General features: G+C 36.8%; 5 protein-coding genes and 2 non-coding genes across 9 annotated transcripts in view; 3 read left to right on the forward strand and 4 right to left on the reverse strand.

The window, feature by feature from the left end:
• The first annotated feature begins 2,791 nt into the window (after positions 1-2,791).
• Positions 2,792-2,898, forward strand: LOC133310866 (small nucleolar RNA R71). Its single transcript, XR_009751500.1, has one exon. It is a non-coding gene; the product is annotated as a small nucleolar RNA R71 (small nucleolar RNA).
• A 7,397-nt stretch (positions 2,899-10,295) lies between these two features.
• On the reverse strand, positions 10,296-10,913 carry LOC133310850 (uncharacterized). The gene has a single exon (XM_061511851.1). It carries the CDS (start codon positions 10,911-10,913, stop codon positions 10,296-10,298), a length of 618 nt encoding a protein of 205 aa, XP_061367835.1.
• A 2,400-nt stretch (positions 10,914-13,313) lies between these two features.
• LOC133310856 (uncharacterized) lies at positions 13,314-61,473 on the forward strand. Of its 3 annotated transcripts, none has more exons than XM_061511858.1 (17): positions 13,314-13,406; positions 14,232-14,352; positions 14,852-14,940; positions 15,325-15,460; positions 15,551-15,680; positions 19,338-19,431; positions 19,540-19,680; positions 36,366-36,466; positions 43,586-43,699; positions 44,491-44,726; positions 46,284-46,342; positions 46,436-46,621; positions 46,716-46,839; positions 46,969-47,027; positions 47,331-47,476; positions 47,554-47,718; positions 60,823-61,473. In XM_061511858.1, the coding sequence occupies exons 1-17, from the start codon at positions 13,343-13,345 to the stop codon at positions 61,123-61,125; spliced, it is 2,268 nt and encodes a 755-aa protein (XP_061367842.1). In that variant the 5' UTR covers positions 13,314-13,342; the 3' UTR covers positions 61,126-61,473. The 3 variants fall into 3 exon arrangements, with proteins under 3 accessions (XP_061367842.1, XP_061367843.1, XP_061367844.1); XM_061511859.1 differs by having other exon boundaries at positions 47,572-47,718; XM_061511860.1 differs by lacking the exon at positions 13,314-13,406 and having other exon boundaries at positions 14,240-14,352; positions 14,842-14,940.
• A 5,715-nt stretch (positions 61,474-67,188) lies between these two features.
• LOC133310862 (transcription factor ORG2-like) lies at positions 67,189-69,712 on the reverse strand. The gene is made up of 3 exons (XM_061511869.1): positions 69,410-69,712; positions 67,799-68,158; positions 67,189-67,473 (listed from the first exon to the last, which is right to left on the reverse strand). Exons 1-3 carry the CDS (start codon positions 69,710-69,712, stop codon positions 67,381-67,383), a joined length of 756 nt encoding a protein of 251 aa, XP_061367853.1. The 3' UTR covers positions 67,189-67,380.
• A 12,220-nt stretch (positions 69,713-81,932) lies between these two features.
• Positions 81,933-82,037, reverse strand: LOC133310865 (small nucleolar RNA R71). The gene has a single exon (XR_009751499.1). It is a non-coding gene; the product is annotated as a small nucleolar RNA R71 (small nucleolar RNA).
• A 14,393-nt stretch (positions 82,038-96,430) lies between these two features.
• LOC133310858 (cyclin-dependent kinase inhibitor 4-like) lies at positions 96,431-99,510 on the forward strand. Its single transcript, XM_061511861.1, has 3 exons — positions 96,431-96,921; positions 98,519-98,722; positions 99,105-99,510. Exons 1-3 carry the CDS (start codon positions 96,623-96,625, stop codon positions 99,175-99,177), a joined length of 576 nt encoding a protein of 191 aa, XP_061367845.1. The 5' UTR covers positions 96,431-96,622; the 3' UTR covers positions 99,178-99,510.
• A 3,015-nt stretch (positions 99,511-102,525) lies between these two features.
• The window catches only part of LOC133310861 (uncharacterized), a 6,099-nt gene continuing 4,066 nt past the window's right edge, over positions 102,526-104,558 (reverse strand). Inside the window, exons 3-5 of the mRNA XM_061511868.1 lie at positions 103,484-103,581; positions 103,037-103,220; positions 102,526-102,869 (exon numbers count right to left, since the gene is read on the reverse strand). Of these exons, the coding sequence (XP_061367852.1) occupies positions 103,079-103,220; positions 103,484-103,581 (240 nt within the window). The 3' untranslated portion in view covers positions 102,526-102,869; positions 103,037-103,078. The remainder of the gene's footprint in view (positions 102,870-103,036; positions 103,221-103,483; positions 103,582-104,558) is intronic.

Below are 104,558 nucleotides of genomic sequence, written 5' to 3' on the forward strand. Positions count from 1 at the left end.
TTTACTAGCATAATAAATCACATGCAACAATTTATTCTTTCTTTGTCCTAAAACTGCTCCTATGGCATAATCACTAGCATCACACATTAATTTTAAAGGAAGTGTGAAATCAGGTGCAGTGGTCAATTGATCTTTTAAAATATTAAATGCTACCAAACATTCGTCTGTGAAGTTGAATTCCTCATCTTTGACCAACAGCTTGCATAGTGGTTTTGCTATCTTGGAAAAGTCTTCGATAAAGCGTCTGTAGAAACACCTTTGGAAAGTTGCAAGAGCGTTGCACAAGCCGAAGGGCATCCTCCGGTAAGCGAAGACTCCGTAAGGGCATGTGAATGCTGTCTTTTCTTGATCTTCTGGAGCTACTGCTATTTGGTTGTAGCCTGAGTACCCATCCAGGAAGCAGTAGAAGGCATGGCCAGCTAGTCTCTCCAACATTTGGTCCTAGAAGGGAAGTGGGAAGTGGTCCTTCCGAGTGGCTGTATTAAGTCTTCTGTAGTCAACGCACATCCTCTACCCGGTGACTGTCCTTGTTGGAATCAACTCGTTGTTCTCATTTCTCACCATGGTGACTCCACCTTTCTTGGGTACCGTTTGTACAGGACTTACCCATGCACTATCAGATATAGGGTAGATCATACATGCATCCAATAGTTTTACTTCTTCCTTCCTAACCACTTCTTTCATGGTTGGATTGAGTCTCCTTTTGTGGCTGCCTCACAGGTTTAATATCATCTTCCATTAGAATTTTATGAGTATAAAAGGAAGGATTTATACCTTTTAGGTCGGAGAAGGACCATCCTATGGCAGCTTTGTGTTTCTTCAGCACCTTGAGAAGCTTCTCTTCTTCAGCGGTTGTTATCTCATCATTGATGATGACTGGATATGTTTTGTTGTTACCCAGGAAGGCATATTTTAAATTTGGAGGTAACTCCTTAAGCTCAACCTTTGGTGCTCCAAGAGGGATGTCATCTTTCTTTCTTTCAAGTTCTTCCACCACTGGTTCTTTATCAGTTATTTCAACTTCTTCGTTGATTTGTTCTAACTCAAGCGGAGAATTCTCCTCTTTCATAGCATCATCAATTGCTTCTTGTATTATGTCTATCATAAAACAGTCTTCTCCGTCTGACGGATGTTTCATTGACTCGAAGACGTCAATGGTGACTGTTTCTTCGTTCACCCTCAGCATTAGTTTTCCTTGCTCCACATCAATCATTGCCCTTGCGGTGGCTAAGAATGGCCTTCCAAGTAATAGGGGAATTTTGGTGTCTTCTACCATATTCAGAACTACAAAATCTGCAGGGAAGATAAATTTGTCAATTTTAACTAAAACATCTTCAATTACCCCATCTGGTCGTCTGATCGATCTGTCAGCTAACTGGAGAGAAACTATAGTCGGCTTGAGCTCCTTGATTCCAAGAGCTCTGCACATGGATAGTGGCATCAGGTTGATGCTTGCTCCCAGATCACATGATGCTTTTCCAACTTCAATGTTTCCTATTTCAATAGGAATATTGAAGCTGCCCGGATCCTTCAGCTTGGGAGGAAGTTTCTTCTAGATGATTGCACTGCACTCCTCTGTCTAGGCCACTATTTCGCATTCCTTCAACTTGCGTTTCTTTGATTGAAGGTCTTTCATGAACTTCGCATAGTTTGGCATGCTTTCCAGGGCTTCTGCGAAAGGTATGTTGACTTGCAGCTTCTTGAAGATGTCCAGAAATTTGGTGTATTGCTATTTCTAGACTTCTTGTTTCAACCGCTGAGGGTATGGAACTTTTGCATAAGGAGACGGATCTGCTGCTTTTGGTTGTCTGTCCAAAGCTTTCTTTTTCTCGCCTTTGAACAGTTTCCTCTCTGGAATGCTCTTCTCTGCTTCTACTGCATCTTCTTCTTTCTCTTTCTCAGCTTCAGGTTCGGCTTCAGGTTCAGCTTCTTTCTTCTTTTCAACTGGTGGTTTTTCCACAGGCTGAATCACGATCCCATTTATTGTGAAATTGCATTACATTGTGCCTTTGGGTTCGTGTCGGTGTTGCTTCGAAATGTGCCCTGAGTTCTTTCAGTGAACTGCCTTGACAGCTGACCAATTTGAGTCTCCAAGTTCCGGATTGAAGCTTCTTGATTTCGGAAGGAAGCTCTTGTTTCATCTCTGAAGGCATCTGCATTTTGAATGTAGTCGGATGTTGTTTTGGATAGCTGTGCAAAAGCCTTCTCCTATTCTGATGTGGTGCCTTGAGGTTGTTGTTGCAATGGCATATGAGGATTCAGCTGGTAGTTTGACTTGTAACTCAACCCAGGGTGTTGATTATTATTCTTCCACCTTTGATTACCATATTGATTCCTTCCTGGATTGTTCGAGTTCTTTTGATCATACCAGAGTCCATTGACCTCCACTGGTTGTTTTTCCGTGTTTATGATGTATTCATAATCCTCAGTTGCATGAGCCTCCTGACAAATATCACATTTAATGTTAGCATTAGAAACAGAAGAAACTTGAGAAATATTAAATTTCTTATTAAGGGCATCTAATTGTTCTTGTTGTTTCTTGTGCATTTGTAGCATTTGTTCATTCTGGGCTAAGAGTGCATCATAGCTTTCAAGCTTCATGATCCCTGATCTTCTTGGTGCAACTGGAGCAGGAGCATTGTCAAATTCTTGAGATGCTAATGGTTCCAACAATTTGAGTGCTTCCTCAGGAGTTTTTATTTTTAATGAGCCTCCTGAAGCGACGTTTACTAATGTTCTTGTGTTGGTTGTCATCCCTTGGAAAAAGATTCTTGCCTTCTCCCATGCTTCAATTCCGTGTTGAGGACACTTCTGGAGTAATCCTTTGAATCGTGTCCAAGCCTCGTACAAAGATTCGCTTTATTTTTGTTCAAAAGCTGTGATCTCCGCCTTGAGCCTAGCCATCTTTGAGGCTGAGAAAAATATGGCCAAGAATTTCGCTGCTAAGTCATCCCAACTGGTTATGCTTCCTTCAGGTTGAGACTGCAACCAATCTCTTGCTTCATCTTTCAGTGAGCATGGGAATAGCCTGAGCAATATAGCATAACGAGAAACTCCATTTACTTTTAATATATCACAGTAAAGCAAAAATTCATCAAGATGACAAAAGGGGTTCTCTGTGCTTCCTCCAGCGAACTGTTCTTTTTGAATCAGTTGCAGTAATGTCGGCTTCAGTTCAAAGTTGTTAGCCTCTATGTTGGGTCTAACAATGCTCGCTGTCTGTGGAGCTCGAGTCGGGGTCATGTAATCCCCCAATGTCCTTCGAACAATTTGATTGTTGTTTTCTGTTATTGGTTCTTCCTTAGGTTCCTCTTTTGGTATTTCCTTTGTCTCCGTAGAAGTTGATGTTGTTTTTGTTTCTTTCGTTTTCTTTGCATTTGCGTCTTTCCTAAGTTTCCTCTCTGTCTTTTCTATCTCAGGATCAAACTGCAAGAGTCGCGGGTTAGAAGTACCTCGCATAAACTAAGAGTTGAAAAGATGTGCAAAAAATTAAGAAACACAAAAAAAAAAATAAAAAAGAAAAGAATGCAGAAAATTAAATGTGCAGAAAAATATGTAGAATTTTTGTATGCAGAAAATGTTTTTATGGTATGCTTAAAGTGCAGAAAAAATAAACGTCCAATCTAAAATTTAATTAGTTACTTCTAATGTTGAAGAATTCGATCCCCGGCAACGGCGCCAAAAACTTGATAGCGACTCGGCAAGTGCACCGATCGTGAAAGTAATAAAATGTACTGAGTACGAGATCGTTCCCACGAGGATCAGAATTTCAAGCACTAGTTCGCTAATTGCGTTTTAGTTGGACAATCAAAGGTTTATTTTGAGAGAATTTAGATGAAGAGAGTTGTGATTCAAAGAACTTAAAATTAAAAACAAGTAAAGACATGCAATATGAAAATTCAGAATTAAAAGAATGAATGAAGATGATGTTTGATTAAGATTTAAAACAAGCGTAGTTAAGGTTTCGACTTCCCCCAATATTCTCAATATGTTATGAATTAAACAGTCAAGAATCTGTTTCTTAATATATTGCCAATCAATTCTATCTGAGTTAATTAGGGCTCAATTCCTTGTTACCCTAAATCTATGTAATCTTGAAAGAACTCTAGTTCCCCAATTATTCCCCAAGAAAACATGCATTAAGATCAAGAATTACAAGATTGCATAATTACCTTATGTCTATTCCTATTCCTAGATCACAAGGATTATGATAAATTATCAAGTCAAGGTTCATACACCAACATCCCTATTGTCATACAATTTCCCGAAATCATTCTATAAGGAACAAACTCATAGAAAGCATTAAAAACAGATAATTTATTCAATTATAAAAAAAACAGGATTCCGAGACAATTTAATTCATAAATATAAAGATTCAATTGGGTTCCATCTACCCTTAACTCCATAAAAGACTACTCTAGCATACTGAATTGAAAATAAATAATAAAGAAAAGAGAACCCCAAGCCTCCATTGGTGTGATGTTGACTTGGTCCTCAGTGTTCCAGCGCTCCGCAACAGGATTCCTCCTTCCGTCTTGGTGTAATGCTCTAGAATTGTGAATTGGTGAATGAGTCTTGACCCCTAGCTCTTTATTTATAGCTTTTTGGGGTTGTATTCTTCATTAAATCTCCAATGAATCCATATCAGATTTATGGTTGATTTCATCTTTGTTTCCTTTTTGTATTTGATATCTTGGAGATTGGTTGACGATTTTGAGCTTCAAATCTTTGTTGTGATCTTCCATCACACCTTCCTATTGGATTTATATCTTTTATTCAATCAAGGTTGATGTGTTTCCTTTTTGTATCTTCATGGAATCTGTTGCATATCTTGATTAAATCTTTCCTGGAGTTGGCTTGACCGTGTATGGACGTTTTAGCGTCCTGTAGCGCGCTAAAACGTTCTTGGTGTGTATTCTTTTCTGCCTTCACACGTTTTGGCGTCCATTAGCACGCCAAAACGTGCTCTTCGAATGGTTTTGATTGTTTTCTGGACGTTTTGGCGTGCTATTGTGCGCCAAAACATTCTCCTCTAGGGGGCAATGGTGTTTTTCTTTCTTTTGTGCGTTTAAACTTGCTTCATGGACGCCAAAACGTCCTCCTTCAGCTGGTACACATTTGAAATCTTGCTTTCTTGTGACTTCAACTCAACTTGATGTCTTCTTTTTGTTCCAAAATGCCATAATATGTGTCAAAAACCCTTGTAAATCAGCATTACGACAACATGTTAGCAAGATATTCAATTACTGTAACTTTACAGCATAAAACCCTAATTTCCATGCAATTCATAACATATATCAATCATAATTAAGCCTAAAAACATGGTAAACCAAGGGTTGATCAGTGCCCTCGCAGCTTCATCCCAATTCATGGGCTTTTATTCGAGGTTTTGAGCAAGTGTGTGCCTACCTCTGTCTGCCTTGCACAATTTCTCTTTTCTTCTTTTTATTTGATGTATATACCGCCCGGACTGGTGCCGAGGCTAAAGAAAGGAAGGGGTGGGTAACCCTTCGGGGTACTCCAGGTAGGGGTATCTTTATTTCTTACTCTCAATCCTTCAAGGGCTTTAAGGATGCCTATTTTAAGGTGGCATCTCGTTCTGACTCTCTTCCCTGGTTCGCCGAAGAATGGCTGGACAATGGGGATCTATCATGTCGATTCGAACTGTACTGGATGCAAAAGCATTATTGAAGGCGTCCTAAAGACTATGCTACCCCAGTGGCAGCTCTTTCCAGTTCAGAAAGGTTGGCGAATTCCGTTCTGATCGAATATGCCGACGAATATGGCATTATTGATCTAAGTCGGATTGTAGATAAGTTTGGGGAAGATGTCCTTTTGTAGCTCGGTATGTGGTTTATCTTCTTGGTTTATTTTTTGCATAACTTATAACTTGCATTCTGATCTTTGATCCTCTTTTGTAGTCAGCATGACGAGTTCCGAGTACAAAAAGTTTCTGCCTAAGCCCAAGAAAACTTCCAAATGGAAAGCTAAAGAAGTTTCCTCCCTAGAGCGGGAGGTCTCAAAGAAATGACGGCTTGATTCCATACTTGGTGGCAATTCGGTGGATGCTGAGATGGTCTCAGCCGATATTCCTACTCTTCCCTCATCATCTCCACTCCCCCACCTTCGGTGGTCGCACAAGGGGACGTGATTGTCTTGGAACCTGGGAAGTTGTGGAAGGTCAGAGTTTCAGACCGACTTAGGGCCGTTCTGAAACCCCCTCAGCAGCTCGACCTTAACTTCCGATCTTAGGGCCCTGGTAGCTCGGTTAGAGGAGGACTCTATGAAAACATCTTTTTTGCTCCAATCCTTCTAGGATCTCCTTCAAAGGCTCGATCTATTTGCTGCGTCTAACTCATCTCTCACTATCAAGGTGGATGAGCTTTTGAGGAAGCATGACGAGCTCGGTAAGGCTAAGTTCGATCTTGAAATGAAAGTTGAGTATCTGTCCTTGCAGCATTCTGAGGCTAAGAAGACTTCGGGGTCGGCCAATACCAGGGCAGAAGGTTTGAGGGTCGAGAAGGAGACCCTTACTAAGTCTTTGGCCGACAAGGATGCTCAGATCCAAAAGCTTCAAGATGATTTCGAAGAGGCGAAGGCCGTGGTCGTGAATGCTGCCACTAGAGATTTCGCCAATGCTATTGCTCAAGCCCAGGTTCTGAACCCTGGCCTCATTACTAATGGGATGGTTTTCAAAGTGTAGGCTCATTTTCCCAGGTTTTCCTTAACTCTGTAAGGGCCTTCCCAATTTGCGGCGAGCTTCCCATCTCTGGCATTCTTGTTTCCGATGTTTGCTCTCCTCAGTATCAAGTCATCGCTCTGGAATGACCGAGGTCTGACCTTTTTATTGAACCTAGCCGTCACCAGACATTTTGCCATCATATTCTTATATCTAGCTTTCTCCCTGCTTTCATCCAGCAGGTCGAGTTCCACAACTAGTGCTTCGTTGTTTTGTTCCTCAGTTCCTTGTAGTCTTTGCACCCTTCTCCAGGACGGTTCTCCGATCTCTACTAGGATCATAGCCTTACACCCGTATGTCAGCTTGAAAGGAGTTTCCTCTGTGGCAGATTGGGCACTTGTTCTGTACCCCCATAAGACAAGGTGTAGTTGTTGCATCCAGTTTCCCTTAGCATCGAACAACCTTTTCTTGAGGTCGTTGATGATCACCTTGTTAGCTGACTCGGCTTGTCCATTTGTCTGAGGATGCTCCATTGATGCGAATCGGTGCGTGATCTTGAAGTCGGCCATTAACTCTTGGAACTTCTTATCAGCGAATTGTGTTCCATTGTCCATAATGATCTCGGCAGGAAATTCCAAATCGACTGATGAGGTTTCTTTCAAAGAATCTTTGAATCCTGGCCGAGGTTATGGTGGTGAGGGGTTCAGCCTCAATCTATTTGGTGAAGTAGTCAACCGCCACTATCAACCATTTGAGTTGTCCTTCGGCCGCGGCGAAAGGTCCCAACAGGTCCATCCCCCATTTGTAGAATGGCCAGGGTGCCGTGATGGTTTGTAGCTCTTCGGGGGGTGCACGAAGGATGAGTTCGTGCTTCTGACATTGTTCGCACCTTTTGACGTGCTCTTGCGCGTCCGCCTCCATAGTAGGCCAGTAGTATCCTGCCCTAAGTGCCTTCCTAGCTAGAGCTTTTTCTCTCATGTGATGCCCATTTATGCCTTCATGGATCTCGGCCAGCGCGTATTCAGCTTCATTCTTATTTAGGCATTTCAGTATGGGTGTATAGAAACCTTTTTTGTAGAGCTGCCCTTCCACTATAGTGAAACAGGCCAGTTTCTCATGAGCTTTCTGGCCTCTTGGGTCTCGTCGGGAAGGACTCCTTTTTCCAAGTAGGCCACTATTGGCCTTCTCCAGTCTTCATTCTTGGTTATTACCATGACGCAGGTTGGCTCTGGGATGCTTTGTTGTATCACTGTACGATGATTTCCTGATCCCTTTGAGCTGGCGAGCTTTGACAAGATGTCTGCTCTACTATTTTCATTTCGAGGTATGTACTGGACCACCACCTCATCAAACTCGGCCAACAACTCCTTGACTTGTTGGAGATACTTCATCATGAGGGGCCCCTTAGCTTGATACTTTCCTTCATCTTGTGAAGTTACCAGCTGCGAATGACTGAGGATTTTTATCCTTCTTGTGTCGTGCTCTTTTGCCTGCAAAATTCCTGCGATGAAAGCTTCATATTCAGCTTGGTTATTTGAGGTCGGGAATGCAAGGTGAAGTGAGTGTTCAATGGACACTCCCTCTTGGCTTTCAACTATCACCCCAGCTCCGCTCCCCTTAGAGTTTGAGGATCCGCTGACGTATATTGTCCAGAGGTCTTCGTGTTCTTTTTCCTTCCTTTTGGACGGATTTAGCTCCAAGATGAAGTCGGCCAATGCCTGGAACTTGATTGCCTGCCGGGGTTCATATGATATGTCGAATTCTGAGAGCTCGACGACCCAGTTGATCATCCTCCCAGCTAGATCTGGTTATGTAACACTTGTCTGATGGGCTGGTTGGTTCTCACGACTATTTGGTGCCCTTGGAAGTAAGGTCAGAGCCTCCTTGCCGTGGTAAGCAAAGCGAACGCCACCTTTTCAAGCTTCTGGTATCGGAGTTCAGGTCCTTGCAGTGGCCGTCCTACAAAGTAGATCGGCTGTTGTGATTTGTCAGTCTCCCTTACTAGAGCGGCGCTAATGGCTTCTTCACCCACAGAAAGGTATAAGATCAACGTTTCTCCGGGCTCTGGCTTCGATAGTACAAGTGAGGTGGCTAAGCAACTCTTTATTTCTTCGAATGCCCTTTTGCAGTCTTCTCCCCATCCGAACTCCGCCTCCTTTTTCAGGAGCTTGAAGAAAGGCAAGGGTTTTACTGTCGACTTAGGCAGGAACCTGGTTAAGGCCGCAAGGCGACCTTTGAGCTGTTGAGTTTCTTTCTTGCTTTCCGATTGCTTCATCTCGAGGATGGCCTTGCATTTGTCGGGGTTGACTTCGATTCCCCAGTTGGTGAGCATGAAGCCCAAAAACTTTCCAGCTGGTACCCTAAAAGCGCACTTGGCCGAGTTTAATCTGATTCTATGAGCTCTTAGTTGCTCAAACGTTTCTCTTAAGTCGACCACATGTGTAGCTACGTGTGTGGATTTGACGATCATGTCGTCAATATATACTTCCAGGTTCCTTCCAATTTGACTTTGGAAAACCCGGTTCATCATCCTTTGATAGGTCGCCCCGGCATTCTTGAGGTCGAAAGGCATGACGTTGTAGCAAAAATTTCCCTTTTTCGAGATGAATGCGGTCTTGTCGTGGTCATCTGGGTGTAGCGGGATGTGATTATATCCGGAGTATGCATCTATGAATGACAGTAGCTGAAATCCTGATGAATTATCAACTAGCTGGTCAATGTTCAGCATCGAGTACGAGTCCTTTGGGCTGACTTTATTGAGGTCGGTGTAGTCCACGCTAATTCTCCACTTCCCATTCGGTTTCTTTACCATTACCACGTTGGACAGCCAAGTGGTGTATTGTATATCTCTAATGAAACCGGCTTCTAGCAGCTCGTGCACGAGCTCGTTCAAAGCCTGACGTCGGTTAGGGCCTATTTTTCTCTTCTTTTGAGACGCTGGCTTCGACCCGGGGTACATGGAAAGCTTGTGACAGTAGAAGGTTGGGTCTATTCCCGGGATCTCCGATGCCCTCCATGCAAACAAGTCGGAGTTTTCTTTGAGGAAAGAGACCAGCTCCTTCTTGGTTTCGACCTCCATGCCCTTTTCCTACCTTGGTGTGTCCTTTACCGTCCACCCCAATACTGACGTCTTCCAGCTCTTTTTGGAGTTCTGGATGAGGTGCTTGGAGCTCCTCCCTCATGTCCAGTTCGACCAAATTTACCTTGTTTCCACATGGGTATAACGATTGGTCTCTGGTGGAGGCTTTACTTCCACTTTTGAGCCAAGGGGGAGATGATGGACCTCCGTGATTGATCCTTAGAGTCTCGTAGTAGCACTCCCTGAATTCTTTCTGATCTCCCCTTATGGTGATGGCCTGGTTCTTTGCCCTCGGCATCTTCAGTGCTTGATGCTTGGTGGAGATTAACATGTCCCAGTCGTGGGTTGTAGGTCGGCCAATGATCACGTTGTAGGAAGAAGAAGCGTCTACTACGACGAACCGAACCCTTCCAGCTCGAAATGAGTCATTCGTTCCTAAGGTCAGCTTCAAGTCTATCTAGCCCTTTGGAAGGGATGGCTCTCCTTTGAACCCAATCAGCTTGGAGGAACATGGTTTCAAGTCTTTTTCATCCAAGTTCATCCTTTGGAAAGCGTTCCAAAAATTATGTCCGCCGAGCTTCCGTGGTCAATGAAGATTCTCTTAACCTGGCACTTAACTAGCACCCCGGTGATCACCAGACCATCGTTGTGTCCAGGTACGACCATTTCTAGGTCTTCTTGAGTAAAGAACAGTCTTGGGGGAGCAGGATTGCTGGCTTTCCCTTTGAAGGTCGGCCTATCTCTTAATGACATGACCTCCTTCAGGTGCTTTCTTCTTGCATTTGTCGTGTCGCCTCCTCCACCCAAAGCTTCGTTTATCACGTTGCACTCAAACTCAGCTTCTTGGAATTCCTCGTCTTTATCTTCGACCTTTTTGTCCTTCGAAGGGCGGTCTTGTTCCTGATCCTTCATATCCTCTCTATTCGGGCTGCGACTTCTGCTCCAGCTTCTTTGCCTTCGCTTACTATTCTTCTTACCCTGAGTTCGGATAATGTATTGCTTCAATTTTCCCTCTCTGACATGTTTCTCAATAGCATCTCGGAGGTCCCAGCAGTCATCCGTGGTGTGACCATTTTGATCATGGAAAGCACAGTATTTGTTCCTGTCCAATCCGCTCTTGCTCTTGAGGGGTCGAGGTCTTTCGACGTTGCGCATTTCAGTTTGAGCCACTTTTTTTCATATCCGAGATCTGGACATGTTTAATGGCGTGTAAGTGTCATACTTGGTCCTTGGAGATCGGTCATCCAATCTCTTGTCATGAGCGTCGTTTTCTTTTTTCGACCCCCGCTGATCCCGGTCTTTGTTTTTCTTGCTTGGGCTCCGACGATTAGGGCTTCGTCCTATGGACTCCCCACAAGCCTTCTGCATGTCTTCAACGTCAATGTACTTGTCCGACCTACGTCGGAACTCCTCCAAATCGTTGACCGGGTTCTTATAGATTGACTTTGCGAGTGGAGAATCACCATATAATCCTGAGATGATTAGATGCAGGTGCACCGGTTCAGTCAGGTTCTGGACCTTGAGGGAAGCATCTTTGAATCGATCGAGGTATTTCCTCAATGATTCATTCTCTTTTTGACGAATTCTTCCTAAGGCGTAAGCCGGCATCGGATGTGCTTTGCTTGTAGCAAAATTCAGACGAAAGGTTTGAGCCAGGTCCTCGAATGAATCGATCGAGTTCCTGGGGAGCCTTGTTATCCATGCCATCGCCTGACCTGTCAGTGTCGTCGCGAAGATTCTGGCCTTAATAGGTCCAGTTATCCCGTTGAACAGCATCTCGGTCTTGAACGCCTCTAAGTGGACATCTAGGTCCTAACTCCCGTCATAGGGAGGTATCTTGGCACTTTTGAATCTCGACGGAATTGCCAAGTTCATGAGCCTTTCAGTAAATGGGCTATCGTTAGCCTCCTCTGAAAGTAAAATGGCCTTGAAGGCCGAAGCATGTGAGAGGGAAAAACAAAATTTTTCCCAAGCGGAAACACACATGCAATCAAGACTCATGCTTTAAGACAACATGATATTACCTTTGTTTGTGATTCAAACACCAATGAGATCAGTGTCAGGTTTGAAGAGTTCAAACCCTCTAACGTTGATCCACACCACCACACGTCAAGATGCAAGAACTCTTCTTGAAAAGCCACCAATTGATCACCATAAAAGCTTGCTAGGCGTCCAATGTGTGAAGGAGGAGGCTAGGTAAATGTGTTTAGAAGAGTGAAGTCTTCAGCATGAAAACTTCACAAAAGTGGGGCATGGATGCTCTTAGAAAAGGCTAGGTTATTTTTGTGAAACCTTAAGGAGAACTTCCCAAAGTGTGTGCACAAGAGAGTGAGTGAATGAGATTATTGAAATCAGATTTTTCACTTAAAATTCTGATCTAAGTGGCGCACAACTAGAGGAGAAAAAGGTGGAGTTGTTGCTATATCCATAACAGGTGGCAAGCTGGTGCTGTCTTATGTTTATTTGTTTAATGGCGCGGTAGATCTTTATTAGTTCCTGTGATTGCTTCCTTATCTCTGTAGTTATGCTGAAGGGCGGTTTGGGCGCGATGGTAACATCGCGCTCTCTAATGCGCGATTGATGACATCGCGCCTCATTATGGGCCTAGTGGGTTTGGGACTTGCTCTATGGATTTTAATCTTTGATGAACCTATCATATTTTATCCAGATCAAGAATCATTTAAGAAATAAAAAACCAAATTTCATTTTTGTTTTCTCTAATTCTTTCTCTGTTAGGTACTCCATTCCTAGCATTTTTTTTTAAAAAAAATACAGATTTTATGTTAAATATCATAAACTGAATAATAAAATTACGTAATTATACAAATTATAAATTGAGTAATATAAATTATGGATTTTCTATTACTCAATTTGTAGTTTCAAAAAATTAATAAAGTGAACTCTAATTTCCAACACATAATATGGTACTGGAATAAAGTCCGTAGCAATAGGTACTTTTATAAATTTTCTTAAAATATATTCATTACTAGAAAGTGTATAATTACGTATCGGAAAAAAATATTTGTTCTTTCAAAATATATAACTTTTGTTATTTTGAATGAATTAATATCGGTTTGTTATATAATTAGTAATTTTTTTAATTCTTTCTTCTTTATTTTCTCTCTTTTCCTAATTTTATGAAGAGAAAATATAAAAAAATTATTAATTATGTACAAAAATAATATTATTTTATTTAAAATAACACAAACTTATACATTTAAAAGGATAAATATTTTCAAAATACCATATATTTTTCTCACATATCTCAAAAAAAAAAAAAACCGCATAATTACTCTTCCGAAAAAAAAATTGCTTAATTATAATATCACAACATGTGCTTAAATCCCAGGAAAGTGTTTGGGTCGATCCAGATTTACCCGATCCGCGAGTTTTTGCATCTTACAGATGAAATTGGGATGGTTCGGTTTAATCCATACCCGCTTAATTGCCAACCCCCATGTTATCTTATTCGGGTTCTTTTACGGGGAGTCGGGCATCTTAAACCTTAAAACCCTCGCTCACCTTAAAATCTCAAAATCTCCAGACACATACACACTCAGAGAGAGAGAGAGAGAGAGAGAGAGATGGCTCTGAGGTATCGTCGTGTGAAGGAAATCGCAAGGTTTCTATCACCCGTTGTCTACCCAGGTGTGCTCCTTTTCCAATCTTTCTTTTACCCATCTTCCACAATGTTTCCAACTTGAGATTTTGTCCAGTAGATTACTCTATCTGTTTTGGTTGCTTTGAAATTTAAAGAGACAGAGAAGAAGAAAAAGAAAAGAAATATTTTTTTAAAAAAAAATCATTGTTGTCTGTGTATTTGTTTGCCCATTTTCCTTGTATGCCTAAAGTTGTAATACATTCTTATGTTGCATCATATGACACACCACACTGACATGTTGATTCTAAAATTTTGACTTTTCATATTAAATAATATCTTTAATATATATAATATAATTTACTTTAATACATATAGCAACTCATAAAAAATAATATAACTAATCAAATATTCAAATTTCATAATAAGTATAAAACAAAAATAATTTTTTCATGCCTTGTTAATTTTCATGCCAAATTCTATAACAGAAAATATTTGATAATTTTTCATGTTTTGTTAAAATGATAAAATCAAATAAAATTTGAATCTTAAAAAAAAAATATGTCGAAAACATTGACCGCGTGTCGAAACATGTCGGAGCGTGTCGATGTTCTACACGCGTCCCACACACATTTCTCTAAAATCGTGTCTGTGCATCAGTGTCTTATCCCCGTGCCTTCCTAGAAAAGATTTTTCTTTTCTGAGGAGATGTTAGAATTATGAAAATGCTATTTGAGTTTTTATGGTACTGAAGTTTGATGAGTACAACATGAATTTATTGTCTATAACTATTCAATATATTAATTTTCTGAACCAATTTTGATGTATTTTTTTTTAACTTTTCCCTTCTCCCTCCTTCCCTCTGGTCTTTCTAGGGGATTGTTATCATCAATCTGGCAAAGCTTTAAAGTTATTGGCATTGTCTATAATGCCAATACCTTCTGCTCCAAAGTCAGTTGCTAATTGGACTCCAGTGAGAGGGTTTCATGAACATAGGTAATAACTTTTGAAGGTTCAACTTCCCCCCTATAGGGTATCGAGTGGTTTGGTGATTGTTTGTTGAGTAAAGTTCCTTTTGCTCTCTAACAAAAAAAAATGATGTCCCCACTTTAGTCCCTTATAAAAAAAATTAGTCGTATCTAAGAAATTCAAAATGGATTCATTTAGTTGAAATCGTGGTCTCTCACAAATTCAAAAAAGACCCACATTAGTCCTTCAAAAGGACTAAAATGAGTCCACTTTGAATTTCATATAAACCAGGCGACTAATTTTTTTTTAAAGGACTAAAGTGAGTAGCTTGTTTTTTGTCTTTGTAAGGGACAAGGGGCTTTACTCTTGTTTGTTTCTGTTGAAGTTTTTGAGGCTGACAGCATAGCAAAACAAAATAAGTTACAGAGAAAGTCGTTATTTATGAATGTTAAATTCTGAACACTCATCGTTTATGATTTTCTAGCTTTGTTAGGTTTCCTGACTTCTGATTAACAGTCTCATTCAGGTTTTCAACAATGGCTGATGTATCGCATGAACCTGCCTCTGAAATTGATCTTTTGTCTTTCATTAAAGCTTCGCTGGATGAGTTTGAAGGTATTTGTTATGCTAATGTACTACTTTTCATATCCTACATTTTTTGAGCGTTAGTTTTATGATCTATATGCTCATGCTTGGTTTTTGTTTTGAAAAGCAACTTCTTTTTATTTTTAAACCTTGTGAATGTGCGACGAGTGTCATTGAAATAGGGAGTTCTGAGTATGACCTGCAATTTTTTTACTTTTCAGTTGAATGAGATGATAATTTGCTCAGTTATACTTTTTATTTTTGAATTGTGTGCTACATTTTTTGTATTACAATTACATGGATCTAATTCTAAGACACATTTGTTACTGCATTTAACATATAGTGCATTAATTGATCGATCCATCTTCTCTACTTTCCCCCTATTTAATCATTTCTTCTTATTTGATATTGCAGGCACCCATCATTATTGGTTAAATAGATCACACAAAAATAAACAACTTTTCAGGGCTGAAGGGATCTTTTTGGTTCTTGCTGCCAGAATTTTTGACCACTGCATTATGTTTGAAAAATTGAAGACAATTCAGAAGAGGTAGAGGAAGGATATTATTTCTTCTCTTCCTAGACTTGATACAAGTAGAGATGCTTTTTTTCTTGTAGTTAAAATATATTTTGGTGGCAGGTTCCCTAATATTATTATTATGGGCCTAAAAGCAATTCACACTCCTGCTGACGGAATGCAGCTTATCCAGTTACTGATGACAGAAAATATAACATTCCCCATTTTGTTGTCTCAGCGGACATTTTCTGAGGTGTGGTGAAATCTCTTGTTTAGCTTCTTACATACATTAAAATTTGTTGCATTTAAAGACTAATATGTCTGCAATGATGAATGTTGTTTGTGTAGTTGTTTGCGAAAATTTTCCAGGCCCATTTTTTGATTAGTAAATATATCAGCCAACACAACAATCAAGTAGTGATTGTTTTCAATTGAAATCTTTATAAGATATGGTCGATTTGTTCTTGCAACTCAATTCCATCTCCATCCTCATTAAAACTATTGTAGGCAGATAGTATGTTGCAGCATATCAAAGATGATTTGTTAAGGAAGGACTATAATTTGTCTTTACACATGGAACCATAAACTAAAGACTAAGGGCTTGTTTGAATTCCCGTTTCCAAAAACTGTTTTTTGATTTTTAGAACAAAAAAAATTAAAAAACTTGTTTGATAAGGCCTGTTTTGTAAAAATAGCTTTAAAAATTATAACTGTTTTTTAGTTTTTAGATTCAAATTCAGAGAACATATTTTAGTTGTTTTTGTTTTGTGTTTTAACTTTTAACTTTCAAAACAAAAAAATAAAATAAAATAGAAAACACATATTTTATTAACTGTTCTATAAAATAGTTTTAAGAACAAAAAAAACATAAAACAATCAAACAGGCCCTAAGGTTGCTGATAGTTTTATTTGTATACCTTAATACCTTTCTTGTCAAAAGACAAGCATTTTAACGTAGGTCTTCGGTAAAAACTTAATTTTTTTATGCCTGAAATGAAAAATGACAATTTGATTTTTATAAATCCTAAGGACCTATGTCCTTTAAATCTGCCTAAACCTCTGCGCATTGACTGATGGGTTCAGAGTGGTTACCCAGAGAACTTGCAAACTAGAATATTTAATTCATCTGCTAAAAATACATAGTTTGTTCTTATTGAACATGCAGTATAGAAAGGATGCAGGCTTAACCCATGGCAGTGTTGGATAGAATTTCTGTCAATAGACTGACTCCTAGAAGCTTAGGAATTTAGAAGCTTGACTGCGGCAAAAGCTATCAATTGTTTTGTAGAAGAGTTATTCTTTTTCTTGAGATATAAAAAGTTAGCTGCAATCCATTTTTCTTTCCTATTATAATGCATAAACAATATATGGGATTATATTAATTCATATTTAAGTACATATTCTTAATTAAAAGAATTGTGATATATATATATATATATATATATATATATATATATATATATATATATATATATATAGGGATTTACATTTTTACAGCTGCTGTATATGCAGCAATCAAATACTTGCCATATATATACTTGAAAGCATTAAATGCAGGGAATCATAACCATGCAAAGGATGAAAGCATTAAATGTAGAGAATCATAACTATACACATGTCGTTGCTATACGTAAAGCGGCTGCAGAAATGATTTTACCATATATATATACATAGTGATTAACAATAACAAGAAAAAATGTAAAATATATAAATATATATATTTATATAATTTAAATTTGAAATAGAAATTATATGCCGTAGAGATGCACTTTCTAATGGGATTCTCGAAAGATGGTACAATACAACTCGCAAAGATATGACATGACGTATAGCAATCACAGGTTTAAAATGGTATTTGTTATCTACCCAATGTAGAGAGTTACTTTTACTTTGATAAGACCCATTTGATGAAAAATCTTCAGAAAATGCTGTCTGAATGACTAGCGGGCTGTAGAAAAGAAGATTTTGTTTACTCTGGTCCAATTTTCTCAAGCAAATGAAATACAATTATGTGATCTATGATAGTTGTGTATAAACTATTGTGAAATCAAAATTGGCTTTACAAATTTAGAATCATTACTGCAATTCCCAAAATTGTCTAGATAAAGTATGGAATTTAAAAGGAATTAGTGTTCCTTGAAATTTGAGTTGTTAGTGCAATTACTTTGAAAGCACTTCTTCCTGATGATTCACAATATACAGTTTGGAGATTCATAGCTGTAAAAAACCAATTCAACCCAAAAGCTTAAGTTGTTGGGTGAGGTTACATTAATGATTTTATATATCTCAACACGCCCCCTCACACGAGAGCCCACTGGGCTTGAAAGGTGGACAATGCACAGGCACACCTACCTGTGCGAGCAAAGAAATTCCACTTGAAAGAAAGTGGGGGGCGGTGAGGTTCGAACCCGGTACACCGAGGCTCTGATACCATGTTAAGAACCTTAAGGCCACCACCCCAAAAGCTAGCTCAAAGGATGGGAGTGCCCAAGGCCTTATAAACTCCACATTAGTTGCACATACAACCAATGTGGGACTATATATCTCAACACGCCCCCTCACACAAGAGCCCATTGGGCTTGAAGAGTGGACAATGCAACAGACCCATCCTACCTGTGCTAAGAAACGCCACAAGAGAAAGTGGGGGGCGGCGAGGCTCTGATACCACTGTTAGGAAATTCGTTCCCTCAAACTCCAATGTCAAGCGGGTCCAGGGGAAGCCCGTGGCGGGGAACCACCACCAATGAGCTAAGGCTACACCAACCGTAGCAAGTGGATCCGACACCATGTCTCAACCCAAAACCTTAAGGCATTGGGTTCATGGGTCCTTTCTCTTATATACTCTTCACTTAGCTCATTACCAACCAATGTGGGACTCATCACACTTGAATATCTCAACAATCTCCCCCTCAAGTGTGAAACCCACCATTGGTATGCTCCCCCTCAACCGAGTACCCGAAGCGTAAAGTACTCGACCCGCCTCCTAGCCAATCACTAGGCTAGCTCGAGCCCAATCCGGCTCTGATACCAAATATACCATGTAAAGAACCTTGGGATACACCACCCCAAAAGCTAGCTCAAAGGATGGGAGTGCCCAAGGCCTTATAAACTCCACATTAGTTGCACATACAACCAATGTGGGACTATATATCTCAACAATAGCTTAGCTTAGATTATATATAAAACTAATGATGAACCTTCACATAACAGCTGAATTCTTTAGGACAGTTGGTCCTTATAATGGTATTAGAGCCTCTGATCAAGTGTTCAAGAGTTCGATCCTTGCTAGTTCCATTCTTTTGAATAAGAAGTTGAATTTTGGCACAAGATAGAGTGAGCTTGTGTATTTAATGGAACTCAGCAAAAGAGGAACACAGATGCAAGAGCAAGTCCAGTATTGGATTTAGTGGAATACCATATAAACAAGATACAGTACACCAGAACCCACTAGCATTCAAGAGGCTAAACTCTCTCTCAAGAGTACTCCAATATTTTTTCTGCCTCCTCTGCAATCTCACCAGATTCCTTTATTCTAACTTCCTAGTCAACTGTCTAGCTAATGCCGTGATAGCGGTCTGTTAACAACCCATTCCCACAATTCTATTATGCCTCAACACAATGTAAGAGGTATAATCCCCTGCCCCTGCCCTTTTTCTTGCCCCTGTATCTACACTTGTCTTGTGGGTGGTACATGTGTTTTAACAGTATTATCCATGCTTCAAGCCCAAAGATTAGATTTAAAGTCAGTCATGAACTTTCGTTTAATAGCTCAAACTTTTAGCCTTTAGGAGAGTTGGTTTGGTTCTTGACTTACTAACTAACAACCTTAATTTTAACGTATTTTCTTACAAATGTATACTTGATGTTGTTGGGTACATTTTATTTACTATGCTTCTTTTGATATTTACAGATAGAGGAAGGTGCGTGCTACATATTGTTTAGAAATTTTAGGAGCCCAGTAATTTTTAATGAGAAGGACACGGATCTTGAAGTTCTATCCCAAGGTAATGGTGCATTTTCCATGCATAAACTTGCAGACAATTTAGTATTTGTCTATTTTTCATGGTTTATGCATGCATCTTTACAACTTTTGACTTTGGTATGAAATATAGCTGTTCAGGAGTTACAGATGCATCTAAGTGGTGATTCTAAGTTGCATAATGTCTTGAGATGTACATCTTTGAAGCAAGATGGGGTCACTAAGGATCAATATATTTGTTCTCCTCTTCAGAATTTACTTTTATATTACCCAGGTAATCAAGAGTTCAATTGACATTTTTTCTCTATTTCTTTCATCTCCAAGTTGTGCTGGCAGGCAAATTTCCTCAGAATTTGACAGATGGTTATCAAATCTGTACTTAATCTTTCCTTTAAGAATACTATGTCATTAATTAGAATATGCATGTATGTCAGTGTGAAGTGTCTTAATCTATTTGTCCCCAATTGTTGTGGAGTTAATTGAATGTTATGCCAAGGTACAAAAACCGTTTCTGTTTGCATGAAGTTGTGAAAGCAAGCTTGGTATTCAGTACGATTGTATCCACTATGCTGCTTAACTGAAATTCTATCTGTTTAATGGGTTTCCATTCTTACCGGCATTTTGAATCGGTACCTCAGGAAAATGTCTCCTAATCCCTACACTTACGCATATTTATCAAATGCGAGTAGCGGCAGATTGAAAACTCTATAGCGGGTAGCGGTAGCGCAATAGCGGAGTCCCATGCATGAACCTGTTATATAGGTATATATACCACACATAAAATTGCTAAAAAATAAACCCAACACCATAATAAGGCTTCTAAATAATGTTATCAATTAAAAGGATACAAAATACTTTCAATTACAATTAAAAAAATGAGTTAAAAACATCTCCATAAAAAAATAATAAAAGACAGTAGCGCAAGTAATCTAACAACTTCAGAAAGAAAACACCATAAAAAAATAAGATAGAAACAAAATGTTTCTCAAATGAAGTGAATGTAAGAGTGAGTGAGATAATAATTTAAAGGGTGTTTACGGTTTAAAAAAAAAAACAGTTGAAAACCAAAAACAAGAAAAGCAAATAGAGTTAAAAAAATAAAGGGATGTCAGACCAAAAACAATTAAAGGTTACGCTATAAACAAAAACAGAAAAAAAATAAATGAAAGAGAACGCAACAGAGACATGAGAGAGAAGTCACACGAATGAAATGTCGTTGTCGCCGTCAAAGGTCGCTGCTTGCTGTCGAAGGTCATTGCTTGCAGGTCAGAAACGAGAGAGAGGGAGTCAAGAAGTGGTCTCAATGAAAGGGAAAAGGGTTCAAATACTTTAAGGGTTAAAAGACGAAAGCACCCTAAAAATATTTTTGTTACGATTTCAAAATGAGGAAAAATATGTAAAGTTGCCCCTTTCACTATGTGATTTGCCGCAAAATGGCTGCCACAGCCGCTACCTTGAAGAAATGCGTCGCGTTGCCGCGACGCGCTACAATAATGCTGTAGCGCCCTTTATCGTGCGCTATTGACTACCATGGACTTACCATGAAGACCGTCTCATTCAATGGGTTTTAGCTATACAACATTGTTGTAGATGAGCTTCTGTTGCAACTTTGACATGTTTGGTGATCATTGGATATTGGATCACTTTACCACTCTTCTTTGTATTGTTTTGTTTCTTACTGCGATTCTTTGATGTATTTGGTTGGAGCTGAATGATCCATCTTTAAGGGTGCTCTAAGGTAAATAATTTTTTTCCCTAAAATAAATTCAATCTATGATAACTAATAATATACCCTGGTAACAAAATATTTTACGATAATTACAAATGCTACCAATGTGGGACTGTTACAACAAACTCCTTCAACCTGGTTAATGGATATGTATCTTTACTAGCTTTTAGTAAGATCCTCAAACCTTTATTCGGCAACACTTTTGTTAACACATTTTCCAACTGAATTCCTGAAGGAACACATGCTATGGTGATCAATCGACTATTCAATTTTTCCTTGATGAAATGTTGGTGTATCTCAATGTTTTGTCATGATATACTAAACAAGATTATGAGCAATGCTAATGGTTGATTTGTTGTCACAAAACAACTTTATAGGAGTTTCATACTTCATTCTAAGGTCATCTCATATACTCTTCATACATAATATGTTACGCACAAAGATATGGTGGCCCAAGACTTGGTAGTTGTATACTAGAAAGCAAAAACTAGAGCAATCTAGTTGCGTTAGTGGGTTAACAACTCCAAGGTTAACCATTTATGAGTAGTTAGTGGGGCCGTGGGGGCTTGTCTGAGAAGCCTCCATACATGTATACAAGGGGATACCTCCTCTATCAAGAGATACTTTTGGAGAATGTTTTGTGACGGGGATGCTCCAAGTGTGAAAGGGAGAGTTTCATTTTGTGAAAAGGTTCACCTCTGGTACCCATTCTATGATCATTCATCAATAAAATTATTTCTCTCTTATTTCTTTCTATTTTCCGTTTTCCGTTTTTCCACTATTTCAAATCTTGCCTCTTGAAAACCCACAATCATACCATTGTAACTCACAAACTCCTTATGCCATGGCTTGAAACTTAGCCTGTGCACTTGATGAGGCAACTATGTCTTGTTTCTTACTCCATGCATCTAAATTTCCATCAAAGAAAATATAGTGACTAGAGGTTAATCTACTACATACTCGTCCATAGATAGATTTTGTTAGGAACCAACAAGAATAAAAAATCACTCCTCGTTAAACCCGACTAGCGAGTGTGGGGTGGAGGCAATCCTTGTATGCAGCCTTACCCTTGCATAATTGCAAAGAGGCTTTTTCCTGGATTCGAACCCATGACCTTTCAGTCATGAATGAACAACTTTAAGGAACCAACAAGAATAAAGAAAATAAATTAACAATGAAAAGGGAATTTGTATTGAAGTTTGGTTGCACCCAATGAATATATAATAGATTACAAATTATTGGAAAAGGAATGACAAAAGCTACACTAGTGGTAGCAAATTACAAACAAAAGGATTACACTAATGGAAATGGAAAATAACAGTAAATGTTCTTGAATGTTGTAGAGGTTTTGGTCTCTCCCAATATCTGATGGGCCACTTGAGCCATTTCCAAAAAATTATAAAAGAAGGAGAGATAAAAGGCGTTCAGCCCAACAACAAATTGCTGCCCAACAAGCCAATAAGGAGACAACAAGCCTAACAACCCAAGGAGTTATTTCTGATCCCAGCCAAAACAGAAGTAAAGAAAAAGTGAAGAGGTGGTCCAGGAAAATATTAAAAGAATGAAGTTAGTTACACAAAGGGAAGGAATGGACAGCTGGCAGATGCTAAGTGGCGAAGAAGATATTGGAAAGGAAGGAAACGTGACTGGAGGTTGTTATATGGGAAGCGAGAGCAAATAAAAGGGAGCAGAAAATAGGCATTAACCTTGAGGGAGGGAATTGGGGAACTCTGCAGACTGGTGGTTGTTTGTAGTGGGAGCTGGGTTTTTTGTTGCTATGTAATTGCTAGAGGGTCTCTTTTGGAGTCTATAATGGTGGTTGTGTATTTGAGAGTCCTTAGAGTCAGTATTGTTGAGTCTACAATCATTTACGTTTCAGTGTATTTCCTTGTCACTGTGTCAGAGGTTGGGATCTGTTATTTCTTGTTTTTCTGTAATTAGGGGAACCTTACTCTTGTGAGTTCATCAAAGTGAATATAATGTATCATGGATGTATTTCAGAATTGCTGTTTGATGTTGATTTGTTGTTTTCAATTGAACCTTAGTTGATTACATTGTTAGTAACCCACAGGTACCATCATTATCCAGCTCAAGTGTCAAGATGATTCCATGTGTTCCCTTCAATTCTCCCTACCTATATCCAATTTTCCCCCAACTAAATTATGTTGAATCCATTCTGTAATATTCTAGGCTAATCTATTACATTGTTGACTCAGCACAATTATTTCACCTAAATTTCTCTTAGGGTGGTATGGTATTAATACTCCTTTTAAGCAACTTGTCGTCAAGATGCTAGTTGCGTTTGTATTTTGTACTTCTTAATCTGAGCAATCGGTGGCTTCTCCATCTCTACATTTGTACTTTGTCTTTCTCTATCTAAGCAATCGCCTGAGAACATTGGTAAATCTGGTTTCTTTCTTCGTTCGTTTGGACGATGATGGTTTCTTTCAAATCTACTATTAGATTGGTTGGAAGTGATATGATCTCTGGTCATTCTTGTATGATTTGAATGTTGTCTTCATTCTTGTTGGATTACCTCTGATTTTGGTGATGTTTGTGACTCCCTTATTGTAGAATATTCTAGAGTCTTTTAGAGTCTTTTACTTGTCTAGTCTCTTTGATTAGTGTGATGCCTCTTCGTTTATTGTGTACTTTTATTTTTTATTTATTACTTCAACTCCTTAACTACCTTGTAATCTGTATATATAGAACCCTTTGGGTGTCAATCAATATATGAAAAAAACATTTCAGTCTTATATTTCATCATGGTATCAAAAACAGGTTATCCTATGGTAATCTTGTAAACCTCCGCGTCCTTTTTTTCATTTTCTCTTCACTGTTCTTCTTCTATAACCCAGAAACCATATCTGAACCCCTCCAATCACGAAACCAAGGCCACCACTGGACTCAGAAGCCATTTCCGAGTCGACCCGCGTCAGCCCCGTCGCCGGAAAGTCAGCCACGCGCCGCCATAGCAGAGCAGCCTCGCCGGCACGTGTGAGCCACGCGCCTCCCTTCTGGCCTCCGTTTGACACCCAGCTTTCACAGAACAGCTCGCCTGGCCTCCCTCTTCCCGTTCTGAGGGTTTAAATCACGATTGGAGCCTTTTTTTCTTGCTGAGTCTTGTTGTTTCCTCTTTGTCAAGCTCGTCAAGCTCTTTTTAAAACGTGACTCCTTCTTTTTAGAAGAATGGAAGTTGAAAATAATGAGGCTGAGAATAAGCATTCTGACAAATCATCCTGTGGTGTTTCCGGTGTCTCTCCTCTGCCCTGTTCTTCGTCTTTCGGAGACAACCCAGCTATACAGATTACAAACCACCGTTTAAACGGTAAGAATTATGTGCAATGGCATCAATCTGTCAAGCTGTTTATCCAAGCAAAAGGGAAAATGGGGTATCTTGATGGAAAAAAGGAAAAACCCGAAGCTAATGAACCTGATTATGATAAATGGATGACTGAAAATGCCTTGGTCATGACCTGGTTGACTAACTCCATGGATCCTGATATCAGTCAAACTTATTTGTTTCTTGATACGGCTCAGGAAATTTGGGATGCCGTTACAGAATATTATTCTGACCTGGGCAATGCTTCTCAGGCTTTTGAACTAAACATCAAGGTAAGAGAGTTACATCAAGAGGGGATGTCTGTTACTGAATACTTTCTTGCTTTAAAAACTCTGTGGCAGGAGTTGGATCTTTATGATGCAGCAGATCTTCAAGGTTTAGAAGCTAATGCAAGGTTTAAGAGTTACATAGAGAAAATACGTCTCTATGATTTTCTTGCTGGCCTTAATCGAGATCTTGATGATGTTCGTGGTAGGATATTGGGTCAAAACCCATTACCTTCCATTGCAGCTGCTTTTTCAATGGTACGACGGGAGGAACTTCGCCGAAAGGTAATGTTGGGAGACAAGAACTCTAAATCCTCCGATGTATCTGCCTTAGTAGCAAAACATACTCCTCCTCCCCCTAGCGATGCAAAACGTTCTGACCGATGGTGTTCTCATTGCAATAAGAGTGGTCACACTCGCGAAAAATGGGAAATTCATGGAAAACCACCAAACTGGAAAACAAAGGGGCTGAACAAGAGTCGTGCTTATCAAATCTCTTCTGATGATAAGGGTGAGGAGTCTCGTGCCTCTCCAAATTCCGATGGTGTATTCATCCCTAAAGCTCAGTATGAGCAATTTCAAAAGGTGATGTCTCAATCTGCTGAGGCAACTAGCCATGTTGCTCAACAAGGTATGGCATTCCATGTTGATCGTAATAGTCGTTGGATTCTTGATTCTGGAGCTTCTGATCATATGACAGGTAATGCATCCTTGTTTTGTTCTTATACCCCTTATTATCACCAGTCACGAATAAGGACTGTTGACGATAGTTTCTCTAATATTGCGGGAAATGGATCCATTAAGCTCTCTGAACATATTACTCTGAATTCTGTTCTTCATGTCCCTTCTCTTACTTGTAACCTTATCTCTATTAGTAAACTTTCCTCTGAATTGCATTGTGTTGCTAAATTCTCTGCCAAAACCTGTGTTTTTCAGGAACAGGATTCGGGACTGATGATTGGCAGTGCTAGAGAGGAAGAAGGGCTTTACTATTTTGAAGAAGATCCTCATGAAAAGAGATTTTTTGCAAATCACTCTTTATGTTTATCAGACGATTGTAATGATGTTTTGTTGTGGCATCGTCGTTTAGGACACCCAAATTTCTTTTATCTTCAAAAGTTGTTTCCAAACTTATTTATCAATAAAAAATCAAGTTCCTTTTTTTGTGATGATTGTCAGTTTGCAAAACACTCTCGTGTTTCTTATTCCCCTAGAGATTATGTTTCGTCTCCATTTACATTAATTCATAGTGATATTTGGGGGCCAACTCGTGAAAAAAATATATCTGGAGCTCGGTGGTTTATTACCTTCATTGATGATCATTCCAGAGTATGCTGGGTATATCTTCTAAAGGATAAGTCTGAAGCTGCAGCCCCTTTTAAGAACTTTCATGCTATGGTACAAACTCAATTCCAGATCTGTATCCAAATCCTGCGAACTGACAACGGTACTGAATATTTTAATTCTGTTCTTGGTGATTACCTAACCAAGCAAGGTATTATCCATCAAAGTTCTTGTCCTAACACCCCTCAACAAAATGGGGCGGCTGAAAGAAAAAATAGACATCTCATTGATGTTGCTAGAGCCCTCTTGTTTACAATGCATGTTCCTAAATACCTGTGGGGGGAGGCTGTCTTGACTGCCTCATATCTCATCAATCGGATGCCCTCTCGTGTCCTGAATTTTCATTCTCCCATATCTTGCCTTACCCGCTCTTTTCCCTTCTTTCGGGCTCTATCTTACCTTCCTCCAAAATTGTTTGGTTGTGCGGTTTTTGTTCATATCCCTCCACATCAAAGGTCCAAACTTGATCCTAAGTCTGTTAGATGTGTCTTCATAGGATATCCTCCTAATCAAAAAGGTTACAAGTGCTACTCACCTTCTCTTCGAAAGGTCTTTGTTTCTATGGATGTTACTTTTTATGAAGCACAATCATTTTTTCCCTCGACTTCTCTTCAGGGGGAGTCTATTGGTGTAAATGAAGACATGTCTCGGATTCCAAATAATTCTACTGTCTTACCTTTACCCTTGGAAACATCTGAAACATCTGTTGTTCCTTTACCTTTGGAGACAGGGGGAGTTAATGTACAGGAGACAAGGACAACAACTATACCAGAGACTGGAGATCCTCTCGGTAAATGGGGAAAAATCTACAGCAGGCGTAAATCTCCTCAAGATCTTCTAGACTGCCAGGATTCTGACCCGAGTCCTTGTTCCAGCAATCCACTTGAGAACACTGGTATAGCTGACCTAGATATGCCTATTGCCCTTCGAAAAGGTACTAGATCTTGCACTGCTCATCTTATTTCTCATCGCATTTCATATGAAAAGTTATCTCCAGGTTTTCGTTCTTTCAATACTATATTAGACGGTACAAAAATACCAAAAAATATCCAAGAGGCACTTAATGACCCTAAATGGAGGGATGCAGTCTTTGAAGAAATGGATACACTCAAAAAAAATGGAACTTGGGAGTCCGTGACACTTCCCAGAGGAAAGAAAACTGTAGGTTGCAAATGGGTGTTCACAATAAAATTTAATGCAGATAACAACATCAACAAATATAAGGCCAGATTGGTTGCCAAAGGATTTACTCAGACTTATGGGATAGACTATCAGGAGACGTTTGCTCCCGTTGCCAAACTTAACTCTATCCGAGTCCTACTATCACTTGCTGCCAACCTTGAGTGGCCCTTGCATCAATTGGACGTAAAGAATGTCTTTTTAAATGGGGACTTACATGAGGAAGTTTACATGGATCCACCACCTGGTTTTGAGGAAGGAGATGGTTCTGTATGCATGTTGAAGAAGTCTCTTTATGGACTTAAACAATCCCCTAGAGAGTGGTTTGAAAAGTTTACTCGTGCTGTTAAAGGAAGAGGATTTATCCAAGCTCAGAGTGTTCACACTTTATTTTTTAAACACTCCGATAGTGGCAAAATTGCTATCCTCATTGTTTATGTTGATGACATAATTGTCACAGGTGATGACTGAGAGGAAATAAAATCTTTAAAGGGGGGCTTAGCTAATCAGTTTGAACTGAAGGATCTTGGATCACTCAAATATTTCCTTGGAATGGAAGTTGCTCGTAGCAAGGCGGGAATCTCCTTATCTCAGAAGAAATATATCCTAGACCTGCTACAAGAAACAGGTATGCTTGGGTGTAAGCCTGCAGAAACTCCTGTTGAACCCAATAATAAATTGGGAATTGAAGATGGAAAAGATGTTGACAAGGAGCTGTACCAAAGGTTGGTAGGAAAGCTGATCTACTTATCTCACACTCGGCCTGATATTGCATTTGCAGTTAGCATGGTTAGCCAATTCATGCATTCTCCTAAGGAAAAACACCTTAGTGCGGTTTATAGAATCCTCAAGTACCTCAAAAACACCCCTGGTCGAGGAATGCTTTTTAAAAGGGGACACAAGAGGATGATAGAAATCTATACAGATGCTGATTGGGCTGGCTCTGCAATGGACCGGAGATCCACTTCAGGATATTGTACCTATGTCTGGGGAAATCTTGTGACCCGGAGAAGTAAGAAACAAACTGTTGTTGCCAGAAGCAGTGCAGAAGCAGAATTTCGGGCGCTAGCCCTTGACATTTGTGAAGGAATCTGGTTAAGAAGACTCCTTGAAGAATTAAAGATATCTTATTCTCTACCTGTCAGACTTTATTGTGATAATAAGGCTGCTGTCAGTATTGCTCAAAATCCTGTACATCATGATAGAACCAAACATGTGGAGGTTGATCGTCACTTTATCAAAGAAAAATTGGAGGAGGGTTATGTATGTTTGTCATATATACCTACCAAGGAGCAAACAGCCGACATTCTCACCAAAGGGTTACACAAACCCATCTTTGAGGATTTAATTAGCAAGTTGGGGATGATCAATATATATCTCCCAACTTGATGGGGAGTGTAGAATATTCTAGAGTCTTTTAGAGTCTTTTACTTGTCTAGTCTCTTTGATTAGTGTGATGCCTCTTCGTTTATTGTGTACTTTTATTTTTTATTTATTACTTCAACTCCTTAACTACCTTGTAATTTGTATATATAGAACCCTTTGGGTGTCAATCAATATATGAAAAAAACATTTCAGTCTTATATTTCATCACTTATCGAAGAGTTATGATTGGACAATAGAAATCAATGGATTATATCCACTAGGAATCGCGTCTAGTTAACTTCTCTTGTCCAAAGCGTCCAGTTTCAAACCTCTCCCCGCAAGGCTCTCCGCACTTTTATTAACCACACCACTTTCTGTTTGTCGTTCTTGCAAAAATATCACTCTATCCAATTCAACCATTCATATACTTCTTCACTGGAAAATAAAGGAATCTTAATTTTATAAGATTGATTCACCATTGTTTGTACCGATATGGTTCAGAGCTCCCTAGATCGGAGAGTTCTAATACCGATTTGTTAGTAACCAACAAGAATAACAAAAAGAAATTAACAATGGAAAAGATATTTGTATTGAAGTTTGGTTGCTCCCAATGGATATACAACAAATTACAGGTAATTGGAAAAGGAATGACAGAAGCTACACCAGTGGTAGCAAATTACAGACGAAAGGATTACACTAAGGTGGTGTTTGGTTGGGAGCTTTTCAACGGATATCTATCTTTCTCAAATATGGCTTTTAGAAATACCATGTTTGTTTCAACGTTTTTCACCAAAAATCCATCTATCCAATTTGTCTGGATTTATGAGAAACATAGATATCCGCACTGTTTAGAAACCCAATTTGAAGGTGAGATTTTTCGGAAAACCGGTTATCTGGCTTTTAATGCACTGTTGATTTCATAAAGTTACCTAATTTTCCCAGTAAAGTTTTTCCCCACCAAACAACTTTTTTTTACATTTTTCTACCTATCTCACTTTATCTATCTTTCCAATCATTTCTCTATCTATCTCATTTTTCTACTATTCCAAAAAAATTTCCTGAACCAAACGCCCCCTAATGGGAAAGTAAAATGACAACAAAATGTTCCTGAACGTTGTAGAGGTTCAGGTCTCCCGCAATTTCCAGCCCAAGTTCCAAGACAATTCTTCTGTTGCTCCTACTTCTATTTATGCAAGTCATCATGTTGTCAAGCTTAAATGCGTTCCCTTCAATTCTTTTTACCTAGATCCAATTATCACCCCAACTGAATTCTGTGGAGTCCATTCTAGAATATTCAAGGTCAATAAACATAGTAGTTAATTGCGCCGCAATAGCGCCGCGAGCCGCGCCGTATGGGCGTTGCAGTGCCTCGCCGCAAGAAACCGCGGCGCACCACACCGGAACGCAATAGCGGCCATTGCGATCGTATTTGCGGCCATATTGTTGTCATAAAGCAAAATGTCAATTTTGTTCTAAATTTAAATGTGTAACAGATAAAATTTAAGGGTTTTTTAGTCTATCCGCGTCTGTCTTAGTCACTTATGCTATATCTTCCTTTAAAAAATTTATTTTTGTCATTATTTTTGTCATATATCTATTCCGCTATTTCCGCAACCGCAACCCGCTATAGCGTTTTTCGGAGTTGGCCGCGACATGCCGCAATCCGCATTTGACAACTATGTCAATAAATTACATTTTTGATTCAACACAATTGTTTCATCTAAATTTCTCTTAGGGTGGTATTGTAATTGATTTCCACCCTTTCTACACAATAATCCTTTGCCAATGTAGCTTTATGTTATTGTAGAGTTTTGTCCACTTCCTACTAGTGTCTTCTCCTTAGGTTATGCATGAACTAGTTAACAATAACAATATATGCTAGATGTGGTCTAGCATGTGACACTTATATCAATTTACCCACTAATTATGATATTGAGTTCTTTCAACTAAGACTTTTGTTATAATCCATATTAGGATAAGTTCTGCCTATAGCTTTGGAAGTATATTCCCAAAGGAATTTACCCATGCAACAACTAGAGTAGTTAAAGGCATTGATTAGTTGCCCAAGTAGTTTGTAGCTGCTTTATAGGTAACTAGACTTGTTAGTTAGGTAGTTAGATGGTTAGACTTAGAGGCTTATGTGTGAAACGAATTGTGACCAGAAGGTCATGGGTTCGAGTCAAGGAAACGACCACTTTGAAAAAAAAATATCGGGGTATGTTTGCATACAATCGATCCTCCGCTCTACCCCTTCAAGCCAGGGAGCCTTGTGTATTGGAGTTTGCCTTTTGCCTTTTAGTCTTAGCCAAGTGTAAGGGAGACATTCCGTATTGATAGATATCTTTTCTCTCATTTTTCCTTTCTTTATTTCTTCCAAAAACCCATTACTATAATTCTTACCTTTCAAGAATCCAAAGCTTAACAAATTTCTTCTTTTGATTCTGCTCAAAGGGTATGCCAATAGTCTTATTGTCTTTTTCTATATATTGTATTCCCTTATACATGTTTTTCTTGAAAATCAATAATATTTTTTAGTTTTTCTCCTTTCAATTTGGTATCAAGGCTCTTGTTCTTGGAGCCTTTTGCTTCTGTAGCCACTGCCTCTAGTGTCGATCCTTCTTTATTCCTTTAGTGTGGATCCTCTGGCGTAACTATTGTTTCTCAACTTCCGGTCACTTTTCCAATTACTAGCCCCCACTGACTGGCACTAGAAAATTTTTCCCGTGCCTTTTTTTGGTCAAGAAGGTAACTTTTCACTTGGAATTTCCAGATCTACAATTCTACAACACCATTGCATCCTAGAACTGCTCCACGAGCCTCCACACACTAGAAAGTCTCAATCGCCATTTTTTATGGCGCGTGAAGCATTGTCTCAGTCGTTGCTCGCTGTCTCCATGCTCGCCTTGACTTTTTGTTTCCATATATGTTGTTTTTTTTTTTATCTGACATCATTTGAGTCCTGGGTCTTTGTTTTCCCAAAAAGATTGGATTTTTTTTGGTTCGTTCAAGCTTCTGTTGCTCAGATTTGACATTTTTATCGTTGTTTGGGGGATCTCCGGTAACTCAAGCAAGTTAGCGCTCTTCTTTGAGGATTGATATAGATACTTTTAGTAAGACATCATACTCTTGCTTTCGTGCTAGGACTAGTAAGACACATGTACTTAATCTTTTTTTGGCTTCTGGATTTGATTTTGAAATGTTATGGATTGTTGACTCTAGTGTGACTAATTTTCTGACTAGTCAGCTTGATACCTTTCTCTCTTATCAACCCATCACTAGTATTCGTACTATTATTGTAGCTGGTGGATCCCATGTATCAGTTGCGGGTTCTCTTTACATTCAAGTTAAACCCTCCTTATATCGAAAAAATGTTCTCCATGTTCTCAAATTCTCTCATAATCCTCTCTCTATTCACAAACTTACCACTGATTTGAATTGTACCATAATACTCTTTCCTACTCATTCTGTTTTTCAAGATCTCACAACGGGGAGGACGATTGGAGTTGCTAAGGAACATGGTGGATTGTACTATCTCCTTCAAGAACATTTTCCAAGTAGTGCTCGGGAACAGTTGCCGGTGGCCCATATTCAGTCCACTTCAGAGTCTATGAATTGGCTTTGGATTTAACACAAGCGTCTAGGGCATCCACCTATTAGTCTTCTCAACACTTTGTTTCCAACCCTATTCAAATACATGTCTATTGAATCACTTCATTGTGATGTCTGTGAGTTTGCAAAACACTATCGTACATCATTTCCTTCTAGCTCCATAAAAGTGCCGAATTATTTTATCTTGTTCTCTTTGATGTTTGGGGACAATCTAAAGTACATAATATCTCAAGTGCTAAATGTTTTGTTTCATTTATTGATGATTGTACCTGAGTAACTTGGATTTTCCTAATGAAGGACAAATCAGATGTGCCACAATTATTCATCCAAATCTATACTTGCTTGAGACCAACAACATTAACATCAACTACACCTTTATCCCAAATTAATTGGGGTCGGTGGTAGATGAACCCAAATAAAAGATACATAAAGGTTAAAAAAAGATAAACAATAAAAATAAGAATAAAAATAAATAAATAAAATAGTAATAATATATATATATATATATATTTAAATATAAAAGTAATAAAAGAAAGGGAAAAGAAGAAGAGGGGGAAATAAAGAAGAAAAGGACTAAAAATGGACCATCTGGATAATAGGAATAACAACGGGTCTAACCCTCCACCATGCTTATAGCTCTTCTCCATTCCGTTCTAAGGCACACCGTCCGCCAATCTATATCCCACTCTATTAAGTCTTGTTTTACTACCTTCTCCCAAGTAAGTTTCGGTCTACTTCTACCTTTCTTTGTGTTGAGCTCTTTGTAACAAAGTTTGGTTCTTACGGGAGCATCCTAGGGCCTTCTCATTACGTGCCCAAACCACCTCAATCTATGTTCTCTCATCTTTTCAGCCACCGGTAGTACTCCTACCTTTCGTCGAATATCTTCATTTCTTATCTTATCCATCCTCGTATAACCACACATCCACCTTAACATCCTCATCTCTGCTACTTCTATTTTATGTTCATGTTGCCTATGTGCTGGCCAACATTCAGCTCCATATAGCATTGCAGGCCTTACTGCTGTTCTATAGAATTTTCCTTTTAACTTAAGGGGGATTTTGCGGTCACACAAAAACCCAGATGCACTACGCCATTTCATCCACCCTGCTCTGATTCTATGATTTACATCCTCATCAATCTCTCCACCTTTTTGCAAAATGGATCTCAGGTATCTAAAAGCTTCTTTCTCGGGTACCTCTTGACCACTTAGATGGACGGGATCTTGGTCTACATCTCTTACCGGAGAAAACTCACACTTCAGATACTCGGTCTTGCTCCAACTTAACCTGAATCCTTTAGATTCCAACGTGCTTCTCCACAATTCAAGTTTTCTATTAACACCGTCTTTGCTCTCATCAATAAGCACAATATCATCTGCAAAAAGCATACACCATGGCAGTTCCTCTTGAATATCTTTTCTTAGTTCATCCACAACTAAGACAAAAAAATAAGGACTTAGAGCCGAACCTTGGTGTACACCTATCGTGATAGGAAAATAACTTGATGTTCCGTTACAAGCTTTCGCACATGTAGTAACCCACCATAAAACTCTCTATGGATACCTATCATATGCTTTCTCAAGATCTATAAACACCATATGTAAGTCCTTCTTCTTTTCTCGATATCTTTCCATTAATTGTTGCATCAAGAAAATGGCTTCCATGGTACATCTTCCTGGCATCAATCCAAATTGATTTACAGAAACCTTGGTATCTCTCCTCAAGCGATGTTCAATAACTCTCTCCCACAACTTCATAGTATGGCTCATTAGCTTTATGCCTCTATAGTTAGAACAATTCTGTAAATCTCCCTTGTTTTTGTAAATAGGCACAATCATACTTTTCCTCCATGCATCAGGGATCTTATTTGTCTGAAGAATCTTATTGAAAAGATTGGTCAATCATTTTATTGCCACATCCCCCAGACCTCTCCACACTTCAATAGGGACACCATCAAGTCCCAAGGCTTTATTAGTCTTCATCCTCTTTAAAGCTTCCTTAATTTCATGTGTATTAATTATGCGCACAAATCTTTTATTCAAGTCATCATAGGCATCCTCCAAGTCCACCTCGCTTATATCTCTATCCCCATTAAACAGCTTGTTGAAGTAGTTTATCCATCTTTCATTTATATCTTTATCTCTCACCAAAAGTTTTTGATTTTCATCCTTGATGCATCTAACTTGGATAAGGTATTTACTTTTCTTATCCCTTATTTTTGCAAGTTTATATATATCTTTTTCACCATCCTTGCTCCCAAGATTTTTATATAAATCGGCGAAAACCTTGCCTCTAGCTTCCCGCACTGCTTTCTTTGCATTTTTTCTCGCTAATCTAAACTTTTGCAAGTTCTCTTCATTGAGTCTTTTATGCAAAGATCTAAAGCATTCCTTCTTATGTTTAATTGCCTCTTGCACCTCTCTATTCCACCACCATGTTTCCTTTGTATGAAATCCAATTCCTTTGCTTTCTCCCTACACCCTCCTTCCCATATTCTGAATACACATAGCCATCTCATTCTATATTGCATTTACTCCTCCATCAAACTCCCAAGTTCTTTCATGCAACATTCTTTCATTGAACTCTCTCTCTTTTCCCTCCTTAAGCTTCCACCATCTTATCCTTGGATTCTGGGCCCTCTTCCTCATTGTAAGTACTTTGTTGAACCGAACCTCCAGGACTACCAGCTTATGTTGCGTAGTAACACACTCTCCAGGGTAGACCTTACAGTCGACACAAGAAGTTCTATCTTCTCTTTTAGCCATAAAGAAATCGATCTGACTATGATTTTGGCCACTATGATATGTGATTAGATGTGACTCCCTTTTTCGAAAGGTGTTCGCTAGCATCAAATCGTAGGCTAGTCCGACATTCAAGATATCTTCTCCAGTCTCGTTTCTCGTCCCATAGTCAAAGTCTCCATGAATTCTATCAAAACATCCATTGCTTTTACCAGCATGACAATTTAGATCTCCTCCTAAGTAAATCTTCTCCTCTCGTGGTATCCCCCTCAAAACCTCCTCCAAGTCTTCCTAAAATTGGCTCTTATCATATGGTTGCATCCAACTTGGGGTGTATACACACTGAGGATATTCAAGATTAAATCACCCACTACAAGCTTAACCAGAATAATCTTGTCGCCTTTCCTTTTGACGTCAACAACTTTATCTCTGAAACTTTTATCGATCATAAATCCAACACCATTTTGACTCTTGTTAATACCTGTGTACCATAACTTGAAACCAGTTCCATCCACTTCCTTGGCCTTTTCTCTAGCCCACCTGCAAGCAAGCAATGTTTACTTTCCTTCTAGCAAAAACATCTCTAACTCCCTCAATTTACCTGTTAATGTTCTTGTGTTCCAGCTTCCCAATCGCATCCTTAACCCATGGGCTGTACTTGCCCGCCACGCTCACCCATCTGCGTGTTGGGACCCTGACATACTTCTCACCAAATTCGGGTGAAGACCTGGCGCCTTGCCTTGAGGCAAGGACCCTAGCACATTTATCACTATACTCGGGGCTCGATGCATCGCCTTGCCTTGTGGCAAGGGCCCTAGCCCATTTTTTGCTACACCCGGGGCCCAATGCAACGCGCTCCTATGAAGGGGACACCCCAACAAAAATTCATAAGGGTTTATCTCATAAATATAGCTATTTTTTATGGCCGGTTCGCTACACCTGATGCCAACCCTCCTCTTTTATCCTGGCTTGGGACAGACTATGTATGAAAGCACACATAGGCAGAGTTACTTGCTTGAGACCCATTTTGGAAAAAATATTAAAAGACTACGGACTGATAATGATACTAAATACATCAACCTACAAATGGTATATTTTACATTTTCAATGGTACCCAATTTTTCTGAAGCCGTAGTAATTTTATATTTTTATACATTTTTTTTGCCGTAGCGTTTCATTCCTTTTCCTAAATGGGATATTCATTTTAATAGTCTTGAAGACTTAAATATCATTTGGGTTAGCCAATTTAGAAATTAAATCAGAGATTTATAATAGATAATAAATTCGAAGATTTTAGAGATAATTGCTTATATTTTCATGTTTCAATTTCTTTGTGGTTGAAACTATTTGATAATGCAATATCTTCTATCTTATTTTGCAGGTTGCGTCTCTGCAGATGAAAGTTCAAACCGCCTCTTTTTTTCTGATTGCAATCATCATAGGATTATTGTATCTTGTGGCAATGGAGAGGTTCTTGACTGTGTACGTATACTAATTATTGAAATAAGTTCAGTATAAGATCCATTTTGAAATTGATTTCAGGTCCTTTATTAGCTTATTTTTACATGCCATCTTGTGATAGTAAAATAGATAAAGCTTATTGACGGATAACTGCCTTTTTTATTATTCATGTTGAAAGAATAACTCATTCATTGTTATTTATTATTTTTTACTGCACTTGGGGCCTGTTTTGTGTGACGCATAAGGCCTGATAGTATAAGCTTATACTATACATTATGACATTTTCAGTTGTTTGGTGTGACCATCGTATAGTATAAGCTTATACAGCAGAATCCCTTAATACATCAAAATGATATATAACTTAATCCAGCCTAAGGGGGAGGGATTAGGCCTGATAAGGGATTAGTGTACTAACATCGTTGACCAGTGCAATTTTAAAAGAATTAATATATTATTTTAATACTAATATATTAAAATAAAAATTAATTTTTCAATATATTAATTTTAAAATATTGAATATTTTTTATTTTTATAAAAATTAATTTATTTTTTGGACACATTGATCAATAGATTTTTATAAAAATTAATATCATATGACATTTTTTGAAAAATTATATAAATTCTTTATTAAAAGATATTTTTATTATAAATATTTATTTTTATCCTATATAGTATTATACAGTCTATTACCAAATACTAGATGATATTTTATCTTATATGTAGAAAATTAGAATTCAAACATGTTTCCGTTTTTATTTCCTATTAATTAGGATTGATTATGATTGATTAGGATTGATTAGGATTAATTGTGATTGATTAGAATTGATTGTGATTAGGATTGTGATAGGATTGATTAGTCATCGCTTAGTCATTCTTAGCGATTCTTTCTTGTATAAATACTCACTCATGTAATTTATTCAATATCAATATACAAAAACTTCTTTTCAATATGGTATCAGAGCGGGTTCGTTCCTACCCTAATTCAAATCTGAAATAACCATCCAAACACTTCCATCACCGTCAAACACCTCCTAAACACCGCCTTGAATCTGTCCAACACAGAAACCTAGTTTACTGACCTCCGATCAAAAAAGTGAGGTGACCATTCGACTCAGAAGGATCCGACGAGTCGACCGCCGCTGGACCCATCGCCGTCAGCCGCTGCACGCGCCACCACGCGCCGCCTTCCAGACGTTTTTTTCCGTCGCGACTTGCACAGACCTTCTCGCCGGCTTCTCCCCTTCCTGTTCCAGAGGTCAGATCAAAAGTTTACAAAACTTGATTTTTCATCAACGGTCAACCCTTCTCTTTTTATTCATGGCTTCCTCAAAACACTCTTTTTATTACCACGAGCAACCTCCTAAGGCCACTAGTCATGTGGTCCAGCAAGGTACAACTTTCCATGTTGATAGTCAAAATCATTGGATCCTTGATTCTGGAGCCTCTGATCATATGACAGGTAATCTTGGCTTGTTTTGTTCATACACTCCATATTCTGAACCTTCTCGGGTCAAGATCGCCGATGGCAGTTTTTCCCAGATTGCGGGACACGGAACCATTAAACTTTCTGAGCTGATTACTTTGACATCAGTTCTTTATGTTCCTTCTCTGACTTGTAATCTCATTTCCATTAGCAAGCTCACCTCTGAGTTCCATTGCTTTGCTAAATTCTTTCCACATGGTTGTGTTTTTCAGGAACAGGACTCGGAGAGGATGATTGGCAGTGCTAGAGAGGATGGTGGACTTTACTACTTTGAGGAGGATGTGACTCATGAAGCTGTTTTCGTAGAAAAAAACTCTATGTTTCCTTTTGATTCATGTAATGATGTTATGCTGTGGCATCGTAGGCTAGGCCATCCAAATTTTATTTATCTTCAGAAGTTGTTGCCAAACTTATTTATTAATAAAAGTCCAAGTTTGTTTTCTTGTGATATTTGTCAACTTGCCAAGCATACTCGTGCTCATTATCCTTCTAAAGTTCACCATGACTCTTCCCCATTTTCCTTAATTCATAGCGACATATGGGGTCCAGCCCGTGTTAAAAATATTTCAGGTACTCGATGGTTCATTACCTTCATTGATGACCATTCTCGAGTTTGTTGGGTGTATCTTCTAAAGGATAAGTCCGATGCTGCATCCGTGTTTAAAAAATTTCATGCCATGGTTCAAACCCAATTCCAAGTTGCTATACAAATTCTTCGTACAGATAATGGCAAAGAGTATTTTAACTCTATTCTTGGAGAATATCTTTCCCAACATGGCATCCTTCACCAAAGCTCGTGTCCTGACACACCCCAACAAAACGGAGTTGCGGAAAGAAAAAACCGACATCTCCTTGAAGTTGCTCGGGCTCTTATGTTTACCACGAGTGTTCCTAAATATCTTTGGGGAGAGGCAGTTCTCACTGCCTCGTATCTGATAAATCGAATGCCATCTCGCATTCTGAAATTTCAGTCTCCTCTTTCTAGTCTTGTTCGTATCTTCCCTTCCTTCCGAGGTGTCTCCTCCTTACCTCTCAAGTTATTTGGTTGTGTTGTATTTGTCCATATTCCCTCCCATCAACGGTCTAAGCTTGATCCTAAGTCTCTCCAGTGTGTCTTTATTGGTTATTCTCCTACTCAACGTGGCTATAAGTGTTATTCACCCTCTCTTCGTAAGGTCTTTGTCTCTATGGATGTCACTTTTTCTGAGAATGACCCTTTCTTCCCCTCGACTTCTCTTCAGGGGGAGTCTATAGGAGTAGATGAAGATCAGTCATGGGAACCTATTAATGCCACAGTATTACCTCTACTTTTGGAAACAGGGGGAGCTACAGAATCCTCACCATCAGGAGCCTCCTCAAAATGGGGACAAGTTTATAGCAGGCGAAAGCCTCCTCAAAGTGTGAATAACCCAGAGCCTCTACACTGCCAGGATTCTGAACCATGTTCTAGTTCCAGCACCCCAATACTTGAGTGTCATGGTGAAAATGATCTACACTTGCCCATTGCTCTCAGAAAAGGTACTCGATCTTGTACTACTCATCCTATTTCTAATCATATTTCATATGGAAAGTTGTCCCCAGGGTTTCGTGCTTTCAATACTATGTTGGATAGTACAAAGATACCGAGAAATATACATGAGGCTCTCAATGATAAAAAATGGAGGGATGCTGTCTTTGAAGAAATGAATGCTTTAGAAAGAAATGGAACTTGGGAGATAGTGACCCTACCCAAAGGAAAAAAGGCAGTAGGATGCAAATGGGTGTTTACAATAAAATTCAATGCAGATAATAGCATCAACAGATACAAGGCAAGATTGGTTGCAAAGGGTTTCACTCAGACTCATGGGATAGATTATCATGAGACTTTTGCTCCGGTTGCTAAAGTCAATACCATCCGAGTTCTCTTATCTCTTGCTGCCAATCTAGATTGGCCTCTGCAACAGTTAGATGTGAAGAATGCATTCCTAAATGGTGACTTACATGAAGAAGTCTATATGGATCCTCCACCTGGTTTTGAAAAGGGAAATGGATCAGTGTGTAAACTAAAAAAGTCTCTATATGGATTGAAACAGTCTCCCAGAGAATGGTTCGACAAATTCACACAAGCAGTCAAAAGAAGAGGCTTCATTCAAGCACAGACTGATCATACTCTCTTCCACAAACACTCTAAGGATGGTAAAATTGCTATTCTTATTGTATATGTAGATGATATAATTCTTACAGGTGATGATATTGAGGAATTGAACACCTTGAAGAAATTTCTAGCAGCTCAATTTGAACTCAAAGACCTTGGCACTCTCAAATATTTCCTTGGTATGGAAGTTGCTAGGAGCAAAACAGGCATCACTCTAACACAAAAGAAATATGTTCTAGATCTTTTGTTGGAAACAGGAATGTTAGGGTGTAAACCTGCTGAGACACCTGTGGAACCTAATACCAAGTTAGGTATTGAAGATGGGAATGAGGTGGATAAAGAACAATATCAGCGATTGGTTGGTAAACTAATCTACTTATCTCATACGCGTCCTGACATTGCCTTTGCGGTGAGTATGATTAGTCAATTCATGCACTCACCCAAGGAGAAGCATCTTAGTGCAGTCTATAGGGTGCTTAGATACCTCAAGAATACTCCAGGAAGAGGATTATTCTTTAAAAAGGGGTATAAAAGGACAATTGAAATCTACACTGATGCAGATTGGGCAGGCTCATCAGTAGACAGAAGATCTACCTCAGGCTATTGCACCTATGTGTGGGGAAATCTTGTTACTTGGAGAAGCAAAAAGCAAACAGTGGTTGCAAGAAGTAGTGCTGAAGCAGAATTTCGAGCTTTAGCTCATGGAGTTTGTGAAGGAATCTGGTTGAGAAGACTTCTTCAAGAGTTGAAGATTTCATATTCCCTACCAATAAAACTATATTGTGACAACAAGGCAGCTGTTAGCATTGCTCAAAATCCTGTGCATCATGATCGAACAAAGCACGTGGAAGTTGATCGTCACTTCATCAAAGAAAAATTAGATGATGGAAGTGTGCATTTGATATATGTTCCAACCAAAGAGCAAACGGCAGATGTCCTTACCAAGGGCCTACACCGTCCAGCATTCGAAGACTTGATTGGCAAGTTGGGAATGATCAATATTTACCTCCCAACTTGAGGGGGAGTGTAGAAAATTAGAATTCAAACATGTTTCCGTTTTTATTTCCTATTAATTAGGATTGATTATGATTGATTAGGATTGATTAGGATTAATTGTGATTGATTAGAATTGATTGTGATTAGGATTGTGATAGGATTGATTAGTCATCGCTTAGTCATTCTTAGCGATTCTTTCTTGTATAAATACTCACTCATGTAATTTATTCAATATCAATATACAAAAACTTCTTTTCAATATTATACAATATAGTATTTTATACAATACCATGCCAAACGTTGGATAGTATTAAAATTGAATCAGGCCTTATACTATCAGGTCTTATCCTATCTAGTACGCCCTTAGTTGTATAATTGTCTTAAGGTGCTTTATGCTGATGTGGTAAAAAAAACAAGGATTCTCTTTCTAGATCCTCTCTATTCCAATGGCACGTGTGTCTACAATAGGAAACCCTAATGCTATATTTGAATGAGAGATACGGAGGGGCAAGGGATAAGGAGGCATAAAGGGTTTGTTTTATAAATTAAGTATGGGGAAATAATCCGAGAGAAGGGTAAGAAAATTCATTTCTGTACAAATAAAAGGGAGTTACCAAGGTGATTGGCTTAATTGATGTTGAATGGGTTGGATGTCCTCATATACATGCTCAACATCAAGATCTTCTATTCTTATTGAAGCAAACTAGTATCTTGGAAGAGTCAGGAACATGTTGCTAGATCCAATGCAAGACCTGAATATCAAGCTATAGCATTGGTAACTTTTGAACTTATATGGCTGAAGCAATTGCTTCGGATATTGAAATTTGTAGATGTAAAATAGTGACAAATTTGCAACAATGAATTTGACATTGTGTAGTGCAATTGGTAACATATTTAAACTCTTATTAGGGAAAATTAGAATTTATCCCATCTAACTTAATTTTGTGCATTTTGGTCCTTATACTTTAAAATGTGCCATGTAATCCCTAAGCTTTCTTAAGTATGCATTTTAGTCCATTTGTCACAATCTTCCCTATAATTTGTCCTATCCAGCTCCTGAAGTGGCTCGTCGTGATTTGATAGGAGTTTAATATTTGGATCTATATGAGTATCAACTTCAATAGACCAATTTATTCAAGAATATCCATTCAATATTTTTTTTTTGAAATTACAATACCATTTTTGGATTGTGCTACCTCTATTCCAAAGGAGCATCGAAGTTTGCCAAGATATTTGGTTTGCAAGTGATGACCAAGGTACTCTTTTATCTAAATGATGCCATGGGGATCATTGCTAATGATAATAATGCCATCGACATATACAATCAATTAAATACTTTGTTGATCTGAATGTCTGTAAAGGATAGAGTGATTAATTTCACTTCTTGACATACCAAAGTATTGACCAACTATGTTGAACCAACCAATCCAAACCTGAAGAGATTACTTAAAATCATATAGATGACAAACCATGCCAATATACTCCCTTGGAGCAATTAATCAGTGAGGTCGTTCCACATAAACTTTTTATTTCAGATGCCGAGTGGCAAATAGCAGCCATAGAAGCAAAGATGCGAATGAAGCCATTTTTACCCTTGGTGAGAATGTGTCTCCATAATCCAAGTAAAAAATTTGGGCGTACCCTTTAGCCATTAGATGGGCCTTTAAGGTGATCAATATTGCTTAGGACCAACATTAGTAAAAATCCACCAATAACAGACTTTCTAGGACAAAGAGGTACTAGTTCCCATGTACCACTGCTTTGATGTAATGATGTGCATTCATCTCATCAATCATAGTTGTTAAATATCAGGACTCGAGAGGCATATGGTTAAATCTGTGTGTTTCAACTACATATCGGAGGCTCTATTATGAGAATGGATCCTCTCATATGTTTTTTAACATGATCATGTCATGTGAGAGAATCATAACCATTCATGGTCACATCAATGGTGATAAGAGATGAGAGAAAAAAAATGTTGGGATAAGGAGTGATAAAATTATCACCATTAATCAGACCATGAATGGTTATAATCCTCTCACATGATATGGTTATGTTAAAAAACACACGAAAGGATCCACTCCCCTCTATTATATAACTGAATGAAAAGGAATTACAAAGAGATATACATGATGTAGGACTTTGTCCCTAGCACTAAACTAATCCATACTCCTATATATACATTCATTCTCAAGCTGGAGTATATAGATAAAATCATAATTACAAATTTTAGGATGCTGAATAGGAGTATCTGACTGATGATGTCATTGAAGTGACTGACAGTATGCCTACGGGGACCATTTTGAAGTGTCCGTGCTTCACTGTAATTAGATATTCTGTATCGGTGCCTTTTTTTTCCATCATTTTTTTATGCAGTTAGCTATTAGACATTTTCACCTTCTTACGTACATATGCTTGTCAATTGTAAGGATAAGAGGCATTAAATTTTCTTTCTTTAATTGCTAGCACAAATAAAATAGAATGAAACTAAAAATTTATAGGTACACTTTCACTATCTCTTCTTCAGATTGGCTCTTCCCCCGGATTTGAGGATGGAGATTTTGAATCTTGTAAATTAAGGCGTCCTGCAGGTTCTTATTACCATGCTACTGAGGATTGCCTATATTTTGTCGATTCAGAGGTATGCATTTGGATTTATCTAATAAATCATTATGATCACATTTCAAACCCAGTTTCGCCACATTTGATGGAAACTTTATGTATGTCAATTTGACTATCAAAGATTTATATTGCTTTTAATCATAGTTTAGTATCGCACAGTACACGATACGTATTGTGCTATACATATCGGTTGTGTATTGCTGTATCATACGATACAGTATCGTACGATACGAAAACCAAACCAAAATTGGTAATTTCATATAAAAAAAATCTGAGAAGTATTTATTAATTGGAAAAAGTTTTTCTTGCTGTAGACCTTTAGTCATACTTAGTTTGAATTGTTTTGTAAGCTGAAGGGCTACTTTGTATAGGATTTTACATGTTTTTCCTTGCACCCCTACTTTATGAAGTTATTTTAATTGTTTTTCCTGGAAAAGAAAAAACTTGAGGTTTCATGGTGGCTTCTTGGTCTTGGAAACCTCTATTTATGCTTGAGAGATGCACGTGGGTTTGTTGCTTTGGCATCCATCCTTTTAAGATTTAACATTCATCCCGAAAAGGTTGGACTTTGAACTAGTGGTTTTCACTTAATGGGTTGAATTTGCAAGGGAGTAAGAGCCATGAGAGCTACTTCTCTCTTCTCTTATCTTTATCTTGTCTTTAGGAAAACTTCAATTTTTTTATTTTTTTTATTTGGATTTATAAAGTTCCTTTTCCTTTATGTAGATTGATTTAATAGATTGATATCCCTATATCTCGTGATAGAATTGTATCTTATCTTTTCATTTATCCTGGTTCCTCTTTTCTAAGAACCATGCTATCAGGAAAGCTGACATGGAAGCACGAACAGTGGAGACACTTTATCCTACCACTGCCTCAGGCAAAGAAGGTGTTCGCATATGGAATTGGATCATGAGTAAGCTTGGCCTAGAAAGTACTAAGGAGAGCAATGTTGAGGAAAGATCTGAAGTATTTGATTCTAAATTGTATTTCCCATGGCATCTGTTAAAATCAGTTGATGACACTCTTTACATTATAGATCACAGGTGAATGATTCTGTGCTTTTAACATTTTTTCTGTAAAATATTGTTTACTCCTAGTGAAAAGAATACTTTTGATTGATTGAATCCCAAATAAGAGAGATTACAATATGTATATTATACACCAAGGCCTAAAGAGTAATAAGGAAACTAATTAATTACATGGATTTCACCTAATTAATAAAATAACCAAAAGGAGATCCAAATTGATCTCTAAGAATAAGGAAACAAAAAAAAAATGATAATTTTTCATACTCTCCCTCAAGGTTGGATGTATATGTTGATCATTCCTAACTTGCTTATTAAATCATCAAAGGTTACTTTGTTTAGGCTTTTAGTGAGAATGTTTGTAGTCTACAACTTGGTATGCACTTATTTCATACACACTTTCGTCATTCAATTTGTTCTTGTTGAAGTGGTGATCAATTTGCATATTTCCTATCATGATGTACATGATTATGAGCAATATTGATCGTTGTCTTGTTGTCCCAATACTACCTTATTGGGAGGGAATATGACTCCAGTACTTTTATTTTGTCGCTTAGATTTCTAGTTTGTCGACTGGCCATGAATCTCACAGCACTTGTCATGGGTGTGGCCATTCTTGTTGCAATGAGTCCGCCAAGGTCAACCATTTCACCTCTGATATTCAGGGGAATGGTCAAGGGGGGCCTTTATTAGTTGAGGCAAATGCATCATTTGTCTTCTTCATGACGGCTAACTCTTTTTCTCCATGCATGAGACGGTCCATGACTAGTTTATCTCCAAACTTTAGCAAAGGCATCATCAAGAGAGGGCTGCTTATGTGCTAGCCAATATTTAGTTCCATATGGCATTTCAGGCATTACTACATTTTATAAAAAATTTCGTTTAGCGTTAGAGGGATTTTGCAATCACATAAAACCCTGATGCACTATGTTGTTTCTCCACCCTGCATTTATTCCTTGCATACTTATCAAACTTTTTCCCCTTTGCAATATTGATCGCAAATATCTAAAACCTTCTCATTTTATATATTCAGTCTTTGACTGCAAATTAATGTAAATCCTTTAGACTACAACGTGCTTCTCCGCAATTCTAAAATAGTGTTAACATTGGCATTGGTCTTATCCATAAGCACAATATCATTTGCAAATAACATACACCGTAGCACCTTGTCTTCAATTTATTTTGTTAGCTCATTTATATCTAGGGAAAAAAGATAAGAACTCAAAGCAGAAATATCATTTGCAAATAACATACAACATAGCACCTCATCTTCAATATCTTTTATTAGCTCATCTATATCTAGGGAAAAAAGATAAGAACTTAAAGCAGAAACTTGGTGCAAGTCTATTATGGTTGGAAAATAACTCGATGTGACATTACAAGCCTTCACACATTTAGTAACACCATTATACAATTTCTTGATTGCCTTCACATACTTTGGCTGTACTTTTTCCTTCTCAAGAACCCACCGCTAAATTGTCTTGTGCGAAGATTGGCTGTAGATAATGGTGCAGATTGTACATGGTTCAAGTTGTGTTCTTGTCTTCTCTTGATACTTATCATATTAACTTTTAGGTTTCAAACATTATGGACCATGGATTTTGGTTCTGGAAAGATAGACGAAGTTTTTGAAGGTTCGATTCAATATTGTTTATATGATCATTAATCAAAACAATCTTGTCTGGCTAGAACTGATGGATTCTTTAATATTTAATTTTTAAAAATAGGTTCTCCTAGGATTCTCGAGGTTTGTGGACAGAGAATCATGAAAAAGTTATCCGTCTTGGATCGGATTCCCTGTGATTGGTTTGAACAGCAAACTAATATTGGCTGTTTGGTGGAGGGCCTCCCACGTTATGATCTTTTATCTTCAGTGACAACCTTGCAGAAGAACATTTTCATTTGTGATATAGGTATTCTTTTCTCGTTGTTGCTGAATGCTTTATAGCTTGTTACGTGGTTGCAATTTAAGAAATTTTTCACTTCCAGTTTTTGTGTCTTAACTAGTTGGACAGAGGATTCTGAAGGTCAATGCAGAATCTGGGGTTTGTTTAAACTTCCAGTTATCTAAGTTGGGGATACTTGGTTTACCTTATTGGTTGGATTCCCCTCTGGAGACATTTTATGCTGTGTAAGTTATTTGTCTTAAACTTCACAGGTTCTTTTATTTTCAAATTCTCAATTCATTGTGTGTACATTATGTTGAATATTTAAGATTGTTTTCCTTGAAACATACTAACTTTTACATCACATTTGACAGTGGAAGTGAGCTTTCGGGTACACCAATTGATCATCTGCAGCATTTTGATTTGCTACCAGGTCATTCATTTTACATTTAAAAATTGGGCATTTCTGAATTTAAACATTCTGGCATTAATCAGTTGGGCGATTGTTTAGTTTTAGTATCCCTTGTCCGTTATAGTGCTTATTGCCTCGCCCCCTTTATGGATATATCTCTCCAGACTTGTTAATATGACTAGGATTATCAATTAGATTGGCTATTTATAAATCTTTTAAATTCTTAAATTTTGTGCTTTTTCATAAAAAATAATGTAATGCTAGAGCAAGCTATTACTTCTAAATATATTTTGGGATCTAGAATTTGTCTGCATTGTGTCACAGGCAGGATTGACATACAGTTGAATGTGGATGTTCCTATGGATATCGAGCTTGTAGAGCCATTACAAGAATCCTGTATATGGCGTCAAGCAAGAGGTGCAGCTACTGAAATTTCTGGAATGGATGATGTTCCGGGATCCTTAGATAAGGTTCTTTTGCAGATGGGAACTTTCTTTAGTGAAATTATCTGGTTCTGCATGCAGTAACTTAGGTTTTATCGGTGCAGGTTGGCATTGCACAACAGTGGTACGATGAATTGGATTATCTTGCCTCTACACAACTTGGATCTGAAACGACTGTTGAAGATGATAATATGGATAAAAATTTAGTGGTGGATGATGAGAAAGTTCGCAGTAGCTGTGTTGTCTGTACTAGTCCTGGAACAAGTGAGGTATGTTTATTTATTTTGGATTGTCTTATTATGTAGAAAATATAGAATGAATAACCACTCTCATTAAACTCCTAATACCAAAGGTAGGGATGTGGGTAAATAGGTTATTTCTTGAATTTAAACGCGTGACTTTTCATTCACAAAAGAATAGTTTTACCACTACTCAAAGCTTGCTCTCTTTAAAATATAGGATGAATAATATATCTTGTAAAAGTGGAAAACTAATATATATAAACACACAATTTTTGTGTAATTATTATATAATTGTTTTCCCCTTTTATTAGACATATTATATAACGAAACCTCCCATCCTACAGGTGTACTGTATGAGGGGGCACACGGGATTACGCCCCTAATAATTGAATCAGACACATTTATGTGTGGGTTTGTGTAATAAAGTACCCGGGTACATAAGAAGCAGTACTTCGTACTGCAGATCCTATAAAATTAGGTTGCTCCCCAATTCTGTTATTTTTACGGGGCATTTTGATTGCTGATTACAACTGAATCTCGTATCATGGGTGAGATTATGATCAGAACTAAAAGCTTTTGACAGACTAATTAGGAATATTTGATCAGAACTAAAAGATTTCGATAATAATTAGGTTGCTCCCCAATGGCATAAATCAGTACGGGGCCTAATTTTAAGCTTTTTACACAAGCTTCTTGTGCACTATATGTATCACTTCTCTCTCCGGGAACTGTAACTGAATGTAACGAACAATTATCGGAAAAGAGTTTCAATACAGTTTCTCTCACCATGTTTTCATGTGGGATTTCCTGAACCAACCCTTCTATATCTTCCCAAAGGTTTTCCTTTTCTCATTCCTCTAGTCCTACCTTCAGTGTGTACACACTTATGCCATCGAATGTTCACCTTCAACTAATTTTTAGATTATGATCCTTTTAGAATACTTGGGTAATTCATGTATTACGAGTCTTGTAATGTTAGTAGTCCTATTGGGCTGGGCTTGTACTAGTTGTAGTACACTAGTACTTGACCTCGATTGTTAAGATTTCGTTTTCAAAAAAAACACATTGGTGATTTTCTTTTCAATTTGTACTAGTATTACTGAGTTGTATTAGTTTTCTTACTATTGGAGTCATAACCGTATTAAGTATTTACCTTTGCAAAGCTTTTTATAGTTGTAGTTGTCTTTCAATTTTAGATGAGTGATTGAACAGCTGACTGATAAATGCCTATATTATCTTCTACCACCTTGCTGTCACTCCTTTCCAACTTCTTACTCTATCTACATAATCTGACTGAACTCTCATTTTCAGTGATCATCTGACAATTGTCCCCTTCCATTCATTATTCATAACTCTTGATAATGAGTCTAACTATTTGTAATTCTGTTGAACATACTTTTCCCAAAAGAAATTAATACGAACCTTGGAAGAGCCTCACCCCAAAAGCTAGCTTGTAAGGTGATGGGAGCATCAAACAGGTGTATAAAAGAAGAGGGAAAGGCCCAAATAAACAATCAGAAACGGGCCCAGTAAGAGAAGATCCAAGTTCAGATAAAGAAGGCTCAAGAGCTGATCCTGAAGCTGAGTTGGAGACAGATGACGTGGAGAAAGAGCTTCACGTGGAGAATGATCATAGTGCACGCGTGGGAGAAGGAATAGAAGTTAGTTAGAAGGGGGTGTGGAGGGAAAAAGACTGAGGGTGTGGGGGATTTATAGGGGATGGCAGCATCCCAAAAAGGGGAGGAAAATAGTGAGTCAGTTGGGGTTTTAGAGGATCCATGGTGGACCTCTTGAGGGTTATTTTCTTCTGTTAAAAGTGTCTTGCTTAAGAGTGTCTCTGGTTGTTAGTAACTCCATCGTTGTAAGGAGCATTGCTCTGTTATTTTCTCGTTATCAATATATCAGAAATAATTTCATACAAATTTGTTTGTGATTATTTGATTTCTTAGTTCCATCATTTGGTATCAAAGCTTCAGATCCTTAGAGCATTGAATGGTACAAACCAGAATGGAGGGAAGGTTAGAATCAGTAGAGAGGAGAGCAACCCAAACAGAGGAGGGAATGAATGAGGTGAACGCATCCATACGTCAAATGCGGGAGATGATGACGGCATATATGTAACGAATTGATCAGCGGTTGTGAGAGATTGGAGAAGGGAGACGACCACGGCGAGATTCAGGAGGAATGGAAAACGGAGGAGGGACAGGAAATAGTGGGGGCATAGAGGAGGGCAGAATCAGAAGATTGGAGGTGCCGTTCTTCGCAGGGGACGACCCGTATGGTTGGATATTTAGGGCGGAGAGATATTTTCGGGTCTACTAGATTCCACCCGAAGAACAAGTAGAAGCGACGTCGATCTGTATGGAGGGGAGGGCGTTGAATTGGTTCCAGTGGTAGAGGCGAGAAATCCATTGATGACTTGGGAGTAACTCAGAGCTGCGCTTTTACAGAGGTTTCACAATTCGGCAACCGGAAACCCATATGAAGCTCTGATGTGTTTGCGCCAACAGGGATCAGTTTCAGAGTACAGGGAGAATTTTGAGATGTTGGCCGTCCCATTAAGGAATGCTGATGAGGAGGTGATACGTGCTGCATTTTTGAATGGTTTGAGGGAGGATATAAGGGCGGAAGTCCAACTACACCATACAGAGACTATGGAAAAGATCATGTCCCTAGCTCAGAAAGTGGAGGAGAAGGAAATTGTTTGGGGAAGACGAAATGAGGGAGGGGGCCGTAGTGGGTACGGGTCCAATGGAAATGGAATGGGCCGCTACTCCAGGCCTGCATTGACAAACCGGTATGCCAATCAGATGGGAGGAGAAGGGAGCAACAATATGGGCCTATCTAATAAAACTGGGCCCAACAACAATCAACTTCAACCCAGTAGTGTGGGAAGTAACCCCCAAAATGGTAATGCCACTAATTCCCTAGGGCATAGCAGCGAACGGAGAGGGGAGAATGGGACAGTAACGGAGGCGAGAAGGAGGGAGGCAGTAACGGTGATCGGAGAAGCTCACGTTACCGGTGTGATGGGCCGTTCTCACCAGATTACGTGTGCGCTTACCCTCAATTAAGAGTGATAATACTCGGAGTCGGAGAGGCAACCGGAGAAGGAGAAGAGGACGACGGAGCTGAAGAACTTGACGGTGGAGATCCGGCGTTCAGATTGAGCGTGCACAGCATCTTAGGCAAAACTACAGATCGTTCGTTAAAGATTTGGGGTCAGATTGGGGACAAACCGGTGGGGGTGCTAGTCGATTCAGGAGCGTCCCATAACTTTTTAGACGCTCAGCTCGCGGAGGACCTCAAACTGCAGACTGATGAAACCCACATGCATACTGTTGAGATAGGGGATGGGTCTCGTGTAAATAACCAAGGAGTATGTCGCGGGTTGCAAATACAATTTCCTGAGTTGATGATTATTCAAGATTTTTTCTTGTTTAAACTGACGGGAGTAGATGTAGTCTTGGGTTATGAGTGGTTGGCTGGATTAGGGAATATTAAAGCTAATTTTAAGGAGTTAAGCTTACAAATTCCAACCAAACAAGGAACCGTGGAGTTGAAAGGGGACCCTTCTTTGACTTGTAGCATGATTTCTTATAAGAAGGTGGGTAAAGCATGGAGAAAGGGAGAGGAGTAGTATCTGGTGGAGTTAGGCATGATGGCGGTGACGCATGAAAGGCAACATGGTAAATCTAAGGTAATAGTGGAGGTACTACAGAGGTATCAAGATGTCTTCCAAATACCTACAGAGCTACCCCTAAGCAGAGCATGTGATCACAAAATCATAATGAAAGAGGGAGCTGACATCCCTAATATCAGACCTTACAGATATCCCCATTATCAAAAGGAGGAGATTGAGAAGTTCGTGAGAGAGATGCTCGTGGCAGGGATGATTCGACCCAACAATAGCCCATTCTCCAGCCCTTTGATCTTGGTCAAGAAGAAAGACGGCAGCTGGAGTTTTTGCGTGGATTATCGGGCACTCAATCGGGTAACCATTTCTGATAAATTTCCTATGCCCATAATTGATGAATTGCTGGATGAACTTCAAGGGGCAGTGATATTTTCAAAATTAGATCTTAAATCTGGGTACAATCAAATTCTAATGCGGGTTAAAGACATAGCTAAGACTGCATTTAGAACACATGAAGGGCATTATGAGTATATAGTGATGCCCTTCGGGTTAAAAAATGCTCCTTCTACATTCCAGTCTCTGATGAATAGCATATTTCGCCCTTTTTTGCAAAAATTTGTTTTAGTAGTTTTTGATGATATTCTTATATATAGCAAGGATGTTGTTACTCATGCGCTTCATTTAACTCAAGTTCTGCAAGTGTTGAGAAGTGTAGTTTTGAGCAAGAAGAACTCGAATACTTGGGCCATATCATCAGCAAAGAAGGAGTAAGAGATGATCCGGGGAAGGTGGAAGCAATTCAACATTGGCCAGTACCCAAGAAGATTAAGGCAGTCAGGGGCTTTCTGGGGTTAACGGGATATTAAAGGAGGTTTGTTCAAGACTATGGCAAACTGGCTAGGCCTCTAACACTGTTATTGAAGAAGGATGGCTTTAAATGGGGTGAGGAGGAACAAACAACTTTTGATACATTGAAGAGGAAGATGATGCAATTACCAACGCTTGCTCTACCCAATTTTGATGCACCATTTGAAGTGGAGACTGATGCGTCTGGAGTAGGCATGGGGGCTGTGTTGATGCAATTTGGTCATCCAATAGCCTTTTTGAGCCAAGCTTTTTCAGAAGCAGCCAAACAGATGTCCGTGTATGAAAGGGAATTAAAGGCCATTGTGTTTGCGGTCCATAAATGGAGACATTATTTACTAGGGAGACGTTTTATCATTTGGACTGATCAACGGAGTCTAAAGTATATTACTGAGCAGCGGCTTATGGCTGAAGGTCAGCAGAAATTAGTTGCAAAATTAATTGGCTTTGACTTCGAAATACAATACAAATCGGGCACAGAAAACAGGGCAGCTGATGCTCTTTCTAGAGTCATGGAATTCAAAGAGCTGAATCTGTTATCCAGACCCACATTACAGTGATTGGCACAGGAGGTAACTAAAGATGAGGCCATGCAAGAACTGATGTTGGGAGTCATGCAGAATCCGGATTCCTATCCTGGATATACAGTGGCAAAAGGGTGTCTATGGCATAAAGGTAGGTTGGTGATTCCTTCAAAATCTCCTCAAATCCCTATTATTTTGCAAGAATTCCATTCTTCACCATGGGGAGGTCATTCAGGGGAGTTGCGGACATTCAAAAGAATTACTGCATTGTTCATTTGGAAGGGGGCCAGGAAGGATGTGGCAGCTTATGTCAAAGCATGTCATGTATGTCAACAACAAAAATACACCAATCTACAGCCAGCTGGTCTCCTACAGCCTTTAAGTATACCTGATAAGGTGTGGGAAGAAGTGTCTATGGATTTCATCAATGGTTTGCCGCGTGCACATGGAATGGATACCATATTAGTGGTGGTGGATAGGTTGACAAAATATGCACGCTTTATTCCACTTGCTCACCCTTATTCTGCACAAGACTTGGCTGTTGTCTTCATTAGAGAAATCATCCGCCTTCATGGATTTCCCATGACAGTTATTTCTGATAGAGACCGAGTATTCATGAGTAAATTTTGGGGGGAGATATTTCGTATGGCTGGCACCAAACTTAAGTTCAGTTCTGCCTATCATCCCCAAACAGATGGGCAAACCGAAGTGGTGAATAGGACGTTGGAGACATATCTCAGGTGTTTTGTGGGACAGCATCCAAAGACATGGACCAAATGGATCCCGTGGGCAGAATTTTGGTTCAATACCTTTTAATCGATCCATTCAGATGACACCATTCAGGGCAGTATATGGAAGAGATCCTCCTACTTTAATTCAGTTCGAATAGGGCAACACCCCACTTGAAGCAGTGGATCAGCTTCTTAGAGCTCGGGATGCCATTTTGGAGGAACTGAAAATAAATTTAGAGAAGGCTCAACAACGCATGAAAGTTCAGGCGGACAAATCAAGGAGGGAAGTGGAGTTTCAGGTTGGGGAAGAGGTATATTTGCGCGTTCAGCCTTACAAATTGCGTTCATTGGCAAGACAGCTTAACCAAAAACTCAGTCCACGTTTTTATGGACCTTTTGAGATTATAAAGAGAATTGGTCTGGTTGCATATCAGTTGAAGTTACCAGATTATGCTAAGGTCCATTCTGTATTCCATGTATCCCAACTTAAAAAAGCTGTCAATCCAGCCAGTCCAGTTCTGAATTTTCCTAAATGCTTGACAGAGGAGTATGAGCCTCAAGTTCAGCCTGTAGAGATCCTAGATGCCCGTCGTTTACTGAATGGAAAAATTAAGATTTTAGTGAGCTGGGTGGACCTTCCTCTCAATGAAAGCTCTTGGGAGGATTTGGAGACCTTTAAGGATCAATTCCCGGGTTTTTACCTTGAGGACAAGGTAAAAGTTAAGGATGGGGGTAATGATGGGAGCATCAAACAGGTGTATAAAAGAAGAGGGAAAGGCCCAAATAAACAATCAGAAACGGGCCCAGTAAGAGAAGATCCAAGTCCAGATAAAGAAGGCTCAAGAGCTGATCCGGAAGCTGAGTTGGAGACTGTAGAAAATGTAGAATATTCTAGATAGTATTTATTGATGTAGTTGGTAGTTGTATATTTAGTTGGTAGTTGTATATTTATTGATGTAGTTGGTGGTTGTATATTTATTAAAGTAGTTGAGGTAGTTGGATGTACTCAATATAAAAAGGACCCATTGGGTCTCTCAATGCAAGAAAGTATTATTCAGATAAAACACTTCTTCCACTTCTTTTCTTCATGGTATCAAGAGCTGGTTATATTCCAGTCTCTTCCCCGTTCTGATTTATTTTTAAGTCATTTTCCTATTCTTTTTTTTTCGTTTTAGCCACTGCCCAAGCCAGAATCCTTACCTAGACACCTCCAACCACGAAACCAAGGCCACCTCTCAACCTGCTGAGGCAACTAGTCATGTTGCTCAAAAAGGTATGGCATTCCATGTTGAACGTAGTAATCGTTGGATCCTTGATTCAGGGGCCTCTGATCACATGATAGGTAATGCAACCTTATTTTTCTCCTATATCCCTTACTATCACCCTGTCACGAATAAGAACAGATGATGGGAATTTCTCCACTATTGCGGGAAAGGGATCCATTAAACTTTCTGAGCATATTATTTTGAACTCAGTACTTCATGTTCCCTCTCTTACTTGTAATCTCATCTCTATTAGCAAACTTACTGTTGAGTTGCATTGTGTTGCTAAGTTCTCTGCAAATGCTTGTATCTTTCAAGAACAGGACTCGGGGATGATGATTGGCAGTGCTAGAGAGGAAGAAGGGCTATACTATTTTACAGATGTTCATTGTGAAAAGAGGATTTTTTCGAACCACTCTCTATGTTTATCAGATGACTGTAATGATGTTTTGTTATGGCATCGTAGGTTGGGACACCCAAATTTTGTTTATCTCCAGAAGTTATTGCCGAACTTATTTATCAAGAAAAAGCCAAGTTCCCTTCTTTGTGATATTTGTCAGCTTGCAAAGCACTTTCGTGTCACTTATTCTCCTAAGAAATATCATGAATCTTCTCCCTTTACATTGATTCATAGTGATATTTGGGGACCTGCTCGTGAAAAAAATGTCTCGGGTGCTCGTTGGTTTATTACTTTCATTGATGATCATTCTAGGGTATGTTGGGTATATCTCTTAAAAGATAAGTCTGAGGCAGCATCCACTTTTAAAAACTTTCATGCTATGATTCAAACTCAATTTCAGACTTCTATCAAAATTCTGCGAACAGACAATGGTACTGAATATTTTAATTCAGTTCTTGGAGAGTACCTAAACCAGCATGGAATTATTCATCAAAGTTCTTGTCCTAACACCCCTCAACAAAATGGGGTGGCTGAAAGGAAAAATAGACATCTAATTGAAGTTGCTCGAGCTCTTTTATTCACGATGCATGTCCCTAAATATCTGTAGGGGGAAGCCGTCTTGACAGCCTGTTATCTCATTAATCGGATGCCTTCTCGGGTACTAAATTTTCATTCTCCTTTATCCTGTCTTACTAAATCTTTTCCTTCTTTCAGTGCTCTTTCTTCTCTTCCTCCCAAAATATTTGGCTGTGTGGTTTTTGTGCATATTCCTCCACATCAAAGGTCCAAACTTGACCTTAAATCCATCAGATGTGTCTTCATAGGATATTCCCCTAATCAAAAAGGTTATAAGTGTTACTCACCTTCTCTCTGTAAGGTTTTTGTTTCCATGGATGTTACTGTTGAGATATATAGTCCCACATTGGTTGTATGTGCAACTAATGTGGAGTTTATAAGGTCTTGGGCACTCCCACCCTTTGAGCTAGCTTTTGGGGTGGTGTATCCCAAGGTTCTTTACATGGTATCAGAGCCTCGTCGTCCCCCACTTTCTCTTGTGGCATTTCTTAGCACAGGTAGGCTGAGCCTGTTGCATTGTCCACTCTTCAAGCCCAATGGGCTCTCGTGTGAGGGGGCGTGTTGAGATATATAGTCCCACATTGGTTGTATGTGCAACTAATGTGGAGTTTATAAGGTCTTGGGCACTCCCACCTTTTGAGCTAGCTTTTGGGGTGGTGTATCCCAAGGTTCTTTATAGTTACCTTTTATGAGACACAATCCTTTTTTTCCCCGACTTCTCTTCAGGGGGAGTCTATTGGTATTGGTATGGATGAAGATAAGCCTGGGAAACCAAATGATGCTGCTGTCTTACCTTGGCCTTTGGAAACAGGTGGAGTTATTGGGAAGGAAACAGGGGGAGCAACTATACCTGAATCTAATGATCCTCCTTGTGATCCTCCTGGTAAATGGGGAAAATTTTACAGCAGGCGCAAAACACATAAGATACTCTAGACTGCCAGGATCCTGACTCGAGTCCTTGTTCCAGCAACCCACTTGAATGTACTAGTACAGCCAACGTTGATATGCCTATTGCTCTTCGGAAAGGTACTAGATCTTCCACTGCTCATCCTATTTTCCATTATATCTCATATGAAAAGTTGTCTTCAGATTTTCGTGCTTTCAACACTATGTTAGATAGTACCAGGATACCCAAAAATATCCAAGAAGCACTTGATGACCCAAAATGGAGGAATGCAGTATTAGAAGAAATGGATGCACTTACAAAAAATGGAACATGAGAGTTTGTGACATTACCTAAAGGAAAGAAAACTGTTGGTTGCAAGTGGGTGTTCACAATAAAATTCAATGCAGACAATAGCATCAATAGGTATAAGGCCAGATTAGTTGCTAAGGGATTTACTCAGACTCATGGGATAGATTATCAGGAGACATTTGCTCGTGTTGCCAAACTCAACACTATCCGCGTTTTGCTATCTCTTGTCGCCAACCTTGATTGGCCATTGCAACAGTTAGATGTTAAGAATGCCTTCTTGAATGGTGATCTCCATGAGGAAGTTTACATGGATCCACCTCCTGGTTTTGAAAAAGGGGATGGTTCTGTGTGCAAGTTGCAGAAGTCTCTCTATGGACTTAAACAATCTCCCAGAGAATGGTTTGGGAAATTTCCTCAAGCTGTTAAGGAAGAGGGTTCACCCAAGCTCAGACTGATCACACTTTATTTTTTAAACACTCCGACAAAGGAAGAATCGCTATTCTGATCGTTTATGTTGATGACATAATTGTCACTGGTAATGATAGCGAGGAGATAAGTTCTTTAAAAAAATATTTAGCTGACCAGTTTGAACTAAAAGATCTTGGATCTCTCAAATATTTCCTTGGCATGGAAATTGCTCGGAGTAAGGAAGGAATTTCTTTAACTCAGAAAAAATACATTCTAGACCTGTTGCAAGAAACAGGTATGCTTGGGTGCAAGCCGGCAGAGACTCCAATTGAAGCTAATATCAAGATGGGAGTTGAGGACGAGGAAGATGTTGATAGGGAGCAGTACCAGAGACTAGTGGGAAAATTAATCTATTTGTCTCACATTCGTCCTGATATTGCTTTTGCTGTGAGCATGGTTAGCCAATTCATGCATTCTCCTAAGGAAAAACACCTTAGTGCTGTTTATAGAATTCTCAAATACCTCAAAAATACCCCTGGTCGAGGAATTTTCTTTAAAAAGGGGCACAAAAGGATGATTGAAATCTATACAGATACAGACTGGGCTGGCTCTGCAATGGACCGAAGATCTACTTCAGGATATTGTACTTATGTCTGGGGAAACCTTGTGACCTGGAGAAGTAAGAAACAAACTGTTGTTGCAAGAAGCAGTGCAGAAGCGGAATTTTGGGCTCTAGCCCATGGTATTTGTGAAGGAATTTGGTTACGAAGGCTTCTAGAGGAGTTGAAGATCTCTTATTCCCTACCTATCAGATTATATTGTGATAATAAGGCTGCTGTCAGCATTGCTCAAAATCCTGTTCATCATGACAGAACAAAACATGTGGAAGTTGATCGTCACTTTATCAAAGAGAAATTAGAAGACGGTAGTGTATGCTTGACATATATACCCACTAAGGAACAGACGGCGGATATCCTCACCAAAGGATTACTTAAGCCGACCTTTGAGAATTTGATCAGCAAGTTGGGAATGATCAATATATATCTCCCAACTTGAGGGGGGGTGTAGAATATGTAGAATATTCTAGATAGTATTTATTGATGTAGTTGGTAGTTGTATATTTAGTTGGTAGTTGGATATTTATTGATGTAGTTGGTGGTTGTATATTTATTAAAGTAGTTGAGGTAGTTGGATGTACTCAATATAAAAAGGACCCATTGGGTCTCTCAATGAATCAAGAAAGTATTATTCAGATAAAACACTTCTTCCACTTCTTCTTTTCTTCAGAGACATGACGTGGAGAAAGAGCTTCACGTGGAGAATGATCACAGTGCGCGCGTGGGAGAAGGAAAAGAAGTTAGTTAGAAGGGGGTGTGGAGGGAAAAAGACTGAGGGTGTGGGGGATTTATTAGGGATGGCAGCATCCCAAAAAGGGGAGGAAAATAGTGAGTCAGTTGGGGAATTTAGAGGATCCATGGTGGACCTCTTGAGGGTTATTTTCTTCAGTTAAAAGTGTCTTGCTTAAGAGTGTCTCTGGTTCTTAGTAACTCCATCGTTGTAAGGAGCATTGCTCTGTTATTTTCTCGTTATCAATATATCAGAAATAATTTCATACAAATTTATTTGTGATTATTTGATTTCTTAGTTCCATCATAAGGTAGGAGAACCCAAAGTTTATATAAACCCTACAGCTGAACCTTATGTTTTCACATGGGACTCCAATTCCCATACATTGTAATTGGATCATAACATCCCACCACGCTCTGCAGTCCAGGCTCCCACACGGGCTGGCTTGGCGCTGGTTTCTTTTTACTAACCTTGGGTGAACACTGCAATGCCAGTTTCACTAGCCGTGCAGCTCGATTGCAATTGGGAGACATAGTGAAAGGCTCTGATACTAGTTGATACAAACCTTGAGAGCGCCTCACCTTAAAAGTTAGCTTGTAAGATAGGAGAGCCCAAAGTCCATATAAATCCCACACCAGAACCTTATGTTTCTGATCTGGGATTCCAATTCCAATACAATGTAATTGGATCGTAACAAAAATGATGGTCATGAATGTCATGATGTGTTACTGCCCAAAGTATTAGTGGAAGACCATACCAGAGAAGCATAAGGAAGTTTAAAACGATCTTTAACATTGAGATTTAAAACGCCCATTAAAACCAGTACTGTTTTCTAACCTGTCTCCCAAACAACCCATACATGTGGTTATCCGACCTTGAACGTTCTCCTTCTCCTACACGCATTGTGTTAACGCCATCATTTGCTCCAAATCATCAATGAGATGGAGGCACTGTTTTGTCCCTATAATTTCTGGTCCATTATACAGAACGGAAGACCAATCTTTGTCTTCTACTTCTCGCTCTTGTTCTTCATTTTCTTCTCCTTTTTCATTTTTTGTTCTTCTATTTCTGCCTATTCTGCATCTTTCCAGGACTGAATATTGCCATCATAATTGGGCTTCTTCTTGATTTCGAGGGTTGTGTCTCCTCTATCACCTTGTCTAGAATCTTCAACATATTTTTCAACATTTCTTTGAATTTTGACATTTTGTTTTTCTCCAAAGCTCCAATATGTACTTCAATGGTTTTCATTTCTTAAAAAGACTAGAAATCATCCCTAAGATTAAGTGCTTTGATACCAAATTGATAGAACTGTATTTCTATTAAAGAATAGAGGAGACTAGCTCCTTATAGTAATACATACAGAAAATTGAAATGTAGAAAACATGAAATTACTAAAAGAAGAAACAGAAAATACCCACTAAGAAGCAAAAAAAGATTAAACAAGACATTAAAAGGGCCTCCCAAGCTCCCTCTTTAGAACCAGCAACCCAAGTCCTCAAGAGATCGCCAATACCCACTCAGAAAATTTTACTCATGCGCGAGTAAATTCCACTCATATAACAGCCGTTCTCTTTCTGCTCTAACTAACTACAACGGACTCCTTTACATTGCCAGACTTGGGCCACTTGTCATAGCCCAACATAGAAGTCAAGGTCTTAACTATTAAAGTTAATTACTTTTATTACTTTGCTTTGGTCATGGGTTCAAACTCTGGGAAAAGCAAATTTTTGAAAAATCTTTGGGAGTCAGAAGACATGCCTCTCTCCTCGAGGGGGGATTAGTCATTCTTTCTCCAGTGGCAAAGTCCAATTCTCTCCTTCCAATAAGAAGGTAGCCTTTGGTGCCGTACTCCGAGGACAAGGTGGCCAAAGAAGGTTGAATGAAAATACCTCCAGGTTCATACAAAAAAAAATTACTTTTATTACTGGGTCTCCAAATTACAAACTTACATTACTCAATCTGTAAATTTAAAAAGATAATACGGTACTCACTTTTTTGAAAAGGAGTACTCTAGCGAACCCTTACTCCCTTTTTTCAATGGAGTACCGTAGTGGACCGCTTGAAGTCTTCATATGACAATGAACTTTGGTATTGGTCATCATTGAGCTACTTCAAGATTATGAGTACTGATATTATGAGCTACTTCATATGACAACGAACTAATGTCTTTTTCATTTAATACAGGTTATTATTTACGCTGCAATGTATTTTAAACTTAGAAAAGTCCCAAACATAGATGAAGGCAACCGGGAGAAACAAGCAGCAAGGATACTTGATATTATGAGCTCTAAGAGAACTGGGAAAACAGAGAGAGATTTATGGAATGCATTTTTGTTGCAATTTAAGGGTGATTTGAGAGAGCTTATTTTCATGAAACCACTTCACATCAGATTAAAATTAAATAATCTTGATCATCCAAAGGCTGATAATGGAAGGGATATTTTCTTGACGGACTCATCAATTGCGGTGAACGTATTGCTCAAGTGACTATAGGTTGAGGTGCACAACTGCAAATATTTTTCCATGTCCCTTGTTGTATTGTTTTGACAGTATTCACTATTTAGTACCCTTCCGTAGCATTGCTATTTACAGGAGTACTTGCTGGAAAATGGTCATCTAATTATCAGATATATTTTATGGGAAATATAGCTATGTTGTTGCTGGAAAATAAAAAATTCTGCAGCAAGGATATGTTAGTGGATCCTTATTTATTTTTATTTTTTAAAAAAATCTAGTGGGTCTCACTTTTTGTGTCTGTTGTAAAAAATCTTATCTGCAGTGACGGCAGAAAAAAGGGATCCATATTATATTCGTTTTAAATTTCATTCGATGTGTCTTGCCATTTTTGTGCTTGGACTTTATTGTACCTTGACAGCACATATCTTTTGTTTGAATAAGAACATCTCTGAATGACTAATACGTGTTGAATGGGTTTCTCTCTGTGTAATATTTGGAGATATATACTATCATTTCCACCCCCCCCCCCCCCCCCCCCTAAAACGGTGTATATTGCAAAATGTTTAATGTCGTACCTTTATTGAAATTTACTATTTTTTTTTATTTCTTAAGAATTTAATTAAATATTTAATTTCTTTTATATTTTGGATTTTTCTATTTGTTCATTGATTAATTCCGTTCAAGTCGAGCACAATATAGTTTTCCTTATAAAAAAAAATCAACACAGGTGCGTAATCAGAGTTTGAACTTAATAATTCTGGTTAAATTGAAATAATTTTGTCAATTAATTAATGGTGTTTTAATCTCTTTATATTTATTTAACTGTCTTACACTCTTTCTTAATATGATAGTGTAAAGGTATTATGGATTGAAATTAAATTAATATTTTTGGTTTTTTTTTTTATCATCCATATTTATTAAAATAACAAGATAATATATTCATTTAATAATACATCAATACATTTAATTTAAAAATATATGATTTTGTTATCAAAAAAAAAAAAATATGATTTTTTAATTTTTCAATTGTAATTTTATATTAATTAAGTATGAAAGTATGGATTATTGAAGGGGTAAAAAAATGCGGATATGACCTTTTTTTTTTTAATTTCAATTTTTACTTCTCTATACAACTAAAGTGTTAAAAATGTTTTCCTGGTAAGTAATGCGGTACTGAAAAAAAAAAAAGAATCAAGTTAATCCAAACGTGTACATCTTTCCAATTGTGAGAACACTTATAATATTGATAAGCCTTTTGCGAAGTGCTAAAAAATAACAAATTATTGATTGTTTACAATGTGTGTATCTGAATCTCAATTGCATTTCAAGTCATTATCATGTTAATCTAATATATATTATTCTATAAACTATACAATTGAAGGAAGCTTGTTTTATTATTTTGACATTGTTTATTCCACGTGTCAGTTTCTTATTAAATATTTTCTTCTTTACTTGTGCGGCACGTGTGGGAGCTATGAAAATAGTTGGATGTTTGGTGATGATTATGCTGGCTTTTTGACCCTTAATTAATAATTAATTACTAAATTGTCCTTCATTCAAAACTATTTCAAAAATTTACCCTCCCAACAAACATAACACCAATCTGCCCTTGTTTGACCGTTGACCACGAAGCCTACCCGGGTACACCCCTCCCTACCCTGGTATTTTTTGAAATTTTTTATCTACCCGGGTAGAGAGGGGTGTACCCGGGTAGAGTTCTTGAATCTGGAAAAATGGTTGAATTCGTTACCCGGGTAAGAAGGGTTGTACCCGGGTAAACATCCAGAGTAGCGTTTTTATATAAATGAAAAAAACTGTGACAGGCATGGTTCATGGACGATAGCAACGAAGATCCAAGGCTTCCTCGCCATGACAGCCCTAATGAATTTGTTTCCATCAACCAATTAGCAGGTCATTACTCTCTCTCTCTCTCTATCTATCTATAGTTTTACTTAGTTGTGACGTTGCAGAAAAATGGTGAGTTTTGCAGAATTGGGACTCTTATACTGGAAGCTGAATCCAAATGATGTTGAGGAAGATTAGAGAAACTAGGGGATACAATTACATGGTAATGTTGTATTAATTTTTTACTAATTTCATTTTGTTTTCTGTAATCAGAAGGTGCTTCAATTTTTTGCATTTTCATTAACCTGATAGAAATATAAATCCGAGGAGAATATGAATTGGAAAAAGAAACTTTTTAGCATCTCGGTTATATAAAAATGCTACTCTGGATGTTTACCCGGGTACAACCCTTCTTACCCGGGTAACTAATTCAACCATTTTTTCATATTCAAGAACTCTACCCGGGTACACCCCTCTCTACCCGGGTAGATAAAAAATTTCAAAAAATACCAGGGTAGGGAGGGGTGTACCTAGGTAGGCTTCATGGTCAACGGTCAAACAGGGGCTGATTGGTGTTATGTTTTCTGAAGGGGTTAAATTTTTGAATTAGTTTCAAATGAAGGTCAAATTGGTAATTAATTATTAATTAAAGGTTATAAGGGTAAAAAATCCTGATTATGCTTGTTGAAGAAAAATCCTCTCATTTGCTCGCATAATTTACTTTTAGTTTTTCGGTTTGCTTCTACTTATTGATTAATCGGGATTACTTCTCTCATGTATATGAGAGAAGTTCTTTTGTATTGAGAGACAAATAAAGTGAGGCTTATCAATTTTTATAAAAAAAAAAAAAACAAATTTTTCGATGTGAGTATAAGAAGAAAGATCAATTTCATACAATATGAGAGTATGATTTGCCTTGATTAAATTGTGGTTTGAAGATATACTTAACCTTTCAACCCTTTAGGTGCATGTTTGTGGGGCGGGCTTTTGCTTTCTCAAATTACAGTTGGATCATTCAAAATCATGTTGGGGGTTGTAAGTAGGTTGTTTGTTTATTCTTTTTTTGTCTGCTGATTTGATTTTACCTTTTTTTTTTTGTTGAGAATTTTAATGCCTTGTATGCTAGTGTAGATAGAAGTAGATACCTTGAGGGATTCACTACCAACAAAAAAGCAGATACTCTTATTATTGTTGATATTTACTCCTTTTTTTTTCTTTAGTTATATGAATTTGTGTTAATGTACCGTGATATTATGTTCCTTTTGCTTAGGCATGACTGTAGAGATAAAAATGTAATTTGTTAAATATTGCTGGCTTTTGATACTTACTGAATTTTGTTGTGCATGCTAGAGCTCTAGGAATAGAACTGTTAGGATAGGTTGTCATAGACTCCTAGTATTTTGGACCCATTGTTCAATTGTATATGATAAATGGATAAACTGTCAATCAGGTGTTATTATGCTAGTGAGAATTGTCCTTAGTTGTTTAAAATATAGATGAAATTCGTCCGCTTCATTTTGACCAATGATGATAGAAGATTACCACATGTGTATAGTTAGCTACCATAATTTGGGATTGAAAGGCACAAAGCCTTGTGATTATGATTAATGGTAAGGTTTCAAGTTTTGAGCATAAAAGATGCTCTAATGAAAAAGGAAATCACTTACGATAAGAGGGAGATAAAATGAATACATTGCAATACATAAGGAAAAGAAAGAAAAAAATTTAGTTCACTTATTCACTTAAGTGTAATTGTGATTGTTATAATAAAGTCTTTCACTTAATTATTTAAATTATGCTACGCTTAATACCATAATATATGATAATAAACTGGTCCGGAACAGGGTGTTACACACCTATGTAGTACCGATACTGACACGGGACACATGACACAATACGACACTCCGACACGTTAATTTTGAAAAATGTTAGATTTCGACACGTTAGGACACTTTTAATATTAAATAATATTTTTAATTTATGTAGTATATATTATATGGGTTAAACTACGGTCCTGTTACATCAAAACCACAAATTTGTCCAGCTGATACATTGATTTTTGTGCTTTCTTTTTCCTATTTTTTTTTTGAAAAAACACATGTGGGCCCATCAGTTGTTTTGTGTCAACTGGAAATATTTATGTTTTCCAGTAACATAACCCTAGTTTTCCCTATATTATATTTAATATTCAATAATTAAACAAAAAAATGAATCTAAACTTATAATATTCATAAATTTTGCAAAGGAACATAAGATATCCCAAATATTTATATTAAACTCAATAAAATGGTAATCGTAATCCAACGAATTTAATAGTTGGAACTAAAAACTCAACTCAACTTAACCTTTGAACCTTTTTTTGAATTTCTATAACGCGTGTTGGAGTGTCGGGGAGTGTCAGAAAGTGTCGGGCACGACACGTCAGGATTTTTGAGGTGTCGGTGCTTCATAGTTACACACGATATCAACCTCAACTCCGAGGATGATCCGCATAACTAATCAAAAAGAGACATTACTGATCCAGTGATACTACACAACAAGAAAATGTGTATTTTGCGACTATTATTCCGCGATGGTTCCATGTGAACCGCCTTGGAATTAAGTACTAAGGTGGTTACTACAACGGTTACACAAAACGCTATTGAATATTGGCAAAACACGATGGTTACATTGAAACCGTCTTCTAATAACATGGATTCCAAGGCGGTTGTATGTGAATCGTTGTTGTATTGATTATTCTAAGGCAGTTGATATCATTGCACGACGATTGATTTTTTTTTTTTTTTAATTTTATTGTTTGTTTGTGGTTTAATGTTTTGGTATCCACACTAATAATAAATTACATGATATACATTAATTTGTTTTTCTGAAGCTTATATACAGTGACCCATTGTTGAAGCATGTAATAATTTATATATATGAAGTACTCTTGATAGATACAGTGTCCTAGTGTCCCATTGATTTTCTTATTCCACAAATGTTACCTAACTGCCTTGGATTTGTTATTCGACGATTGTTTATTAACCGTCTTTGAATTGTTATTCCATGACTGTTACCCAACTGCCTTGGAATTCTTATTCCACAACTGTTACCTAACCGCCTTGGAATTCTTATTCCATGACTATTACCTAACCGCCTTTGAATTGTTATTCCACGACTGTTACCTAACCGTCTTAAAATTCTTATTCCACGACTATTACCTAACCGCCTTGGAATTCTTATTCCATGACAGTTGTGCAAATGACGTCAATTTGAATTCCAAGATCATTTGCGAATCGTCTTTGAATATTAATAAATTTCTGTAAAGGATATGCTATGGCGGTGATAATCGCCTTACAAACCATCATTGATTTCCCAGTCGACGGTTATTCCAGCGGTTCAGTGAAACCGTCATTGAATAGCCTCTCGACGATAGTAACTACGACGGTTGGTTAACTGCTGAAACGCGCATTTGGGGGCGGTTTAAACGTCGTTAAATGACTTATGAACCGCCTCTGTATACCTCTTTTGTTGTAGTGTACTATAAGTTTTCTTGTAAAGTCTTCTTGATGGATCATCTACTACAAAACCTCCTACAACATAGGTTAAGCATCTTCATACATGCACTCATGATATCTATACATTATATCTCCATGTAAGTAACCTATTGTCGTACTAGTTTAATCGAGACAACCAATGCCCTTCATCGGTGACTTTAGACTAAGAATAGTTTCAGGGCATAATCATGTAATGAGCTTGAGTCCTCATAATAATAATTTCATCATAGATCCTCAAGGCACACCTATACTTTTCCAAGGGACTTTATCTATTACGAATATTATAAGAGATAGGTAATATGAAAAAAGATAAAGCATGCTAATAATAATAATCATAAACGTTTAATAGTACAATTAGTGGCATCTGACTTTCAAATTATCTCTAAGACACCTACTAATAATACTAACAATAAGGTGTCAAGCTTAATTTATTCAATATGCCAAGTTATTGACTCAAAACATTTATAATTCAATACATTACTATTGTAACATGAAGAGGGGAATGCAGTGTTATTATCTTCAGCGTACTAATTCGTATAGATATAAAATTTAGGGACACTACATACATTAATATTCCGTAAAACTTTGTACATTTCATGACTTGGGCTTGGGCTTGTTAATCCCCCCCGACACACACATACATTGTTTTTTTGTATCCTATCCCATATTCTTCTGCTTTCTCTTTGACATAAAAGCATAGAGATGTCGACGATCTAACATTTATGTTTACATTGCACATATTAACTCCTAAAAAATATACGAATTGCCCTCTTTCGCATATTGCGGACATGTGATTGCTCCCATGCAAAATACAATCCCTGCTTTCAAAATATGCACATACATTTAGGAATCAGAGCTGTTAAGATCATTTCATAATCATAATTAGAGACTATGTAGTTTAATTTCATTTAACTGGAAAATTCCCTTCCTTCTTCTCAAATATTGACAAAAGCTTCTCACTCAGAATCTCGGATTCTAATCCGTGAGTGTTATCCACCTGCAAAAATACCAGTTGACACTTTTAATCAGTTCACAAATTTATAATGGATTCCCTCTAACACTATCCCTCTCTCTCTATCTCCTCTTGCCACAAAAAATATATATTATTTTTTTGGAGATATTTTCAATCGGTTCATCATTTCGCGACTAGTCCGATTCGGGACGGGTCTCGAAATTAAGACTTTAAACCTCTCTCTCAAAGATGATACTTGGGGAGGATCGAACACATGTTCTCAACCCCAACTGCTCAGTTCGCTAACGCCAACTGACCTACAATCATTTAGTTGGCACAAAAAGAATACTAATATAATTATAAAGCACACCTGGAAATGCAAGTTATAGAAGATCCTCCCTCCAAAGGTCTCAGACGAAGAAGCATTTAGCATTACAAGGCCATCATTTTCTAAACACAGCAACATCTCAGATAGTGGAATCTTGTGGACCTTATAAGACGAAATCTCAATAGAAGCCTCACTATCATTGAGCCTACTTACTGAAACTACAAAATCAGAGTTGTAATGGGCTATCTTCCTTTTAGATTCTTCACTGATCACAGCATTTCCTTGCTGAGAAATTTTCAATGAAATCTCTTCCTTTTTCCTTGCTAGTCCTTCCACTTGCTGCTGTAAATCTGGTATGTAATTTAGGACGCGTGAAATTGTTGCTGGAATGCTCAACTTCCTCTGCGCCATTGACATATATGGAAATGATATCTCTATTGATTATAATTTAAGCTTATTTCTAAGCTTTCCAAAAGGAAGAAAAAACTTACGTTATAGAACTGACAATTAAAATGAACATGTCCACGTTCATATTTAATATGAATTATTATTATTATTATTATTATCTATTATGCACGGACGCGGACACGGGACACGACACGCCGACACGTAAATTCTAAAAAATGTCATATTTGAACACGTTGGAATACGTTTTGATATTAAATAAATTTTTTAATATATATAATATAATTTATATTTAATACATACAAGATTCCATAATAAGTCATATAACCAATCAAATATTTAAATTTCATAACATAAATATAAATATAAATAAATTTTCGTACTTTGTTAATTTTTCATGTCAAATTTCATAACAGAAAAAAATTAATTTATAAATTATTTCTTTTATATTTAGTTAACAAAATAAAAATAAAATTTATTTAAAAAAAAAAACGTGTCCGAGCGTTGACTGCGTGTCCAAAAAAATTGACTGTGTATCGAAAAACGTGTCAGAACGTGTCGGAGAGTTAACCACGTGTCTCTAAATATTGACCGCGTGTCCGAGCCCGACACGCAAATTTTTTCTTACGGAGCGTATCCGTGCTTTGTACATTATTATTATTCTAAAATTTGAGAAAGTATTTTTATTGTTGAAAACACAAGGATTTGGTGGATAAAAAAATTCAACTTAAAAATGTCCCGTTCAAACTGAATTTATCGAATAATCGATGAATTGAGGAAGAAATTTAAAATAAAAATAAAAATTAAGAGTCTAGGATTTAGAATATTTCCCTCGTAATAATTTTTAGGATATATAAGCATCCATTCTAATTAAACTAAGGGTAATCATTTTCTTATATTGCTGTAAAAGAAAATCTCATGAAAAAAAAAAAGAAACTATGTACTATAGATAATATATAATTATAATATTAAAATTTTTTTTTTTCTCGCCTCACACATTGTCAATTGACATGGCAAAAAGAAAAAAAATAATTTTATCATTATAACTAGATATTACCTGTAATACATAATTAATATTTTTAGAAATAATTCTCTGCATGAGAAAAATGAAACCCTTAAACTAATTAAAGCATGCTGGTGACTGTTGTGGATAGCAATTCCTAATTTCTTGAAGTTGTTGCTTATAGAAATTCTTAACTAGCAATAACCAATCCATGTCAAATGAAGAGATAGAGAGACAGTAAGTACCATTTGATCTGCCACTGGAATAAGTGAACGAAGTGAAGAATATAAGGCATTGATCTTCTTGCGGCGATCACGTTCACTAGCATTGTGATCAAGCTTCTTGACCATAGTTGGGTCGCTGCATATGGGTGATGAATGATCAGTAGATCTTTTGACTCCAACAAGTGTCTGAGATGAAAACAACTGATGGTAAAATTGTTCATAGGCCTCAGTGTCTTTGTATAAGTAGTTCTGGCTATTGCTTTTGGGCTCCTCAAAGGGCCATTCAATGGGTGAGAACATAGGAGGAGGGGATAATGCTAGCATAATGGGAAATAGTTGGATGTAGTTAACAAGTTCCTATAACGAGATGATAATCATTACTTGCACATACATATATATATATATATAGCCACCATCCTTTACGTAAAAATCCACTTTTTTTTAATGTAGGTAATATGAATAATGGCTATTAAAGAACTGAATAAAGCATATGTTGTTTTCATTCCCTTCTATTATACTTTTAAAATAATAAATTCTTCCCGGTGAGCCATTAACATTAATACTACAAAGTGTGTAAAGAATCATTCCAAAAACATATTATTAAGTGAAAACTTTTTTAATGATATATATTATTCTCTAATATATTTTCTTACCTAAGAGCCATTTAGGCTTGAAACGTGGATATTGTGTGTTTTAATATTTTTTGTTTTTATTTTATCTTATACTTATTTAATTCCACAAGTGGAGGGATATCGAACTCGTGACCTTATGATTACGGGAACTCTGATATTTATAAAGAATCATTTCAATTTAAAATCTTAAGATATTTGGTGAATTTTTTTTTATTAAGTTATATTATCCTATGACAAAATGAAAAAGGAAGAATACGCAAGGTCAATAAATTATTGTGCGCATGCAAGCGCGTGTCCACAATGTGGCATCTATGTATTTGCGTGTGCAAGCGGCAGGGTGACGAGGATAAAGAACGTGGATGGAAACATGACTGTTTATTTATTAATTTTGCTATTGAACTCCAAACTTCTTCTGGCTGCGGGATTTTTTTTTTTTGGTTGATCAAATTTATTTATTTATTTTAAATTTAAAGTTTTTTATTTGGTCCTCTTATGCGACACAAGAATTTATAAGACATGGAAAAAAGCAAGGGCCAAAAATCATGTGATACCATTTAACAATCTGAACAGAAAATCTAGTATGAAAAAGATTCATTTATTCATATTCCATTTGTACAGTGAAGTCTCATATATACAAAAGGAAAAACAAAACAGAATACGCGGTTTACATCCAACTAAATGACCTGCACTAAAAAAATATTTACATTCCAAATAAAATAAAATAGTTAATGTAAGAAGTATGTATGTTAACATCCTCTAAATAAACCAATGGTAATAGAATTATGCCTTAAAAAAAAATGGTCATTAATTTATATTTGTAGGATTGGTATCCTCTCATATCATATGAAAAAAATTATTCTGGTTACATTTTGCCTAGGAACGCAGCTAAAGCGTTTCACGGCACGTACTTTATTTATTTGGGATTTGTATACTATATCAAAGTTCAAACTTTTTTTTTTTTTTTTGGTTTTTCCAATCATATAATATCGTATTGTTTGTGTTATTTATTATTTATATATTACAAAAGCGATGTAATTCTTACACTACTTTAATTTTGTAACATGCATTAATCCATTCTCTTCATATATTTGTGAGTCTTAAACATGTATAGCTAGTTATAGTGTGCAAATATTATCAATTCCGCTTATTATCTTTGTAATACTCAAATATTAGACCAAGGAAAAAATATGATTTTTTTTTCTTATGAAACCATTGGTTTGTTGAAGACCATTCAATAATAAAATATGGGTGAATTTTCAATGCTCCTTTAATACATTCTCTCTTAATAAAATTAGAAATAAGTTGTTATCAAAAAAAAAAAAATTAGAAATAAGTACAGTTTATGTGACAATTAATAATAAAAAAAAACTAGAGTAGCTAGTAAATGAAATTTGTAACCTCCTCTACTACTGACTAGCATAAAGGATATCACATTAATTCTTAAGTAAAATTCTAACGCAACAGATATGAAATAAGACATATGACAAAATACCCTTAAAATATAACCATACAGAAATCAAGTTCACTATTACATCATAAATACACCACAATCTAAACTGAAAAGAAACATTTTTCTTTCTAGTAATTGCTCCATTAACTCTGTATAGTCTTCAAATTTGGGTGCCAGAGGACGTGCCACCCAAAGATTGAATGGGGATACTCTCCAGTCTTATCCTTCTTCCGATAGCGAAGCTCAATGGACCCACTGTTCCAATGAGACGCTAGCCTTCGGACGTACTGCCGTACTCTGAGGACAAGATGACCGGAGGAGGTTGAATGGAGATACCTCAAGGTTATATAAAAAAAAGTCACATTTAACTAATACATTACAATTATTAAATACACCCAATAACATTACTACCAAATATATCTATAAATTTATAACCTCATCAAATTATTCGATTATCATTACATATCACTGCTTATAATTATTATTTCTTCAATAACTTAAGATTATAAATTTTTTCTACAAAAGTTAATCGAAACATCGTTTCATTCAAAAGGAAAAAAAAAATCAAAAGAATATATACATTTATTTATTTATTGAGAGAGAAGATAGAGATAGTATTTCCTATGTCATCCAACCCTAAACTCGAGACAATCTTCACCCCACTCTTTGGTGGTGGTGATGTTAAAGTGATGGAGGTTTCTTTCCCTATTGGCGTTAGCATCAGAGCCAAAACCCTCGCTCTCCGCAATTCCAATGACTTCTCCTCTTCCAATAGGTCCGTTTGTATTCACTTTTTAAGAAAGTTTTTTTTTATCATTTTCTTATTTTAAAAGTACTTTTTATAAAAGCTACAGATTTTTAGAAAAATATTTGATTTTTGAAAAAAAAAATTGGCTTTTGACTTCTGCTTTTTTTAGAAGCTAAAATTTTTAGCTTTCGAAAAAAGTAAGTTTTTGACTTTTTTTATGACTTCTGCTTTTTTTAAAAATAGGCATACAAACAGACTTTTTTCGAAATGTACTTTTTTCGAAAAGTACTTTTTTTTCTTAAAAAAAAAAAACAGCTTTTGAAGAAAAAAAAGCTCATCCAAACGGGCTCTACTACAGCTCCACAACCGCCACCACTTCCTTAAGGTCGTCCCTACCCTACCGCCGCCACCTATGAAGTTCGACTTTTGCAGCGCGTCTCTTGATTCCAGGTTAATTGAGGAAGCTGAGGCTTCTTTAGGGGAAAACACATTGGAGGTTGAAGGAAGGGTTATGTATCTTTATGCTTCAAAATTGTCTTCTTCTTCTTTTCTTATTTCAACCTATTTGAGTATATAGTGGTGTTTTGCATTTTGGATTTTTTTTTTTTGTAATTTTTTTCTTTTAAAAAAAAAATTGGGCTGATTTTTAGATTATTTGTGTGCATGACACTTTTTGGTTGGTATAGCTTGAAAATTACTAGGTTTTTATTTTTCTTGGTATTTTCAGTTTAAATTAACGAGGAAAAAAGGGATTTCCATAGAATTTATAAGATTTGAAAGGACAATATGAATTTATAGTATTTTAAAAAATCATATGAATTTTAACAAACATTCAAAGGTAATTCTTAAGAAAGATAATCAAATCAAAAATTGATATGCTTAAAATTCATTAAAACTTTGTGATACCTTTGCGTGCTATTAGTGTGATAGAGAGCATGTTATTCACATTTAAAAAATTTTATTTCATTTTCATCAATATTTTTTAAAAATGTTTATTAAAATTATTATATGAAATTATTTATAGTAAAAGCAAATGTATTTATCCCAATTTAATAGATCATAAAGAGAAAAGCTGGCATTTATACCGTGCAATGAGCATAATTCTTTTACTCATTGTCTTGTCTAAGAGTAACTTGTATTCATTATGGTATAAGAATGTTTAACATTGTTGAGTATATGCTCTTTTAACTTAGTGACGAAAGCAAGTTATGCAATAGCAACAACGATTTTTGTATTGTTATTCAACAAATGAATATTGAAATTTTGTCTCTCATTGTGTGCCTAATATGATGAATAAAAGTTCTTGAGAAATTTTTATTGGTAATATACTGTTTATTAAACATTTTTATCGGTAACATATTTCTAGTGCTACGATTCTATAAAAATAAAATAAAATGTAGCACATCATCAGATACGACTAGCACAATAATAAATTATCAGTTAATCATGAAAAATAATAGCATAAGGAGGAATGCCAAAAACAGAGAAAATATATTATAGTCAAAAAAGAACATTCTTGACTTTGAGAAAATGCAAGGATAGATTGTGAGACACTGCAATAAAGAAATCATAGGAGTTACGGTGAAATTGTGAGAGAGATATGTTATTTATACTTCTCACTACAAAGTCTCATGAAATCCATATCAAAAGATAATCCACTAAAATCGTCATATTTTTAAATACCAGAAGAACAAATCAAGTTGACAATGAATGGAACACATATCAAAATGCCACTTTTCATCAAGTTTTTTTTATCTAAATGCCACGTGAATAGTGTTATTTCCCAATATGCCACGTGAGCACTGCAGCGAATCAAGTACCAAGTTAAAATGCGACACATCAGCACTGAGTTCGCTACAGTGCCCAGTGAACTTGCGCACGTGGCATATTGGGAAATAACACTGTTCGCGTGGCATTTAGATAAAAAGCTTGGTGAAAAGTGGCATTTTGGTCACTGTTCCATAATGAATTTCATAACTTTTAATTATTTAAAGGAAAAAGTATTTCTCCAGTCACTGGAGATAAAATTATCTCCAGTGAGCTCAAAACGACGTCGTTTTGGGATTATAAGATTAAAAAATTATAATGATAAAGACTAATATAACCCTGCAATATATTATAATTACAAAATTACCTTCATTTTCGTCGCAAAACGACGTCGTTTTGAGCTCACCGGAGATAACTTATCTCCATTGACTAGAGAAATACTTTACCCTTATTTAAAATAAAAAGACACGTTAACTCAAAACTCAAACTTTATTTTTAAGGATAATGTTAATCTCAAGTTACAGGAGACAACATTGTCTTATGTAGAGACATAATTAGATGGAAGAAAGAAAATTGAGGCTCAGATTTTGATATGTGTATAACATGAAATAAGATTTCTCATGTAACATGAGAAAAACATTTCTCTTATTTTAAACGCCACTGAAATAAACAAAAAATAGAAAGAATGGAAACTTCAAAACCCGCCCATTAAGTTTTCTTTAGAATCACTAGGAGGTGTTTGGTACAGGTGAAATTTTTTTTTATCCAGAAATCTCAATTTTCAGAGATATGATTTTTACATTCAGTTTATGATAATCCAAAAAATAAAAATTTAAAAAAATTTAATTTTCCAAAAATCCGAAAAAAAATCTTGTACCAAACGCCTTATGAGGAATTACAAAAAAACTTGTTAAAATTTTCGCTATGAAGAAAGAAAACCCAAGAAACATAATAAATAAATAAAAAATCAATTGCAGCATTATCAACTTGGATTCCAAAAATACAGAGTACCAAGAAAAAGAAGATGAGTTGGGTGATGAAAAGAGAGAGAGAGAGAGAGTTACCAAGGAATAAGGGGGATGATTGGGGGTGTGAAAGGAGTTGAAAACTTGTTGAAGTCGTTGTTCAACGAAGGAGGCACGGCCATTGTTAATAGAGACGGACGGATTGAATGCGGCAAGTCGAAACAATACAGACTCTTCGAACTTACCTATTACTCGCTTGTCTCTGTTATCAACAGTGTTGAGGATCTTGCATGGTTACGCCCCTTTCTTTGCCCCAAAAGTTGTCTCTCTTAAGCCGCTCTATCTCTATTTATAACATTTGCAAATCATATCTTTCCAAATAATTAAACAAATCGTAATTTTTTTAAATCAGATGTATGAATATTAATGTGCATCTACTGTATAGTATCATTGATTTTTTAATTTTTTTTTTATAAAGGCATTGATTTTTTAATTTATTATATTACATTTACTTCCTTAAATTAAATTAATTGAACAATCACTTTAAAAATTGTTTTTCATTCAATATTTATCAATTTTTTTATTTTTGGAAAACATATTTATCAATTTTATTTACATTATTTTTAAGACAGTTGAGCTTTTTTATTTTATTTGACATAATTTTTACCTACGGACTATTAAATCAACTCAAAATCCAGCTCAAATCCATCACCTAAGAAACATGTAAACTGAAAGGCTTTTTGACCACTATAGTCCTTCTTTAATAATTAATTACTAAATTGACCTTGATTATAAACTATTTTAAAAATTTAACCTCTCCAAAAAATATAACATCAATCTGTCCCTGTTTGACCTTGACCATTAAACCTACCCGAGTATCCCCTCCCTACCCGGGTATTTTTTGAAAATTTTACCCTACCCAAATATATTTCAAAAAACTGAAAAAATACTTAAATTATTTATCCGGATAGGGAGGGGCTACCTGGGTAAATTTCACCCAAAATTGCTTCCGGCCTTATACAAGATCTTTTTCCACCTGAGCATGAAATTGGGTGTCCATTTGTCTCAGAAAAATGTTGTTTTTCTACCTGTATGTATAGTATTTGAAAAGATCTTTTTCCCCTATAGCCAAGCTAAACGTGTGCAATATTGTCTTGTGTTGCAGCAGGTGCCTGAATCCAGAACGGGTGTCTCTGATTTGAGCATAAATTTAGAAAATGATTTGGGCGGTGGTGTCAGTTTTGAGCAAGTGGGGGTGTCTTTGAATGATTATTTGTTAGTGTTAAAAAGTAAAAATTAAAAAAAAAATTTACAAAGATAAAATATGTCAAACGAGGCACAAAAAACCAAATTTTCTTCGGAAAAGTTACGTGGAATTAAAAAAAGCACTTTGATTCGGACACCTGAGTCAAAAGTTATAGCGTTCCGAAGTTTTACGGTAAAATTTCCCAAATTTTGTAATGCAAATACGTCTTGTGGTACCCACAAAGCCCCTCCTCAGGTCACCCAAGTCAAGTACAATATTATGAGTATATGACCATAGAAACTTGTTTGATACAAAAAATCTCATGGAAAAAAATTTATATGACTCAGTTCACTTATATAATCGATTACCATATGCTTGTGTAATCGATTACTTGGTCCAACCAACGGTCAGGAATGTTTGATATGAGCCTCAGTTCACTTATATAATCGATTACCGTATGTTGGTGTAATCGATTACTTGGTCCAGCCAACAGTCAGGAATGTTTGATATGAGCCTCAATTCACTGATATAATGCTGGTGTAATCGATTACTTGGTCCAACCAACAGTCAGGAATGCGTGATATGAGAGTTTTATAAATAAAAAAAAACTAGCTCTCGCAAGTAACTTGGATTGAATACTCGAGTATTGTTCGTGATCTGGGTTTTTAGGAATATTTACTCCAGTACATCACCCATGTACTCTAGTAAATGTTAATAAAAACACAGATTATGAACAATACTCGAGTATGTTACCTGTGTACTCGAGTATTTACTGTTTCGCGTAATTAATATACTCAAGTATCAACCTCTTGTACTCGAGTACATAAGTCGTTCAATAGTCAAACAGGTATAAATTGACATTATGTTTAAGTACGAGGGCAAAGCATTACAATTTATTTCAATTAAGGGCAAAAGATTTAAAAAGTCAACTGAACTTGCTACTATCAATCCGATATCAGCTTCCCCATAATTTCAGCAATTTTTTTATGTCAGACAAGCAATACTGTTCATGCTAATGCTCCCCCCTGGTCCCTTTCCTCCTCTTCTGATTTCCGTATTTCAAGTGTTTCCTTCTTTCCCCTTCTCATCCAGTCCTTGTAATATTACATTCAAGTTAGACTGTTGGCACTGATTAGGAGAAAAAGGCTAATTACACCTGAAGCATATATTTCTCCTTATTTTGTCCCAGTATTCCTCATTGGCCAAACATATGAAGTTCCTACCTTACTGTCTCCTGGCTGTAGATTGGTAGGCGGAATTCTAGGTGTGGGCTCAGTTCTATACCCAAGCTCTATCATTTCTATGTATCAGACCTCAAGCAGTTGTTCCATTCTCTAAACACTTTGCAAGTGCCAAATGTGCCCAGTTAAACTCACTGCCCCATAAGTTAAACCCATTTTGCAAATTGGCATCCATTGATTTTTATTTTTATTTTTAATGTTCTAATCGATTCATCGATTCGACTAGTCCAATTCGAAACGAGTCTCGGAATTAGGGCTTTAAATCCCTCTCAAAGATAGTATAGAGAAGGATCGAACACATGCACTCACCCCCACCTACTCAGTTCCTTGATACCTATTGAACTACCATCATTTGGTTAACTAGTAGCATCCATTGCTGCCTATCGTGAAATCCTTCCCTCATAGGTAAAACCTAATATAACAATAAAACCGGAAAAACAGCTCACGTCAGTTATCATCCTCTCATGTACACAGAGCGTTGGCCCTTTTAACCCATGCAACTCAGTTGAAGGCAGTCCTTCTAAAAAACTTAGGCTACAGCGTATCAGTGAACTATCACCAAAAAAGCTGCTGTAAACAATTCTCATCGCCTAAATTAAATATAATAACTGGAGATTGCATTGTAAATTAGGGCACATATGTTACAGTACTAGGACTCATAACTATAGTGCAAAACTGTACAACGTAGTCCTAGTACACCTTTATTGAAAACCAAGTTGAGAGACCAACTTTTTTTTTCTTTCCGTGTAAATTTACGTAAACGCAGAATAAAAGCTGACTTACAAAGAATATATGACATATTACGACCTAAAATCTGAAATTTATTTCCACAACTTTACAGAGCTGTCATGACTCGCAGAGGCGACCATTCCAGTGACATGAGACTGCATGTGCCAAAGCTGATATAATATTCTCGTGTGCTGAAATTGATATGCTTTTGTTCTCAGTAAGCACTATAAACCACAATAAAAGAATCAGTAAATCATTATGCTTCCTCAACTTGAAGACAACAGAATATGTAACGTTAAAAGGAAAAAGGTTAAATGCCAAGATAAAACATGCCTAAATTAATTTTTTTTTTTTTAATTTGAGATGTAGAAAATTCGGAATAACCTTTGTTAGTCATTTCCAAGATTTTTCTTATTTACCCTCACAGAATAATGATCGAGGTCTACGCATTTTTTTTACTTCTCCTGCCCTTTTTTATTTTTATAAGTTTGGTATAAATATTTCCTATTTTTATTGCGATGAGATTTTTGAAGATTGATTTGCTATTTCTTCTTTTATTTTGTACCAAAGTATCCTATCTAATTCACCACTTTGTGGGAACCCGTGACATTTTGTACCCAAAACAAACGCGCTACCAAGCTGCGCTACATCCCTTTCCATTGGTTTGTGAACTGTAACATCCTCGTCTCGAGCCGGTTTAATTAACATACATATGATACAAACAGAAACAGCGAAAGACTTAATTTACGAAAATACGAGCTAACTTGTTTTTTCCTTTTTCATTAATCTTAATTCACATGATATCTCACATTGCATACTTCTCCTAATTTAATTCGTATTTGACGAAGACGAAAATCGGGCAGAGTAACATCTGTAAATTGGACAACTGGGGATTTGTCAATCCCACTCTCAAAGGTTCCTGATAAACAATATACCATATATAATTTCAGAAATACCAGAGATCTATAAAGGACTATATATACATCCATTGGTTTATGCATAAATGGCTCCGTGCCACTATGTCTAACAACATACATATTTCAGCATATGCACATATCTGAATACACAAATGTACATGCATCAAATATGAACACATGTACAAAACATATACAGAGCATATATTGTATAATGGATCAAACATCATGATCCCAAAATGAATAGAACACTATAAAACAATACATATTCTCCAAAAATAACATCTATAATAAATAGTAGCGTTCGGCCACCCAGAACTCCATATCCTTATACTAGTACCTCTAGCCACGGGTAGTGTCCTTTTCCCATGAGGGCTCTTCAATTAACTGTGTTCCTGAAATCATATCCCCAAATGGGGTTAGAGATGAGTCTCTAGTAAGCTCCAGGTTTATGGAAAGCTCTCCATACCCTGGGCTCATGATAACTCTCCCAAATGAGAGTTAATTTATTATTTTTATGATGAATTTGTTGCATAAACTCCATATAAGTTGACCTTTTTGCATGATAATTGAGCTAATTATTGTATGTTCATGATTAAGTGCTTTGAGATGACTAAGTATGGAAAATAAGACAATATTTCTTGATTTTGTATAAGAAAAGATGATTTGTTGAGTGTTTGACTTTGCAGGAAAAATTGACGTAGTAATGCTGTAGCAAAGGAGCTGAAGAATTGATGACATAGCAATCGCTACAGCAAGACAGCGTGGACAAAGGGACAACCGAACTTTTGAAATTCAAAAGTTAGTTATTCTCCAACAATACACCAGCAAGCAAAGGACGTTTCTGAAGATATAATCTTATCCCAAAATCCCAAGGATCAAGGACGATATTCAAAGATTGAGTCTTGTCCCAAAATCCCAAGGAACAAGGATAACAACTTCACACTCGGTCAACAACAACATTGGCACAAGGAATCCAAGAAGATCAAGATCTTATCCAAAAAAGTGCAAACAAAGCCCAAAAATCGCAAAGAACAAGGACAACAAACTCACACACACATTCGGTCAACAACAACATTGGCACAAGAAATTCAAGAAGATCGAGATCTTATCCAAGCAAGTGCCAACAGCCCAAAAATCTAGGGATACGATAAGGTTGTAGCAACAAGATTCATAGCTTTTCACTCCTAACCCTAAAACCCAATTTTCCAACCATTCTTCCTATTTAAAGAAGAGTTCCGCCACGAATTAAAGCACGGTTTTGGAGAGAGTTCAGAGATGTTCAAGGTTCGAGAAGTCAGAAGCACTACGTTTTAAAGAGAGAAAGTAAGGTTCTTGGAGAGGGAAGAGCTGCTGGAGCAGTGTTGGAGCAAGGCAGTGACGATGTTTTCCTACAGCATTCATTTTCATCTTCTTTCCTATTTTTCAATGAGTTCTTCCTTTCTTTTCTCTTTTTTATTTAATTCCATTATGAGCTAATTTGCTCTATAGGTTAGGTGATAAAGTACCTATGCTGTAACATTGAGATGTATGCCTAAACTTTGTTTATGTTAATGTTTAATTAGTTATTCAACGAGTTTGCTTAATCTCATTCATGTGTGCATGTCGAGAGATACATATGTGATATTGAGGAGGTTGGGGCCGAGAGGTTTCCGAATCCAGACCCTTGTTGAATTGTGTGGATTAATTAGGTTAAGTTAACTTAATTAAGTTGTGGGTAGAGAGATCATTCACACCACATAGCCTAGAACTTGAGCTTGAATAATTCAGTGATTAGTTTGGCCAAAGAGATGTGGGAATTAATTATTGGGTATATATGTTAGTTTGGCCAAAAGCCCCAGCATACCTTAGTGTTCGGTTACTAATTAAGCATTGATATAGCATCGTTAAAGCATCATTTTAGTATTGCTGTATCAGGAAAATTGAACCTGACCTATATCTCATCCATCATCTTAATACCTTTAATTTTAGTTTACTGCTTTCTTATTTTTAGTTGTCTTTTATTTTTACCAGTCCAATCATCACGATTAATCATTTCACCTACTTTCTTCACCTAAATAATCATTACTTGACACTTATCTCCGTGGGAACGATACTTGGACTCACACATCCCTTTATTACTTGTGACACGTGCACTTGCGTATTTGTGTGGAAGATTTAATTGATTACAAATTGCACAACAAGTTTTTGGCGCCGTTGCCGGGGATAATTATAAAATTGTTTTTATTTTAGTGAAGAATTTTATTCCTTTTATATCCTTTACCGCTCCCCTTACTGTTTTAAATTTGTTAATTGCAGCGTATGAGCAGTTCTTCTTCAGAGCAAGAAGCAGATTTTGATCCTGAGATTGAAAGAACATTTCGAGCAAGAAGGAGACGACAAAGACACAACAATTCTACAACAATACCCAACATGACAGAAAGGCTGAGAAACGGTGAAGAAGATGGACCTAGACATAACAATGAAGGTCCAAATCAAGTTGAGATTCCAATCAGAGCGGATGCAATTCCTACGCTCAATAATCTGCATTCTGGAATCGTTCAACCTGATGTAGCAGCAGAGAACTTTGAGCTGAAGCCAGTGATGTTTAACATGATGCAAACCATTGGTCAATTCAATGGAATGCCTAGTGAAGACCCTCACCTTCACCTCAAAAATTTTATGGATGTAGCAGACACTTTCAAAATCAGGGGAGTTACATCCGATGCTTTAAAGATGAAGTTGTTCCCATATTCCCTCACCAACAAAGCTAAAGCATGGTTAAATTCTTTACAATCACAGTCAATCCGAAGTTGGGAGGAGTTAGCGAACAAGTTTTTATTGAAGTTCTTTCCTCCCATGAAGGCAGTCCAATACAGGAATGATATATCAACCTTCAAGCAATTGCAAGAAGAGTCATTTTATGAGGCTTGGGAGAAATTCAAGGATCTGTTGAGGAAGTGCCCAAATCATGGCATTCCCGAATGGATTCAAATGGAGACATTCTATAATGGGCTTAATGGACCAACAAAGAGCATGGTCGATGCATCATCTGGAGGAGCCCTTTTAGAAAAAAACATATACAGAAGCATATGCAATATTAGAGAGGATGGAAATCAACAGCTATCAGTGGCCTGTAGAAAGATCAAGTTTAACACCAAAGAAGGCTACTGGAGTCTGGGAACTAGATGCTGTCACAACACTGTCAGCACAGATTTCAGCTTTGAACAACTCTATCAAGACGATGAATCTGTCTGCTGAAGCTAAAGCACAACTAGTCAATGCCATAACTAATGATATATCATGTGTTTTCTGTAATGGTCCCCATGTTTATGATAATTGTCCACAAAACCCTCAATCTGTTTGTTTTATAGGTAATTTCAACAGGAACAACAATCCACATTCAAATACCTATAATCCTAGATGGAGGAATCACCCAAATCTATCATATTCTCAAGGACAGCATCATGGACAACATCAAGGACAGCAACAAATGTCCTCAGATATAGCAAGAAGGTCATATAAAGCTCCATACCCTTCTGGATTCACGCAGCAGCATCATCAACCTAGACAGCAAGCTGATACATCAAATTCGCTGGAAAGCATTCTGAAAGATTACATGACAAGAAGTGATGCTATAATTCATAATCAAGCTGCATCAATCAAGAATTTGGAGACTCAAGTAGATCAATTGGCAGAAGCACTTAGAAGCAGACCTCAAGGAACCTTGCCAAGCAATACTGAAGTCCCAAAGAAAAATGGAGAAGAACAGGTCAATGTTATATCTATTGCGGAGTGGTAAAGCTGTAGATGAACCAAAAGTCATAAAGAACTATCATGAGCAGAAACAGAAAGCATTGAAGATAAAGTTGCTGAAGAGGTGGAAAATCATGATCAACCCAAAGAACCTCAAGTTGCTGACACTGAGAATATTGCTATAGCAAAACCACAGCAAGGACAGACTGTCAGCAAAGCAACAAGACCACCACCTCCCTTTCCTCAAAGACTGCAGAAGCAAACTGATGACAAGCAATACAAGAAGTTCCTTGATGTTCTAAAACAGTTGCATATTAATGTACCCTTGGTTGAAGCTCTTGAGCAAATGCCAAGTTATGCAAAATTCATGAAGGACATCTTGGCAAAGAAGAGGAAGCTGGAGGAATATGAGACAGTAGCTCTCACCCAAGAAAGTAGTCAATACTACCTCAACAAGTTACCACCAAAGCTAAAAGATCCAGGGAGTTTCACTATTCCTTGTACTATTGGTAACCAATATGTAGGTAATGCATTACTGGATTTAGGCTCAAGTATTAACCGTATGCCTAAGAGTATTTTCAGGAAGCTTGGAATAGGAGAAGAACGTCCAACTACTGTTACATTGTTGATGGCTGATAGATCAATAAATTATCCAAAAGGAAAAATTGAAGATGTGTTGGTAAGAGTGGATAAGTTCATTTTTCCCGCTGACTTTATTGTTCTTGACTTTGAAGCAGATAGGGAAGTACCCATCATTTTGGGAAGAGCATTCTTAGCCACTAGACGAGCAGTGATTGATGTTGAGAAAGGAGACTTAACCATGCGAGTCAATGATGAGCAAGTTACATTCAATGTACTCAAAGCTATGAAGTATGTTGATCAAGTGGAAGAATGCGCTAGCATGGATACTATTGATGCAATTCTGCTACAGCAACTCAAGCAGCAAACAGAGACAGAACCACTGAACGTTGCTATAGCATAGGAATGTGCAAACGATGAAGATAAAATAAAGGAGTGCCTTGCATGTATGGATTCCCAACCAATAAGGCCATACAAAGAAAGACACTTTGAATCTCTTAGAGAAAGAGTGATAAAGACACTCAAGCCATCCATAGAAGAACCTTCAATCCTTGAGCTCAAACCCCTGCCTCAGTATCTTAAATATGCATACTTAGGAGATGAAAATACTTTACCTGTTATTATTTCATCTATTGAAAAGAAGTTTTTTTATATTTCATATTGAATAAATTACATGAGTGAGTATTTATACAAGAAAGAATCGCTAAGAATGACTAAGCGATGACTAATCAATCCTATCACAATCCTAATCACAATTAATTCTAATCAATCACAATTAATTCTAATCAATCATAATCAATCCTAATCAATCCTAATCAATCCTAATTAATAGGAAATAAAAACGGAAACATGTTTGAATTCTAATTTTCTACACTCCCCCTCAAGTTGGGAGGTAAATATTGATCATTTCCAACTTGCCAATCAAGTCTTCGAATGCTGGACGGTGTAGGCCCTTGGTAAGGACATCTGCCGTTTGCTCTTTGGTTGGAACATATATCAAACGCACACTTCCATCATCTAATTTTTCTTTGATGAAGTGACGATCAACTTCCACGTGCTTTGTTCGATCATGATGCACAGGATTTTGAGCAATGCTAACAGCTGCCTTGTTGTCACAATATAGTTTTATTGGTAGGGAATATGAAATCTTCAACTCTTGAAGAAGTCTTCTCAACCAGATTCCTTCACAAACTCCATGAGCTAAAGCTCGAAATTCTGCTTCAGCACTACTTCTTGCAACCACTGTTTGCTTTTTGCTTCTCCAAGTAACAAGATTTCCCCACACATAGGTGCAATAGCCTGAGGTAGATCTCCTGTCTACTGATGAGCCTGCCCAATCTGCATCAGTGTAGATTTCAATTGTCCTTTTATACCCCTTTTTAAAGAATAATCCTCTTCCTGGAGTATTCTTGAGGTATCTAAGCACCCTATAGACTGCACTAAGATGCTTCTCCTTGGGTGAGTGCATGAATTGACTAATCATACTCACCGCAAAGGCAATGTCAGGACGCGTATGAGATAAGTAGATTAGTTTACCAACCAATCGCTGATATTGTTCTTTATCCACCTCATTCTCATCTTCAATACCTAACTTGGTATTAGGTTCCACAGGTGTCTCAGCAGGTTTACACCCTAACATTCCTGTTTCCAACAAAAGATCTAGAACATATTTCTTTTGTGTTAGAGTGATGCCTGTTTTGCTCCTAGCAACTTCCATACCAAGGAAATATTTGAGAGTGCCAAGGTCTTTGAGTTCAAATTGAGCTGCTAGAAATTTCTTCAAGGTGTTCAATTCCTCAATATCATCACCTGTAAGAATTATATCATCTACATATACAATAAGAATAGCAATTTTACCATCCTTAGAGTGTTTGTGGAAGAGAGTATGATCAGTCTGTGCTTGAATGAAGCCTCTTCTTTTGACTGCTTGTGTGAATTTGTCGAACCATTCTCTGGGAGACTGTTTCAATCCATATAGAGACTTTTTTAGTTTACACACTGATCCATTTCCCTTTTCAAAACCAGGTGGAGGATCCATATAGACTTCTTCATGTAAGTCACCATTTAGGAATCCATTCTTCACATCTAACTGTTGCAGAGGCCAATCTAGATTGGCAGCAAGAGATAAGAGAACTCGGATGGTATTGACTTTAGCAACCGGAGCAAAAGTCTCATGATAATCTATCCCGTGAGTCTGAGTGAAACCCTTTGCAACCAATCTTGCCTTGTATCTGTTGATGCTATTATCTGCATTGAATTTTATTGTAAACACCCATTTGCATCCTACTGCCTTTTTTTCTTTGGGTAGGGTCACTATCTCCCAAGTTCCATTTCTTTCTAAAGCATTCATTTCTTCAAAGACAGCATCCCTCCATTTTTGATCATTGAGAGCCTCATGTATATTTCTCGGTATCTTTGTACTATCCAACATAGTATTGAAAGCACGAAACTCTGGGGACAACTTTCCATATGAAATATGATTAGAAATAGGATGAGTAGTACAAGATCGAGTACCTTTTCTGAGAGCAATGGGCAAGTGTAGATCATTTTCACCATGACACTCAAGTATTGGGGTGCTGGAACTAGAACATGGTTCAGAATCCTGGCAGTGTATGAACAAAACAAGCCAAGATTACCTGTCATATGATCAGAGGCTCCAGAATCAAGGATCCAATGATTTTGACTATCAACATGGAAAGTTGTACCTTGCTGGACCACATGACTAGTGGCCTTAGGAGGTTGCTCGTGGTAATAAAAAGAGTGTTTTGAGGAAGCCATGAATAAAAAGAGAAGGGTTGACCGTTGATGAAAAATCAAGTTTTGTAAACTTTTGATCTGACCTCTGGAACAGGAAAGGGAGAAGCCGGCGAGAAGGTCTGTGCAAGTCGCGACGGAAAAAAAAACGTCTGGAAGGCGGCGCGTGGTGGCGTGTGCAGCGGCTGACGGCGATGGGTCCAGCGGCGGTCGACTCGTCGGATCCTTCTGAGTCGAATGGTCACCTCACTTTTTTGATCGGAGGTCAGTAAACTAGGTTTCTGTGTTGGACAGATTCAAGGCGGTGTTTAGGAGGTGTTTGACGGTGATGGAAGTGTTTGGATGGTTATTTCAGATTTGAATTAGGGTAGGAACGAACCCGCTTTGATACCATATTGAAAAGAAGTTTTTTTATATTTCATATTGAATAAATTACATGAGTGAGTATTTATACAAGAAAGAATCGCTAAGAATGACTAAGCGATGACTAATCAATCCTATCACAATCCTAATCACAATTAATTCTAATCAATCACAATTAATTCTAATCAATCATAATCAATCCTAATCAATCATAATCAATCCTAATCAATCCTAATTAATAGGAAATAAAAACGGAAACATGTTTGAATTCTAATTTTCTACATCATCTTTTCTCTCTGATGCAGAAACGGAGCAGTTGCTAAAAGTACTAAAGGAGCACAAAAGAGCCCTCGGATGGAGCATAGCAGACATAAAAGGAATCAGCCCTACATTATGCACTCACAAAATATTGCTGCAGGATGGCTACAACAGCACTGTGCAGCCTCAAAGAAGGCTGAATCTTATGATGAAAGAAGTTGTCAAGAAAGAAGTGATTAAATGGCTTGATACTAGAGTAATATACCCTATTTCATATAGTCAATGGATAAGTCCTGTGCAATGTGTACCAAAGAAGGGAGGAATCACAGTTGTGAAGAATGAGAAAAATGAGCTTATACCAACTAGAATTGTGACCGGATGGAGAATATGCCAGGATTATAGGAAGCTTAATGATGCTACAAGAAAGGACCACTTCCCCTTGCCATTCATTGACCAAATGTTGGGCAGACTAGCAGGAAAGACGTTCTATTGCTTCTTAGATAGATATTCGGGCTACAACCAGATTGCTGTAGCACCAGAAGATCAAGACAAGACCACATTTACTTGCCCGTATGGAACCTTTGCCTTTAGAAGGATGCCATTTGGATTATATAATGCACCAACAACCTTCCAAAGGTGTATGATGGCAATATTCACAGATATGGTGGAGAATTTTGTGGAAATATTCATGGATGATTTCTCGGTCTTTGGAGAATCATTTGAGTTTTGTCTTAAGAATTTATCAGAGGTACTTAAGAGATGTAAAGAGACGAAGCTAGTGCTGAATAGGGAGAAATACCATTTCATGGTCAAAGAAGGTATAGTCTTGGGTCACAAAGTATTAAAGGATGGACTTGAAGTTGATAGAGCAAAGATATCCGCGATTGAAAAGCTGCCCATACCCATTAATGTCAAAGGAATCAGAAGCTTTCTGGGGCATGTTGGATTCTATAGGAGGTTCTTCAAGGACTTCTCAAAAATTTCCAGACCTCTATGCAGATTGCTGGAGCAGAACACCCCATTCATAATTGATGATCAATGTAAGGCAGTATTTGAAGAATTGAAGCAGAAGCTTGTTACAGCACCCATAAATGTTGCACCCGATTGGACTTCACCATTTGAAATCATGTGTGATGCTAGAGAATGTGCCATTGGAGCAGTGCTTGGTCAAAGAAAGAATAGGATGTTCCATCCTATATATTATGCTAGCAAAACACTTACAGGGGCACAATTTAATTATACAGTCACTGAAAAAGAACTTTTATCTGTTGTTTTTGCATTTGAAAAATTTAGATATTATTTGTTTGGTGCTAAAGTGACTGTTTTTACTGACGATGCAACCATCAAATATTTGGTAGACAAAAAGGATTCAAAGTCAAGATTGATACGGTGGATTCTTTTACTTCAAGAGTTTGATTTGGAGATTAAAGATAAAAAAGGCACAGAGAACCAAGTTGCAGACCACCTATCAAGGCTGAATGATGGAAGGTCATAAGTTGATGAAGAACCAGTGAATGATGAATTCTCAGATGAACAACTGTTTGTTATTGACTATGCTATAGCACCATGGTACGCTGATATAGCAAACTTTCTGGTGAGTGGAATAATGCCAAATCATAAGAACTCACAACAAAGAAAGAGGTTCATCCATGACTGTAAGTACTGTCTCTGGGATGAACCATACTTATTTAAAAGATGCCCATATCAAATTTTAAGAAGATGTGTGCCATAAGAGGAGATGCAATCTATACTTGAACATTGTCACTCATCTCCCTATGGTGGCCACTATGCTGGAGTCAGAACAGCAGCAAAAGTGCTGCAATCAGGTTTTTACTGGCCCTCTTTATTTAAAGACTCACATGTTTTTGTTTCAAGTTGTGATAGGTGCAAAAGAACCGGAAATGTATCAAGGAGACATGAAATGCCTCTCAACCCTATCTTGGAAGTTGAACTATTCGATGTTTGGGGGCTGGATTTCATGGGACCATTCCCACATTCATTTGGAAATCAATATATCTTGGTGGCAGTGGACTACGTCTCTAAATGGGTAGAAGCAGCAGCATTACCCACCAATGACTCCAAAGTGGTTTGGAAGTTCCTCAAAAAGAATATCTTCACAAGATTTGGCACACCAAGAGCAATCATAAGTGATGAAGGAAGTCATTTTTGTAGCAAGCAATTTGAACACCTTTTGGCCAAATATGGAGTGAAGCACAAGATTGCTACAACATACCACCCTCAAACCAGTGGGCAAGTTGAAGTGTCCAACAGAGAAATCAAGAGGATCTTAGAGAAGGTGGTAAATTCTTCAAGGAAGGATTGGTCATTCAGATTGGATGACTCATTATGGGCATATAGGACTGCTTACAAGACAGCATTAAGTGCATCTCCATACAGAATTGTCTATGGCAAGGCATGTCACCTACCTGTTGAGTTAGAGCATAAAGCATACTGGGCTATATCAAAGCTGAATCTGGACGAACAAGCAGCTGGACAGAAGAGAATGCTACAGCTAAATGAACTGGATGAGTTCAGGATGAATGCATATGAAAATGCCAAACTTTACAAGGAAAATATGAAGAAATGGCATGATAATAAGATCCTGCCAAAGGTATTTGAGCAAGGTCAACAAGTTCTTCTATTTAACTCAAGGCTCAAGCTCTTCCCAGGCAAGCTCAAATCAAGGTGGACAGGACCCTTTAAGGTTGCACATGTGTATCCCTATGGAGCTATTGAATTTATAAATGAAAAAGATGGGAGCACATTCAAGGTTAATGGACAAAGGCTGTAGCATTATTAGGGAGATCAAAATAACAAGGAGACAACCATTATCTCCTTGAGTGAACCAAGTTGAGATCCAATGGGAAGAAGTCAGGCTGAAGACTATAACACAAGCGCTTTTGGGAGGCAGCCCAAAGTTTAATTATGAAGTTTTTTAAATTATATGCATTTTAATTTCAGTATTTTAAATTATTGCAAGTATTAAATTTCGTATTATTAGAATTAGGATAAATTAGTTTCATGTTCTTTTTAATTTTAGTTAAGATGTTTTGCAGGGAGAAAAATGGTGTTCATACCCATTAAAAAAAAAAATATAGGAACCAGACTGCAGCACAAGTACATGGGAAATTAAAACCCATAGCAATTTGGTTGGAATAAAGAATCGGGCCAAGCAAACTTTGGGCCCAATTCAGATGCAGCAATTGAAGTCAATATGATGTACAGCAAGCCCAACGATAAAATTTTCAGAAGCTGCCACATCATCACTGACGATGTAACAGTGCAACGGTTGAAAATTTCAAAGAAGGGAGAAACGACACAGCTGGCAACCCTGTACGAACACGTTGATACAACACCGTCCATTTCACCCAGCCATCAACATTGAACCGTTGTGACCCATGTGCATTTTTACCCCAATAAAAAAGCCAGGTTCTATGTTTTCTGCCTCCATTATCGTGTTTCTATAAAATTTCTGAGTAAAAATTTCTCTCTTCCAACTTCATCTTCAAGAACATTCTTGCAAGAACTTAAGCCACATCAAAGGCTTGAGTTTGGAGTCGCCCAAATTCTTTTCTTTCTTTCTTTCACCCAAGGCAACCAAACTGAGTTTGGAGTGGAGCAATGGAGACTCCAAGCACTCGAAGTGGCAAAATTAGGGCAAGGACCAGGGGGAGCAGCTCTCAATCAGAATCAGTCCCCTCTTTCTCCACCGAAAGAGCAATGCAGAGGCATGCGATCATGCTCAAGCGGACACCATCACCAGACAAGGGTTTCATCAAAGATCCCCTTGACTCTAATGACTACCATCATCGAGGCTCACCAATGGAAAACTTTTTGTTTACATGAGCAAGATGGTGTACTCCCCATCGTCCGAGAGTTCTATGCCAATATGCCTCAAGGAAAACCGTCGAAGGTAGAAATGAGAGAGAAGGCTGTACCATTTAGTGTTGCTGCTATCCGGAAAATCTACGACTTGCCCAAGGTTGTGGATGAGTTCTATGAGTGGAAGAACACCTCCGATCAAGAAAAAATTGCAAGAAGTGCTAAATGAATGTTGTAGGCCAGGGACCGAGTGGACCGTGACACCCCAACAGCATATGTCTTTTTCAAGAACCACACTTAAGCTCGAGGCTAGAGTGTGGTATCATTTTCTAAAAAATAGATTGATGCCCACGTCTCACACTGAGACGGTTTCAAAAGATAGAGCAGTCTTGCTCTGTTGTTTGTTGGACGGAAGGCCTATTGATGTAGGCCGAATTATACATTCTGAAATATTGGCTTGTGCCAAAGATGACAGTGGTTACTTATGGTTTCCAGGTTTAATAACTCGTTTGTGCAGGGAAGCCATAGTACCGATTGGAGAGGAAGAGGAGAAAATTAAAATGAATGGAGAAATTTCCCCTGCTGCTGCAAAGAGAATATCAAAGAAGGCTGAAGAGTTAGCACAAGGCAGTGCTACTGCAACTCCCCAGAAAAATGATGACACAGCACCATCTGCTGAAGGTGCTGAAATTCGGGAGAAAATTAAGAAGAGGCTAACGAAGATGGAGAAAGACCAACTGGAGACAAGAAAACTTGTGATGAACAAGTTGAAAGAAATGGATAATTTCATTTTAGGCAAGTTGGGATTCCTCAATTATGCACCTCAAGCCTCTGATGCAGCAAAGCCGATGCAGCAAGGGAGTAATGATGAAGGAGAAAAAGAAGAAGAAATGTAAGAGGAGGTTGAGCAAAAAGATAAAAACATGGAAGATAACCCCTCAGACCAAGAAGAACAAGATGAAGACTAGATCATAACTTGTAATAGTTTTGATTTAGAAGAAGAAAAAATATCTAAGTTGTATTGCTCTTTTATTTTCTTTTTGCTATATATATAATCCCCTGAATCACTTAGGAAATTAATGAAAAAGAGGAACATGTTTGCTAGTTAGTTAGATTTTAAATTCAGTAAATTTAAATTCAGTTTTGTGTGAATAAAGAAGTGAGGTATGTGTTACAGCATGAAAATAAGAAAAAGAGTTGAAAAATAATGAGTAACAAGAAGTTAGAATTAATGCTGCATCAATAAGGTAAAACAGATTGCATCCTTAGCTATGTTGTTATGATCCTTTTTGCTGTAGCAGGATAACAGTAGTTACGTTGAGTAAGAGTAAGTGTTTTTCAACTTGAATTTGCAAAGCAATGGAGGTATGAATTGGAGGCTGACATGATCAAAGCAGAAAGCAACTGGAGTGATTGAACATGCACAAGGAATGAACTTGAAAGCAAGAGAAGCCAAAAGAGTTGATTGCGGATGAGGACTTAGGATTCAAGGTTTGATGGATTTGAATATTACATATGAGTAAGTCTTGAAGGTTATAAGGGTGAAAGAAGCCGAGCTAAAGCAAGTACAAAAGCACAAGTGAAAAAGAAAGCCCCTCACAAAAAGAAAAATCAAAGTCAAAAGAACAAAAATAAAATAAGTGCCAATGCACATGAGCAAAGCTCACAAAAATAATAGTTTTGTGTGGAAGATTTAATTGATTACAAATTGCACAACAGCTCACTTCCTGCATGACAGTCAGATACATAATATACAAAACATCATATAAGAAAATATTATAACTGAACAAGCATATACACATATCTTATCAAAGATGCATGCAGTATTTTTCAAGGGAGGACCCCAAGCGAAAATCAACGCACGTAACAAATATCATAACTAAACTGAGCATATATACATATCTTATCAGAGATGCACGTTGTATTTCCCAAGGGAGGACCCCAAGCGGAAATCAACGCACGTAACAAATATCATAACTAAACTGCATATATACATATCTTATTCGAGATGCACGTAGTATTTCCCAAGGGAGGACCCCAAGCGGAAATCAATGCACATAAATTCATTTATGAAAATCAACACAATAATCACATCAGAACAAAGTATATCATATCAAAGATGTACGTAGTCATTTCCGAGGGAGGACCCCAAGCGAAAATCAGTGTACGTGTTCCCAAGGGAGGACCCCAAGCGGAATTAGAACATATCAAAGGTGTACACAGTCAGTCCAGAGGGAGGACCTCAAGCAGACATCAGTTCACATGTTTCCAAGGGAGGACCCCAAGCGGAACCAAAAACATAACAAAGTTGTACACAGTTAGTCCCTAGGTAGGACCCCAAGTAGACATCAGTGCACAAGGATCAATGGTTAAAGATCATTACAGAAATCACATCAAAATAAAACATATCATATTATCATATAGCTCTATATGAATGCATCTATATCATATATCTCATACATATCATACAACTCGACCACAGTCCGTACACTATGGTGGAACACAAAGTAGGAGCGAATCCCATAAACATAGAGCTTACCTTTTGAAGCTTTACCGATTTGCTCACTTGTAACACAAGCTACTTATCTTGCTCCACGAGAATCCAAACGTTCACAATCCCTAGGCACACCTAGAGAAGGAATTCAACACAAAACTCAATCAAATGATATAATGCCATGTAAATATACAAGACACATACTTTATTGTTTATTTTCTTTTTACTTAATCATATTAAGTCATGAGTGGGTGGTTCTTTGTTCAACAAATCCCCACAAAATTTCACATATTCACTTAGTCTTAGGATGGTCCCAAAAGGCATTTAGAACACTCATTACTCCTCTTAGCACCTAAAAGTCTTTTTTTCTCAATTTAAGGCAAAGTGCCCTTTACAAAGGAGCTATAAAAATTTTCTTTGTCTAGTGCCTAAACCCAAGCTTAGCCACCTAAATAAATTATTTTACGCGTAAAACTGTTCTCACTTGGCGAAACAGTAACTCCAAACGTATACCTCCTTTGAAAATGGCCAAAACTCGTTTTAAGGACATACAAAGGAGCTACCTTATTTTCTTTTTATTTCACCAACTCGAAGGTTCATACACCTTAGAATATTATTCCACGCATAAAAATATGCTCGCTTTGCAAAACAGTAACTCCTAGCACATACCTCCTTTGAAAATGGCTATAATCATATATAAGGCCTAAAAAAGGAACTTACTCATTTTTCTTTTTATCTAACCCAACCAAAAGTTTAAACATCTAATTATATAGTCCTTTGGCCGTATAAGTACTCATTAGCACAAACAAGCACTCTAAAAACATACTTCATTTGTAAACGACTAAGAGGCATATAAAGGAAATCATGTCAATTTCATGATTCTAATGTTTTAGTCCGTCAAATTCAAGCTTATCATACAAAAATAATCATCATTAGGTAATAAAACGCATTTTACACATTAATTCATCCATTTATGCCTCAAAACATAAGACACCACTAAGCGTCATTCAATTAATTCACTCAATTCACAACTTATATATACATATAAACCTTCACAAAAGTGTCCAATTATTTTTTTAACATTAAACCCTAATTTTTCGCATCATGGATGAACCTAGTGGAGGGAATACAAGGGATTTTTTTCAAACTTTCATCACATATTCATGCTTATTTCACATTACCACAACTAAAACAACAATAATCCATCAACCAATTCAAATTTTAAACTCAAATATTTTCCATAACACATGCTCATAATATTCCAAACTTAAATCATATAAATCAAACCATTAGAATGAGGATTTCTTACCCTTCTAAAGTGCATAGCGTTTCAAGTGCAAAGTGGTTTGTTTCTTTGACGATCGTACTCGGGTGACATGGATATTCTTGATGAAAGACAAGTCTGAAGTACCAGAGATGTTTATCCGATTTTATCTCATGATCGAGACTCAGTTTGGTAAGAATATTAAAAGATTAAGAACTGATAATGGTACTGAGTACGTCAACGAACATATGTGGCAATTTATTTCAGATAGAGGTATGTTTCATGAGCTCACATGTGTTGATATCCCCAACAAAAATGGGGTTACTGAAAGAAAAATTATCACCTCCTTGAAGTCGCTAGAGCGCTACTATTCCAGACATCTATTCCTAGTTCTTATTAGGGAGAAGCCGTATTAGCTATAGCCTTTTTGATTAACCACTTACCTTCACGGGTCCTTAACAATAACCGTCCTATTCATTCCATGACTTCCTTATTTCCTTATGTTCCCATTTTGTAGAGTCTTCTGCCACGAGTGTTTGGTTGTGTTGCCTTTGTCCATATTCATAAACAACATCACAGTAAGGTGGATCCTAGGGCTTTTAAGTGTGTCTTCCTTGGTTATGCCCATAATAAAAAAGGCTACAAGTGTTATCATCCTTCGAGTCAAAATTTTGTTTTTCTATTAATGTCGCCTTTCATGAATCTGATTCCTTTTCCAGGGTCCTCATCTTCAGGGGGAAAGCAGTTCTTCAGAAGACTCGTCCCCTTCTTTCTTTGAGTCTGGATCGTCCTTGTTTACTCTTATACCTCTCCCTCTTGTGTCTACTCCTGATGTGTCCAGTTTACTTTTTATTTTAGAAAATAAACGGGCAGTCCGATAATACAAATCCATAGAAACAAAAAATATTTATTTATTTAGTTCTTTGACACATTATTTATTAAATATAAATATCATAGAATATGTTATCAATATTAAATATACTATTTATTAAATATATATTTTTATATAAGAAATATATTCTCTCGGTGAGAATAGAAAAAAGGGTGTTATCAAATATATGTATATTTTTTCTTAAGTATATAAATAACATTTCTCTCCAAAAAAAAATATTAGAGAGCAAAATATAATCATGCAGACTTAAAGTCACCTAATAGTATAATACTATAAGCTTTAAGAAAAAGTAAAATAAAAATCGAACCGCTTGTGGTATGCTTTGGGTATGTTTGATTGTTTTGTTTTTTTTTTTCTTTTTAAAATTATTTTATAGAATAATTACGAAACGTGTATCTTTTGTGTTTTTTATATTTTAAAAATTAAAAGTGAAAATATAATACAAAAACAACTTGTATATTTTCTAAATTTGATTTTAAAAATAAAAATGTAGTTTTAATTTTAAATTTTTTTTGTACAAATAAATTTTATCAAACGAATTTTTTTTTTTTATGAAAACTAAAAAACTTTTTTTTTTTTTTTGCCATGCCTCGTACATACATAACCTAAACTTAAATCAAAACGTCTCATATTCGTTTTGTGTTTATTAGATAATGAGGTTTTTGTTTTTTCTCTCCAATTCGCTCGTTCGCTCATACACGAAGTTTTTTTTTACGCGGTTAGAAATTTAGATGGGATTAGACGTTATTATTTCATCAGCCTTAATTAGGACAATATCTTTGAGGATATTTTGAAGAGATTATAGATTTCATCACCAATTGGATTTTCACATTATCCAGCGGAAAATCGAACTCACACCCGTATTAATAGTTAGTTTCACTTATATTCAAAGACACATTTAACTAATATATTAAAATTATTAAATACACACTCAATAATATTCCTACCAAATATATCTATAAATTTATAACCTCATCAAATTATTCTATTATCATTATATCACTGCTTATAATAATTATTTTTTCAATAACTTAATATTATAATTTTTTCCTAAAAAAGTTAATCGAAACATCGTTTCATTTAAAAGGAAAAAAATCAAAAGAATATGTACATTTATTTATTAAGAGAGAGAAAAAAGAATAAGATAGAGATAGTATTTTCCTATGTCATCCAACCCTAAACTCGAGACAATCTTCACCTCACTTTTTTCAGGTGTACAAATTTTGGCCGCCCCTATCCAAGTCACTTTCTTTCTCTCTCTTTCGTTCTCTCTCTTCAATCAATTCCTTTTCGAATCTGAGTTAAGTTGGGTGTCGTTTCTCAATTCACACTCACACTCAAAAACGCTCAAACCCAAATTTCATTGAATTGAATTCGGAAGATGGGGAAGTACATGAAGAAATCAAGAGCTGGTGGTGGTGACGTTAAAGTGATGGAGGTTTCTTCCCCCGTCGGCGTTCGAACCAGAGCCAAAACCCTCGCTCTCCGCACTTCCGATGACTCCTCCTCCTTCCAATACCTCCAGCTCCGCAGCCGCCGCCTCCTCAAGGTCATCCCCACACCACCGCCGCCGCCACCTAAGAAGTCCTACTTTTGCGGTGCGTCTCTCGACTCCAGGTTAATTGATGAAGCGGAGGCTTCTTTTGGGGAAAACACTTTGGAGGTTGAAGTAAGAGACAGGTATTTCTATGATTCAAAATTGTCTTCTTTTTTTTTTTTTAATATTTCAACCTATTTGAGTATATAATGCTTTTTTGCATTTTGGATTTTTTTGTTATTTTTTTCTTTTAAAAAAAATTTGGGCTGATTGTTTCACCCTATTTACTGTTTTTTAGGTGATTTTTCGATTATGTGTCTGTATGACACTTTTTGGTTGGTATAGCTTGAAAATTACTAGGTTTTTCTTTTTCTTGGTATTTTCAGTTTAAATTAACGAGTAAGAAGGGGAAAATAGAATTTCTAGAGATTAATTGATTTTTTCTTCTTCTTCTTTTTAAAAAAAAAAATATGAACTTGCATGTAATAGGTATTACCTCGATTTTAAATATCTTTTTAAGTGTATTTTCAGGGAAGTGAAGAGTGGAGAGGGTTTCAGAAGAATTGTTCTTGTAAACATGTAATTTTTTTTATTCTGAAAAGTCACGACTTCTGGTGCTGATGAATTTTCGGTCCCTGAATTTATTTATTTATTTTAATTTTTTATTTTCTGACGAATATGATTTTATACTCTTCCAAACATGAGTGCTGAGGTAAGGAAAGGACTGTTGTTACTAAAGGGTTGGGTTATATTTGTAAACTGTGACTTGTCATAGGTTCTAAACCTTTTTAACGCTCCCCTCTAAATAGTGTTATTTATTACAACCTGTATTTTTCTGGGATTTTAATATTTGGCGTATAAGTCTTTAATAATTGCGGCACCGCTAGAACTTTTTTGTTATTAAATATTATTTTCTGCAATTGTTGCTTTACATTAAAATACACAGTCTAACAAAACCAGTGGTGCATTGATGTAGTAGTGATTTTTGAGGTGCAACTATATTGTTGAGTAAGTTTTGAATAAAATCTCCATGGAATGGAACCATCCAAATGGCAAATGAATTCTCTAAATTGATAAAATTGAATGTACTTGTCGATATTTATTATCTCTGCAGATCTAATTGTGATTTAACAATCTGCGTGCAGTTATATTTTGAGTCCATTTATTAATTTTAATTATGTTTCCCACAAGATTTTTTATGAACTCAAACCGACTAGTTTTAAATGATTCTATTGCGAGTCCATCATGTTTTTATTTTTAACCTTGATTGTCATTTGATTATTTGTCTTGAGTAATATAAGGAGCAGTAACTCTCATGCCTTGTATGATGTACATGGGTCCTAGTTGCAGAGTTGAGATGTATGTGTTTATGGGATTACTTTTGGGTTTGCAATGGTTGAGAAAGATTTTGGATGTCTCTTGCTTTGTATTTTAAAGTGCTTGAGCCCACCGAGTCAGAGGTTGTCCATTGAAATGCCACCTACTTTTTTCAATAGCAAGTTGTCTCTTGTTCTATGCTGAAGAGATTTTGTGGGAAATAACGTCTGTTTTTTTTTTTTAAGTTCAAATAACATGTTATGCTGTCAGCAGTTAAGTTAGCCTGCACCTGTTGCAGAAACTTTTTGGTTGATTTTTATGTTACTAGCCAATACTTATATTCATATATGACTGTCATTTTTTTTTTTTGGTTAGATTCTTTTCTGCCGAGAATATATTGATTACAATTTGGTTGTGAAACAGGAGCACCAGGGAAAGCACACCTTGTAGTTTAATAAGGGATTCAAATGCCGTTGACACCCCTGGTTCCACCACTAGAAAAAGGACTTCTACTTTCACAAACCAAATAATCCATGAAAACATACAAAGAAATATTCCAACAGCTTTTGAGATGGAGGAGTTCTTTGCTCATATAGAGCAGCAGCAACGAACAATGTTTATGGACAAGTATGCTCCCTTTATCCCATTATCGTAAGCAAATTTCATGATGCCCGCTTTAATCCCTAGCAAATAAAAAAGTTATTCGTGGTTCTTAAAAAATTCAAAATGGATCTATTTAGTCGAAATCGTGGTCCTTCGCAAATTCAAAAAAGACTCACATTAGTCTCTCAAAAGGACTAAAATTGGTCCACTTTGAATTTCTTAAGGATCACGAATAGTCTTTTTATTTGCTAGAGACTAAAGCGAGTATCGTCAAAATTGCTGAGCATCAAAAAGAGTATTTACTCTTTTATTTATTTATTTTTTCAATTTAACTTTCTGTTGATTTTTTCTTTTTTTCTTCCATTTATTAATGTACATATTTAATTTGTCTATCTGTATTTCGCAGGTACAATTTCGACATTGTCAATGATGTACCTCTTCCTGGACGGTACGAATGGGTCCAAGTACATAATCACTAGTCTAAGCCAGCCTTAGTGATATGGGGTTCCATGTCTTATCAATTGAGTTCAAGAAAAGATCTATTTAGGACTTGCAAATGTAACAACTAGCAGCGTTAACTAACCAATTTAGATTGCTTGAAGCTCTTTTTCAACAAGTATAGGGTTAGGAGCATAGATTTCTAAAATATGGGATAGTTTAGTGTGGGGGAGGATATCTAATTGCTAGGTCAACTTTTCTGTAGTTTCTTTACCTTCTGTCTATACTGTGGGAGGTATGGTTAATTATGTGGAGAATTAATGTAGGGTACTTACCTTTGTTCTCAGCCTCGAAATTTAGCGTTAACATTTTAATAACCATCTTAATGTACCATGCCCCACGAGAGTGCATCAAAAGGCGCAACTTAAAAATGGCCTTCAAACTGAAGGCATCTGAAAACCACGACGAATACCTACACAAGAGTTTAAATTTAAAATATTCCAAATCTAAATCGCATGATTTCTTTATTGCGAAGTTTGGCATTGAATTCAAAGAGGAAAAAGAGAATTTGGCTAACGTTTAAGTCGATTTATTTTGAATGCATATTTTTTTATAACCGATTTTAAGGTCGTAGTGTATGGATTGAAAAATATAGTTAATTACTTACAATTAAAATTTAATTTTAATGCGTTATTTACGTAAAAAAAAGAGTTTAGATTAATCCATTGATCTGTTGTTAAATTCTTTAATTGGACTAATGTTTTAAGTGGTTATTAAAAAACAATCAATTGAACCTTGCGTACTCATTATTAATAATGAGTTTTTTTTTCATTGATATCTAATTTGTTTTAGCGAAGTTACCACATCTATAATACCGGGGATAGAAAAAAATATTCAATTATGTTTTTTTAAAATTAATTATTGATTACTAATTTAAAAATTTAAAGAAATAAAAATTTAAATTTAAATAAACTCTATTACTCATTTATATATAAATATAAAAGAAAGGAGGAGAATGTACTTACCATCAAAAAAGTTTACCACATTTACAAGCAACCTAATCACCGTTGATTTTCGTCAATCTAAAAGTTATAATTTATTGGATTTATTAGAAATTAATAATTAATTAATAAATACGATGCAATTACGAGTATTCTAGCACTTCTCAGTTACGTGTTATTCTAGCACTTCTCAATTATGTGTTATTAATTTTTTATTTTAATAAGGAAACAAATTAGAAGTAAACAATACTCTTTTTAAAAATGAAAGTGAACAACTCAAAAGTTAAATGTATTCCTATTGTTTTTTTAACAATTCAAAGTAAACAATACTCTTTTTGTCTTAGCTTTCTTTCTTTCTTTTTTTCGTAGCTTTATTTCCTTTCTTTGCTTTATTCTTTTTCTTGACTAAATTTTTTCAACTGAAGGCGAACGAGAGCTCTCTTCAAAGTAAAAGCTTCCCCCTATGTATAGGTCATCTCTTAGGAATCCTTTTTACCATAAACCTTCGAAATCTCTTATTCCTCTGCTTCGGAGACTTATATAACTTGAAGGATAACAGCTTTTGGCGATCACCCCCGTAAAAAAAAATATTCTCTAAAAGTTTACCTTCCATTTCCTTTGTCATTATTGCTTTCTTTTATGAAGTTACATTTAAATTATGCATGTCAAGATAAAACCTTATGCTATAGAACAATAAAAATATAAGCATCATCACATTAACATGTTATTATGTATTCAATAACTATCTTTAATATATTTTGAAGGGTCATAACATTCAGAGATCACATCCCCCATGAGATGATTCTTTCCCTAAAAGCTCACCTTCTCGTTCTTTTTCTCATTATGCATGTACTTTTGTACAATGGAATGAATATGTATGATTTTAATACTTCTTCTGTTATTGCAGATGAGGAACTTTGCAACAATACATAGAAAGTCAAGATACGAATGCGCATCCTGGTTTTTTTTTTTTTTTAAATATCAAAATCCACATACGGATCTTACTGTAAATATGTTTCTTATAAAATTTCTCATATGTTATCGCTGAGAAGTGGTGAACATATATGACAAAATGTCATATCATTTGCTATTTCTTAAAATATTATGTTGGCACTCTTCAATAACAGACAAGAAACAAAGACCACAAAATATCATTCTCAAATAGTAAAAATGACTAGTAGAAGTAGCCCTTGCATGTATTTTGATCATACTTCTCGATATATAACAAATAATTTTCCATGCAATTTATTATATCCGCATAATATATAAAACTCCATACATTTTCATAATGAATAACTGAGCTAAACTTATTACCTAGCGAAAATTGTTTCAAATAAAACTAGCTTCTATCTAAACCTAAGTCAAGGCAAAGAAGGATTGAGAAGGGATATTATTTTTAATAAAAGTTTGAACTTTTTGAAGAGAAATGATTGTCTTTTTAATGAAAAACGGTCATATCATTCTCCAAAAATCCCCAGCTTAGTGTCTTACTTGGAAATGATTTCCGATTGGAAAAAAAAATGTATACGAGCGTGTGTTCTTAGAGACAACACGGCCTGGAAGCATGAAATCCTCTCTTACTCAAAAACAGGAAACGGCTAAGGCAAAAAAACTGAGCATTAGGTAGTTCTGCATCATCCATCCATTTCCAATCTTTTGAAGGCTAAAATCTAAGACCTTAAAAAAGGATTTTAAGCTCAAAAGTCATTCTCAATCATGGAACTTCAAACAAGAAAACACAGCCATCACAAACATCTCATTATAACATACTACCAAGAGAAAAGAAAAACACTAAACAAACATTTAAAGAACCATGGAGGTTTGAGGTTTACAAAGGGTTAGCTACAGAAAAATTATCATTCCAGCTTTTACTGATATAAATGATTTATTATCTACATCTGATAATTCATTATTAAGCTATCTAACATTCAAATGATCACTGGTTCAAAAAATAATCAATTATTATTTATCATAAATGGATATCTATACCCAATTCAAATTTTGAGTCTCAGACCCAATATAATCTATTATTAATTAGAGAAGATAATCGATTATGGAATTCAAAAACTTTATTAAAAGAATTAGTTTCGTTCAACTGCAAGTTTACTTTATGGAATTTTTTGTGCAAAATGGTACACTGATGTGCGTGCCCATATTATGTACAAATATGACCAATTCTGAAATCCCATTTACTATGAAGAGATTAAAACGGAATGACATGTCCCTCCATAAATAATTTACCAAAAAAACACACGTTCTATCGCGTAATGATATGATACCCTTGCCAAAACTTAAAATAATGCATTTACTTTCAACGATTCGAAAAGGAAAGTATTTCTTTAAACAATTTCATATTCTCAATGTCACATAACACTTAAAAATCGTACAAGCTATGAAATAAAATTTGTAAATAAGCAATTCTCAACAATTATGGTATCTAACATCAATGTCACACAGATTTTGTATATTCATTTGTCTACGATGATAAAAATGATGAGAAGGGACAAATATCAGACACAAAATTAATTTGTCAAATTTAACATTTGTGCCAATGACATTCATGAAGCATGTCCAAACAAAATAAAGGCAAGCTGAGTCATGTGCTAGAGTGATTTAGTTGTAAACGTTTTGATTTTCTGGCATCTCTAAACTTTTCAGTTAAAGAAATTTCTTGCCTCTATAACCAAGAACCACACCTTCAGAGGTTTCTAAAGATCCAGCACCATTTTGTTCTGCATAATTATGTAAAGAATCAAAGAACAAAGTCAATAGGTGCAGATTGACAGTAAATAGTTGAGATTTACTTCAGAACAATATGATAATATCAACCGAAGGAATGTATTTTCAAACTTGAAACGTTATAGTTTCTTCATCACTAAAGAAACTAATAGTCTAATACCTGTTCTATTCATGCTACCAACCATTGTTAAGTGCTTTCATTCTATGAGGGTGACGTAGGCTCTATAAAGTTTCCATGCTTTGCTTCTGCCATTTCAACTTCATACGGGCTGTTATCGGAAGATTTCTCATCCTCCATTGCCATCCGTTTCAGTTTCTCCTGTTGTACAGCGCGTAGCTCATATCTGATCAGCAATGAACGGGAGTCAAATTTCATCGAATCATGCCTTATTTTCCTCTCTTTTTTGTTGATATATGTGTTGAGTGTAATCATTGTGATTGTGTGCACACACAAAATTCAGGGAGGAGATGGGAAAAAGAAAAAAAAATAAAGAAAAATTTTCAAAGCAGCTAATATCTACAAAAATTGGCAAAAACGTCAGAGAATATCAGTTTTAATCATTTTTAAATAGTCATACAACAATTGAAAAGAATTTGGAAAACTTACTCGACAACATGACTCCTGGCAAGCTTAAAGTATATTTTCCAGAATTGCTTTTCCTTCAAATGTCGAGGACATAGTACATATCTCAGTTGAGATATTTCCTGGAATATAACCAAACTAGAATTACTTAGGGTACTAATTGTACGGCTTTTATTTTTCCTTTCACCATCCCACTATGTATTTATAGAATAAAGTCAAGTCACAAAGTTATTAAAAAAGATAGGAAGCAAAAAACATTAAATGCATATGCAGATATGCGATACAAGCCACCATTCATCAAGAAACTATTTTAACTAGAATTTACATAACTCCATATGCCTATAAACAGAGAAATATATCCTATCATAGAACTTCTCTGACGACTGTGCGAAGTATAGTAAGCATACAATTTAGGGCAATAATGATTTATGCCTACAGATTACAGATGAAGATTATCAAGAAATACTGACACCTAATAAAACTTAATGACTTTAGAACATCAATATTGAGCCAGTAACCAAATCACAGATGACTGTTCAATTGGGGATGGTGAATAACACATAAGTTCCTATTGATACTCTTAACAACTCTTTTGTTATGTTACTCTATAGCTCAATTGAATCATATCAAGCACAAAGATAGCCAATTTCCATTTTTGTTTACTTTTTTTAATAGATTATTTCATTAGAATGGAAAGAGTTTAAATTGGGGGCGGTTGCAAAATATTTGAACTCCTATTGACACGCCCAATAACTATGCAAAACTTGTCAAGCAAGATTGTTATTATTGGCTTGGTACAAGGGAGGTGCTCACTTCCACAAAGACTTAGTCTCCTTGTTTTAACTCCAAAGCCATAAATATCGTATATAAAAAAGGTAGCTAACAAAATTTCCCCTATCGTTCCATGTTTGATTATTTGTAAGACTTCAACACATACTAAGTACTAACTTAAATCCACCCTTCACTCAATAAGCAGAGAGGGAGATTGGTAATTCAACAAGATAAGTTAGAAATAAAAACCAAAATATCATAGAAATCAAGTAACCAGTCCATTTCACAAATCAGCCATTCTGAAAAGGTTCATAACCACTGTTCCAGG

This window comes from Gastrolobium bilobum, unplaced genomic scaffold (genome assembly GCF_033153095.1).
Source record: "Gastrolobium bilobum isolate Gb01-03AN ecotype WA unplaced genomic scaffold, APGP_CSIRO_Gbil_v1 utg1262, whole genome shotgun sequence".
Classification (NCBI taxonomy): domain Eukaryota; kingdom Viridiplantae; phylum Streptophyta; class Magnoliopsida; order Fabales; family Fabaceae; genus Gastrolobium; species Gastrolobium bilobum.

Bases quoted from the DNA above. Each gene is read 5' to 3' on its own strand.
- LOC133310850 (XM_061511851.1), bottom strand. From the start codon at position 10,913: ATGCGCAACGTCGAAAGACCTCGACCCCTCAAGAGCAAGAGCGGATTG.
- LOC133310856 (XM_061511858.1), top strand. From the start codon at position 13,343: ATGGCTCTGAGGTATCGTCGTGTGAAGGAAATCGCAAGGTTTCTATCA. The intron at 36,467-43,585 runs GTACGTATACTA...TCTCTTCTTCAG, and splicing joins ATGGAGAGGTTCTTGACTGT to ATTGGCTCTTCCCCCGGATT. The intron at 47,477-47,553 runs GTTCTTTTGCAG...TTATCGGTGCAG, and splicing joins TTCCGGGATCCTTAGATAAG to GTTGGCATTGCACAACAGTG.
- LOC133310862 (XM_061511869.1), bottom strand. From the start codon at position 69,712: ATGCTAGCATTATCCCCTCCTCCTATGTTCTCACCCATTGAATGGCCC. The intron at 68,159-69,409 runs GTACTTACTGTC...TCAATGGCGCAG, and splicing joins TTCCAGTGGCAGATCAAATG to AGGAAGTTGAGCATTCCAGC. The intron at 67,474-67,798 runs GTGTGCTTTATA...GTATTTTTGCAG, and splicing joins TCTATAACTTGCATTTCCAG to GTGGATAACACTCACGGATT.
- LOC133310858 (XM_061511861.1), top strand. From the start codon at position 96,623: ATGGGGAAGTACATGAAGAAATCAAGAGCTGGTGGTGGTGACGTTAAA. The intron at 96,922-98,518 runs GTATTTCTATGA...GTTGTGAAACAG, and splicing joins GAGGTTGAAGTAAGAGACAG to GAGCACCAGGGAAAGCACAC. The intron at 98,723-99,104 runs GTATGCTCCCTT...TGTATTTCGCAG, and splicing joins CGAACAATGTTTATGGACAA to GTACAATTTCGACATTGTCA.